We start from the raw sequence: 144,179 nt of genomic DNA on the forward strand, positions 1-144,179 counted from the left end.
CTCATATAATTTTCAACGTGCACAAAATTTCAATCCATCCTATCTATTCTTTCTATTCCCAACTTATCCCTTCTGCATGCACACAAATTGTCAAGCAAGCCGTGCAGTTTCTCGAAGTTTTCAGGTCGACCGCGAAGCACTCTGCCATACTCACTGTCAGTTTACAACACTCTCCACAACAAACACCACGTATGTCAGCTGGCCAAGCCGATGAAAAATCGGTGCGAAAACTAAAAAAAAAGATGAAGGACTACTCGGTCTCGGAGCAAAAAACATCAAGTGCATCACGGAGGAGACGGCAACGCACATCCATTTCCCGGACTCAAACCGATCGAATTCGACGGATAAGAGCCCGGGTCTCTGTGTGTTGTAGCATGAAAGTTGCCGAACAGGCGCAAAGCAACTGGCAACTGTTGATTTCGTTCGAACTGCTGATTCTAGCCCCGGGAAAAGCCTTACTAATGAAACCCCCTACGACAAGCAGGTGGAATAGGTGTTCAGGTCATTTTTTCCCCTCGGCCCAAGTTTTACTCGTCTCTGCTGCTGGTCAAGGGTTCGGATTAGAAAGAGCTAATGGTGAAGTAAGACACCCACCGGCTGATGTATTTCTGTGCGAGAATATTGCGAATCAAATTCCCGTCCAAATACAGCTGGGAATATTAACCGTAGCCTTGTAATCCATCGCCATCACTCGTTCCTCCCCTAATAAAAATTGTATGGTTAATTTGCTTAACGACGTGTTCTGGGTATCATCCAAACCATTTGTGGAATAGTTCAATGATTTGGGTTATCGTTCGTTTATGGTTATTTTTTATTAGGGTCCTACTGTGCAGTTTCGACCTATTCGGTGCGAAACCGTTTTCTGCACTTGAGCTGTGAGCTTTGGTTATTATAGTTGGGCGGTGTCCGGAGCGGTGTCCATTAATTCCGTTTCGCTAAAAATCAATATTTTTGACCCCCCCCCCCCTTGTTTGGAACAAAACGTTACACTTAAAATGACCCCCCTCTATTTATTACGTAACGTTCTATAAACCCACACCCCCCGCCTTTTCATTTAATTAATGCTTGATTTCGTTTTGTATTTTTTATGTTTATGTAATTAATTAAATTATTAATATTCAAAACAAAAACAAAAGATCAGCGTACCATCGAGTACCTCCTTTTCAAAAGTTCAAGGATAGCAAAAAAGCTCAATTTATAAAATTAAAACAGATCCATTTTGCAAAGCAAGATTTAGTTATGACAGCCTTCGTTGTCATAATTCGTTGCTAAAAACGTCAAAAAAGACCTGTATTTTAAAACTTTACATCAAGTAACGAAAAAAAAAACAAAATGTTCTCTTTGTTACGTAACGCAAAGCTTTACTACTCCTCCCCTATGTATAATTCGTAACGATATAGGTGACCCCCTCTCCCCCTATAAGCATTACGTAATTCATGGACGCTTCATTGCAGCAAATTTTTCTTCTTTTTACACCTATCCTCTTCGCGTTCAGACTCGTATCCCTCTGAAATTCTTTAACACCCCTCACATCACATCAATTAATCATTTTGTTCGACCATTTTCCACAGAGATGGCGCTGTTCCGCTGGTAGGAAGTGATAAAAATCCCCATATAGAAATTGAGAGAAGTGCGAATAATTCGCTTCCGGTGCATATTCAGGTCAAAAAAAGTGAACGACAACCTAAAGAAATTAGTCAGGGGCTTTGTCGTTCAGTTTTTTCCCGGAAATTAATGGTAAACAAGCTACAATTAAATAAAAATGATTTTTCCCCATACAGTTTTACCTGCTTTACTACCAGTCCCCAGAGAGCCAAAAAATTCAAATTAGAGAGAGAAAATTTACTCTCACGACCTCAATCTCTCAACATGCCATGTATTTTGTTGACACTCGATTTGTGATTTCCCTTTCACAGATTACAAAATAGAGTACCTGACACTACAAAACATGTCTGGCACCTCTATATATGCATTTGCTTTAACATTTGAAGACCCTCCTTTTTTACATATTCTGCACAAAAGATACTTTATGCCCCGCCCCATACATAAAATTCGGCGGGAAATCCTGTGAGGGGTGAGCTATTTTGTGTGCAGAATGTGTAAAAAGGGAGGGATTTTGGATGTTAATCTAAATGCATATATAGAGGTATAAGACATGTTTTGCACTGCAGTGTCCTCTGTGAACAATTATAGGAAAACAGATTGTGTCTAGTTTCCGATAGATGTCACCGCAAACAACAGCTGTGACATCTGATGGAACATGAATGCAGAAGCTTGACAAAATGATCAATTGCCTGATCTATTCCCATCTATTTTTTTCTATGCCTGCTCTATTTTCGTCAACACGACACACTAAAAAAAATCCCATCAAATATGTTTTTCCCCGAAAATCCCAAGTAATTACTAGACTGAAAAAATACATCCAAATGAGTGTCGTTCCCCCTGGTAGTACTTGATCCTCAACGTTGGGTTTGCGGTTTCCAATAGGTGGATTTATAGTAGCCTGAAGATGTATAACTCTATATCCCAGCACAGGTCCTTAATTTGTCATTCGATCATCATTTCTCGTACTGCTGACTGTGTTAGTAGTGTGAACAGACAGATCTAGGATTGATCCATGCTCACTTCTTTGGTCTAGGTTCGTTGTTTCGATGATCTGGTCAGTTATTTCTACTTGATTCCTCTTCTCGAATTTCTTCCTTATTTCCGGTTCGAGCATAAACTGTTTTTTTTTGTAGTGATCACAGTGGCAGCATAACCTTGCTAAAACTTTACACTGGACCCCTTTTATTGGTAAATTTTGCTTCTATGAGCCTCTATTTTAAATCAGCACACAGACGTTCCTAGGCTATGGTGCCCATTTGATCACTGTTGTTTTTGTGTTGATCCAAGTAGTTTTGATAATATATTTGCTCATTCCCTTTGTTATGATAAAAATAGTCATATCCATGATAATGATCCTTCCCAAAAGTTCACTTATTCGTAAGCACCTGATGGAAGATATGACTTTCACTTTAGCCACATTGCCTGTAATTAACAAATATACTAAAGATTTATTCTACTACTGTAAAGGCTAGTTGCATTCCTAAGCGGAATCCCCGCGGTAGATCTTACACCGTAACGCACCTTCGAAAGGTGATCTACCCGCGTTACGGGGAAAATAGACTTTTTCATAAGACCTGTTCACGAATTGGCAGATATAACACCTTCAGATTTCGAATAACACATAAAAAGACAAACTGCTTACCAGTACGAACATAAATAAATTTATTATTCACTTGAGTTTAATCGTTATAACATATGTTCTGGAGTCTATTTTACAGCGTACAATTAATAATTTGCACAGAAAAAAAAACGTTTATCCTGTGAGCGGAACGATTACGTCCCTCCCACGAAAATTGTAATCAATAGAACCATAAAAAACCGCAGCCAGTTTTTGTCGTGCCACCTCCTGTGCATTGGATTAGTTCCGTTCATGTTTGTTTTGTTTCCGAAACTATTGGGGTCATAATATTGTTTAAAGCTTTTGCTAGTTGGAGAGGTTCTTCGTATTTTTCAGGTTTTTGTTTGGTTCCTCCAATCAGTATGGTTCCGTGCGTTATTCCACCGTTTGAACCTCTAAACTAAGCATAACATTATCAAGGTAAAAGCGTTCGTCGATATAAATTTGGGACATTGTTCTACTCCGTGGTAAAGATGCGTCCGTTGAATATTTTGGATTTTTGTTTAGCGTGCCTAAACTTAAAATAGGTTAAGAGAAATGCAACTTTATAATTTGGTTCAGGTGATAATGTCTCTAAACTATGCGTAAACAAGCAAATCCAAAGGTGATATTTACAGAAAATCGTTTACTATGTATCGTTTCGTGTATAAATTTAAATGATCATTAAAAGAAAACAGAAGTCCTATCCAACAAACATTTCGTACAACAGTGTAATAGCTATTCACAGAATTCGATAGATCTACCAACCATGAAACTAAACAAGTGTGATGATGATGCTGACGTTTGCGTCCAACAGTGTCATCTAGGCGGCAGGCATGTCGGGAATAATGGATGTGAAAAACGACAAAACCAACGTCCGAAGGAAAGCAGCGACGTCATTCAGATTGACACGGTTCGCTTCCGGTACAATTTCGGATGGATCAGCGGGCTGTTCCTCGGCATTGGATTCCACGACCGCCGTCGAGAGTGTCTCCTCTACGGGCGAGTCCTGCGTTGAAGCGCTGTTCCGAATTTCTGTCGAAGAACTGCTTTCCGCAGACTTTGCTCCATCAGTCGTGTCGGCGTCGGCTTTAGCTGCTACGGTTGCTGTGGATGCCGTCGGTTGTGGAGTAGCTGGTGCTTGTGCATTGGCAGCAGGTTCAGCGGCAGCCGGAGCGACAGGTGCCCTTGCTCGAAGGCCGGCAACATTTGGCCGGATGCCGTGAGCGTTGTTCATCTGTTGCACCACCATTCGTCGGGCTCGTTCCAACCGGTCGGTGTTAGTGTTACGGAAAAAGCCAATTTGGTAGCTGGAAAATCATTAGTTATTTAAGACCATCCTCAATACGGCCCTAAGTATACTTACAGATACAGAGATATTCCGATTAGGAAAACTGTCAAACACCGTGTTGGTGACGAGTAAAGATAAACGACGGTCATGAGAATTCCCACTCGGCACATGCTGAAGAAAATGTCCAACCAATCGCGGTTCTCTTGCTCTTCCACGACAATGTTCGGGAACCTCCGGGCTGGAGCGGCTGCAGCAGCAGGAGCAGCATCAGCTACCGGCGCTTGTTGTGCCTGAGCTGATGTGTCTTCAACGGCAGCGGCGGCGGCGGTGGCGGTCGATGCCGCGTTTACAGTTGAACTGGAAGGTGAACTGGCTGGGCTGGTTCCAGGCACCACAGAAGATGCCGTTGTTGGTGACGAGCTTGCACTGCTCGGGATTGTTGGCTGACTAGAAGGACCGGCCGTCACACTGTCTACTGATGATGTTGGGCTAGTTGGAATCGGGCCACTAGATGTTATCGGAGCTGGAATGCTACTGGCCGACGGCATCGGTGATGAATTCATTGTGGACAGGTACGGATAGTACGCCAGGTTGGGTAGAGTTTGAGCTAGAATGGGATTTTGGATCGCTGGAGTTGCCAGGGCGGCCGCTTGGGGACTAGGTTGAGGTATGTTGGAGTTTGTTAGGTTTGTGGGAGCACTGGCGTATAGTGATTGAGGGTTTTGTCCGTTGGATATCCTAAAAATTTAGCAATGGTTAAATTAACATGGTATCGTCTTCAGAAATTCCTAAGCAAAACTTACACATTCATGTATTGATTCAGATACTGCATGTAAGCCTGTTGCATCCAGTTCTGCATTGCCAAATGTTGGCCCATGATGTAGTCAGCCGAAGCCGGTGAAATGGGACTCGTGTTCATGGTCGGCGCTGCGTTGCTACTCTGGCCTCCGGTTATGTTCCTCTGGCGCAAACCATCTGCTCCCGGTTCCGGAGACCGCACAGGTTCACTGTTACCTCTGGAACTGGCAGCTGTAGATGTGGCCCCGGATTCACTGCTTGTTTTTGGCGACATGGTCTTGTTGGAGCTGGAACTACCACCGGAGTTATTGTTGGAGCTGAAATCCCTGTGACGATTGTTTTTCGGCGTGAATACTAAATGTACAGTATGAGCCTGTTGGCCATCGTAGTGACGGAGAATATCTTTCAGTATGACGCTATCGCCGAGCAGCTGACCGGAGTAGATTAGCTTCTGCTCGTCGGTGGTCTGGAAGAGAGAATAACACGTCAGTGCTATTGAAAAATTCGTTTCATCCCGAACTGGGCATACAATATTGCACCTCTCCCAATACAGCTGTACTGCTTCAGAAAAGAAACACTTATTGTCAACACTTGCTATTCTCTAGTCTTGCCAACGATACATGGACACGTAGCTTTTGCGTGGCTCAACGTTGTTATCAGTTGGAAGCAGTGAAACCACAACAACAAAAATAATGATTATGGCAATTTAATTTCGGGCTATCTTCCAGTAAAGTCAGCTTCTGTTAAACTACGCATTACCGAAATCAGATTGCCGTTTGTCTTCCAGATCTTCACTCGACGAGTATGACAACGGTTTCGAATTATATCCCAATTGCAAGTCATACCCGAGATCGACCGTACAGCAAAGTCGTCCTATAATATGGCACACGTCCGGGACTTCGAATTGTCGAACGAAAACTCAAACCTCACTCGAACTCTTATTGACTTGAACTGGTATTGGCACATGGTATGGTGTAGGTATGTATCACTGATTAGATTTTTATAGAACTGTAGTATAGGTTTAATGCCATCGTCAGCCGTCTGGTGGATCGAAAACAAAAAATCCTGCATTTTTAATTCAAAGCCACATCGATGTGTTTCTTTTGCTGAACACTAGAAGTTATTGAAATTTCTTTATCTGTGTTGAGCTCAAGGGCATGGAGAGCAAACATGGTGTTTTTTTGTAATCCATAGCAATATACGGATTCGTCTGTGCTCTTCAGTTAGACAAGGGGTTTTCAAACTTTAAAAGCCACGGACCCCTTTTCGGTTGGTTTATGAACATAATATCTTAATTCAAACTCTATAGAGCATTTCTAGCCAGCATGTCAGTTTAGTCTCGACCCCATCCGATTTGAATGACATGTTCGCTGCTACCAATGGTTGCATTTTTCATATAAATATAATGTTTATACCGAGAGTAACTTTTGAAAAGGGCGTATTCAAACAATGGATATTTTTTTTTGAATATCATAACATGAAAATGATTGATCTGATCAAAATGACAACTTTTCTCATGGAAACTCGACAACTTCACGAATTAGTTACATGGATATCCCCCAGGGCTCATGTTTAAGCCCCCTTTTTATGATTTTTATGTAAAAGACATTGATGGTTGTCTTGATGAAAATTGCTCGCTAAGGCAGCTTGCAGATGATGGCGTTGTTTCCGTCACCGAGCCAAGTGCACCGGACCTGCAAGGACCATTGCAAGATACCTTAGACAATTTATCTACGTGGGCTATGAAGCTAGGTATCGAATTCTCTCCGGAGAAAACTGAGTTGGTTGTTTTTTTCTAGGAAGCATCATCCTCCACAGTTACAGCACGTTACAGCTTCATCTAAAGTGTAGAACAATCACTCAAAGTATATCAGGGTGCCGACTTAATGAAGAAAACCAAATTCCCTGATATTCCCTGATTTGCCAGTAATTTTCAAACAAATTCCAGATGTAGTGTCTACATGGTTTTGTCAACACGATCTCTTCAGCTATTACTTTTCTCAGATATGTATTACCCAACAAACAGTTCTAGCTGCAGACCAGCTTATACAGGCATAAATAGGATACATTACGTAATTTTTCGGTTGAATCAGCTATTCTGCAGCCAAAATTGTTAGTTGGGTAGTGCTTTCTGGACATTTTTTTCATTTAATACCACATGGACCTCTAACCCATGAAGAGTGATCCAGTACAATTTCAAATTGAATAAAGCCTTCGATACATTTTATAGAATGCAAATAAGACAGAAATCGCGTGTTGCCAAAAACGGGAAGGCATCACATTTTTTCTAAATTCACAAATTGTAATCGCGTTAAGCGTCAGGTTATCAGTTCAATTAATGATTAACAGCGAAGGAAACCGCAACCTTCTCGATATCAATCTACAAACAAGTCTTGCTTAATCGCTTAAAATTTTCAACAAGTTTCAAGTGAGAAAAGATCCTTGGCATGGCGATTTTCTCACCCTTAGAAGCAGTGTTGAAAATATTCACCAAAACTCACTATGACTCGCGAACTTTTACTTTGTTGAACTTCATGAAATATCGTGAACTTTTTCAACCCGGCTTAGAAGTTCTTTTCTGACTGTTTCTGAACTCAACGCTAGGGGCAGAAATTTAACTAGTTCTCATACATCTTACATATGAAACACTTGTCTTTAATCCTTCGAGCACAATTTGAAACCCAGCTCCGCAAGAAAATTATTCCGGTTAATACGCTTAACAAAACGCTAATTTGCGGCCAGAATCCTATGGTGGGGAATCTTAAAAACAGCGCTTTTATGTTTCACTGAGAAGCCAATTTTCAGAACTAATCAGATTTACAATGAAGACCTAGAATACTCAATAAAGCCACTATAAAGGGTGATACGGTCAAAATTTGGTCAAGGGAAAACGCGTGTAAATCGGTGAAATCGTTTATTTAAAAAAATCAAATTAAATTTCTTTTTCAAGTTCAATTAGTATAAAATTCAGGAAAAATATTCAGTTAGGCTTCCGCTTTTCCAAATCCGAATTGCCGGGCCTTACGCTTGACCCCTGCCATCAGATTTTGTACAGCCACCTTGTCCACCTTCTTCGCCGCAGAAAGCCTTGAACTGCTGCTCGCCCTTAGCAGTTTTTTTGGTCTTCTTTAGGTTCCGCTTGACAATAGCCCAGTATTTCTCAATTGGGCGGAGCTCTGGCGTGTTGGGAGGGTTCTTGTCCTTGGGAACCACCTGCACGTTGTTGGCGGCGTACCACTCCATGGCCTTTTTACCGTAATGGCAAGATGCCAAATCCGGCCAAAACAGTACGGAACAACCGTGTTTCTTCAGGAAAGGCAGCAGACGTTTATTCAAACACTCTTTCACGTAAATTTCTTGGTTGACAGTCCCGGAAGCTATGAAAATGCTGCTTTTCAAGCCACAGGTACAGATGGCTTGCCAAACCAGATATTTCTTTGCGAACTTTGACAGTTTCATGTGCTTGAAAACATCTGCTACCTTTCCCCTTCCTTTTGCCGTATAAAACTCCTGTCCCGGAAGCTGCTTGTAGTCGGCTTTGACGTAGGTTTCGTCGTCCATTACCACGCAGTCAAACTTCGTCAGCATCGTCGGGTACAGCCTCCGGGATCGCGCTTTGGCCGTCGTATTTTGTTTATCATCGCGATTTGGAGTCACTACCTTCTTGTAAGTCGATAGTCCGGCTCGTTTTTTGGCTCGATGCACGGTTGTAGACGATACACCCAGCTTATTTGCGGCATCTCGGAGAGAGAGGTTAGGGTTTCGCTTGAAACTACCGGCAACTCTCTTTGTCGTCTCAGCGGCTTCCGGTTTTCGATTTCCCCCCGATCCAGACTTCCTGGTTGTCGACAAACGTTCCCCAAACACTTTAATTACATTTGTAACGGTTGATTTGGCAACTTTTAGCGATTTTGCCAACTTTGCGTGCGAGTAGCTCGGATTTTCGCGATGCGCGAGCAAAATTTTGATACGCTGCTCTTCTTGCTTGGACGGCATTTTGACAACTGAAGAGTGAATTCCAAAATCAAAATAGGAGCAACATTCTACACACACACACCTTCAAAATGAGGGGTGTTCAGGTTTTTTAAATGCAAAATTGAAAAAAATACGTCAAGTTGATATTGACCAAATTTTGACCGTATCACCCTTTATGCTGTCGAGGAAATGCTTTTCTACGTTTCTTTGAATCATATTTCAATCATAAAAGTGCTACTTTAAGCATCAACGACAAAAATCCACCCAAGCAAGAACATTGTTCTAAATTTTCATTTAATTTATTCTCTGAGCTGATCTGGCTGTTAGGAACACAAAAAGGAACAGGGACAACAAGTATTCAGAAAAAATCATCCTCATCTTTTAGCTCTTTACTCAAAAGCGCTCCAATGCTCCCAAAGGATCTAAGTTAGACGCAATTAGATGTACCATCTACTAAGAGACCAACACATACCAATTTGGAGGTTAAATTTTGCAACAACTAACAATGTCTAGTGTCTACGGAAATGGATTTTTATCAACCCTCAGGATCTCAGTTCATCTCAGGAATGTGCCAACACCCCGCTGAATTTATATTAGGCGCAAAATCATCAAAATACCCTTTTATTTGAGTAATTCTTGCTCAACTTGCAAAAATGCAACATCAAGCATTGAGCAATCACAAATTCGCAACTCTATTTAAAATTTAAAATGAACAACCATCTTCAAACTACACCTAGTAATCAAGTTGTTTGAAACTAGCAAATTTTGTCATACTTCTGTGATTAAGAAATATTTACCGGAATTTGAATGAAATTCCCTGAGATTCCCTGATTTTCCAGGTCCAAAAATGAATTCCCTGATATTCGCTGATTTTCCAGGGTTTTCCAGGTAGTTCGCACCCTGTATATCTTTCAAGTATTTAGGTATCTGGTTCGATTCCAAAAGCACGTGGGGAAAACATATTGCGTATGTGAAACAAAAATGCCAACAAAGAATCAATTTTCTTCGTACAAATAGCGGAACTTGGTGGGGAGCACACCCGGAAGATCTGATTAGGTTTTACAGTACGGCAGGTTTTGCTTTCAGTCCGCAGCAAAAACTTAAGCTGCAACGAATTCAATACCGTTGCCTTCTTATTGCGCTAGGCTGTATGCACTCGACTCATACGATGAGCCTCGAAGTACTCGCGGGTGTTCTCCCACTGACAGATCGTTTCGCGGAACTGTCCTTTCGGTTTCTTATCCGTTGTGAAGTAATGAACCCATTGGTAATAGAAAACTTTGAGAAGCTGCTCGACAGAAATCCTCAAACAAGATTCATGAGTCTCTATTACGAGTACATGACTCTGGAGATTGGCCCTTCTTCGTACAATTCGAATCGTGTTTGCTTTCAAGCTTTCTATAGTTCCTCTGAAAATTTTGATCTGTCCATGTTGCAAGAAATCCGTGGAATACCAGATTACCACCGGTCGATGCTTGTTCTCTTAATTTTTGCAAACAAGTACCAGCATGTCAGTAACAATAGGAGTTTTTTCACAGATGAGTCAACTATAAATGCTTCCACTGGATTTGGAGTATTCAACGAATTTCATAGCGCCTCATATCAACCAGAGTTGCGACCTATCACAATCACTATCATCAAACAGCTGATGGTAGTAACGCTTTGTACATTCCTATCAATGTGCTCGTCGAAGCTCTCTCCATGACCATCCATCAAGTTAACGAAAGAAGTAAAAAGTAACTGGTGAATCTCGTCTTCTGTTGTGATCCATCACCGATCTGGTCATTCCTGACAATCACGACACTCATCTGTGCTCGTTTTGAAGCAGTTGCTGCTTTGCTTGCTTATGTGAGTGTGTTGGTGAGTGAGCCCAACAGCTTCCGTTTAATGTTGCCTGCTTTGTTTGTAACTCACACACTCGCGCCTGCCGAGACGAATTTGGAATGCGTAGGCATTGTTTTCATTTTCTTCTGTCATTTCGCTTTTTCTCATGATCGTACTGCAGAAGTCTTCACTGTTTTTGTTGTCCTTTTCATTATCAGCAGCGAGTGTAGCGTTTTGCTTGTGAGCAGCGACCATTACTGGTGATTGTTGTTTGCCATGGCTCTAACTCTCATTGCGTGACAAAACGATCTGTCAGCGATAGTCGGTTGATGCGATTTTTTTTTTTTTTTTTTTTTAATTCTTTATTAAAGAGATTTTTAAAGGGTTGATGCGAAGACGAGTGTCACGTGAGTGTCATGATATTTTGCATCACTGATATCAACTGCAGAAACCCTGTTCCGTATATGTTGCGGAACTACCAGCCATGTTCTACGCAGTAGAGCAAATTGCCTCACTACCTTTTGACCATTATTTCATTTTTACGGATAGACTTAGCTCATTGGAGGCACTCCTCGCATTTCCTGACCGAAATCCGAGCCAAATTGAGTACTTTATCTAACTGCTCCTATACCATCACTTTAGTCTGGGTTCCATCTCATTGCTCTATTCCGGGTAACGAGAAAGCGAACTCGTTGGCTAAAGTGGGCGCTTATGGAAGGCAATATTTTTGATCGACAAATCGCCTTTGAAATTTTTTCTCAATTACCCGTCAGCAAGTCCTCACCAACTGGCAACACAAATGGAATGAGAGTGATCTGGGAAGATGGTTACATTCTATTCTCCCACAGCCACAGGTGTCGATCAAGCCGTGGTTCAAAGGCTATGTAGGCATTTCTTTCGAATCGAGCTCGCAGGCAGCAATTTGTGCGCTTGTGGTAGTGGTTATCACGAGATCGACCACGTGTTTTGGTCCTGCACCCTCCATTGTGTTGCTAGATCCGAGTTATTCGCATCCCTCATGACCCGAGGAAAACAACCTATGCGGCCCTTTAGAGATATCTTGGCAAGCCGAGATCTCGACTATTGCAATTTAATTTATGTGTTTTTAAAACGGATAGATCTGAGGATTTAGTAGTTAATGTTATCTTGTGTTTTCCCACGCTGTTAGCTGCCCATCGGTGTACTCCCATGTTCGTCTTTTTCATCAGTATGTCGCTTAGTTCGAAATCAATCAAATCTCCAAACCTTGTGTTCTCAATCCCTACCTTGCAGAGGCGTCGCGTGCCTCATTTGTTTACCTGCGCACCAAACTTTGTTCGTTATAGTTTACCACCACATATTAGTTTATTTTTTTTATTTTTCAATGCTCCATGAATTCGAGGGACATATTCTCAATTACTTTATTAATCACTACCTAACGTAACATTTGAAGGGTCTATCATATTGTGTAAACAACACTTGTATGGCTCTTTCCGCGTTAAGCGAAGTAGGAGGAATTCTGCAAAACTCAACTAATTCTCGTTTTATCACAAGGCTTACTCTTTCGACTGAAGTGTAATGAAGAATATCCGTCAAACACTTCCGAAAACATTTTTTGATACAATACCAATACCAATATACCATCGGGGGTTCCACAAGGGAGTCACCTAGGACCTCTCATTTTCGTTCTGTTTATTAATGACGTGTGTCATATGCTAAGTTCCTGTAAGTTGCTATATGCGGATGATCTTAAGCTGTACCGTGTGATCAAATCGATCGTGGATTGTTGCGCACTACAAGGTGATATAGAGCGATTGTCATCCTGGTGTCAGATGAATGGAATGCAAGCCAATGCTGCCAAATGCAAAGTGATTACCCTTACCCGCTCTCACTCACCGATCATTTTTGATTACTCTATGAATCAATCGCCGCTGGAAAGGGTTAATGCCATTAAGGATCTTGGGCTTATCTTGGACAGCAAACTACGGTTTAACGAGCACATATCCATGACAGTTGCAAAGGCCAACTCCATGCTAGGATTTTTGCGCCGCAATACTGCACAATTCGACGGCGTGTACGCCCTGAAAGCGCTGTACTGCTCTATGGTCCGCAGTGTTCTTAAATATGGAGTACAAATTTGGGCTCCATATCATGCTGTTCATGTACTGCGCATTCAGAGAATCCAGAAACAGTTTATAAAGTTTGCATTACGACGTCTGCCATGGACAAATCCAGATAGTTTACCTCCGTACGAGCATAGATGTGCGCTTATTGGACTGCAAATACTAACAAATCGCCGAGTCTTTCTCCAGAGGATGTTCATATTTGACATGATTAGTAATCATATTGACTGCAGTTGTTTGCTCGGGAACAATTTCCAACACTCCAGCTCGCCGTCTCCGCAACTATTACTTTCTGTGGACTCCCGGACATCGTACTGCTTACGGTTATAACAATCCTCTCGATAGATGTTGCAGACTGTTTAATGATGTATGTGATGTTTTTGATTTTAATATAAGTAGACCAGTTTTTAAGAATAGGATTAAGTCACTTTAAACAGTCTGTATGGCTAAAATTTCAAAGATGGTGGTTAAATAAATAAAAACAGTGTCAGAATCTAGAGAAATTTCTTGAAGTTTCCTGGATAGCAAACTTGAATCAATCAACTCGTCAGAAAAACACTATCAGAATGAACCAGGAGAAGCTCATAAGTTTTGACAGGCGCAACGGCGCAACCATCGGTAATTGAGAGATTTAAAACTGACAAGAGAGTGAGAGCGAGCTTTTGCGCTCTCTTTCTCCATTACTCTTTTTGCCTGCAATCAGATATCCAAGTGCACAGCGAGAAATGCACACTTCAGGCACCCATACATCACAAATGTTCTTCTAATTTAAACTCACACATTCAAACCGGTCTACAAGTATGATACACGTCCATAGCGTACCAGACTGCTGTTTCCGTGTTGGTGGTATGTTTCAAGAGGTGATAGAAGGTCTGCTTGGCTTACATCAGGCATTTGACCATTCACAAACTTGCCACCCAAAAAAGCTCGCTTTTAGGTGCACTATTTAACGAGTTTTGTCATGGTAATGATATTGACATGCTTAGAAATCAATGCATTAGGGATTAGGCAGAACATCCAAACTGAACTGAATCCTTTTTGAAGCAAATCAAGGTCGAAGATTTAATTGAGCCACATTATAAAATAGTGTATTCATGGTCACATGTGGTCTGGAGTAAAGAAGTACAGCTATAATGTGACCATAAAATCTATTAAAATCTAAACGCATTTTTTTTAAATTATTTACACCTGTGTCGTGCACAGGTTACACATGTGGACGCGACGCCACTGCTACCTTGCCATCCATTTTTTTTTACATTATGTTGCCCCTAACTTCGAGATAGCCGCGAGTAATCGACCCCCGCTTTACTAACGTTCGTTTTAAGTAATTTTGTAACCTAAACAATGAATATCGGCTCCGCAAAGCTACGGCAAATGAGCCTGGAAAAATAAACGCATTATATATATATATATATATATATATATATATAAAAAAATCATAACAATCAATCATGACAACTGAAAAGAAGTTGTAGGTAATTAAATGTTCTTTGAGAAAAAAATACACTGAAAAAAAAACATAGTACATTCATAGTACAAAAAAACCTAAAACGTTGATTTTTTCAAAACATCCCCCTTTGATTTTTCTATACTTTTTTATGAAGAAAACTGAATTAATGCCATGAAATTGCCAATGCCATTAACTTGCTTCAAAAAATTTCTATATTTTTTAATTTTTTTTTCACAATTTAATGTAATTTTAACCTATCAGACCATTTTCAAATGTTAGTCGAGATTTCCAGCAATAAAATGTTTTTTCCATGATTTTATATTAAATAACAAACAATTCATCCTCAGATATGGTGGCTGTCAGACCCCTTTCTATCTAGGCGCAACGGAGAAAAAACAAGTTTATAAGTAAATATTCTCCGATATACCCAACAAATCAACAAACCCGTTAATGTGCCTTTTTTCAGGCCTCTATTAGCTGTATACCTGGGTAGAATTGTGTATGTCATTCTTCAACATTCTTAAAAAAAATATCGATGGGATGTATTTTGAGAAAATCAAAGTTTTATGTTTTTTACTATGTTTTTTTTTCTTTCAGTATCTTTTTTCAAAGAACATTTAATTACCTACCACTTTTTCTCAGTTATCATTTTGATCAGATCAATCATTTTCATTTTATGATTTTTCGAAAAAAAAATACAATCCATTCTATGAATAGGCCTCTTTAAAAAGTTACTCTGGAGAACAAAATTATATTTTAATTAAACATGCAACCATTGGTAGCAGGGAACATATTGTATGTTTCATTCAAATCGGAAACACTCACGTCCAACCAGTTTACGTTTTGGGCTGGAAATGCTCTATAAACATAACGGGGAGAGTGGGAATGCCAACTCCCCGTTGATAACATTTCATGGATAAAGGGCGGCCTCTTCTGTCCATTCATTGAGGCATATTTCTGTTTGGGGGCTCATCTTTTTGACCAATTGTGCGATCATGTTGCTGTTACTGTCCCGCGACTTTGCCTATCGATCCACCCAATCCCTTTTTCGCGCTTCATACAGCGACATGTTGAGGACAATCAGAGGCTATTGAGCTTGATGAAGACAAACAGAGCCCACTGCCATCGAATTTAGTATCCGTGATACAATGGGTGCAAGGTTGCAAATACTCATTTCAGCTAAAATAATGTTTTTCGGAATAATAAAACCAAAAGATGGTATGATGGCATGTTTAACTTGTAACTTACAAGAAGAGGTTACAAAGTATGCGTTTGAAACATAAAACCTGTAAATTTTGCTTTCTATGAGTCACAATCAGCGATTTTCTGATCGCTGAGTGAGTGAGTGAGTGAGTGAGTGAGTTTGTGAAAAATCGCTGATTGTGACTCTCATGAAGTGAAATAAACAGGTTTAATATGTCAAACACATTCTTTGCAACCTCTTCTTGTATCCTACCAATTCAAAATTTGATCATGGCATCTAATTATTTCATAATTTAGAAAAACATTGTTTTAGCTGAAATGAGTATTTGCAACCTTGAATGGGTGGTAGACCATCAAGAACATTTCCAGCTCAAAACGTAAATAAAAAAATACCAGTTTTGTCCGGACCCTTTCCGATATGAATGAAACATTGCATCTGTGTTGGTTGCTACCTAAGATTACATTTTGCATTAAAATATGACTACTTAAAGACTGAGTGGTGCGAAGTGAAATTTTCTTCATGTTGGTAGTGTTGAAATAAACGTTTCATCACCGTCGGTTGGTAGAGAGAAGTGTCAAACGGCTTTTTGTGCAGAGCCGATTCGTGACTTTGTGATTGTTTGTTGACATTGTTCATAGCTGGAGTTTTTACGGAGTGGAATAAAATTCAGAATGAAGTGTTTTTCTCAGATGCAAATTTAATGTGGCCGACGATATCTATGTAAGTGCTGTCGAAATTCCCTGGGACCTCCAATGGCAACGATTTGACTTCCCTCCAAATCGTGTGAAACTCGAACATGAAAACTCTATAGAACCCCCGTAGAACCTCGCTGGCAGCAACTAAAATATCCACTGAAACCTCTTCTGTCGCGGGAAAAATCTGTTGAAATTTCCTGGAACTTTTGTACTATCATCACAAATCTCCTTAGAACGTTCTCCGAAGTCACAGTCGTTCCTGAGCGAAAAAAATCGGAGGGGTTTTTTTCAGTGCAGGAGTCTACTTTGGTCCAAAATACACAATAATACTGTTATTTTTAATTGTTTGAGTCGTTTTGAATCACGTTTTTAAAAAGATCAAAAACATTACTGAAAAATATTTATTTTTTATTTTGGACGATAACAATACTTCTATCTATTTCAACGAACCACAATGATAAAAAAGTGGTTCGATTTGACAGCTCGAAAGTGGTTCGATTTTGAGGTCCGTCTTCGCACCACTCAGCTTAAAGAGAGAGAGGGAAAGATTAGTAATTTCCATTTCGTCGAGTATTAGTCAAGACACTAAAGAAGTCTGCACATTGTAGACGGAATACGCGTATCTGTCAAGGATAAGCAAATAAGGTAGTGGAATTAAATGGAAATTACTTATCTTTCTCTCTCTCTTTATATTATCGTTTCAGTAGAAAACCGGAAAATCCCACACGCGCCAATTGAATTTACTCTCGTTCTGTACGTTAAACATAACGTCGGACATAGTGCGCTGTATTCACACAATGATGCGCTATTCAGCGCACTATGTCCGACGTTATGTTTAACGTACAGAACGAGGGTAAAATCGAATGTCGCGTGTGGGATTTTTCGATGTCCAACTTGAACGACAGTACAGGTATTCCACTAAGACTCCCACCTACATCAGGATATGACTACTTTCCAAGACTATATTTTTAAAAAGGCGTGTTAAGAGAAATTGAATTTTATTTCATGGTCATCGATCTCTCTCATTTAAAATTCTTAACCGATGATCGAGGTTTCCGACTTTCGACACAAATTTTCATCGTGCGCAAAATAATGTACTTTCCTTCTCGTGTGTACAACAAACCAGTAGACCACCATCTCACCAAAAAAAAAAAAATGAACAGAGAAGAAAAGTTCGAACATGCAGTCAAAGCAAAAAACAAATCAAAACATCTGCCCGCATCGTGGTTTTCCACACATCCTGGGCACGTCTTGCTCAACGATTGGTCGTCTTGCTTCTTTCTTAATTTCTTCACTGTTTGCTGACTGCACAAGACGGTACCAGCGTGTCCGGTTGGTGTTTTTACATTTCGGCTGATCGTATTACACTCTATCAGCAAAATAATATAGACCAGTGGTCCTCAACATTTTCCTGGCAGATCGTTCGATGAAATTTTACCAGAATTCTCGAATCAAGTCGTTAGGATCGTAAAATGTCTCTAGTGGTTCGCATATAATTCGCGGTTGGCAACCACTGTAGTAAACAATATTATTCCACCGGCTATATCTTATACATACAAAACTACATACACATAAGCTGAGGGCGTAGAGTTCGAATCGCATATGTGTTTGACGAACCGGAATGTTTATTATTGTTGTTTGGCTGTTTTTTGCCTATACTTCAATGCGAACACGTACCTGCTAAGGTTTGCAAATAAAACTCGTACGAACACCAACCGACAGTTGTTAATGTTATGTTTAGATTAAAGAAAAGCGGTACCCAACCGAACAATTACGTCAACGTCGTCGGAAGAAGTGGTACTGGTGCTATTTGTAGCTATCATATCTCTTATCAGCACTACTTCAGTGCTTTGTGGTGCGGTGTGGGCAATGACTCTTGATTGTGTTTGTGTTTGTATTTACATTTTGATTGAACTAACAGAAAAAAAATACTGTTCGGTCGAAGTAGGCTAATTAAATTTCGGTGTGCAATATTAACAACGAAGCATAAGATCGAAAATCACGTGGTATGCTTCCGGAGTAAAACTTATCATTTCTACACAACGATCAAGGTTGTCTGTTTTGCTTACCCGAAGCGAAACTTGTACCCTAGCACCTATTATTTTCAGCGCAATTAGATACACAAAGTAACGAAACCCTTGCTCAAGGTCACGTGTAGTTTCACTGGGCCGGTCTGGCTTGATGTGTATCTAGAGCGAAGAAGCACGTTTATAGTCGGTATGACCACCTATGCGAGGAGTTTGAACTTGGTTGGTAGTGTGCTACGAATAAAACGAGTGCTCAGTGCTGTGTAGCGCAATGGAAAAATCCAATCGACTAGAATCTATAGTTAATACCGTTATCGTGTAAATACGTTTAACACACATTAGTTTATAAATTAAGATAATCAGACTGATTGGGATTGTAATACGTGGAACCGGTTAGTGCGGATGTTACGGTTTTCGCTACTAAGAAGCATTTTAGAAACCGATTGACACACTTGATTCCTTGGGACACTTGACCCAAAATCCGCAATGGATTGTTTTGCATTTGCGCCAGTTTGATAAGCTTTTTATTCTAATATTTTCAGAATTCTAGATTTCATGTGAAGCGTGAGATAGTTTTGAGTAGATTTAAAAAAAAAACCTGAATTGGATTCAAAGTAAATTTTAATGACATTTTTTAGGAATTTCTGAGGAGCAGAACTCCTATGAACTTCAGAGGAAAATTCCAACGGCATTCTGATGATAATTTCATGAAGTTTGTGGGAGAAAACGAATCCGGAGCATAAGTTCTTGGGCATTTTTGGAGAATACCTAGGGGGTGTGGGGGATGCTCAAGGGTGTCCACGATGAAATTGCCACACTATGAAATTGTTCTAACTTTTTAACCGTTGGGTAGAATTTAATCAAAATTTGGGTGGATTTAGTTCATAGTGCATTATTTACATCCTGCAAGTTTTAAAGTCCTGTGATCAAAACTCGCGGAAATGGAGTCGAAAGAACAGCTCGTGCGTGATAAAATCTTGCGCATTCATCACGAGAACAAGGATCTCTCGCATCGTTCCATCGCTAAAACGTTGAGAATCGCGAATTCCACGGTGTCGCGAGTGATTAAGCGGTTCGAGGAACGGTTGACCACCGATCGGAAGCCAAAGAAGTGAAGGAAAAAGTATTCCGTACAACACCAAAAATCACAACCGCGTAGTTGGGGCCTTCAACCGAAATCCGAACGCCTCCGTTAGGGATGTGGCTAAGAAGCTGCACCTAAGCCGAAGTTTTGTCCAGAAGACCAAAACTAAGGCTGGGCTTCGAACGTTCAAGGTACAAAAGGCCCCTAATCGCGACGAGAAGCAGAACAAGTCCGCCAAAACCCGTGCCAGGAAGTTGTACCTCAACATGCTGACGAAAGTTGAATGCTGCATCATGGACGACGAAACATATGTGAAGGCCGACTTCAAACAGATCCCCGGCAACCTGTTTTTCACGGCCAAGGATAAGTTCAGCGTTCCGGAGCATGTCCGCACTCAGAAGATGTCCAAATTTGCGAAGAAATTCCTGGTTTGGCAAGCCATCTGCACGTGCGGGAAGCGGAGTGCACCTTTCGTGACCCAGGACACGATGAACGGACAGGTGTACATAAAAGAGTGCCTCCAGAAGCGGCTGCTTCCTCTCCTGAAGGCCCACAACGTCCCAACAATCTTCTGGCCGGATTTGGCCTCATGCCACTACTCCAAGGACGTGCTGAAGTGGTATGCAGACAATAAGGTCAATTTCGTGCCGAAAATGTTCAAGCCTCCCAACACTCCGGAGCTCCGCCCCATCGAGAAGTACTGGGCGATTATGAAGCAGCACCTTCTTAAACGACCTAAGGTAGTGAAGACAGTCGAGGAACTGAAGAAAGTATGGGTTTACATGCAAAAAACGGTTGATTCACAGGTTGTGCAGAATCTTATGGCCGGGGTTAAGGCCAAGGTGCGGGCATTTGCGTATGGACTGTAAATAAAATACGAGTAAAATGGTAAAATGAAGTTTAATAGTTATTTCTCAATCCCTGAAAATTTGATGGCAATCGGATGAAAACTCGAATTTTGCGAATCAATTTTGTGTGTGGCAATTTCATCGTGGACACCCTTTAAAAGGAGGATTACAATTAATTCTGAGAATAACCCCAGGACATCTTAAAAAAAAAATCGGAAAATAATTCCAGTACATTTTCCATCACAACTTATGAGGAGATAAGTAAGAAATTTATCAGGAGAGATGGAAATGAATTCTTACAGGGTGGCAAGTGAATTTCCATTTTGAAATTCCTGTTTTTTTTCCTGGTTTTCCTAGTCAATGATTTAAAAATTTCCTGGTTTTAAAAACCATGTATTTAAAAAACAATTCATAATAAAAAAACATAGTGAATCCTTGTACCCTCATTCTTCGCGCAATGCGGAATTTCACAAACCAAAATAGGTATTAAGGTTCTTGTGAATGCCCGTGAAATCCTTATCTGATTGTTTGCTGTAAAGAAGCTAGTAGGGAGCTGCGCTACTTCGTCGTATCATGGCGCCTATTTCCGTTCTATGACTATAATAGCAAAGCGTTTTCACTTATGCTTTTGCAAAAAATTCTTTGCTTACAAGATTAATTACGATTGACACTGAAACATTTGCGATAACCCGTAAAATGAGCAATTTTAATGGTGTATGACGAAGAAAAGCTGAGATACGACGGACTAGCGCGAAGCCCTATCTAATGTCTGAAATTTAGAGATCTAAAAGTCCCTAAATCTTGAGATTTCTGTTTTTGAAACTGTGATTTTTTTAACTTTATTATTGATATTTTTAGCCCGTTTATCTCAAGGTGAAATTGTGAAGTGTGATATGAGGACTTTTTAAACAAACCTTTGCTTCTAACAATTTTACGGATTTCCAGTTTTATTATTTAAATTTTCCGAAAATTGTCAACGATCTTATTTAGCGGAATTTTGATTACAACATGATTTCAAAATCATATGATTAAAAGATTTCATAAACAACGCTGGTTCAATAACTCTTATTATTAAAAAGACTGACTGCTGAAGTTCATAGAAACTCCCTAATGTTCGTAGAACTTCCCTGAAGCGTTCATTGAAGTTTGTATAGCCTGAATTTCATGGGACTTCCCCGAAGTTCGAAGGACTTTTTTTAAGATCTTAGGACTTCCCTGAAGTATGAAGAACTTAATTGAATATATGAGGACCTAAATTTAGAAGAGCTTCCCTGAAGTTCATAAGGCTTTAAATATCGAAGGGTTTTCCAAAAGTTTGTAGGTCTTTCCTTAATTTCTTGGAAATTACCTGAAGTTTGGAGAGCTCCCATGAATTTCGTAGAACTACCTGTAGTTCAATCGACTTCTCGGAAGTTCTAGGAACTTTTCTGAGCTTGGAGAACTATGTTAAGTTCAGAGGACTTCCCAAGAGTATTGAAGATTTCTCTGAAGCTCGGAAAAAATCTATAAATATCATAGGATTATCCATAAGTTTTAAGCAATGCCTAAATGTCGTAGAAGTTACATTAAATCTGAAGAAAATTCTGTAAAATTCACAGTTATTCCCCAAAGATTAAAGGACTTCCCTGAAGTTCGTAAGACATCCCTGAAATTTGTAGAACTTCTCTGAAGAGAGATTTCCTGACCGTCGTAGGTCATTACAGTAGTTCACAGGATTTTCCTGAAACTTGTAAGACTTTCCCAAATTTTGTAGAACTTGCATGAAGTTCGAAGGGCTTATCTGAAGTTTTTAGAAATAGAACTTTTTTATTGAACATATTGAACAGGTACTTCAAAGCCAAGAGAGAGGCGCCAGCTAGCTCTGAAGCCGATCGCGTAAACGTCAATGCGAACCAGTCATGATCTGTCACTGCGAACCGAAATTTTGATTCAATAAAGTGGGGGAAGTATTGTTAATCGGAAAAAAATCTGCGTATTGTTTTTTTTCAAGATAGTTTTTTTGAAATGGCAGTTAATGACGGTGCAGAATACAAATGTTTTTGGACGTTCGGCGTTTCTGTTACTTATTGTGAAGCAGGGAGAGGGTGTTATTAGTAGTTTTCACGCAAAGGATTTATTTTCCATTGAAATAGAGACAACTTGTAGGGATTGAAGTGAACAATCGTTACGTAATTAAAAATTGATTATCGTCTATCCACTAGAAGTATGAAAATCGGAGCAAGCAACAATCATTTTGATGCCGAAAAAGCTAGAAGTCGTACCTAATGCACAATGTTACTCAAGCATTCGTACGCTGCTACTCCGAGGTCCTAAAAAATAACCATTTTTTTGCACAATAAATTGACTATTTGGCGACTACTGTGAAGGAGTGGGTGGTCTATTTCAGATTTCTGACTAAAATAATTGTTAATTTGTGAAATAAAGACATATTTATTGTGTTATCTCTTGATTCTTATTTGAAGTTTTTGTTTCAATTTAGCATACTTCGACTATCATATTTTCGCTTACGCGATTTTTTCGTACGATTTGCCTTTGCTTTGGATCTCAAAAACCTTTTGATAATTTTGGTTTTTAAATTGTGGCAACCAGGAATTTCCAAAGGTAATGATTTTAAAGACTTTTCAAGAGAAGAAAATTGATGCTTGGTTAACTGGAGGTGATTTTCAAAATGCTGGTTGATGCTATCTTCCATACAAATAAAAAAATAAAATATGGATCGTGTAACAAAAACGAATGGCTTCTGACGAGCTCTGCCCAGTAGAAATGAATATTTTCCATATTTTTTATCATATGGAACAGGCAAAACACATTGGTTGACGCAAGTTTCACAAACATTACTGTTCCTGCTAATACTACCCATGATATATCCAGCAACATGATACATAGCATTAGCTTCAGAATTGTTTTTAGAACTTAAATACCGCTCAGCTACGGTAGATGTATCAGTATTTGAAAGATCCACAATACTAATATTGTCAAATTCCAAAAAATCATCATTAATATCACTATCATTTCGTTTTGGAGCATTTAGGTAATCTATGAATCCAGAAAGGTATTCTTGATCATCGGTGGCGTATGATGAATTCTTTATTGGTTGCATATATTGAGATATAGTGATAGTTCTCAAATGATTTTTGAATTGAAATGGAATAGGGCGACGTTGCTTAAGTCTAACTACCCCGAAAAGACTTTCAACACAATCTTGTGTGAAAACAGATGTACATATTTCACCATATCCTTCCTCAAGAAGTGTTTCTTGCAATCTCACAATAGCCGTTGTTGTTGTTGCTAACAAAATCTTGTAAATCATATTTAAGTACCTGTCATAGCTTTTGATTTGCTTTTTCGTTTTGCAACAATCAGAAAATTTAATCTTGGTTGCTTTTTCTTTGTCGACGCATTCTCCGTGGCGATAATGATTTCTTGATACGCCTTTTCAATGTCATAAAATTGAAAATCCGGCGGGATTGCTTTGAAATCAGCGTAGGGTAGAGCGCTACTTCGTCGTAATCGCGCATTTCCGTTCTATCGATCAGAAAAGATCAATCATATCAATGATTTCACCGTGCACAAATCAATAATAGGTTTGTTCCGATGCGTTAGTTCATTAGCTACAACATAAATCCTATTAGAGCGCATTGTATGAGTATTTGCGCTCATTGTTCTCAAAACAAAAGAAGCGCTCCTAGCGAATCCCATTTTTCTACGTTTATCCGTAGGACGAAGAAAATCTAATGGCGTTTCAATGCGTTAGGACGGAATTGAAACTCGTAGAACGAATTTAGAAACAAGAAGCAGTGTTAGATTTTAGACAATATCTCAACAATTTGTGACTCTTTATCAAATCCAACGGTACGTATGGAAAGGTGAATAAATTTGCAAGTCATCTTTGACAAAAATATTTAATTTTTTGTTTAAACTCGTTCAGAAAAGAGAGGTTAAGCGCGGGTTGTGCTTAGTAGGACGGAAATTAGATCAAAAACCCTATTTGTGATCCAGAAGCGACGGGCAGGAATAGAGTGGTAAGAATGTCGATAGGATCGCTGGGTACCCGTCGTCTTCGTCGTTTGTCTCGTCATCGTCATTGATCAAATAAGCACACAATGTAGGGATTGCAGTTTTGCTCAATCTGGTGCTTTTGCCAGCCTTAGCATAACAGATCGCATCAAAATGCATCTGCAAAACATTAAATCATTTCTAATTTTTCACGTTTCATGATTATTTCCATATGTATTCTTTACGTACGTTGCATACTCTCATTGCATCTGTGACAATAAAATCAGCTCCTACATTACAAAACTCAACCCACCGTGCTTGAAGCAATGGATCGTTTGGAAACCGGTGAAACAACACATCCGGGTGGGTTATCTTGTTCCGGCCGCAACGCTTCACTTGACAACGCATTTTACCTGCTGTGTATCACTTTTAACCTCCTCCTAATCACCAGAATTCACAAAATCAAACCCGTTTAATACGAACCCGATAGCTCTAAGCAATATGCAATAAGATACTTGCTCACAACATACAGTTCACGACAAGTTTGAACACTCCGACGGCAAAACTATATCAACAAACCGAGTGACAAACGCGCATCCTCGCTTGAATGATTCTTTCCATCAACAATTTTTTCAACAAAAAGGAAGAAGAAGAAGACAACCAAAACAAATCATCTGTCATTTGAGCTGGCTCCTCTCTCTTGGCTTCAAAGTAGTTACGCGTCGGTACTGCTTAAGTCTGCTATCAATTAAGCACAAATCATACAAGCATGATCGAGAAAAAAATTAAATAAATACATCAATGTTTAGTTGTGTGAAAGATTTAGCTTGAACATAATGGTTAGTTTTTACCTGATTATAAAAAGAAACTTTGACATATATAAAATTTAAAACCTATTTAAAATATACAAACAAAATTATTTTCCTGGTGGACTTGAAATTCCTGGTGTTTTCCCGGTTTTCCTTGGTGAAAATAAATTCCCGACTTTTTCCCGGTTTTCCTGGTTTTCCTGGTTCACTTGCCACCCTGTTCTTAGGAGACTTTCAATGTGAGTAGAATTCCAAGGGAAGGGTGAGAGTCACAAGGAATTCTGAAATAAATTCAATGAAGATTCTTAAAACAAAAATCGAATTACTGAGATAATTTCAAGATAATCTCTAGGAAAATTCAAAGAAAATTGAATTCGGAGGACGGATCCAACGAAATTTTGAGGAATACTTCATTGGAATGGAATGGTGGAATTGCGAGAAGTATTATTTTATCTAGTTCGTTTATTTGAAAGGCTCAATCGCGTTAGCTTTACGGGGCCGATGATTCATTGTTCTTTGTTTGTAACAAAATTCACTAAATTCTATGTCTAGTAGGAGTTGGGTCGAATACTCGCGGCTTACCCGAGGTTACAGGGGTACATTGTCGAAGGATAGGAAAAGGGGAGGAGCTTGGGGGTAGGGTTTCGTTGTCTCATCAGAGCGATGTCGCCAGTATTAACAGTAGTGTGGTTCTAGATTCGTCTGGAGTTGCGAGAAGTATTCTAAGTATATTCTGGTGAGAATTTAAAATGAGTGTGGGGGAGAACTTCAAGTGAATTTTCATGATAAATCTTCATTGAATATGGAATGGACTATTCTGAGCTCTTAAGAACTACTTGAAAGTTACCAACATTTTCTGAAGTTAACTTTTTCCCGTACATGCGGTTACTCTGGAGCACCAAGGCTTTTTTTTTGATATTGTGTGTTATAACTTTCTGAAATTACAACCTACTTTTGCAGTGGCGTTTCCTTAACCTCAATCTACCTGTGCACCAACTCTCAAAACATAAATAATTATCAAAATATTGCTGGCAATGGATAGGTATCGGGTAAACTAGAAGATTAAGTGCATTTTTCAACCAAAACGCATTAAATCTGGAACAACTTTCAAATATTATTGAACCGAAAATTGTAGGCTTTTGTCCGTACCATCAACACTTTTAACAAAAAATATTGTTTATTTTAATGACCATACGTTTCACTTCAACAACATATCAACTTGAATTCAGTATGTATTTACATTGAATGATAAGCTGTCAAATGCGGTCATTATGTTTGTTATATCCCACCATTAAGTTATAACTTCAATATTTAACGATGAATTCAATGCAATTATCTCTATACGATGCGACCTTCTCGGTAAGTATTAAGTTTTCATTTAGTTAGAGTATTTCTTCGAGTATTCTAGAAACTGAAACCACCATAACACAAATCAATTGCCTAATTGCATTAACTTCCAAAAGGGAAAACCAAATACTTGGCGATATTGAACAGATTTTAAGGTATTTAATATTACCGTTAACTGCATAATATGTAGTTGAGCTTAATTCTAATCCTTCTCTTAAAACAGTTAACATGACGACGATTGGTGCTCAAGTTCCTCTAGAAGGGAAACTCACCCAGGCTTCTTATTTAGCAGCAACACATAGAAAACGGATTCACCATCATGCGAATGTCCACAATCATCATCAGTATTTTCAATCGTTTTACTTACTTATGAAAATTGCTGAGTATAAATTCGTAATATTTTTTTTTTAATATTAAAAACAATGGCAGTTTCTATTTACAAAAAAGTGAAATTGATTCCTAGCAAACTCAATATTGTTGAAATGGTTACACGATTTTTGTTGATTCAAAAATAATGAATTATGAACCGGCAAATAATACAGTTTTTTTTAGTTGAAATGATACAGACTTTTGTTGCAATTAAAATTAGTTTTTCTACGTGTAAAAAGTGGGGTTACGTGACGCCGCTGTTCTTTTGTAAAACTATTGCAACATAGTCTGTACTAGGCCAATATCCACACTCCAGAGATACTAGTTTTTAAAATGTATTATGCCAAAACACTCCGGGATTAACGGCGCCGGTGGTGTAGTGGTAAGCGTGATTACCTCTCACCACAGCAGGCCTGGGTTCAATCCCAGTCGGCACCGCCGGGATGTTCTGAGGCATAACATCTCTGATCACGCCTTCCTTCGGATGGGAAGTAAAGCCGTTGGTCCCGGTTCATGAGTTGATGGGTCGATAGGTAGGGTCCAGGTGTGGGAGCTGCCTTCCTGGCACGTCGGTAGCATTGGTGCTCAGCACGGAAAACAAGATCGACGGAAAAAACAAACCAAAGGAAAAAAAAACACTCCGGGCGGGAAATGGATAAGTTCTTTTGAAGTTTTAGAAAGTAGCTGGATGCTCACAATACATCTTATCAAATTTTTAAACTTCTTAAAATTTTCTCAATTTTCCTAACGAACCTTCTCAAAAATTTTAACTGAAGTTCTCGAAATTTCTTTTAAATTTAGCTAATTTCTCTAATGTTACCGGAACTGCTCTGAGTTTCTTTGTTCTTTCATGAAATTCTCGAAACTTCTCTGAAAATCTCAAAATTTCTTAAAATTTTTGAAGCTTACTAAACTTCTTTGAAATGCTTCCGTATTTAGCTAATGTTCATGTAAGTTCTGGAAGTTAACGGATTTTCCCTAGACTTCTATGAGTTCTCGGAGTTTTTCTGAAGATTTCTGCTCTTCTGTGAAATTTCGAAGTTTTCTTTAAGCTGCCGCAATTTTCTCGGCATCTAAACGAAATAATGAATATAGTTCTATGATTTTCACTAAAGTTCTCAACAAATTTCTGAAGTTCATGGAACTGCCCTTAAATTATCGACATTAATTCATAACTTTTTCAATAGTCCGGGCTTTCCTGATGTTATTAAAACTGCCCAAAAGATTTCTGAATTTCCTTCCTGTTCTCTACACTGCCCTGAATTTCACAGTATTTTTTATAGGAACCCGCAATATTACTGAAAATAACTGAATTGCCTTGAAGTTTCTATTTTAGTGTATGTATTGGTACCCTTGCACCATAACCAATACCTAAAGTTCAAATCACTAAAGCAGACTAATACATACATGATTTGCAGCTTGATAAGCTGTTTGTGAACATGGAATTTAAATTTGTTGTAGGTATGTAATATTGTTAAATCAGTTCCGCGATATCAACCACCACTTTTGACAAATGCGTGATCACTTGAAAGTTAAAATCCTTCCATGGGAGTCTACATCCTGAGATTCCGGTTCCAGAGATAAGACCGGAATATGCCTCGTATGTGTAGCTGTTGTTGGGGAAAAGTTAGGGCAATAATTTACTTCGGCTTAATCGCTTATTTTCGTCCTATCAGAAAACATCAAATAGGTATATCTAAGGTTTCGGCGTTAACGATTCAATTATACGTTTGGTAAGATACATTACTTTAAAAGCTATAACAAAGCCTATTAGAGCTCAATGTATGAATATTTACACCCTGAGTGATTCGGAGTGATTTTTTAATGTTGGCTGCGTTAAAATATTCGATTCATTGCTGTCAAGCTGAATTTTATGTTAAGCTCAATCGTGACTCTTCCATTGTTTGTTTACGTCCGTAAATTCATGACAGAAGGGAGAAGGTCTTTTTTTTTTTGTTGATAAAAATATAGAAATAATTTTGATGCATTAGACAAATAATGTGGCTTAAAGCCATGGCAGTCGGTATCGATATCGCTATCATAACGCTCCTTCTGTTACTATTTTAGCTAAGCACTCCATTCATGCACCGGTGATTTATGTCGGTGTCTGTTTTGAGTTTAGCGACTTCAACAACATATCCAACCACGAATGGTTACTAAATCCAGAACAACATGTGAAAAGGGCATACAAGCTTTTTGTAAACAAACCTTCTTATGCCCTTTTCTCGCCACCCATATGACACCAACGCAAACCTTTAACATCACCGCGTAGGGGACACTTTCCCCTTCCCGATGATATTGCTGGTTTGAGTGGGCGACCCTCGGTTGGTGAGAAAAGGGCCTACAAAGGTTTGTTTACAAAAAGCTTGTATGCCCTTTTCACATGTTGTTCTGGAAATGTCCTAATTCGGATGATATGTGAAGTTCTTTCGGAATTTCCTTAAAGGTTTCGGAAGAAACCTAAACTGCCGTTTCACGCATATCAGTTCAATGTTTCAAAAGTTGCTTCTGAGAAAATCGCGAATAATGTTTCGAGTCATTTCTGCTCATTGGAAGAAATATACGGTAAAATAAGTTAGCGCATTTTTCACATGTTTTAGTGAAAACTACAGAAATTACCTTCAATGAAATCAGTTAAGCCTATTTTTATACGAACAATATTTAATGGGACTGTTATGCCTAGAAATTTGCACTGAAGTAGGAAATTCTACGCATGTTAGTCCCACTAGGAAGTGTTACTATCAGTGTTGCTTTGATGGCCACGTTGCGTTTGACGTCTGTACTCTTGTGATTACATGAATGTGCTTGCGTTCTTCGCAGTTTTGGAAGAACTTGGATAGTTTGTATAGCTTTCCATCATTAAATTATATCAACAACATAAGTGAAAAACGCCCAAAAGTAACATGGGACAGATATGCGTAGAACGGCAGTAAAGCTCTCAGAGACTATTATTACTGAATTTCTCTGAACTACCCTAGAAAAATCCTCAAAAGTTTCCCAGAAACTATCCAAAACTTTCTTCGGATTATCCCAAGAACTCCCGAGAAATATTCCAGATGTTCCCATTATTGTCACTTTCGAACAGTTTTTTGATAGTAGGATTTATTAGGATAATAATGCAGCATAATAAAACAAAAATTAAACCACATGCTACTTGAAAATTACTAAATTCACGAACCGCAGATGCGAGGATGTATCGTTTTACTTGTTTTTTTCCCATACGTGGCAGCAATTGGAGAGAAACCGTCATTAGTGGTCCTATAATATATGTGTATTATATCATTCTACATGCTAATTGCTTCGACCGACTGTTTCAATCATATCGCCATAGCATATACACGCCGAAGATCAAGTTTCTGGGGCTTTCATCAAACGCATCGAAAAACAGATTGATTATAAATAGGAACACGAACAAAAGGCGAACAATTCGACACCTAGCTGACGATGGGAGGAGGTGGGTACTGTTATTGTTTTCGACGGTATTTTCTAGCGTGGGACTACTTACGGGTTTCCCCGGGTACACCTCCGTCAGGTGTCCCTTGAGTCGCCGAATCGTCCAGGATGGTTCGCATTTGATCGTCTGATCGTCGAACTGCTGGTTCGACGCTTTGACTATCAGCGTAATATCCATGATGCAACCACTGTCCGCTGTTGCCACTGGAGCTGAACACTACTGACAGACCAGACCAGACCAGTCGGGTCAGTGTGTGTGGTTGGGACGGACGGTTGGCTGGTTGTACCTGTTCCGCTGCTATCTACGAACTGTGATGATGAGTCACAATCAAATTTTAATCTTCTGACAAAACACTAGGCACTGGGTCGTGATGTAGTTTTACAAGCAGGGTGTGTAAAAACAAACTTGATCTAAATTTAGGCCCCTTCTTTTTGCCTGGGATGGTCCACTCTCAAAGCAATAAACCGTATACTCTTTGTTACTGTGTTGCACACCCCAGCAGTGGACACCGAAAGGGACGGATGGCACCACGTCCACGATTGGAGAAATTCAACAGCGATGGAAAAGACCTTTCACTAATCCGTCGTAAATTTTCCTTGCACTGAATTTTCCCGTTTTTCTGCTCGCTTGGCAACTTTTTGCCGTCGATTTTCACGATAAATCCAATCCTCGGTGATTGAACTGCACAGTCCGCGCTCAAGAACGCGAATTTTGCACCTGTAAACTGGACGTTCGGTTCGAAGATTATTATTTTTCTCAACGCGACTCCGTACACTTCCTTATTTTGCGATTGAATGGGGACTTGGGGAGATTTTTTCAAGATACGCTGCAGCCTGCCAGCTACTGCCGATGCACAAACATCAGTGAGTTCGTATTTGTGTGGTGTGGGGCGCTCTGATTGGCTGAAGTAATTCGCGGAGGTCAGCCATCGCTGATGCTACGAAAATGGAACTGAATTTATTACGGATTTTGACCTTGAGTTTTTTGGCAGCTTGTAAGGAATGACAAAATTTAATCATACGGATTGGAAATAAAACGTAAACTTTTTTCTATGGCCTTGTAGCTGGAAACACCTTTCTTATGCCTGCTGTCACGAGTGTACAGTAGTTGATTTGTACGTAGGTTGCCTTGTCACTGTGTTATGGAGAGATAGCGGTGTGTAGACTTTTTTGCGATGTCCATGAATGAAAAAGTACCGCTATCATGCAGTCAGCACACGTGGTGCTGAGCAGGGACTTTTAACGGTATTTTTAGTAATTTTATTTAGACGACGAATGAATTATGAATGCGCGTCAATGCATGAATGAATGATAATAGGTTAGGCGTGTAAAACGCCCCCTTTGCATTTCTACGAATACATGATTAATATAACTGCAAAATTGATGGGCAATCAAAGTATTTAATGGGACCATTCGACTATGCAACTTTGACAGTTGTCAAGTGCCCCAAATCAATAATAAAAATAAAAGTTCAAAATAGCATCCTTCCGATGTTATTTTTTACGTAATTTAGGTAAACATGGGTAAAAAGATATTCATTCCACCTCTCTAGTATGCGACATCTAATATTGACAGTCTGTGACAAATCACACTTTTTTTTTGTGGAGCTTATATTTTAGTATAGAGCATACTATCCCTTTGTTGTGGTGACATATCATAATTATGAGCATTTTGCCCCGCGTAGTTGGAGAACCTAATATAAAGACGTTGTAGTATAATGTTTCCCCACTTTTGTTTTTTACTGCAACTTAAGAAACAACTTATTTCTAATTCCCAAAGCAACGAATTGTTTTAAAGGACCTGCTCAGATTTGTATGAAACTTTGCACAATTGTTTGTTATGATCAATCATTGGCAATTTGAGCTAAAATTCAACCATTTTGAATCTCGCAAAAATAAAAATAAACATCAAAATGGCGTATTCAAAGATTTCCAACAAATCATAACGTCGATTGCCTATAACCCCAAAAGGCCTGGGTTCAATCCCAGTCGACGCCGCCGGGATTAACTGAGGCATAAAATCGCTGATCACGTCTTCCTTCGGAACACGCATAAAATTCGACACATTTTTATTGGCGAATTTCTCTGTCAAATTCCACATGATTGTCATGTGTCCACACATAAACAGAATCCACTCAGAAGTACACATGATATAAATGAGTCAAATGAATATGTGTGGTTATACATGAATTTTATGTGTACACATAAGAACTATGTGTCCGACACATATGTATCATTTGTTTATCACATTGCAAAAAATCATGAGTGTGACACATACAAATAATCATTGAATTTTGCTTAGTGAAGGGAAGCAAAGCCGTTGGTCCTCGGTTCATAAGTTGATGGGTTGATAGGTAGGGTCCAGGTGTGGGAGCTGCCTCCCTGGCGTCGGTAGCATTTGCACTCGGCACGGAAAACACATCAAGGAAAAAAAACATATCTCGAAAAGGTCACTTCCAATCGAAATGACGTCTGACACAAAGTTGTAGTAAAAAAATATTCTTTTTCAGGAAAAAAAAAATATACACAGAATAAAAATTCAAGTAATTTTTGGCGAAAAAATAAATAAAGCTTAAATAACAAAAAAAAACCCAATATAATATTTTTCATTACATTTTACATATGCTTTGAAAAAGGCTATCTTCAGTGAACATTTTCATAAACTTTACAATGATAATTGTTTAAAAAATATTAAAGAACGTCATTTTTTGTCATTTGAGTTATAAGCACTTTTTTGGCTTATTACCCAAAATTACTTGAAATTTTTTAAAGTGTAAAGTTTTCCTGTAAAGGATTTTTTTCTACAACTTTGTCCTAGACGTTATTTCGATTGAAAGTGACGTTTTCGAATTAAAAAAAATCGAATTCGCCATTTTGAAGTTTTTTTTTTCTTGCGGGGGGTGACTTTATCTACGATGCAGTAAAGATTGTGTGTTGCTGTGGTTAACTACGTGTGCGCTGAGTAGATAGATAGAAGATTGATGACGATTCTGAAGATTTACTGCAAAAAGATGATGCACGATGTAAGTAGATGCGAGAAATGAAAGAAGATTTTTCGTAGATTGATTCGCTAGTGTGAGATTTTTTGATGTGACACCCCCCTTGGCCAAGGAAGCTTCTTTAGACGCATTCTCACTCTTTTCCAGAAACAAACTACGGCTGTAAATCTTTTAAATGTTAATCAATCAATCACAGTGAATTAAGGTCTGTATCCATAATAATCCGGATACATTAAAACTTAAGTAAAACACACATTTCGCATTATATTTCAATTGTAGTTGTTTATTTAAGATTCATGGGATTTGATTTAAAAATTCACAAAGTCAAAACAAAGTTATTCGGTATTTTCATAAAATTTTCGAACTTTGCGATTAACACCATTCATTAGGGTTGGTACAGAGTCCAAATTTGTTGGAAGGGTTTGATATCTTTGATTCCTTGTTTCTTTCCAGAAAGCTTCCGCTTCACCAGAGACTATTTGCCAGATTTGCGGTTTTTGGTACAATATTCACTTCATTGTACCCAAGTCCCCGGCAAGGTGACAGATAATCTTAGTTTCACGTACCCACTTGCAAATAGTAGATGTCGCCACACAACGTAAACAAAGGGGCTGCCCTTCACCGTCGCAACAGTATTTCTCTATGGGAAGGCAACTTTTTGTTTCACCATGTGTGGATGTCAAACAACAAGCAAGAATGCCATGTGAAAAGAGCGATGTATGATTTTCGTGGTGAAATGAAATAAATCCAAACAAATTGAAACAGATTGATGGAAGTTTTTCTTATATAATCAAATGGAAATAAAAACACACTGGATAATTCTATTATATTTTGCTCTTGAATATTATCAGTCTTGAGAATAATTTTTCTGAGCATACTTGTGCGATGAAGACTTGCAATAAAAAGCCGTATCAATAAAAAGCGTTTACTTCCCCATCTTGCTATTGAGGGGTGACAAAAAAAAACAAAATTGATTCTTATTCGCGGTGAGTAGCAGGTTTGCTGTGTGAACACTAATATTTCGTATATTCATTTAAACATGAAGAAATAAATAAAATAGATAAAAATAAGCGTCTCTCAACAAAAGATATTCATAATGAGCTTCTAAAACGAATAAATTTCAGTGATTGTCTTTTGTTACACCCGTTCGTTTCATTAACATTGTTCCCCACCATCTTGAAGTTTCAAGAAACAGATGAGGCTATCTGTTTTTATGTTCAGTATTTTATTTACTTTATTTACATATCTGCATTCGCCCTATTCAAATAACACTTCTGAAATTTGTGAGTTTGACAGAACCACCAGCACCAAATTTTCAGAGTACAGTGGAAATGTACTGGACTTGTCACTTGGACACTCAAAAATAATTCAAAACATTGTTAGATTAAAAAGTATTATTTTTTTCGATAAATGCGATTTAAACATCGCTTAGTATAAAAATAAATCTATCTTAGATTTCAAATTAATCATAACATTGAATTTGAAACGAAAATTCCTCAGTAGTATAAAAAGATTGGCACGCGCTTCATCATTCTGGATTAGTTTTTTTAAGTGGTAGCAATTGTTCCATTCGATAAGGTCATTAAATTATTACAAATTAATTAAAACGATCAGCTGGAGGCAAAAAAGCCCCAGGTTGAAAGCCTCATTAAAGAAAATCTAACCTAACCTAAAACGATCTTCGACTTAATAAAATATTCCACACATAATGCAAATAGCCTTGATTGGATCTTTCTTTACATCAGGAAGAAATATTCAAGCAGGTAGAACAGGAAGATTACCTACAACGCGCGGTACCAAATATGGTCTTGGATCCTACTAAGGCACCGCGACACAGTAGTTAATACCCCAGCTCGGAAGACTCCCTAACCGATAGTAAGCAATGCGGACGATATCTTTCAGAAAGTTTGCAGTTCGAGAACGTATTTGGTGAGATTCGATAAGTCCAGTGCACACTTCACAGGTATGTGTTTGTTTTTCTTCAAGTCACTCGGACAGGAGGAAAAGTTTTGTAAGCAAGCAGCAACAACAGATCAAGAATGTCTCCGGTGGTAGTGGCTCTGGTTGTCAGTTATAAGGAGAACTTTTCGATCGAACATCAGACACGAGCTTTATATTTGTAAGATTCTGAACTCTGGAAGGCAGTGCAATTGGTACCTGATGTCGGTTCAACGTTCAACTCAATAAAATCATAATTTCATTATTTCCGATATTATTCCCGAATCTTTTGTTTACTTTTTTCTAAATACGTCATATCTCAGCAACTAAAAACGCATTCTGACGAATTAGTGGACTGTATACATTTTATGCATACTGTTACTTTGCACTGTACATTGAATAAACCATTTTTATACTAATAGTACGTTCAGACTACAGAGTTATAACATGTTATAGCGCTATCTTGATGGTGGTTTCTGTGTTGCAATTATTTGACAACTGTTATAACATGTTATAACTCTCCAGTCTGGACAGCGTTTAAGCTTGTATTCTCTCTCTTTATACCGACCTATGCGTCGGTCAGGAGAGTTGCGATTTAGCGTAACTTTTAATCTATTTAGATTTGAAAATCTTTTGAGTGTACCACCAACAATCAATACGAAACTAACGATTTTAAATTGGCTCACCACTTTAGTAGCCTATTGGTCCCAAGCAAACGATTAACGTACCCTATTCTAGTCGAAATTCTAGTACTACGCAATGTTTGTTTTGATTCGCTATGAAAGTTTGACAGATAAAATGAGGGGTTATTGGTTTTTCCTACACACTTAATTCAGATCACCGAAGTCGGTAGGAATTTACCGGGTTTTTGAACAGCAGAACAACTCGGTAAAATTTTCAAATGACCGTTGCACATGAGATATCAAGAAAATTTATAAATTTTATTTTTCATCAATAAATGGGGTAAACTGAACAACTTCTGTACAAGTTCAGGATAATTTTTTTTAAATTGGATTTTTCACTGATTTTTTAACTTTTACCGAACAGTTCTGTAGTTCAAAATTTACCGAACGACGGAGGCCTGGATTAGTGTGTATATTTCGAGGGGTGAATCGATTAGCTTGGGACCGAAGAGAGTACCAGAGCTGAGCCAAAAAGTTGAGCACGTTATTTCGGGACCTTCTAGTCTTAGAGTTACCTCTATGGTACCACTCCATCACAGTTTTAGCAACAATCAATACGAATCTAACGATTTTAAATTGGCTCACCACTTGACTAGCCTATTGGTCCCAAGCAAATCGACTAACCTGCCCCATTCTAGTATAAATTCCAGTACTACACTATGTTTGTTATGTTACCTATATTACCTCTATGGTTTTAGCATAATGGGATGATGCCAAATCGGGCCAGAAGAAAGGGTTTTCTTTGTGGCTTTTGATGAAGGGTAGCAATCGCTTCTGCAGAGATTCTTTCTGGTAAATCTCCTTGTTGATTGTGTCTGTGGTGACGAAAGATTTACTCTTTCGGCAACACGTGCAAATTGCTTGCCAAATAAGGTTTTTTTTAGGAAATTTCGATGCCTTCTTCGTTCTAAAATACTCAGCTGTAGCATTTTTGGCCATAGCAGAATAGAAAGCCAGCCCTGGAAGCTGCTTGAAATCCTCCAGGACATAAGTTTCATCGTCATGAAAACTTCGTCAAATATTCGTCGAGCCCGTGATTTTCCTGTCAAATTATGTTTGTCGTTGCGATTTGGAACTGTTTTTACTTTATACGACTTTCAGCCCCAAACACTGCTTTGATTTTTGAACAAAACCAGGTAACATTTTACAAGCCACCGTTCGAACAGAGATACTCGAGTTTTCCTTCAAGATCCTTTTCACCTTTGAAAAACCTTAAAAAAAAAAGACTTATCAAAAACCTATGCCCCTTCAGTACTCATCTCCTAAGTAAACATGTCAAGATCACAAGTATAAAAATGGTTGTTTTTTTTTCTGGAATTAAATGGAGGATAACCTTTTTTCGAGGGGAAGTCCCAGATTTATTCAAATGTTGCCAAAACTAACTCTAAAGTTCGATGAATTGATTCATAGTCGGATAAATCCATTTTATGGATTATATCAGATATAATCTAGCTTAAATCTCTAAAAACGGAAAATATCTGTTTGTATCGTTCACATTTCTGTTATCGGATTACATCTCTATAATTATCATGACAAGCAACGGTGACAACCGTTTGTTTATAAGAAAGGATCATCGCAAAATCTCGACCAACAATACAAAAAGGCGAATAAGCTTTTGTAATCAAACTTTTAATGCTCTTTCCTCGTGAACCAAAGTTTGCCTTGCCAAACAAACAACACCATCAGGTAGAGGAAAATATCTGCTATTCGATAGTGGTGTTCGATTGGTTTGGTGAGCTTCGGTTTACGAGATAAGAAAAATACAATTTGTTTGATCTGCCCTTCTGTATTGTTGGTTGAGTTCGAAAATCTTTGTTCTCAAACAAATCTATAAATAGAGCTGGAAGTAGTGCGTAACAGCTTTTGTAAACAATTACTTCTCTCTATGATTACTAGAGAATTATGGCACGCCCACACAAACCAATATAACCATCATGTAAAGGAAGCCTTCTAGAAATATAAAAAAAAGATGAACTGCATTCATCTTTGCCTTGGGTATAGTCGTTTCGAGATCACGGACTACGATTTGAACAACCCTGGCATCCGGTGAACATAAGCACGGCATATATGGTTTGGTCACGTTTGGCCATCAATGCCGGTAGTCAATCCTCCGTTCAGATATTTTCGTTGCTAGCAGAGTTGGAACGTGAAGCTGTTGAAGGGTTTGAAACAATCACAGGTGCTCAGGAAGTGACAGTTCACACCACGCTACACACTAAAAATAATATCAGCATAATGCGCGATAATTCTAATGAATGTGTTAGCTTATCGATGAATAGTGGATGAAATCGGATAATATCGAAAGGCACGCGTTAATTCATAACGAATTGAATTTATCCAAAACAAATTCGAGAAAATTAAGAAAATTTTATTAAATTCGTTAAAAGAAATGTAGAACAGATTACTTTCGTCCCCCTAGCCTTTTTTGCTGTTTTATTTAAGCATTCCGCTAACAACCCAATTTCATTACTTTGGGATTTTTTTTCTTATCAGAGAGTTGTATAGATTTTTCTCCACTTAAATCATTGTTTTTTTTTAGCTATGTAGGTTATGATTCTACACCTTGTAGTTTCATTTTCATATCTGTGATCTTGGCATTCTTACCTACGGGATGATTACCTAGATTTTGACACTGATGAAGGCTGCACATTGTAGTCGAAATACGTATCTGTCATAGATACCAAAATTAATTAAGTGGAATTAAATGGAAGATAACCTTTTTTGCTATTTTATTTTAGCATTCCGCTTAAAAAATAATGGGCGATCGTTAAAAATATTGGAAAATCACTAATCGAAACCTCAAGAAAACTCAGAAAAAGTTGGAATTGAGACACAGTTCAAAGCAAATCGTTCAACATCAAATAAGGTTGATATAACAGCACTACAAAATCTGATGTTAAACGTCAGTTGGAAGCCTAATACATTAATATTCCTGTATGTTGTAGCCCTTGAACTTCAAAAATAAATACAGTTTGATCATTTATACAATAACATAATCAGTGTGCACTTAATTATATTTGACCAATTTTTGGTCGTTCCACCCTCTATGTTCTTGCACTCGGATGCACACCTTACCGACAGCATCGTTTTTCTTATGTTGTAACTAAAACCTCAACATAGATCATGCGCAATCCATGTTATCCCGGCAGGAAACAAACGGATTGTTTTTAACTGGAACAAGCTCACCAAATACATTCACCATGGGAGCACCAACAAAACTTTAAATAAATTTTGGAAAATTTCGACAGAAATAAAAGGAAAAATATACACAACCACATAAAACACATAAACAGGAAACATGGCACTCTTCCTAATGCAAAACCCACCACCATAAAACCTCCATTATTATAACATTATGAATAAACAGTGAAATTATCTGCAAGCATCACATTTATGAAACAGTGTTCACTCGGCTGTCGACAGAAGCAGGCCACTCTAGATGTGTGTCACGCGATCGTCTGTGTGGTCCTCCTCATTGTTCTTCATCAGCAGTTCTTTCGGTCGATGCGTCGTCGACTTTGGAAAGCAACCGTTTCGTGATGAGTGTGTGAGTGCTGACCACGTTCTGCGTCCATTACTGCAATGGAAGCCCTCTGCTCCCCGTTGGCGATACTGCTATACAATGAAACCGCTGGAAGCAGCCCCCGTTCTGATGGAGGAGGGTTTTTGGATAGCGGAAAATAAAGCGTGTATATTGTGTAGTACCTTTTAACTATAGTTTTAAGGTGTATTGTATAGTGAACAAATTTATGAAACAACTATTCTTCCCGGACGTGCACATAGCATTTTATAAAATACGATTAGGCACAACTCCATTTGATACGCACATTGCGCCGATTTCATTTAGAAATATTAGCAACAACCACTTTTACCTATAGTAGATAAGTGCTGAGCAATTTATAAGCTTCACTTGGTCCAAAAGCATCTCTTCTTTAAGAACGTGCTGAAAGGAATTTACTGAAGAGATAAATGTGATTTAGAAGATTCACAAGATTGTGGGGCTGTTAAATTTGTGTAGAGTCTGAAACTAGAACTTTTTTTTTTCAAAATCTGTGATTAATAAGAACTCTCGTGATGCAAGATTTGGAGAAAAATAATTAAAATGTTAGATTTTGAAAAAAATTCAATATCACAGATTTGAAGGGGCATTTTAAGGGTTAAAACAAATTACAGAACAATCTATAGAATCTAGTGGACAAACCCTGGAGTTTTTAGTAAAATTTGAAAGAATTCAAAGTGTTGATTTCAAACAAATATTGAGAAGGATTCCCACACAGCTTTCGAATGAGAAGCTCTGAGCAGAATACCAGAATTATTCTGACATGAAGTCCTTAGCAATTTTTAGATGAATTTGGAGGGATTTCTGTGGAGAAGAATGCATGTTCTAAATTAAACTATTAGGTAATTTTAGAAGATTTAAAAAGGAGTTGTGAAAAACAAAACTTTGCGGAAAATTCCTACGTGGTTCTGAAGAGATTAGTATGGGGATTGTGAGGAAAATGACAAATGAATTTTAAGAAGTATTCCAAGAGAACTATGATCAGAATTCAACAAGAAACAGAGTTCTAAGAGTGTTCTGGTAATAATTTCAACCCTAGTGCGAAAGATTCATCACAGAACTCCAACAAAATTGATTGCAAAAAATTGCTGATAATTTAGAAAGCAATTTTTTAAAATACTCCCAAGGGTTTCTAAATAAAATTTAGAAAGATTTCTGCTGTTTTGAATAGAGTTAAAAGATTTTCAAAGGAATCGAAATCTCCAGACAGGCTCAAGAGAATAGGCCTTTTTAATGCACCAACGTCAGCCAAACCATTTGTTTACATCAGAATCAGGATTTTTCACAACGCAAATTAGAGCATTTTTCATTCAAAATCTTGCCAATTTCCATCAGTATTTGCCATATTTTACGATTTTTCACAGATCTGAACTGTTTTGCACTTGAACTATTCACATACAAGAAATCCAGAATATAATAACCGCTAAGGCACCTTTATAATTTTCAATTTTTCTCATCAAAAATATTCCTGGAAACTAGCAGGATCCTTGCAAAAACGATACAGAATTAAATTTTTCAACTGTAAATCAAGTTTTGGAGCATCTCAGATGAATAAATTTATCAGGAAAAGTAAAAAAGTTATCCACTTCCTATGTCTCACGACAAACATGTCTGCTCACAACACTCTTTTTGACGTTCTCCTATTTACCACCAGACGTTGAATCGATCGTTTAGTTTCTATTAAAAAGGCGTATTTTAAGAAGGATTCCAATTAAATTGTTAGAAAGAGTTGCAAGAAAATTTCAAAAAGAATTCACTGGTAATTATTAAGCGGGGTGTTTTCTGGCTTACTTCAGAACAATTTCAAGATAATTTAGGGCAGAGTTCCAAGTTAATTCTGGAACTCATATCGTGAGAATTTAGAACAACGAAAAATTAAAACCCTGCAAAAGAATAATTCAGTTTCGATTTTTACAAATTTTTCTTTCCAATGTCCAGCATCTTCAATATTTTCTTTTAAGGACCAAGCACTTTACATCTGAAATTGAAACGACAAAAATCAATTTGCAATATTGCTGAGTGATTAAATTCTAAAACCAACAAGACGGGAAACTGAAGAAAATTATACAGCAAATAGAGCAAGAAATTCATTTGGTAAAGGATTACTCGGTTTTAATGGTTTATTCTGAAATGCTGGTGTAAAAATTTGTTCCTATGGTATGGTTAATTTATTTTTCCCGGTTCTCCCGGTTACTTTTCAAATTCCCGGATATTTCCCGGTATTCCCGGTTTTCCCGGTTCGCTGGCCACCCTGTCACTACTTCTCCGGGTCATGTCACTATTAACAAGGCATTAACTAAAATGTGTTCCTTTGATTACTGAAAAAATCCTGTTCCTCTAGTTTGAAGTTGTCAGTATTAGGGTTGGGAGGTAGATCTTACAAAAGTAACGCACCACGAAAAGGTGATACGCTGGTAGATCTCCCTAGAGTTGATGCATATATTGTGTCACACTCTAAGAGGGTGTTAGGTTAGAGTTTGTAACAAGCAATACATTTCCTCATTTTAGCGTGACATAATTAAAGCATGGCCACTTATCAAAATTCAAAATTCTCGCACCACCTTCAGTTAAAAATAGAGTGTGGCGCTGCGGTGTGGAAATTTTGCATTTTTGATAGGGAGATTAATAGCGTTAAACCACAGAAAAACAGACATAACTTTCGTAAGTTGTTCATAGAACAAGAATTTAACGGTCAATTTAAAAGTATCGTAGTTGGTAGCGCGCATAGTCAATTCCCATGCGTTTGACGTTTACACACTACCACTATAGTCGCTATATTCATAGTCTGGCGGATAGAATTTCGATCTATCAAAAAGCGAAACCAATTCAATATATTGTAGACCAACAATTGAAAAGGTCCTATCAACTTTTATAAATCAAACGTTGATTATTCTTTCCTTGACAATCGAACGCAAATTTCCGGCATCATCGGATAGGGGAATCTTTACCCTACCCAAAGATAGTGTTAGTTTGCGTAGGCGAGCCTTGAATCACGAGAAAACGGTTTACGAAGTTTTGTTCGCAATAGCTGATGTGCTGTTTTCTGTTGTTGGTCGTGATTTGCTCGATTGGTTCCGCTATTTGACAGCTCAATTGGTTCCCGAGATTTTATCCGCCAGACTATGAATATAGCGACTATAACTACCACTATCTGCTCAGCGTACTGCCCACCACAGTATACTCAACAGATGGCGGTAATGTTTTAGCGACGATGTTTTACAGTGAGTCATATTTAAGGTGTTATGTCTGTTTGTCTGTGATTAAACTATCTATTTTACGATGGGTTAGCTGAAAATTCAACTGGATATTACATTAGCATTCGATAATAAAAAGTAATGCAAAAGCTTCAAAAGAGCGATCTATTCCTGCTGGTGGTGTTGAAAGTAAAGCAAACTATCGAAGTAACTTTTCAACATTGCTCTCGTAGGAGCGATTAGGAGAGTAGGTGTGCAGTGGAACGGTACCATCATCACATGATAGCACAAGCTCCTTTTGGTTTTGCAGACACTTTAGACATAAATGAGCAAAATTTCAGCCCAAACCAATACCGATAGATAAGTCTTGATCATACTGATATTAACCAAGAGACAAAATTCTAAAAATTTCAAAGTACATCCGAAAAATTAAATATGTGTAGGGTAAACGCTCCTATAGTTGCGGTATGTTAGAAGCATCTGGTTCCTATGTGTATGGAGTCCCCATACGCTTCCAACTTACCGTAACTATAGGAGCTTTACCCTACATAGTGTCGACATAAATTACTACAGCGAACTGTGACCAATATTTTCCTTAAAAACCAAACTGAACAATCCTCTTGCAATCAAGGACATCCACTCTGAACGAGCCCTCGAAAAATGTGCAACGCACAAAAGCAGCACGTCATCCAGCCAGATAAGAAAAGTTCGAATGCACAGTTTTGCCATCATGCTCTCGAAGCTCGTTGCATGGCTAGTGTCGTCTTATCTCGTGCTGTGGGCAATTTCGAGGACGAGAAGGAGAAGGAGAAGGAGATTGCAGAACTCGAACCGTACGATCGGAAATCTTCGATCCTGCAGCGGGCACTAGGCACTGATAGCAACGCTCACACTCTTCTAACGAAACCAGTTCCCTCCTTCTCCCGGAGCTAGGATCTTGTAAAACTTGTGTGCACATTTCCAGTCAGTTGTGCTGTAGCACTTGAACCGTTAAGATGTTCCGAATTTTGAAGTGCCGTGATAGCTTATCACTGCGGGTGTTCTCCCGATCCAAACATGTGAGTGGAAAATTTAGGCATTCTTCACCCTGAAATCAGTGGTTGTAGTGGTAGGGCTAGTTTTGTTTTTGGCAAATAAAAACAAAGAAAATTTTAAAAGTGTAGCACTGCAAGCCACGCAGGCAGAGTGTTTGCAAATATTGTCGGTACAGTTGAAAACCGGAAAACCCCACACGCGATAATCGATTTTACGTTACACATAGTGCGCTGTATTCGCACAATAATGCGCACTATATCCGACGTTAAGTTTAACGTACAGAACGAGAGTAAAATCGAATGTCCTGTGTGGGATTTTCCGGTGTCCAACTTGACCGACAATATTGATCATTTGATTTTTTAATCAACAATCCCTCGCGATTTAACAGGATTTACGTATTTCACAGACCGGCACAGTAATTGCGATTCGTCGCGAAGACCAATCAGTATGGGAACGGCGAGCCTCCTTCAGTCCAGCTGGCGTCAAGAAGCTAATCAAACAGGGCGTTAAGGTGATAGTTCAACCGTCCAATCGTCGCGCCTATCCGATGCAGGTAAGTTTATGTATCATGTGGTTGTTTTCCGCTCAACTCGCGGGGGATCTGCCCGTTGATAAGTGTAGAGCTATTCATATCAGTTCACTTACAACACGGTGATAAGGGAGAATAATATGTTTTCATCTTCCATTCCGTTGCTGGTGGCCAAAAATGTGTTTCATCATTGGCCAACAACATTGTTTGTTGTTGTTTTATGTAATACCAATATGATGATCATACTACGAACATGCTAGGATTGGAACTATTTATGGGAAATTAATCTCAAGCAGCAATGGTCGCTTAAGGTGCATAAGTACCCGGATCATTTCAAAATAATCAAGAGCAGTTTTATCGATCAAACCCGAAATTTTGTTGTCAAGCGGAAAACAGTAAACACTTTTTTATACACAGAACTTCAGATTAGATTTGAATTAAAAACCCACATTTGAATTTGTACCTTAATGCGTGAGCGAGTTCACGTGGTTGCAAATTGTCTGCTCTCTCCAAGGCCGTTGGTACACCTTGCATAACCTGTTCGCGCTTATGCAAGTGTTAAACAGGATTCAGGATCGCGTAGAAGAAGTGATAAGCGTTAAGTGACACTGGAGTTATGTACATGCAGAGTTTAATGTCTGAAATTGGTTTCGATTTCCCCTGTTGGAAATCGTCGCTGAGCAATTTTACAATCTTAACAAACAGATTCTGATGAAGTAAGGCGAGTTTCTAAGGAAGGAAATGTGATATTGGATATCCAAATCATGTTCAACCCGAATCCTGCACTGGCTAGGTTTACGAAGTAGTTCCTGTCGATCCGTTACTTTATTTAAATTTTTGCGCTTTATTGTTGATGGCCTTGTATAAAACCTTACCAGGGATGAATGATTCAAAGGCGTTTACTATGAGCTGCGAAAAGATAACAGAATCTCACTTGTACGGTACACCTATGTGCTTGACATACGCAGTTGAGTAGCTAGTACCGGATATTTGTTTTTTTGCAAATTAAACGAATAATATCAAAACGATTGTCGAGTGTGCGGAATAATCTACGTTCACGGTGCCAATTTGTACGAGATTTGCGCAGAGACGTAGTGAAGGGGTGGCGAAAATGGGCACCGCAAGGGTGACTAGCCAATGAGACGTATTCAGAGAGTTTCTTCGTAGCAAATTTTCCTTGAAATTCATTCCATTGCTATGTAGCTCATTGGAATATACAGAGGGCATACAGAGGGAAGTCGCGTTCGCTAAGTCAGTATCAAAATAAATTTTAAGCTTATTGAAATTTTTTGTTAGTTTAAGAATCTTAAAAAAAAACCTGTGTTTCAAGCAAAGCAAGTGGAATGCTTACTGACAGAATATTTATTTCACTCTATTTCTTCACCAAATCCATATGCCCGAACTTTCTTCTTAATTCCACCCATAAGGTTTTGAACAATGGTTGAATCGACATTTTTTCTACTTTCAACCATGATTTCAACATTTCTTGCTCCGTAGTGACAACTTTAGGATGCTTACGGAGTTCGTGCTTCATTATAGCCCAGTCAGTGGCGTTTCCATTACCTCAATGTACCTGTGCACAAACTCTCAAAACATAAACAACTATCAAAATATTGCTTACAATGGATAGATATCGAGTAAACTAAAAGATTAAATGTATTTTTCAATCGATTCGAGTATGAATATGGCATTAAATCTCGCGCATCACGAGAAAAGGGCCTATCATCATAGAGGTAACTCTAAGACTAGAAGGTCCCGAAATAACGTGCTCAACTTTTTGGCTCAGCTCTGGTACTCTCTTCGGTCCCAAGCTAATCGATTCACTCCTCGAAACATAGGAAAAACCAATAACCCCTCATTTTATCTGTCAAACTTTCATAGCGAATCAAAACAAACATTGCGTAGTACTAGAATTTTAACTAGAATGGGATACGTTGACCGTTTGCTTGGGACCAGTAGGCTAGGCAAGTAGTGAGCCAATTCAAAATCGATAGTTTCGTATTGATTGTTGCTATCGTTGTTGATCGATTCTCTTAATCGATTTTCTCTTTCGCGAATAAACTGACTGCAAATGAATATCCCATTCAGTGTATTATTTCATGCGCAAGCAAACATCAACATCATATTCTGTCGAACTGTGCTGCGAGCCTAACGAGAAATTCGTTATATTGCCGTGGTAAACCAAAGAGAAAGTCGATGAAGAGAATCGATCAACGAGGATAGGCCCTTTTCAAATATTACGTGAGATATCTGGTTTTGAAAGTTGGTGCACAGGTAAAAAGTGAGGTTACGGGACGCCACTGAGCCCGGTATCTTTCGATAGGCCGGAACTCCGGTGTGTTTGAGGTTTGAGGGATTGAGATCCTTCGGCACGAAATTGACTCGATGATTGTTCACTTAGCTGGGTTGACTACCAGTTGGTTTAGACTACACCAGTCAGCAAAGATGTCAATCTGATTTTGGAGAGAACGGCAGTCGACGAGTGAGCGGATGCGCAGAAAACTTTCAGATCGTCTGCAAACGATAATGGCCCTGGGATAACATGGTGAACGTCGTCGGAGAAGGACCAATGGTCCCAGATGGCTACCCTGAGGTTTACCGAACTTTGCGCAGAAGTTGCTGAGCAACAAGTACAAAAAGTTAGTGTCAGTTGGCGCTCCGTGAGGTATGAACGAAACCATCTCAAAGGATTTCTACCGATCCCTAGCCTATCAAACTTAGCGATCGCAATTTCGTGGTTGAGATAAGATAAGATAAGATAATCGACGGAACATCATCGGGTCCAGCCTTAGCTGAAGTCTTAAGTTTAGATGCTGCTCTAGAAATCGTATCTGTAGTGGCGACGACAACGCTAAGCGTTTGGTTGACCGAACGAACATTACTGACCGCGGAAGTAAAGAGATTAGCGGAGAGTTCCTCGTCTTCAAACACAATAGCAAATTTGGCTGAAACAGGTTGCAAATGTCTTGTTGATTGCCAGCAGTTTCACCATTAAAAATTATGGAAGAATGTAAGCCGACTTCCCTGCGTTCCTCATTTGCGAAGTTCCAGAAGGATTTCGGGTGTGATTTTAGCCGCCGTTGAATCCTCCTTTGATAGCGTTGAAAACAGAGACGACTTAACCGCTTATAATTGTGGTTGAGTTTGACATAGTAGCATTTCAGTGGAAGTGTGCGGAATTTAGTAAATCTTCTGAGAGCAGCCTTCTTAGTTCTTTTCAACGATCGAAGATCTTGCGTCATCCACGCTTGCTTCCGATCGACAGTTAAACGTTCTTCAAAACATTTTAAACCACGAGAAACAGTACATTGCACAGTGGTCCAGAATGCAGATTTAGGTGGAATGATATGTTTTGAGCCTGAAATTGAAACTTTAGACTAAAAGCCTCTTCTACAAAGCTGTTCCTTATAGTTAGGCCCTCATTTTTATGACAATGAATTCTAGGGTGGTTCCTATTATCATTAAAATCAAAAATCTAACTTTTTTGTTTGAATAAATTAAGGTATACATTTTTCAGAAAAGTTATAGCTGAGCAAATTTCAAGCAACTTTGTCGGAACAACTTTTTTGTATCTCTTAAATTGGCCGATTTAGAGCTATTTTCTTGAATTGAGTTAGGGTGGCTCTTGAAAAAACAGTTTTTTTGCTCTAGTTTTCTTATTTCAAATTTCTCAGCAAAGGTGTCTTCAGATAACTTTTAGATCAGAAGGCGCAAGTTTTTGCTGCACAAAGCTTGTCAATATCTTTCGCCGATCAAGAGTTATTGACGTTTTTATACTAAAAATATGCACTTTTCAAATGTTCATATCCCTGGTAGGGGCAAACAAAAAAAAAGTTTTTTACGGCATTTGAAAGGGCGTATGTTATTCTCAATAATATGACAAAATTTGAATTTAGTCATATTTTTTACTATATTTGGGTATATCTTTTTTATTAAAGGGCGAACACGAAATTATTGCGACACCGAAAATGTCATGCCAATTTTCTTATAATGTTTAGAATCAAACCAAAATTTTAGGGTAGTTTTATACATATATTTACTTCAAAAATCAAAAGAAAAGTTAATCGATGGAGCCTTGAGTGTAAAATTGAACGCATTTTCGCTTGATGCCCTCCATCAAAGTCTTTACAGTGTCATCCGGTACCAGTTTCTCCGTTTTTTTCCATTTTCTTAACATGTCCTTCTCGTCTTTGACTGTCTTCTTGCTCTTCCGAAGTTCCCGCTTCATTATTGCCCAGTACTGCTCCACCGGGCGCAGCTCCGGACAGTTTGGCGGATTCATGTCCTTTGGAACAAAATGGACAGAATTGGCCTCATACCACTCCAGGACACTTTTAGAATAGTGGCATGATGCCAAATCTGGCCAAAATAGCGGAGCTTCGTCGTGCTGCTGCAAGAACGGCAAAAGGCGCTTCTCGAGGCACTCAGATTTGTAGATCTCGTCACGAAAGACTCACTCCTCAGTCCGCAAGAGCAGATGGCCTGCCAAATGAGATATTTGGAGGCGAACTTCGACATTTTCTTCTTCTTAAATTTGTTGTCCACATCGAACTTGCTCTTGCCGGTGAAAAACTCCAACCCCGGAATTTGCTTAAAATCGGCTTTTATATACGTTTTGTCGTCCATCACACAGCAGCCATATTTTATCAGCATCTTCTCGTAGAGCTTCCGTGCCCGAGTTTTAGCCGTCGATTGTTGCCGCTCATCGCGGTTTGGGAAGTTCTGTACCTTGTATGTATGTAGTCCAGCTCTCTTCTTTGCATTCTGGACGTAGCTCTGCGACATGCCGATCTTTTTAGCCAAATCACGGCTTGAGACGTTGGGATTTGCTTTAATCATCCGCTTCACCTTTCCCTCCGTCTTTTTGTTCTCCGGTCCCGGTTTTCTTCCAGCTCCTTTGCCGTGGTCCAACGTCAACCGCTCCTGGAACCGCTTCAACACTCTGGAGACGGTTGAATGGTGAATGTTCAACATTTTTCCCAACTGCCGGTGCGACAGGTCAGGAAATTCCAGGTGTTTGGAAAGAATTTGTTCTCTCAACTCGCGTTGGTTCACCTCCATTTTCGTTGAATCGAAAAACACGACTTCGAGTTTGACAGCATGTACACAATACACATCAATGAGAAAATGTGAGAAAAATTTGCGCCTTCTTAAGATCTAAAAGTTATTTCAAGACATCTTTGCTGAGAAATTCGAAAAAAGAAATCTAGAGCAAAAAACTGTTTTTTTTAAGAGCCACCCTAACTCAATTCAAGAAAATAGCTCTAAATCGGCCAATTTAAGAGATACAAAAAAGTTATTTTCAACAAAGTTGCTTGAAATTTGCTCAGCTATAACTTTGCTAAAGAATGTATACCTTAATTTATTCAAACAAAAAAGTTAGTATTTTTTTAATGATAATAGGAACCACCCTAGAATTCATTGTCGTAAAAATGAGGGCCTAACTATAAGGAATAACTTTGTAGAAGAGACTTTTAGTCTAAAGTTTCAGTTTCAGGCTCAAAACGTATCATTCCACCTAAATCTGCATTCTGGACCACTGTGCATTGTTGGATTCCAGACTCGACTCAACTTTTAAAACTACTAGAAATTTTTACAATGAAACTTACGCAGTGTAAACAATACATGATGAGGTCATTTCACACAACATTTAATTAAAATTAACCCAAAGGCCAAAATGTTACAAGTTTTTGAAAGTGATGCAATTTAACCATAGAGGTAACTCTAAGACTAGTAGGTCTTGAAGAAAAGTGCTCAAGTTTTTGGCTCAGCTCTGGTACTATTTTCGATCCCAAGCTAATCGATGCACCCCTCGAAACATAGGAAACTCCACGAACCCCTTATTTTATCTGTCAAACTTTCATGGCAAATCAAAACAAACATTGTGTAGTTTTAGAATTTCAACTAGAATGGGGTACGTTAATCGATTTGCTTGGGACCAATAGGCTAATCAAGTAGTGAGCCAACTTAAAATCGATAGTTTCGTATTGATTGTTGATTTAACTGTGTACTTGTTTGGGAAGTTGATGCCTGGGCAAAATTCTGTCGCAACCCGTCACTCAGCAAGAGCAGTATCATTTGTTCTTTGCACTCATCTTTATCGTTTTTGTTTTGATGATTATGCAGGAAGCTAGTAACTAGAGCAACATGTGAAAAGAAATTTAAACAATTACTTTAAACGTCGGTTTCTCGTGAATATAGACTCATTCCCCAACAAACAATTTGTGCTGATTAAAGGCTAAACAAGCCATTTTTAAGCTGAAGAAGCAGAGTTTTGCCTGAATAAGCTCTTATTCTGTTTACAGTGTTTGTTGGGTCTGGCAAACCGACATCAGCATCTGAGACAAAGTTTGCTCTATCAGATGATATACACTGAACCAAAACATCCGCAATACTTCGAATGATTATTGCATTGCTCGAGCCCTTTAACAATATGCATTCGAATTTCGGATGATTTTCTTATGGTTGAATTCGTTGTCAGATGATGAACATCCATATGACTGTCATGCAAATACATGATGATTTTCGTTTGAAAATTAGTTATAAAACATACGGCACTCAGAGGACAAACATTTAAGAATAGTGTGACATGTAAGTGCTTTCAATTAGATTTATAATTTGATTATCTACAATTCCATCCTTAATAGCCATAATAAGCCATTCCATTATGGATACAAAAAAATTTTCGTTGTGGAGAAAACCTCCTTCACCACGAATTAGTTAAACATTGGTTTTCATCCTTTACCTATGTTCGTAACAGCTCTGATAGCGATGCATATGCTTCTACCTCGTTTGTCAGCTGAAAACTTTCATTAATTGCGTAATATTCATATAGTACATTAAATCACAGTAATTCTTATGAAGAAGACTAAATTCATCAAAAATGTTATTACTTTTTATTAGATTTTACCATAAATTATATCATTATTTCATTTAAAATTTATTGAAAGATTTCGTAAATAATACTAAAAAATAACGTCATATTTACGTGAAACTCCAGTGGATAGGGTGGGAATGGATGCGTTCTTCGCTACATGAAAATCACGTAAGTGTTACGTGAAAAGTGCGATGGAAAAAATTCACATATGTTTTCACGTAGCTGACAATTATTTTGAGTGTGTAAATCGATTAATCGATTATCACTGAGTACTGTGGAGTAAATCGATTTCATTTTGCAAGCCAATGGAAAACTGCTTTAAATTTGCTCAAGTTTAATTTTTGTTTTTGTTTTTTCTCAGTAGATTCCCACCAAAAGCTCTGAGCCAGGAGTGCTCGAGCCCCCATGACTCTATCAAAGTTTGTTTACATATATGTTTCGCCAAAGTATGTTTTACTGCAATTGAAAAATCAGCTGAGTCATAAAAACTATGCTGGTTTTTATACTTTTAACATTGAGCCTGTTGGTTTTTGTCTTTGAGCTTATGCTGAGAATGTGTTATGAAAAAGTATGAATCATTTTTATGAGATTGCAATGCTTGACGAGAGGTAAGAACAGTAACTGAGTTTGTTGCTTCTGAATGTTTGGCTCCCGTTTAACAGTTCTGACTGGCTCTCAAGTGACAAGCACATTGAGTGAGTCCGCAGTACCCTGGATTACCCTAATTTGGGTTAACGATTCTCAGCGTGTTGACAGTTTGCTTCCTGTCAATTGCCAAACTGGTATGTAAAGAGGGACGGCAGATATAATCTGCCTTTCTTTTATTTGTTTGGCTGATATCACGTAATACATATAGGCTTTGTTGGTATCATATATTACGTGATATCAACTATAGTCTGAACGTAGTATAATCAACAATCAATACGAAACTAACGATTTTAAATTGGCTCACTACTTGACTAGCAAACGTTTAACGTACCCCATTGTAGTCGAAATTCTACTACTACACAATGTTTGTTTTGATTCGCTATGACAGTTTGACAGATAAAATGAGGGGTTATTGGATTTTCCTATGTTTCGAGGGGTGATTCGACTAGCTTGGGACTGAAGATAGTACCAGAGCTGAGCCAAAAAGTGGAGCACGTTTTTCCGGGACCTTCTTGTCTTAGAGTTACCTCTATGGTATAATGTCATGACGTCAAGGTAGGCGCTTAGGCACCATCTAATACTATTTTCGGTCCCAACCCTAATAAAAAATAACCATAAACGAACGATAACCAAAATGATTGAACAATACCACAAATGGTTCGGATGATACTCCGAACACGTCGTTAACCAAATTAACCATAACATTTTTATTAGGGAAGCTAATCGATGCGCCCCTCAAAATATAGGAAACTCCACGAACCCCTCATTTTATCTGTCAAACTTTCATAGCGAATCAAAACAAACATTGTGTAGTACTAGAATTTCTGCTAGAATGGGGTACGACAATCGATTTGCTTGGGACAAATAGGCTAGTCAAGTAGGGAGCCAATTTAAAATCGTTAGTTTCCACCGGATGGTATTACTGTTGCGACTTTTCAAAAGCAAATGGGAATTCGGGAAGTGGAACATATTATAAATTTATAATATTTGGTAAAATGGTCTTTAAATACCAAAACCGCTTTTAACATTATATAGCTTCAAAATTGCCATTAAACGGCGAAATGGCTTTAAAAATGCCGGTATGGATTTAAAAAAAGGCTTATTAGTTTTAAAAAGACATCCAAAATTGCCTAAATTACCACTTAAAATCAACAAATTTATTTTTAAAACGTCCAAACGAGCTCAGAATACAGAATTTACTTCAAACAGAAAGTGAAAATTTACGATGATCGCCGAAATGGCACCGACTTTGGCTGGGATTGAACCCAGAACCCCATTTTAAATATCATATCTCAACTGCAACTAAACACCTGGCTTTAAATGTTGCATGAACTCTTCCACGTAGTATTGACTTAGGAGCTCAGCCTTGGGGAAAACACAGCCTTTGCCCAGGAGATTGAGCAAGAAAACGTCCAGCATGGTTTTCTTTGAAAGTTGAACTTTTAACTACTTGGCATCTTTCACGCGGAACAAAAGAAATAGTTTCATAATTTCAGTTGTTGGTTGGTTGTTTCAGCATCCAATTGGCGATAACAACCACATTAATCGATAAAACAATTATTAGTGATTATCGCCATTCGATTACATTCCTGTCTATATTGGCCTGGGATTATCTACTTTCCTTACAAGCAGTTAGTTACCTACATACTCAAGATAATCCATATTGCCTCAGTCACAATTTGGCACGATATCGAAACGTTTTCTTATCAAAGCTACTTCATGGCGCTTGTCAACAGTCGTACAACCAGACCAGGCCCATTTTCTGATGGAGGTAAAGCAAAGCCACGTAAAAAATAAGATAAGACCAATCACCATTTTGTACATAGACAGATGAATGGTTGTAGCCTAAGTAGGATGGATTTCATAGAGACATTGACGGCGACGATACTTGTGCTCTATACCGAAAACAAAATTGCGCGATAAGAGAAGAATCTCTCGAGTCGAGCTAATTCAGAATATGTGTTGAAGTGTTTTGCTTTCTCTTGGTGTTTGAAAATTTTCAAGCGTTGTAACTCACGTGGCTTTCGCTGTGTGGCTAACTCGCAACAATATGCGCAACCTGTCCTGTTAGGGAGTGATTGCAGAGTCAAGTCAGAGAAGACTGATTTGAAGGTCGCAGTGTCTGACACTCATTTATAGGTAATTGAACGACTCAGATACACTCACGACCATAAGTTTGGGACCACCCTTTAAAAAACAGGTAAATGTCTTTTACTTGTATCTCAGTCATTACCTTTCGGAAGACATAAAAAGATCGGAAATCGGTCGTAAAATGGCAGATATATGAGCAAAAAACATTTACCTGTTTTTTTAAAGGGTGACCCCAAACTTATGATCGGGAGTGTAGGAAGGGCTGGAGCTGTGCAATGAATAGATTAGATGTATTTGGTGTTGTGGATAACACTTAGCATAGCATACCCTCCGATTGACGATGATTTCGCATTTATGATTGCAGGCCTATCTCAATGCTGGCGCTACGGTTCAGGAGGACATCAGCGAGGCGTCGATTATCTTCGGCGTTAAGCAGGTCCCCGTGGATGCACTCATTCCGCAGAAAACCTACTGCTTCTTCTCGCATACCATCAAGGCCCAGGAATCCAACATGCCCCTGCTGGATGCCTGTTTGGAGAAGAACATCCGCCTCGTGGACTACGAGAAACTGATGGACCGGAACGGGCAGCGATTGGTGGCATTCGGCAAGTACGCTGGAGTAGCCGGAATGATCAACATCCTGCATGGACTTGGCCTGCGATTACTGGCTCTGGGTCATCACACGCCTTTTATGGTAACTTTTCAAACGTTAGATATTAACAAAAATCCAATCTCATAAAACCTCTCTCCCCTTCAGCACGTGGGCCCAGCTCACAACTACCGGAATTCATCCATGGCTCGCCAAGCGGTCCGTGACTGCGGGTACGAGATATCCCTGGGCATGATGCCCAAATCGATTGGACCGCTAACCTTCATCTTCACTGGATCTGGAAATGTTTCCCAAGGAGCACAAGAAGTCTTCCAAGAGCTGCCCGTAGAATTCGTTCCACCGGAGAGCTTACGTAAGGTAGCAGAGCATGGCAGCCAGAACAAACTGTATGGCTGCGAAGTGAGTCGAGCCGATCACCTGGAACGGCGCGAGGGTGGTAGATTTGATCCCGTGGAATACGATCAGTATCCAGAGCGATACATTTCGACCTTCAACAAAAACATCGCACCATACGCTTCGGTAATCGTAAATGGCATCTACTGGGCTGTGGGAGCACCAAAGCTCATCACCATCCCGGATGCCAAAAACCTGCTTAGACCGGCAAACACTCCTTGGCTACCGACGAGCCGAGGAGCTCCAGCACTACCTCACCGCATGCTGGCCATCTGTGATATCTCCGCTGATCCGGGCGGTTCCATCGAATTTATGAACGAATGCACTACCATCGACACGCCATTCTGCTTGTACGATGCCGATCGTAACAAGGACCAGAAGAGTTTCAAAGGGCCAGGAGTGCTGGTTTGCTCGATAGACAATATGCCCACACAACTGCCAAGAGAATCTACCGACTTCTTCGGCGAATTGCTCCATCCATACGCCCTGGATATCCTTCAAAGCGATGCTGCAAAGCCCTTGGAAGAACACAACTTCTGCCAACCCGTGGAGGGAGCCATCATCTGCAGTAATGGAAAGCTAACTCCCGGCTACGAATACATTAACGAGCTCCGTGAAGCCAACTTCCGATCACGACACAAGACGGAAGGATCGTCTATCGGTAAGAAACGAGTTCTGGTCCTTGGGGCTGGCTTCGTCTCAGCGCCTCTGGTAGAATACCTGCATCGTGAATCGAACGTCAGTATTAAGGTGGGATCCCAAATCAAGGAGGAAGCGGATCGGTTAGCTCAACGCTACCAGGGAATCGAATCGGTGTACATCAATGTCGAAGACGAAAGTGCCAATCTACAGAATCTATGCGAGGAAAGTGACGTCGTAGTTTCACTACTGCCTTATTCCTTGCACGGACTAATTGCGAAACATTGCATCGCCGGAAAGACCCACCTGGTGACGGCTAGCTATTTGAGCGATGAAATCAAAGCGCTAGATAACTGCGCTAAGGAAGCTGGTGTGACGCTAATGAACGAGGTTGGTTTGGATCCCGGCATCGATCACATGCTGGCTCTGGAATGCATCCACGAAGTTCAAGAAAAAGGTGGCCTCGTCGAGTCGTTTGTGAGCTTCTGTGGTGGACTCCCCGCTCCAGAACATTCAGCTAACCCTCTGCGGTACAAGTTCTCGTGGTCTCCTCGAGGTGTTCTGCTGAACACACTATCAGCCGCTAAATACCTGAGTAAGGGACAGGTTGTGGAAATCTCCGGAGGTGGTGATCTGATGACTGCACCTCGCGATCTGGACTTCTTGCCTGGATTCGCGCTGGAAGGTTTCCCCAATCGAGATTCTACCAAGTACCAAGACCTGTATGGCCTGTCCGGTGTACACACGCTTATCCGAGGAACCATTCGGTACAAGGGTTTCTCCGATAGTATTAAACCAATGCAGCTGCTGGGGCTGATCGATCCTAACCCACATCCGATGCTACACCCACATGGACCGGAAATCACCTGGCGGCAGCTGATCATTAACTTCCTTGGATTGCAAGATGCCGATATGTTCTATGAGAACTTGAAACATAGATTGGCTGAGCGGGTAGGAAATATGGATGGAATCGAGCAGCTGGGACTGCTGGAAGACAACAAGGTGGTCAAAATGGGAACTCCACTGGATACGCTGAGTCACTATCTGTCGGGGAAGCTAGCTTTTGGTTAGTATCGGTTAATCCATATCCTTTTTCATGAGCTAACTATCGCAAATAATCTATGGAACAGGTCCAAGTGAACGTGACTTGGTGGTCCTGAGGCATGATGTTGGCATTCGCTGGAACGATGGCCGACGGGAACATCGGGGAATTAACTTCGTAGTCTATGGTCAACCATCGCTTAATGGTGGACACTCAGCAATGGCAGTCACGGTTGGATTCCCAGCGGCGATTGCAGTGAAAATGATCTTGGATGGTAAGAATGGTTTAGTCTGCAGCATAGCGACTAGCGGGTTTTTCAATCACAATGCTCTTAACATTTTAGGTGAAATTCAACAACGCGGTGTAATGCTTCCGTTCTCCCCGGATATCTACCGAACGATGTTGGCACGGTTGGAAAATGAAGGACTGGTTGCACATACGACGTCTACATTTTTGTGAAATGAGTGAGAGGAGAGAGCGTCTCATGTAATCGGATAGACTTGTCTGGATGGAAGGTTTTTGTGTTTTATGCAAGATGCATGAAGTTGAAGTAAATAGATAAGGAAGAACTTTATAATTTTAAGATAAATAAAGTGAATTGAAGGTGACGATCGTTTGTTTTTCTTTCCAGGAAGGTTATGGTATGACATTCTTGCATACTATTTTAATAATTATATACTGCTGAGAAATGACAAAATTATTTATTCATTTAGTGAAGTGGTTGCTACAACAGATTCGTCTGCCAACATTAGTTTCACAGCGTCCGACAATGAGACGTTTCGGGATTCTCGATTCCCGGAACCTAAACTTTCGTAACATATTTGATCATAAATTGCTTTTGATTCCATTGAACTTCATTTCCTCCGTTGACATTAATCATTAGTGTGAGGTGTTGCTTGTGATTGATATTGACCATGACAGGAAAAATATGTCAAAATAACATTTTAATGGACCTTTCAGAAGGTTGATCGTTACCCTACTTTTTCTGTTTGCTTTAAAGTCACTACCAACATTTAAATCATATTAAATTCAACTTACTTGAACGTATTATGGCGCACGCCGTATCCGGAATGGCGGAATACTAAATTTTCATGTACATCGGGTTTTTCTTCATCAAATGTTAGTTTGGATCCTAGCAATGACATGGTTTTCCGACATGGTGATATACTCTAAGTAACATTATAAGTTTTATCGAAGTCTAACCTAGTCTAGATCATGATCTACAACAGTATGATATAACCGTTATTGTTATATGTGACATGGATTTTTATTTTTACTGCTTTAACTAGGGTTACCATATCAAAAACTTGAAAAGGAGGACATTTCATTTGGGGTTTGGAGAATAAGGAGGACAATTATTCCTTTTCTTAACATTAAAGGAGGACAATGAGTTTTTCTCAAACGATTTAATAATATGTGCGCTAACACAAAATTCATGATTTGCAAAGGTTCAATTGAGATTGTTCATAACTTGTAGTTGTTATTAATTCAATTCATCTTCTCGTTATACTTCTGAAAAATGTATCAAACTAGCCCTCATAATTCATTTTTGATACTTGGAAATGATCTAGTCTAGCTTATTTGCATGAAACTACAGCTTTACAGCCTTAAAACTATCTGAAATTTTATAATGTAAAAAAATCAAGATACACGTCATCGCTGATTAAAATCGAAGTGACTGTTTGTAAACTCAGATACGTCGATTTTAATATTTATGCTTGGAATAATTAAAATCTCATAAAATCAGAACGTCCAAATCGAACACATGTTGGATTTAATCTGTTGTTTTATTTATTTATTATTATTTTTTTATTTAATTTAATTTTTCTAATAAACGGAAGTCTGGCACTGGACCATTCCGTTGCCCACGCTGTCCGCGCTGTGCAAGTGATCCATCTCTTCCCGTCCTGCAACGGTACCGTGTGCGAGTACCGAGGACCAGATGAGCCTGACCCGGCTAAGTTGTTCGCCTCGATGTTCCCTGGGATCCCGCAGTGTCCGGGAATACATGTGTAGGTATTGTTTGGTGGCGCAACCTTCAGGATGCCCTGGATCCAGGGGTGGACCGGGACCTCCGACGATAGGGCCTGAATAATACTGTGAGAGTCCGACAGGGAAGGATTGGGCGATCCACAGAAACCGTGACAGCATGAAGAATAGCCGCTGCTTCTGCCGAGAACACCGAACATTGTTTTGACAGACTTCTACTCGTTGAGGAAATGTCACCAGCGATTCCCATTCCGAATCCAGCTCTCGATCTTGACCCGTCCGTGTAACGATGCATGTAGTTTGGGTACAATCCGGTCAGCTCTGCTACCGATCTCCTAAGGGCTACGGAATTGTCCCCGGCTCTGAACTTCTCCTTTATCCGGCTGTCGATGTTTGGTGCGGGAGATTGCCAACTCTTATCTCCGTACCAGTGAATCTTGGCCACTGGGGGAGCTCTGCGTTTGCGATTGTACGGAGAACTCTATCCCCCTCGCTAAGGAGGCAGATTCTGTCGTTTCCGGCGGTATTTGCTGAAAATGCAGCGGCTTTGTTGGCAATGGCTGCATAGATGCGGTACCGGAAAGGGGGAATGCCGGCTTCGACGCAGCGTCGAGGATAGGAGACCGGAGATGATGCGCGTGTAGCTATTGTACACCGGAGCGAGTATTTGTATTGCCTTGTCGGTGACGATGCAGGTCAGCTCGAGTCCATACATCAGCCGGCTGTCTATGATGGCCCGGGCAACACGGAAACGTACTTCTCTGTTGTTGGACCGGTGGGTACGGGAGTTTGTGCGGATGAAGATGATCCTGCTGCGACAGCTGGCCTTGACCCCTTGAAGGTGGTGGTCAAAACTGAGCGACCGATCAATGACAACCCCCAGCAGTTTCACAGTTTTCTTCAATGGGATAGCGTGATTACCGATCATTATGGAAGGTCCACAGACACGATGTCGGTACTGGAACACGTGGCACCTAGCGCTCTTTTCAGCAGACCGCTGAAAATCTTTCGAAGCGGCCCTTCTGGCTACGGCGGAAACCCCTGCTTGGGCTCTAATCCTCGTTCGTCCGGAAGTTTGACCTGTGGCTACGATTCGAACGTCGTCTGCGTACACGAAAATGCAGATGTTCGCTGGTAACCGCTCGAAGACACTGTTCATGACTACCAACAAAGTGACAGCAATCACTGAACCTTGGGGAACGCCAGTTTCCTCGCAGAAAGTGCGGGATTTGGTATTACCTACCGAGGCTCAGAAGGATCAGCCAGTCAGGAAATTTCGGACAAAATGCTCCAGCTGACGAGTTACTTCAGTACCGTGGGCGTCCGTACGGTTGAAGCCTTTCGCCCGTACATGGACGCCCGCGGTACTGAAGCAACTCAATCTGTGTAGTTGTGATCCATTTGGTGAATTTTAATTTTAATTTGACAGATAGAAAATTTTCAAGTAAACATGCTATTCTGGTACTTATTTTTGGCAAACCAGGAATTAATTTTGACAAACACCTTTTCGGAAATCACACAATCAACAACAGAGAGATTTTCGAACATTGTACTTTATTTTCGAAATGTCAAATTTAAGTAGAAATTCACAAAAAAAAATGGAACGCAGTGTTACATTTGATGAATTTTCACTGATACTTCGAAAATAAATTCTAATGTTTGAAGATCCCTCTGTTGTTCATCGTCCAACTTTCGAGATATTATTTGTCAAAATTGATTCCTGGTCTGTCTGAAATAAGCAAGTTTATTTGAAAATTTGCCATCTGTCAATTTTAAAAAAAGGGTAGCTTTTAAAGATAATTGTGGAGAATTATTAAGAATACTAAGATAATTGTAGATTAACTCTAATTGTATAGTATTTAAAAGGTTGGCATGGATGAAAATTTCAAGAGAATGCGAGAAGGAATTATAAGATAATCATGTGGAATCTTGAAAGCAACTGTGAAGACATCTTGATTCTAAGGAAATTCTTGAGAAAATTCCATAAATACCCTATGAAGAATTACATCTTATATGTATAAGATATTGAAGTTATCTAGGAAATTCAAACATTGCAAATTGTTCAAGACTCCAGGCACAGATATTAGTGTGTGTTTTTTTTTTAATTCTGAGGTCTCGAATAGCTGTAAAGATTTCATTCGAACAAAAAAAAAGATACCTGTCTAAGAAAACTCTTCACAAAAGAAAGCCTGAGTCACAAAACACGAGTCAGACCCATTATGTGTAAGTCTGATTGATAAACCACCTCAGCACAGAAAGAGTTATGAAACGCTGAAATGGCTAAGGTCTTTGAAAATTGAAGTCGATCAGTGCTCCTATAAAAAAAGTATAAGCCAGTTTACATACACAGGTAGAGCAAAGTACATAAAACAAAGGAAAAAAGTACAAACAGTTAAGAAGTTAACAGAATTTGAAAATTCATACAAACACATTTTGAGATTGCAATCAAATTCCTGGTTATTTCCCGTTTTTTTTCGGTTGATTCCCGGTTCTCTCGGTTTTTCCGGATGAGTGGCCAACCTGTATTATGGCTATTTCATTATTATAGGAATACAAAATAAATAAACTTACTACTACAACCTGTATCTGCTATCCAAGAATTCTCTGAAGTCAATACTTCATAAGCCATAAGTAAACTAATGCAGAAAGAGCATACGCTTTTTGATAAATAATCTTTAGCAAATAATCAATAAGACAATCCAGCTGACTTCAAGTGAAAGTGATCATGTTTTCTGAAATTTGGTCACCGGTCACCGAGTCGGCGGCGCTTCTATCAAGATCGAGGATCAACCGATCCCCCTGAAAAAAAACGATACGCATCTTGGGCGTTCTAGTTGATCGACACTTAACCTTCACGTAACACTTCCAGAGCGTTAAGGATAGTTGCAAGACCCGCATAAACCTTATCAAAACAATCTCCATGCCGCACCGCACCAACAACCGAGCTATCCGGCTGCATGTAGCGAAGGCAGTTATTGACAGTCGTCTACTCTACGGTCTGGAGCTCACCGCAATGGCCAAGGACAAACTGTTGCAAATCCTTGCACTGGTTTACAACGCGTACATCCGGGTAGTTTCAGGTCTCGTGCCCTCGACGCCGGCCGACACAGCCTGCGCTGAAGTCGAGGTACTTCCTTTCCGGTTTCGAATCGACACCGCAGTCGCCATCAAAGCAGCTGCCTACTTGGCTAAAATATCGGGTATCAAATGGATCCATCTCCTCGAGGAGGGGAACAGAATCCTCCGTACAACAGCCAATACCGACCTCCCTTCAATAGCCAAGAGCCACTGGCTGGGAGGAAAAAGTTGGCAATCGAGACCGTTAAACATCGAAAGCCGAATTAAGGACCAGTTTAGGGCAGGAGACAATTTGGCGGCGCTCAGACATTACGTCGCGGAGATGCTAAACTCCGGGTACCTCAGGCATACGCACCGTTTTACGGACGGGTCCAAATCGCACAACGGAGTTGGGATAGGCTTTGCGGGGAAGATCTCGCCAACGAGCTTGATCCTACCGCCAAAATGCTCTGTTTTTTCTGCAGAGGCAGCGGCTATTTTCAAAGCAGCAACAATAACATCCGACCGACCAGTCCTAATCTTCACTGATTCACACAGCGTAATTTCTGCTGTCCGGTCCAATATGCCCACTCATCCGTGGATTCAGGGGATCATCAGACATGCCCCCCCCCCGGACCAACACAGTATTCGCTTGGATTCCGGGGCATTGTGGCATCACTGGCAACTCCAACGCTGACAGACTGGCCGGGACGGAACCATCTGGTGCCAGGTACACCGATGAAGTTCCCCTTCCGGACATCACGCGATGGGTCGAAACTTCCATGCAGGCTAGCTGGCAAGAAGAATGGTTGGACCGCTTCTAAGGAAAATCAAGGAGAGCACGCGTCCATGGAAGGACCTTGAGAACCTGAAGGAGGTTTCGCACAAGTCACACCCGGCTCTCACACGATTTTGGCGAAGGAGTTTTCCGCAAGTCCTGCATAGTCTGTAATATTTCAGCCAACGTCGAGCATATTCTCTGCGTGTGTCCAAAGCACGAGCTCGTGCGGCAACACTACGGCCTTTTGGGGAATATCGGCGACATATTGGGCGACGAACCTTTGATCCTGGCTACCCTGATGTCCTTCATGAAGGACGCTGGATTGTTTTTCAATGTTTGATTCCATCCTTTTGGCCGTCGGGGCATCTCTATCGAACAGGAGCACCGCCTTCCACGGTGGAGCTCTGCCTTGTTCGGATTAGTTAATAAGTTAACTCAATGTCAATGGTCTAGTTTGTTCTTCTGTGTATCCCAAATTTTAAATGTCGTCCAACCAAACTCTGTAAATTCCAACTGTGTTTTTTCCCCAAGGCAGGCCTTATACCTCTGATATTTTCCCTGCAAAATGTAGAACTAGCCAATGGCTAAAATTCACTAAAAAAATGAAAAAAAAAAATGAAATTTGTTGCAACAAAACTAAACGCGTACTTCAGTCCAAAACCACTATGTTATTTGTTTTGTGAAATCGTATTTCTAACGGATTATTGACAAAGTGTGAGCAACACTATTTTTAAAAATTAGTTACCTTTGTTTTGATAAAAAAAACTTCCTTTTCCACTCTTATGTTTATTTTTAACCATAGCAGGGAAATAGGTTTTACATTTCCCGATTCCCGAGAAATTGATTCCCTGAAAATTTGGAAACTCTATATGTGTGTATGTGCGTCCGTGACGAAATAAATTAGGGCGTTTTTCTCAGCATTCACTGTAGAGAATATGAAGCAACAAATGAAAGATCTTGTGGTGCCATTGAACGCCATTATATTTTTGGAATCAGTCAACCGGTTCCTGAGATATGACTGGAATAAGTTCCAGTGGGTATGGGTCTTGAGACTAGAAGGGTCAACCCATCATGAGACACATCAAATTACATCGGAGTTCAAAAACAAGATCAATGACAGCCAAATCGTTTCATTGGCCACATCCGGTCGTGATCAGAGCACCCCCGGAGAAGTGGCCAGTTTCTGGCTGCGACATTTCAAATTACATTAGAACTCAAAAATAAAATCAATGACAGCCCAACCGAGTGCCACATTGGTCACGTCCGATCATGTTCCCGATACCCCCAAGGAAGTGGCTAGTTTCTGACTAGGACCCATACCCAACATCCGACACATCAAAATCACATCAGATTTCCAAAATAAATAAAACTACATTGAAGCAGTTCCACGCCAATGTCATGGATTCCTTTGCAACATATCGGGTGAGATCTTTCCATTATTTTTCTCTTAACTTTCACTACATTATTGTATGAAACATTATATCCAGGGTACGGTAGGGTCCGCCAGGGCACCCAATTGTAGCGAAATGGATGGGGAGAGTGGAAATGCCAACTCCCTGTCTTTAACATTTCGTGAATAGAGGACGGCCTCTTCTTTCCACTCTGTTGGATGGCCTGTTTTTGACCGGTTGTATGATCCTGTTGTTGGAAAGAGATTCTCATTTATCCCGTGAATGCACGTGGACGATGTTGCCCACGGATTCACCCAAACCATTTTTGGTCATTCATACAATGGTTATTAAACTTGAGTCGAACAGCGAGAATAGTCCACAGTCTACCGAGAGTTGTCTTGCTAGTTCCATACCCAAGTAACAATTCAAGCTGAATTGTAAGAACAAAAGTGGATTATTGGTTGATTTAAGGTGTACGAAGCTGATTAACACCAGGCTGAATATACAGTTGATTAGTAGTGCATGAAGCGAATTGTATCCCCGTAATTTAACCTCAGAAGTTAGCTGATATAACGACTGAACAAGACTTATTTAAGCTTAATACTACTCCACAAACCAGCAATGCGCTACAAATATTCTGATAGCCTGATAGAATAATATGAATTTATTGTAAAATATTGTTAAATGTCGTCAGTCTTACTTCTTGCATTTCCAACATTTTGGTTATTCTAAATTAACTGCCTACCTTTCTAATCCCATATAGCACCAGCAGTAGAGACAAGGAAGAAGAGCTTTTAAGAATAGCTCCACCTAGAAGTGGACTGTGACGACGTCGGAAGTATTGACATTAGTATTCCTGTGTTTTTTCTGTTCACCACTTTATATTGCACTTAATTTTCAAACCGCATTTCAAAAATAGAATTCAATTATAGCACTAAAGCATCGAAATACATCGCGCACTTGTGTCCACATTGTGTTTACTGCACTTGAAATGAGAGGAATGTTTTACTGTCACAATGTATTGTTTACAATTCTGCATTGCTGTATAATACTCTTCCGGTTGCTATTATTCAACTTAATTTTGACGTGCTTCATGTTAATGATCATACCTTCTGCCTCAAATATGCTTATGTGGTCGAGTGGGTATAGTTGACGCCTGTGAATCAGCGACTGCCGGTTCTAATCCCGAAATGTAAAGGTAATTTTTAGACATATAATAACAATATAAATATGTAAATCTAATTAGTCAGTTAGTGTTTTCTAAAGCAGTCTCATAAAAAAACATAAGATATGAGAAGCGGTCTTCCATTATATTTTTTTTTTAATAAAGAATTAAGGCTGAACAAGGGTTGGAAAAGACTGTTGGTTAATGCCTTGAAAAGCTTATAATTTAGATTGCTGTTAAGCTTTGGGCTGATTAAAATCACCAGATTTAGATGTTTAAAAGCTGAACAAAGGTTAAATCGGTCTATGTACAACAATTATTCAAACTAAGCCTGAATTAAAATCGTTGAAAGAACACTTGTTAAGCATCAATTTGTTACCTGGGTACCATCATATCATCATATTCGGCCATTTTTATCAAATAGGCAGAGGTAATAAAAACAGGTCCGGGTTTGTTAATGTCGTTTTCGTTTTTACGGTGTAGCTACACTGGTGCTACACTGCCGTACACCAAAATAATTTACACGGTAAGAAAAAAGTACCCAACGGAAAGTTCACTTTTACCTACTTTTGACTAGTTTGTCTCCTTTTCTCCTTTTAATGTTGTCAAAAACGGAGGAGCAAAACCACCCAACAGGGGTAGTAAAGTGTGGGAACCCAACGTTGAGTATAATCATATTTACCTACTGTTGGGTACAACTAACTTTCTTTTGGTTAAAAAACCAGTGGAAAATTCCATACGAAATGCACACAAGTAAATGAAAATTACTTTGACCCGCTTTACCTACTTTTGGGTTCCTGCACTATAGTGCCGAGATGAGTGAAAAGAACTTAATTTTGGGTACTTTTTTCTAACCGTGTAGGGTGTAGATAAAGGATGCACCTTTGTTTACAAAAAAAAAGATGTTGAGCTGTCAAAGACTCGCACTTATTCCTGCTTACACTACACCGGTGTAGTGTAGTAAAAACGAAAACGACACTAGTTTGGTTCTCAGTGTCTCGAAAGGACCACGCGCCAGCCCCTTGGTGAATAAGTCTGCCAGCTGGTCGTTTGTCGGAATGTACTGGATCTTGAACATACCGTCTTGCAACTTCTCGCGAATGAAATTATAGCAGATGTCCACATGGTTCATCCTTTTTATGGTCACGCGGCTCCTGAGCAATGCAGATACAAGACTGGTTGTCTTCATGGAGAACAGCGGGATGTTCCAATGCGATTCCAAATTCGATGACAAGGTTTCTCAACCAGATTGCTTCACAAACAGCATGACTGAGCGAAACATACTCAGCTTCAGTTGAGGATAGTGCGACGGTACTCTGCTTGCGGGTCATCCAGGAAACTGTTCCAGCAAATAGTTGAAAAACGTTTCCTGGGATTGATCGGCGTCAGCGTATCCTACCAGTGGTTCTTGTAGTATCGAGCATTTAATATTTCCCTGTTGTACACTAATATGGAAAAGTAGCACCTTTATTATACATCTTGACAGAATGATACCTGATATGAAAATACTTTGTACCGAGAAAGAGTGAATAAAAGAAGCAGTTATATTCCGTCTAACACCGCGTTCAGAGGTCTGTTATCCGAAGCTCCCCGCTTAAAGTTTAGAGTCTACATTTGGCGCCGAGGAAATTTTTTCGATTGATTTTGTGTCGCTGCACGTGTTATTTGGAGGAAAAATCAATTCTGATAGTGGTATAATGCAGTTTTGGAAATTAGGAGTCAATGTGCAATTCCTTTTAAATTAAAAATAAAATTTGAGCGGTGAAACGAAATGGAGCGTAGTCATGGATGCTCGCTTGCAAAAATTTGTGAAGTGATTTCGAATCAGTCATTAGTGCATCAAGAAGATGGAAAAAAAAGATGGTCATTAAAATTTCATTCTAAAATGGTGGAATGGTTCTGAAGAATCGAAAAACAAAATGGTGGGATGCTGAGTTGATGACGATTCTCAATGATGAAACAGGTTAGAACGGGTAAGGCAAGATGGGGAGTTTTTTTTTTTACCAAGCACTGTGCGTGTTGGTAGTTGTGTTTGAATTCTCATCACAAGAAGTGTTCGAAGCGAATTTATTCCCAGTGGAGTAGTGTGTGTGTGTGTTTAGAGATTGTAACAGATCAAGTGAGGAACAGTGACCAATTATACCATTGAAGCGAAACGGATGAAGCATGGAATAATGATGGTGACAAGGTGTTAGTGAGTAGAGAACGGTCTTGACAATGAAGGAAATAAGACAAAAGTGGATGTAGTAGTGAATACTGGATTATTGCAAACAACGAAAAATGCAAGGATTGTGGTGGTGGTGTTAAAGATGTACTACCGTTTAAAAATGTTGTGCAATACCGGCAACGGTATGGCAATGAGGTATGCATTCAGCATATAATCATCATTCTTCTTGCCAGATTCAGCAATCATAAGGAAAGGCGTACTGTAAGTAGAATGCATTTTTTATATACGATGACAACTATGTTTATCTGTGAGTACGTAAGATAATCAACATTATACAAAGGAAATTAATTGTGGTGATTTCTGGAAGGCAAACATAAATGGTTGCCAGACTTACTAATGAATACAGTGTCTATTTAAAGATGGTATACTCTGGAAAGGATTGTATACCTGATTTACACACCTATTGTTATTTAAGTTTTAATTATTTTAACGTTTATACAATGAACAAAATACACAGAAAAAAAAGTTGTTGAATATTACATCCAAACTGCTGCAACCAGATCAATCCATCGGTTGTGTAATATAACGTTGTACGACGTACATCGATTTTGCGAACAAAATTACATCCATTGATGTAATATTGTATCTGCTTTTTGCTATTACATCATTATTTCAAACTAATAACTGATTGTAAACCACTTCAGTTTTTGTTTAGAGAACGAACAAAACCTAATGCTAGAATAGAACGATGGGTGCTTAGGTTACAGGCGTATTCTTTCGAAGTAGTATATGAACCAGGTACAGGTAACATAGCAGACGCTATTTCAAGGCTTTCAGTATCCAATCCTACCGATTTTGATGTAGTGGGGGAAAATTGCATATATCAGTTAGTACTAGCCGTTATACCGAAAGCTGTTACACTGCAGGAAATAGAAGAGGGTACTTTGAAAGACGAGATCATTCAACAAGTGATTCGGAACCTTGAATCTGGAACATGGTGTGAAAGAACGCTCAGCGGCGCATCCATAGAGGAAGAGGCGTTGTTGCTCTTCTGTTTCTGCTGCTTACAAAACCACGAGGGCCAGCTATTTGGATCATGCCATTTTTAAAACATCGATGAGATCATTCCATATTTTATATAATTTTGAGGACAATTTCAATTTATGTTTATAAACAAGCTGTGTGCTGGGTTCTAGACATTGCTGGTGTGTACGCAAATCTATTGCTAATGCATACATGATTTTCTCCAGATCACCGCTGCTGATCAGTGGAATTTGGATTTATGATACAAACTTACACACACACACACAAGTATAAGATTTGAGCTGCCCACAAAATTAAAAAAAATAATATTTCCATTCAAAGTGTTTTTATGTTAACTTCATACGCGAAGTTGGCGATTTTCAGAGTTGGTTGGAAATTCTATCTAACATGAAGCTTTAGTGTGATAATTTATTAGCTAGAGAATGATCTTAGAAGGAGGTAGGTAGATAGTTCCGTTGGAGTACGACAGTATGAGTATGAGAGTGTCACAATTAGCGATTATTTAGCTATAACCAGTGGTGGCACGAGTCCTGGAGTTTAACATTTTTTCCTTAACATTTGATACATTTTGCGATAACCATTGTGACGACACACAAAAACAAACTGGCAAGCGGCAAAAATGTCATGACATTTCTAAACTGTTTTCTGCCAGCGACAGAACATTTTCGCACAAAGAAGCAGACAAGACCGGCGGCGCGCGCGACATAAATTTATGTCGTGTAGAATTTTGTTGATTTCTGGCTAATTACCCGAATAGAAATTGTAATGTAGGAAACATCAGCAGACATCTTCAATACATTAAATTTTAACGTGTATTGCTGTACCCTTAATGTATTCAGACTTCAGTGTGACGTCCAAGTACATAAAAATACATTAGCCTCAAACGTTACATCAGAATCAAACGTCTTGACGATGTCAAATTTGACATCACAATACATCCAATGACAACAGAACCTAACGTTACATTAGAATCAAAGTTCATCACGATGTAATTTGTTGCACGCATAAAGCATCAGAATACATCCAATGACAACAGAACCAAACGTTACATTAGAATCAAACTTCATCACGATGTAATTTGTTGCACGCATAAAGCATCAGAATACATCCAATGACAACAGAACCAAACGTTACATTAGAATCAAAGTTCATCACGATGTAATTTGTTGCACCCATAAAACATCAGAATACATCAAATGACAACAGAACCTAACGTTACATTAGATTAAAAGTTCATCACGATGTAATTTGTTGCACGCATAAAGCATCAGAATACATCCAATTACAACAGAACCAAACGTTACATTAGAATCAAAGTTCATCACGATGTAAATTGTTGTCCCTCGGTCCCTCGCCGCATGCAAAGTTTGTTTCGAGGTTTGTTTTGTCCTGAGTCAGCACCACACGGCGAATGAGAACGACCCAAATTTGAGTTTAGTTCACTCATAAATTGCAAAAAGTGCAGGAACTCAGTTTTGAATTAATTTCCCTCATGTTTTCAAGGTTTTTTCCAGGAAAATTTTTCCGAATATGAGAAAAGCAAAGATTGGATTCTCTGGATTCTCGTCAATTTTCCTAATTTTAGGGCAGATTTTTGTGGTTTTCCACAGGAAAACATGCGGCAAATTTACTCATCCTGCACTTTTTTCGATATTGAGTACACTGTCCTCAAATTTGCGTTGATCTCATTAGCCGTGTACAGTTTGTTTTCGCATCAGTGAGAAAAATCTGGATCAACAATAGAAAAGGGCCCATCAGCATTTGTAAACAAACCGTTCCAAAGCCCATTCCTCACAAATCGAAGGCCGCCCACACAAACCAACACCATCATCGTGTAGGTGGAAGTTTCCCCTATCCGATGATGGTGCTGGTTTGCGTGGGTGGCCTTCGCTTTGTGAGGAATGGGCTTTGGAACGGTTTGTTTGCAAATGCTGATGGGCCCTTTTCTATTGTTGATCCAGAAGTTTGGTTTTTCGACGAATAAATTAGCCCGCGGGAAAGTGCCGATCAAGGTGACTACATATAGGTGTTCTAATGTGTCAAATTCACGATTCAGCTATGTTGGATTTTTGTATGGAACAGCTACCGAGTTTGTTTCTGTGCCATAAAAAGGGAGCTACCGAGTTTGTTTACAATTTGCTCTAAAACCGCACTTTTCCCCCCGCGACCTCCACGCTAATATAGTGACAAAGCTGTATCACCATTTATATACCCACCATGGTGCCGATAATGTGTCCGTCGCGAGTTTCAATGTTTTTCTGGTAAGTAAATGTGAACTTATTAATGTAATGTAATATAATTTTGTTTTTTTTTTTAGGACAGTGTACCAGTCCCAAGCCGACTCCCGGTAGGGAGTCTGAAGCTGGATCCCGGCGGGAAGTTTGCAGCCGGATCTCTTTTGCAGGTTAGTGAGTGTTTTTACTAAAAGCTACAATTAAATATAAGTGGACCCCGATGGAAATCCGATGACGGATTCCATAAACGGAGCCCGATGAAGGGTTCCGTAGACGGATCCCGATGACGGGTTCCGTAGACGGATCCCGGTGACGGGTTCCGTAGACGGATCCCGATGACGGATCCTGATGACGGGATTCCGTGAAGGGATCCCGATGGGGAAACCGAATACGGATCCTCCCGATGGGGAAACCGAATACGGATCCCGATGGGGAAACCGAATACGGATCCCGATGGGGACACCGAATACGGATCCCGATGGGGAAACGGAATACGGATCCCGATGGGGAAACCGAATACGGATCCCAATGGGAAAACCGAATACGGGTCCCAATGGGGAAACCGAATACGGATCCCGATGGGAAAACCGAATACGGGTTCCAATGGGGAAACCGCATACGGATCCCGATGGGGATTCCGTAGACGGATCCCGATGGGGATTCCGTAGACGGATCCCGATGGGGATTCCGTAGACGGATCCCGATGGAGAAACCGAATACGTATCCTGATGGGGAAATGGAATACGGATCCCGATGGGGAAACCGAATACGGATCCCAATGGGAAAACCGAATACGGGTCCCAATGGGGAAACCGAATACGGATCCCGATGGGAAAACCGAATACGGGTCCCAATGGGGAAACCGAATACGGATCCTCCCGATGGGGAAACCGAATACGGATCCCGATGGGGAAACCGAATACGGATCCCGATGGGAAAACCGAATACGGGTCCCAATGGGGAAACCGCATACGGATCCCGATGGGGAAACCGAATATGGATCCCGATGGGAAAACCGAATACGGGTCCCAATGGGGAAACCGAATACGGATCCCGATGGGAAAACCGAATACGGGTTCCAATGGGGAAACCGCATACGGATCCCGATGGGGATTCCGTAGACGGATCCCGATGGGGATTCCGTAGACGGATCCCGATGGGGATTCCGTAGACGGATCCCGATGGAGAAACCGAATACGTATCCTGATGGGGAAATGGAATACGGATCCCGATGGGGAAACCGAATACGGATCCCAATGGGAAAACCGAATACGGGTCCCAATGGGGAAACCGAATACGGATCCCGATGGGAAAACCGAATACGGGTCCCAATGGGGAAACCGAATACGGATCCTCCCGATGGGGAAACCGAATACGGATCCCGATGGGGAAACCGAATACGGATCCCGATGGGAAAACCGAATACGGGTCCCAATGGGGAAACCGCATACGGATCCCGATGGGGAAACCGAATATGGATCCCGATGGGAAAACCGAATACGGGTCCCAATGGGATAACCGCATACGGATCCCGATGGGGATTCCGTAGACGGATCCCGATGGGAAAACCGAATACGGGTCCCAATGGGGAAACCGCATACGGATCCCGATGGGGAAACCGAATACGGATCCCGATGGGAAAACCGAATACGGGTCCCAATGGGATAACCGCATACGGATCCCTATGGGGAAACCGTAGACGGATCCCGATGGGAAAACCGAATACGGGTCCCAATGGGGAAACCGAATACGGATCCCGATGGGAAAACCGAATACGGGTCCCAATGGGGAAACCGAATACGGATCCCGATGGGAAAACCGAATACGGGTTCCAATGGGGAAACCGCATACGGATCCCGATGGGGAAACCGAATACGGATCCCGATGGGAAAACCGAATACGGGTCCCAATGGGGAAACCGAATACGGATCCTTCCGATGGGGAAACCGAATACGGATCCCGATGGGGAAACCGAATACGGATCCCGATGGGAAAACCGAATACGGGTCCCAATGGGGAAACCGCATACGGATCCCGATGCGGAAACCGAATATGGATCCCGATGGGAAAACCGAATACGGGTCCCAATGGGGAAACCGCATACGGATCCCGATGGGGAAACCGAATATGGATCCCGATGGGAAAACCGAATACGGGTCCCAATGGGATAACCGCATACGGATCCCGATGGGGATTCCGTAGACGGATCCCGATGGGAAAACCGAATACGGGTCCCAATGGGGAAACGGCATACGGATCCCTATGGGGAAACGGCATACGGATCCCGATGGGGAAACCGAATACGTATCCTGATGGGGAAACCGAATACGGATCCTGATGGGGAAACCGAATACGAATCCCAATGGGAAAACCGAATACGGGTCCCAATGGGGAAACCGAATACGTATACCGATGGGGAAACCGAACACGTATCCTGATGGGGAAACCGAATACGGATCCCAATAGGAAAACCGAATATGGGTCCCAATGGGAAAACCGAATACGGATCCCGATGGGGATTCCGTAGACGGATCCCGATGGGGAAACCGAATACGGATCCCAATGGGAAAACCGAATACGGGTCCCAATGGGGAAACCAAATACGGATCCCGATGGGGAAACCGAATACGGATCCCGATGGGGAAACCGAATACGTATCCTGATGGGGAAACCGAATACGGATCCCAATAGGAAAACCGAATACGGGTCCCAATGGGGAAACCGCATACGGATCCCGATGGGGATTCCGTAGACGGATCCCGATGGGGATTCCGTAGACGGATCCCGATGGGGATTCCGTAGACGGATCCCGATGGGGATTCCGTAGACGGATCCCGATGGGGATTCCGTAGACGGATCCCGATGGGGATTCCGTAGACGGATCCCGATGGGGAAACCGAATACGAATCCCGTTGGGGAAACCGAATACGGATCTTGATTGGGAAACTGAATACGTATCCTGATGGGGAAACCGAATACGGGTCTTGATGGGGATTCCGTAGACGGATCCCGATGGGGAAACCGAATACGGATCCCGATGGGGAAACCTAATACGGGTCTTGATGGGTATTCCGTAGTCGGATCCCTATGGGGAAACCGAATATGAATCCCGATGGGGAAATCGAATACGGATCCCGATTGGGATTCTGTAGATGGATCCCGATGGGGAAACCGAATACGGATCCCGATGGGGAAACCAAATACGGATCCCGATGGGGATTCTGTAGACGGATCCCGATGGGGAAACCGAATACGGATCCCGATGGGGAAACCGAATACCGATCTTGATGGGGAAACTGAATACGTATCCTGATAGGGAAACCGAATACGGGTCTTGATGGGGATTCCGTAGACGGATCCCGATGGGGAAATTGAATACATATCCTGATGGGGAAACCGAATATGGATCCCGATTGGGATTCTGTAGATGGATCCCGATGGGGAAACCGAATACGTATCCTGATGAGAAACCAAATACGGATCCCGATGGGGAAACCGAATACGGGTCTTGATGGGGAAACCGAATACGGGTCTTGATGGGGATTTCGTAGACAGATCCCGATGGGGAAACCGAATACGGATCCCGATGGGGAAACCGAATACGGGTCCCAATGGGGAAACCGAATACGGATTCCGATTGGGATACCGTAGACGGATCCCGATGGGGAAACCGAATACGTATCCCGATGGGGAAACCGAATACGGGTCTTGATAGGGAAACCGAATACGGGTCTTGATGGGGATTCCGTAGACGGATCCCGATGGGGAAACCGAGTACGGATCCCGATGGGGAAACCGAATACGGGTCTTGATGGGGATTCCGTAGACGGATCCCGATGGGAAAACCGAATACGGGTCCCGATGGGGAAACCGAATACGGGTCTTGATGGGGATTCCTGTACACTGATAAAATTTCAAAGATTGTTTCTATATGTCCTACTTTTGCAATACAAATTATATCTATGTGTCGGACGCCGTTACGTGGTGTTAGCATCTCCTGATTTTCTCTATAAATTTTCCACTTTCGACCAATTTGGCGCTAGTATCTATAAATTTTCTGTTGAAAATAGCCACTTGGCGCTACTAGCACTTAGTGTCTAGTGTAATTTGTGCAACGCATGCGCCATCATGTTTTCAAAGAGATTTTTTTAAGTGGGGAAGTCGCTGTTAGTGGCGCTTAAGTCGAATAGGAATCTTTACACAAGTTTTTAGAGAAATTTTGTTCGAGCCTCCATGTCTGTTCTCTGTGGTTCATGTGAACCAAAATTTATGAAATTTTGGATTTAGGTTCCATTTTTAAACCATTTTTTCAGCCTATCAATATTGGATTCAGAGAGTAAGCGGCGGTAAGCTCCAACTCGGATTAACTTTTAATACCGCCCCTGTTTGGATGATCTGAGAATTGTTTGTATAGCGAATAACTGATGTCGACATCAAAGCAGCCGGACATTCTTGATCGTTATTTAATCCGAGGATAATACCGATTGGAGCTTAGCCATAAGTGATTTAATGAATACGCTGATTGCGACTCTCTGAAAATTAAATCCACAGGTTTTATACGTCAAACTCATCCTTTGCAACGTCCTCTTGTAACTTAAAAATACAAAATGTCATCATAACGTATAATGACTTCATAATTCCGAAAAAAAACATGTTTCCGGGTGGAATAAGTTTCATCAAGCCTTATGATGGTACCCAAGATTGGCCACAAGCAGTGGCGTTTCCTTAACCTCAATCTACCTGCGCACCAGCTCTCAAAACAAACAATTATCAAAATATTGTTTGCAATGGATGGATATCGAGTAACCTAGAAGATTAAGTGTATTTTTCAACCGATTCGAGTATGAATAAGGCATTAAATCTGGTTTTGTATAACAAAGTTGCGCCAACTAACACGCTGTGCTTCTCTGCGTCTTGTACCGACCGGATTTGAGGAAAAACACCATTTTTGCGGTATTGTTGTCCGACATTCTTACAACGTGTCCCGCCCATTGTACCCTTCCACCTTTAGCGTCTTTCTTGATATTGGGTTCGCCATAAAGTTACGCCAGTTCGTGGTTCATTCTTCTCCTCTACACACCATTTTCATATACCCTGCCAAAGATGGTCCTAAGCACGCATCGTTCGAAAACTCCCAGTGCTCCTCAAGCATTGTCCATTGTCATATTTTTCATGCACAATAATTTTGTTTATTATATATTTGCAGTTCGTCAATAAGGTAGAAGACTGGCAGCCCAAAACTTTCCGCATTTTTGGATCATCTGTAGAACAGGCAGAGATCTGGAGGCGCAGCGATCACATTGTCATGATTGTCTGGTAGTTCACTCAAAAATGCTATAACAATCGCCAAGCTTGCTGTAATGTCACCAAGTGCCTCGTCACCCACGAATAGGCGCCTATGTCAGTGGTCTAACAACTCTTAGCGCGCTAATGGCATAGTTCCCCTGCCGCATAGAGAGTTGCCACAATGATATTAGGTTAGCTAAGGTCAGTTAACTGACTGGTGGGAAACGGGAGCTTAAGCAATGGCTATTCTTTATGCATTTAAGAGATAGTCTACCAGAATGGATGACTTTTTTTTGTACAATTTTATGTTTTCTGATGGTTTCGGTTGTGCAAAACATGAGAATTAACTTTTTCAATACTTTCAATTGTACAAAGCATTAGAGCTAGAAACAAGATCTTGTAAACACTACACACCTTAACTGGTAGTTTGCTAAAAAAAATGCTGCAACAATCGTCAAGCTCGCTGTAATGTCACCAAGTGCCTCGTCACCTACAAATTGGCGCCTATGTCAGTGGTCTAACAACTCTTAGCGCGCTAATGGCATAGTTCCCCTGCCGCATAGAGAGTTGCCGCAATGATATTAGGTTAGCTAAGGTCAGTTAACTGACTGGTGGGAAACGGGAGCTTCAGCATTGACAGTTATGTACGCATTTTTATTATGTTATCTAACAACAATGGTGTGTAGTGTTTACACGATCATGTTTCTAATTCTAATGTGTTGTAAATATAATTGAAAGCATTTGAAAAGTAAGATTCTAGTGTTTTGTATATCTAAAAACATTAGTAAACATCTACATTTGAAAACATTCAAACAACGTTTACTTTAAACGTTTTGTACATCTGAAAACATCAGAGAACAACAAACACGAAGTACAATTAAAAACATCCGAACAACGTTTAGTTCTAACGTTGTGTACATCCGAAAACATCCAAAAAAAGTTTGGTTCCAGCATCGAGAGGCATCTACGTTAGAAAACATCAGAATACATTTACATATAAAAACATCCGAACAACGTTTAGTTCTAACGTTTTTTACATCCGAAAACAACCGAAAAACGTTTGATTCTAACATCAGGAAACCTCTACATTAGAAAACATCAGAAAACGTTTACATATAAAAACATCCGAAAAACGTTTAGTTCTAACGTTTTTTACATCTGAAAACATCCAAAAACGTTTGTTTCTAACATCAGGAAACATCTACATTAGAAAACATCAGAAAACGTTTACATTTAAAAACATCCGAACAACGTTTAGTTCTAACGTTTTGTACATCCGAAAACATCCTTAAAACGTTTGGTTCTAATGTCAATAGATTGAAATTTTTGACGTCAGACCGACATTAGAATGGCAAAATTTTGTTCCAAAATTTCTGATGTATACACCATGTTACGTTGCTTAAATACAACTAAATCATAATGTTTTCTAATGTTTGACATCAGGCATACATTTGATTTCGATGCTGATGTAGACATCAGAATCAAACGTTGGGCTAATGTAAATTTCTATTCGGGTACTGCATTTATTTGATGTTTATTGCATGGAATTAAAAGATAAGAATGAAAACTGACCACTCATAAGCATTGATGTTAAAATTATGCGTAAATAAGGGAGTTGGTAATTTACTGTCACACGCAAGCCTGCTGCTAAAATTTCATTACAATAAACTGTTTGGAAAAATCAGGCTGCGAGATTTTATTTATTCTCTATCTCCGCTGTTCGCTTGGAATGTAGTTATACACGGTCACCCGTGTGCTGGCTGTTTTGTTTCGTACTGGATGATGGTTTTTCAAAAAATGTACTGTTGCCACCTCTGGCTATAACGAATAGTACTCACTCATCGCGATTACTCATTACAGCTATAATGGCTAATTGTGACCTTCTGAAAGTAAAATTTACAGGTTTTATGAGCCATGCACAAACTTTACCCCCTCTTCTTGCATTTTACATATAAAAATTATTATTATAATATCTAATAGTTTCATAACTTCTAAAAATAGCATTTTAGCTGTAATGAGCATTTCCAACCATGATGCCATGGATTTCACCTCAGAATTCTATAGAAATTGTGTGAAGCTCGTCTCAAAATATCCTCAAGAGGATCGCTTGGAATTTTCTTGAAACTCTTCTTAGAATTCCCTATGGTAGGGTAAATTGATGTAATGTCAGTCTGAATGCCACAAATTTGGGCCCATAGGGGAAATGTTGGCTTCGGCAATACCTTAAAATATTATCGTCAGGGGAGTAAACAACGTCCTTGAGAGCTCAATTTTGGCATGTGGATACATTGTGTTTCAGAGCATCTATTGGCCAAATTTGAGTGCTTTAGGATTTTGTTTACCCCCTGACGATAAAAGGTTAAGATATTGCCGAAGTCAACATTTCCCCTGCATCAGCTATTGACTAAATTTTCAATAGCGACCAAAAATATCCATTAGAACCGTCCCAATGACGCGTTCATCGAGGTAAAATCGATAAATAGCAGATTTTTATCGATGGGCCCAGTCTTAGATCCATAGGCCATTATTAGAGCTATATCCTCTATTTATTCTGAACCTACTGGAATATTACTCGGAGTATCTTTGGAAATTATGCTCCTTTAATTTTCCTGAATCTAAATTCAAACGAGCTAGACATTCTGCAATGAATTTGGTGAGATAATTAGATTCCTTTCAAATGATTATCCATATTTCGTTGCATATCACAGAAATTCAATAACCAGGAATAACCAAAAATGTCAAGACTTGGAGTCTGTGATTGGGAATTTCAAAATCCTGGTCTTAGAAAACTGTTCAAGCTTATGGGGCTAGATATTTCAGAAAAATGTACACTTTGAAAAATCTTCACATCTGATTTACCAGAAAACATAGGTGGTTTTCGTTCTGTCTATTTTACACGCAATTTTCACCGGAATAGCCGAGAAAATTCAGCTTCAATTATCTACGTTATTAGTTAGGTAAATAAGATCTGATTTCCACGTACTGCTTACGTGAAATTGGGGTGATAACTACTGGAAAACTGGCAACTTTGATGTGATATTCCGTTTTATTTAAAATTCTTTTCACGTATTTGTACGTGAATTTTCAATGAGAATAATTGAATGTATATAGAAGCAGTAAATATTATGCCATTTTATCGGGCAGATATAAATTCCACGTGTTTTAATTTATACTTATGTCTGCACACAAAATTGAAAATTATTGACTACTTGAGTACAATGAGGTAGAAATCTTTGTGAGTTTTATAATAAATTGTAATATTTCTGACAAAACATTAAGATCAGTATCCACAATAATCTGGACACATGAAAACTTAAGTAAAACACCCATTTCGCATTATATTTCAATTGTAGTTGTTTATTTCAGATTCATGGGATTTGATTTAAAAATTCACGAAGTTAAAACAAAGTTGTTCGGTACTTTCATAAATTTTTCGAACTTTGCGATTAACACCATCCATTAGGGTTTGTACCAGGGTTTGTACAGACTCAGTCTTCGTCCGAATTTGTTGGAAGTGTTTAATATCTTTAATTCCTTGTTTCTTTCCAGAAACAGCTTCCACTTAATCAGAGACAATTTGGTGGATTTGCGGTTTTTGGTATTCACTTGATTTGCTTCGTACCACTCCATTACAGTTAATTGGATGATGCCAAATCGGGCCAGAATAAAGGATGTTCTTTGTGGCTTTTGATGAAGGGTAGCTATCGCTTCTGCTGGCACTCTTTCTGGTAAATCTCCTTGTTGATTGTGCCTGTATTGACGAGAGATTTACTCTTTCGGCCACACGTGCAAATTGCTTGCCAAATAAGGTATTTTTTTGGGAAATTTCGATGCCTTCTTCGTCCTGAAATACTCAGCTGTAGCATTTTTGGCCATAACAACGCATGAAAACTTCGTCAAATATTCGCAGTACAAACGTCGAGCCCGTGATTTTGCTGTCAAATTCTGTTTGTCGATTTGGAATTGTTTTTACTTTATACGACTTTCAGCCCCAAACGCTGTTTTGATTTTTGGACAAAACCAGGTGACATTCCTATTATACAAGCCACCGTTCGAAAAGAGAGATTCGGGTTTTCCTTCAATACCCTCTGCACCTCTCGGTCCATGACAGAATCAGCATGTCCAATGTTTTTATCACTTCTTGGTTTCCTCTCGACCGTCAAACGTTTTGAAAATGATGTGAGCACACCGTGAACAGTGGATTTAGGTAAATCCCATTTTTTGCAAGTTACGACCGTATAAAATACGCTCGTGCACGTGTTTTTCATTCGTCGCCATCTTGAACACTTAACATGGACTGTAAACACCAATCATAGTATTTTTCATCAATGACTCCCAGCCATACCTTAGCGATTTTTTTCACTTTTACGTGCAATATTTCAAAAGTTACAGTGATTTGAAGGTGTCCGGATTAATGTTGATACAGACCTTAGCAACTGTTAGCAGACCCAAAATGACATAATGAAATTATAAAAATAGGAAAGGCGCAGTTAGGATCATCATACATAAATTTTTGTGAAAGAATCAAATTACCGTCCAATATTTGCAGCAAGCTGCTGGGACATTTTAAATCTTGGGTGAGTTCTTCCACCGCACTCGGTGAAGCTATATCAATATTTTTGGCATACCTGAAAATCACGTAAATCTCGTTTCTCAGAAATATCGAAATATAAAATATACTAACACAAATACACTAAATCTGTTTACGTGAATATACGGTCGATTTCACCATCATTTTTAGTGAACATGACGTATAATGCTGGTTAAAAATAATAAAGTCACGTAACATTTGAGATTTTCTAAATCAGTTACGTGATATTTCACCTAAAGCGGACGTGAAGATTTTTTAGAGTGCAGCGTAAGGTTGAAGATCTCAAACTTAGAAAAAAAAAACACTATGAACGGACTGAGACAGAAACTAATATTTTAAGCTTCCAATCAAATTCCAGGTTATTTCTTTCAGCAGTTCTTAGAACTCTTTCAGGCATCGCCAGACAGTGTCTGTTTTCTGCAATCCTTCCAGAAAATTCTTCTGGTTCCCTGTAGGGGTGCAAAGGGCCAACGTGAAAGATTTCCATCCTGAACGGCTGCACGATTTTGCTCTGACCTGGGTCTAGGTCAGATTCCATGCCAATTAAGAATTTTTTTAAACAGAAATATAATGCGTTTACATATAACTTAACTAGTCTCGTCTAGGAGGCTTAAAATTGCTCATTACAGCTTAAATGCTAATTTTTGGAATTATGAAACTATGAGATACTATAATGATAATTTTTATTTGTAAGAACCAAGAATGGGTGGTAAAGTTTGTGTATGACATACACAATCTATCAATTTTGCTTTCAGAAGGTCACAACTATCGTCTAGGTCATTCAGACGATTGCCATTTCTACACAAGTTTGCAAATGCTCATTACAGCTAAAATGCTATTTTTCGGATTTATAAAGCTATGAAATATTTTAATGGTAATTCTTATTGACAACATGCAAGAAGAGAATTAGCTGTAACGATCCCAAGTAACATTGCAGGTTTTATCGCGGTTTTATAGCATTCTACAAGTTTAAATCATGGTCTACAGAGCCCTCATAAAACCAAAATTGTTACTTGGGATGAGCAACGTGATGAGTGAGCAATCAGAGATCATAAAATCGCTAGTTGTGACCTTCTGAAAGCAAAATTGATCAATTGTGTATGTCATACACAAACTTTACCAACCATTCTTGCTTCTTACAAATAAAAATTATCATTATGGTATCTCATAGTTTCATAATTCCAAAAATTAGCATTTTAGCTGTAATGAGCAATTGCAAGCCTGTTTCTACATACTTGATTGTCTACAAATAAATAAATAGAAGTTAGGCAACAAAGAGTTTAATCGTTCTTTTTTTCTGGTCACGTTTTCTGGGATGACGTATGATGCTAAAGATGAAATGTATTCGGCCTTGTGACCCAACCGCTACAAACACCTCAGAGTTATTAATACTGGAATGAGTCTCATTAGTTACGTCAGCTGTCATTTCAGCGCTGCAAGCCGTTTATATTTGAGGGATCTAATTGAGCCGCTTCTGGAACGAAGAAATGATAAATGTATCTTGGCCACATTTCAGTAAACACATCACAAATTTGAAACTATTTTGAACCCCATCCATTCTGTGTCCGTTGATGTGTGTTCCCCCGACCTGTTTGTTCAATTTTCGTAAGGATGATATACACAACATGTCCATCACTTTCATCGCTGACTGCGGCAAATGAACTCCAGAACGAACGACAAACACAAGTCGCTTGGCTTCACGTACACACGAGCGTCGTGGCATTTCTTATCAGTGCATATCACACGACTAGCGTACACAAGTAGAATAGAGCCGTCTATTGCACACAAATGTAAAAAAGAACGTTACACGGACAACGCGGTCCATATTACAGCCATATGATTAAATCAGTTGAACGTATATACGGGCCATAATCCGAGAAAGTGCGCTTTCAAACTTTGAACTCAACTACCGCCGCCGGTTACGTTTCAGTTTAGCTAGAACTCATCAACCGAATGGATCTATCGCGGAAAACGTGAAGTGAGCCTGATAAATGCAATAACAGTATGCAATTGTTTCGTGGAAAGTTCATGTTTATTTTATCAGTGCGCAAATAGACTCAATTCCATCAAACACAATCGAGTCGATCGATACCTCTAATTACAGTTAACGTTCTCCCGTTGAGAACATTAGAACTTTGCCCCTACCCGATGCGATATATTGTGGACCTAGTTAATCTGATTATGGAAGGACCGTGTAAATAAACAACGATGTGCCTATTAGCTAGTGGGAACGAAGCGACAACACTATAAATAGGCTACACCGCGAAGCCGTAGTAAAAAAAAAGTGCGATAAATAATACACTCGCGTCAAAACAAGTGTTCATGGTGTCAAAGCGGTTCCGAGTTTGGCGAGTGTGATACATGGAAATCTTTCGTAGAAGATACATTTTCTTATATGAGATGTGAATGACCAAAGAGACGGAGTTGAATGGAAAACCGATTTTCCTCACTTAATGCTTCAGCTTCAGCGGTACGATTAGAAAAAAAATGAGTTGGCTTATAGTTATAAAAAAGTGAGAGAGAAGGAGAGTTGAAATGTACGTTAAGTCAAGACCAGTGCCGAGATGTTGTCATTGTCATTGAAAGACTTCACGGGATATTGACAAAGCTATGTTTGACATCGTCGCTGATTCTCAAAAACCCTTCGTCAAAATCTCATTAATTTTTTCGTCAATGACAGAGATTCACGTAGTAACAAAAGGTGTAATTTCGAGTATTCTGTGACAGTTTTTTGTTATCCAGGCAGTTGAGGACATAGAGCTTATTTAGTTAATAACAAAAACTGCACAAGCATGTCACTGACAGTTGACATGGTTTAGCTTGAAGGTGACTTTTACGCGACCGAATGAGCGACCAAATCTGTATTGTTTTGTGTATGGTCGAGATTTTGCAGCACTGGCAAAACTACACTATTTTTTTTCATAGCCTGACTTTTTTTACCCGGGGCAGCTGATGGCTCTTCTCGGGGATCGAAAAATATTTTGATCCATCGAATAACTAGGGCGGCACTATTTCGGCATACCTCACTTCACATCGGCACACCTCCCTTAACTCAGTCTTCCGACAGCTCCGTTCAATTTGTTTTTACATCATTTCATGAGCAAAGAACTTGATGCATTAATGTTGCCATTTGTGTTCATTTTTGACGCGTATGATGGAAATGGGTCCCATATACCAAAGTACTGCTGCACCCCTGCACCCTATGTAGTTTTTCGTAGTTTTTAACGATCCCAGAAGCATTAAATAGTTTGAGCCACAATTTTAATATTTTGGGTTCCCCTCGGAAGATTCTTCAAGAAGTACTTCTGGCTCCCTCCGGAGGTTACTACCGAGTTCCTACTTTTAATGGAATTGTACTTTTTGGAACTTTCTTCTGACTTTCTTGGTAGATTCTTCCGACTTCTACCGGAAGTTTTTGTGGAACATCTCTCGGATATTATTTTGGACTTCCGTCTGAGGTTTCCTCTTTTATTGAAAATTTTCTTCACCGGAAGTTATAGCTGGTTTCCCTCGGAAGTTTATGTGAGAAGTCTTTCTGGCTCCTGTCGAAAACAACATCCCACGAAAGTTACTTCTGACTTCGTTTGTCTTCTCACGGTCTTCCAACTTTCTCTGGAAGTTTCGGCCAACTTCCACTGGAATATTCTTGCATCCTCTCCTGGAAGTTTATTCCAACTCCTCCGATTTCTGCCGGATGATTTATCCAACAACCCTTAAAATTCCATCTGGCATCCCCCACAAGTGTCATCTAACTTGTCTTCCTTTCGGAAACTTTTTTTTTTCGACTTCTAGAAGTTTATTCCGACTGCCATCAAAAACTCTTCTTTCGGATTTTTCCAGAAGATTCTTCCAATTTCCACCAAACATTTTTTTTCTAACTCCTCCTGGAAGATTGTTTCGATTTCAGTCGGCAGTGTTGTAATAACTTTGATTGATTTTACCTCGGTGAATCAAACTATGAACTCAGATTTATTGCAACACATACAGTTTTTAAGTAAACCCACCATCAAATTCGCAAAAGTACGTATTTTCATGGTCATTTGGTTTGACTCTAGTGCCAGGTTGGATTTCTATACTTTTGTGAATAAACCCGGTTTACTCAATAATTGTGTGTGTGCTAGAAAACATATACCGTTACGTATGGATTCAGTAAGATCCATTCTATAAAATCCAAGCTTAACTTTGAAACCGCGGAGTAGAAATCCATCTTGACAGAACTGGTAAAGCAAATTTCTATGAAAATACGTACTTTTGTGAATGTACACTCAACAATTATGCGTGATAAATAAATCTACCGTCTTGTATGAGTTTTATAATATCCAAGTCTAACATTCAAAAGGTGGAGCAGAAATCCAACTTGGCAAAACAGTCAAACCAGATTTCCGTGAAAATACGTACTTTTGTGAATTTGATCCTGGTTTTCTCAGCGAATGTGCGTGCTAGAAAAAATATGTCGTCACGTATGGTTCAGCAAGGTCCATTCTTTAAAATCCAAGAGAATCTTTCAAAGGCACGGTGCAGAAATCCAGCTTGGCAAAACAGGCAATCCCAAATTGCCAAAAAATACGTACATTTGTGAATTTAAACTCGTTTTTTCTCAAAACCTGAGTACATATTTGGATTCAGTGAGGCAATATCTATTATATTCATTACATTTGGTCGAAGGATGCCAACAATTTTTAAATATTGCTGACTAGTGTTTCCTTCGGAAGTTTCACCCAGAATCTCGACGAAATAATTGTGGCCAGGGCTGTCTTAACCACCCTTGGGGCCACTGATATATTTTGTATTGCGGCCCCCCTATTATTTGATATCAATTTTCAAATTCTAGCACACATGAAATAACAGTTTTAATATTGCATCACCTCCCAAAAAGTTTAGCATCACCTATATCTCGAAATCCTGATTATCCAGAAGGCCAAGGGCGTCCAAAAAGCGTTGGTTCAGATCTGGTAAATATCACGTCCGTCATGTAACAATGAGAAAACAGGTCCTTTGCTTTCTTGTCATTTTCCAATGATCAAGCACTCGTGAGAATAATTTATATGCGATTTTGACATCAACATTTCTAACTGCTTTAGATTATTTTAAGCAAGCAACCATATGTAATCGGTAGAGTGAATATATTCTCAATATTTCCTTGGTACAAGTAACTTGAATAGCACTAAATGAGCTAGTAATTACGATGATCACAACACTGTCACGTTCAGTCATGACAAAAAATTCGATGAGGTTTTGAAGATAATCTCTATCATCGTTTTCTCATCCGATGATAGTGACAGAAGTATCTCTGTAAAAAAGCGCGTGAGATCTTTCATTGAAGATGACATTTTCCAGCCCTGGTTAGGTTCGAAATTCCGACACTACATGGTACTAGGCGCATGTAAAATTGAACATTTTTGAATTTATTTTATCTCGTAATCGCGACGAACTATAAAGTTCGAGTCTTAGGCAAAGTTGTTCATAATACCAAGGACGTCCGGAAGATGGTCAGTTTGGAATTCTGTCACTACGTGTAGCTAGTGTGTATGCATAATTGAGCATTTTTGTAATTATTTTATCTCGTGATTTCGACCTGATAGAAAGTTCGAGTCTTCGGCAAAGTTGATCAGAAGGCCATGGTGGAGAGTGCTTAATTCGTTTTTGAATTATGTCAATACGTGGTGCTAGTATGCATGCAAAAATGTGAAATGTACCGGATCTGAGAAGTTTGAAATCACTTGAATATGAAGTGACCCGGAAATGAAAATATAGGAATTACTTGAAAACATTACCAGTCATAAGTATGGAATCGCAAAGAAAAGTATTGCAACACGCACTAGCATGACCCAATTCAATAAAACACAGTACTGAATCACTTCAGGAAAGATCTGAATCACTTCAGATGTGTTCAGGATCATTTAAAAATACTGAATGGCTCAAGGAAAATACTGAATTACTTAAAAAAAAAACGTCCAGAATCACTTCAGGATAGTTTGGAAGTACTGAATCACTGTAGAAATGATTTCAATCATTTCGGTAAACACTGATTCAAAAGAGCATTGAATCACTTCGGAAAGTGTTCAATCGATTCAGCAAAGTTTAGAATCAATTCTGAAAGTACTAAATCTCTTGAGAAATGTTCGGAGTTACTTCGGAAAGTACTGAATTACTTTAGAAATTTTGAAATCACAATTATTCCAAAAAAGTGTATCATCACTTCCGCAAATACTGCATAACTTTGGAAAGCACTGAATCGTTTCAGAAGAGTTTAGAGTTAGTTCAGAAAGAACTGAATCACTTCAGAAAAGTTCAGAGTCACTTCGGAAGGTACTGAATCACTTCATCACTGAATAATTTCGTAAAGAACTGAAACATTTAAGAAATGTTTGGAATCACTACACATATTTACTACCGCTCTTTGCATGTCGGTCCCAAAGCAATTTTTATCAAAACTGAGTTTTACAATGCAAATGGTAGCTGATCACCCATATTTTCATAATACTGGATGAACTCATAAACTTTGATCTGAAAAAGTTTGGAAAGACAGCCAAATTGGTTGTCTCATCACATAAGAAGCAATGGTACGAATCAATGCGATTTTCTCGGCTTGCTGATTTTTGCCATGGGACCGACATGCGAAGAGCGGCAGTTTAGTACTGAATAAATTCAAAAAAGGTCGGAATCACTTCGGAAAGTACTGAGTCACTTCAGTAAAGATCGGAACTGCTCCGGAAAGTACTGATTCAATTAATGAAAGTACAGATTCAATTAATTATACATGCTCACTAGCGCCACGTATTGACAGAAATCCGAACCAATGTTCACCTTCCGAACGTCTTTGGTTTTCTGACCTACTTTAGTGAAGACTCCTATCCTAAGTAACCAAAAGTTCTGATAAAAGGCTCAGCTTGGTTGAAGGTGGTGTATAGAATTCTAAGCAGCCTCATTTTTAAGTCGTTATAAGAACTTAAAAGTTCCGGTACCATAATTGAAGAGCATTCTAAGCAGCCTCTGGCGGAACTTGAACGGAACTTTTAGAAAATAAATTAAAAAAAGTTTTTTGTCCTATATTTAGTTCGCACTTTTATGAAAGTTATTTCTAAAGGCAGGTATTAATGTGTATTGATTTATTAGTATAAGTAGTAGCTGTTTGAAGAATTAAACTCAGTCCTTCTGCATGAGAGCCCCAGCACAAACCGCTACGTCATCTGAGATATATGAAAGTGAGCTGTTGTCCCGCCTACTGTTGGAGTTTTCAGTGCCAGCTAACTGACTTGAATACGAAACACAACACCTTGATGAATTTTAAATTGGTGTTTTCCCACATGGTATTCCATCACACTTGTGGCGCAGTGGTTAGCAATCGTAGATCGCATGCCGAATACACGGGTTCGAAACCAGAAAATTAATTTTTAATTTGTTTATGTTTGGATAGAATGTTGCATAAATATAAGAATTATGATTAATTTGGGCCACTGATCATTTCATATTTACGTACATTAAATTTTGTTACTAATAAAGACTTGTGTGGATTGCTTCATGTGGCTTGAAATTTCTGTCGGAGCTTTATTTGAACTTTATGGAACTTGAAAGTTCTGTCGGAACTTTATTTGAACTTTATGGAACTTGAAAGTTCTGTCGGCACTTTATTTGAACTTTATGGAACTTGAAAGTTCTGTCGGGTCTTTATTCGAACTTGATGGAACTGGAAAGTTCTGTCGGAACTTTATTTGAACTTTATGGAACTTGAAGGTTCGGTCGGAACTTTATGGAACTTGGAAGTGATTTTAATCGTTGAATGCGGAACTTTTGGTTACTTGAGTCGACCTTTCTAAGTGGTCGGAATCACGAGATAACACAAATTCGTAAATGCTATATTTTGCATCTACACGAACACCATGCAGCGACTGAGTTCCGAACTAAACTTTCTTTCTTTCAAACTTCCTTGGCCTTCTGAACAATTTTGCTCAAGACATCACCTTTCCAAATAATCTGGATTTCGAGATATAGCATTTTTAGGCGATGCTAAACTTTTCAAAGTGATGCAATATTCAATTGAGTGTTGCAATACTTTTCTGATCTATTCCATACGTATGACTGGTAGTGTAATTTTGTTTAAATTTATTTTTCAAACCTGCTTTTATTTAAACGCACATTTAAATGAATACCTAAATCACTTTACGACTGATCATGCTTACAAATTTGTTAATAGAAGTGTTGATAACAATTTTCATCATTTTCCCAAATATCAGTGGAGCTTTGGAGTGTTGGCTGACTAAAAACAAATGAGTTGACTTATAATGTTATAATGCGTTGGAAAACACACACACTTAATTCAAAAATTCACCGAACGTAAACATGACTGAAATCTGACAATCTTCAGCAACATAATAGCATAGCATTTTATCTGTCAAACTTTCATAGCGAATCAAAACAAATATCAGGGGAAACATGTCAGAAAGGTCTAACTCGAAACGTGAACAATGACTTGGATCGTCGGTTTCTTACAAATGACAACACACTCACTCAAACTAACTGAATCATCTGACAGAGAAATGTTCGTTCTATGAGCTGGTGTAGTCAGATTCCGTGGGTGTGTGGTCATTCAAAGAAATCGATGTTCAAAGTCATTGTTTACGTTTCGAGTTATACCCTTCTGACATGTTTCCCCTGACATAGTGTAGTACTAAAATTTCGACTAGAATGGGCTACGTTAATCGATTTGCTTGGGACCAATAGGCTAGTCAAGTAGTGAGCCAATTTAAAATCGTTAGTTTTCACCGGTTTCTAATAGGTTCGTGACTCAAGAGCTGCATGCAAGAAACAGATTACCAATATATTAATGCGAAATGCTCCGTAGGTTTCCTTCCACCTGGTTGCTCCATCTTATTCCAACCCCAAAGTATTGCAATCCTAGATTCTCACCTACATACGTAAAAAAATGTGAAAAGGCCTTGGGTATTTTTTGTTATATGTAGGCCTACTTTTTGTAAATCATAGTTCACCAACTTGGGCAGCATTTCTCAATATTATGAATATCACAACTCTACCCAAGAAAACCTCTCCCTAGGATGCTCTATTAATAATTTAAAATTAAGTGCATTCTTGGCGGTCGGAACAAGAACTAAACAGAAACCTTAAAAAGTTCGTTCCTTTGTAAACCGAGCGACATTGTCGAAAACCGTAGAGGTGTAGAAAATATGCCCACGGCTCTAGAGTTTTTGGCCACGCTACCGGCCTAACTGCCCTAATTTTTTTTCTGTAATCTGTAATTTCATATAATCAACTTGAATGATTTATTGTTTTCAAAGCTTTAGTGATCGATACAAATACGAAATTAACCAACGATTAATTTCATATTATTAAGAAGGATATGATTGCTGTCTCTAAGCCGCAGGCCATCTTCAAATGGGGGGCCCAGGCTTTGGCCCACCATCGCCCTACCGTTAATATGGCACTGTTTATGGCTTCACCAGGAAGTGTCTTTCAATTATTATTTTTTTGGCTTCCTCTCGGAAGATTTTTCTGACTTTCTCCAGAAGCTTGTTCCAAACTACCCCGGGAAACTTTATTTTGCATCTCGATGAAGTTTCTTCAAATTTCCACGCGTAGTTTTTTAAGGTTTTTTTTTCTAAAAGCTGGAAGTGTTATCCGAATTTCCAGGAAGTTTTTTTGCATTTTCTCCGAAAATTCTTCTGACTTGTTCTGGTACATTCTACCAAATTCCTTTACGTTTCATTTAACTTTGATTTACGGCTTAGCGACTTTGCACTTGCAGTCAATTTAATTGTTTATGAGAAAGTTTTGACATACTGAGAGGTAAGCACATATCATCGGTAAGAGACGTGTGTGTGTGAGAAAATTTGCGAAAAAATCTAAGGGCACCGGTGGGATTCGAACCCACAATTGCCATTCAGTACACGGGTGCATTGACAATTATGCAACGGTGGACCTATGGTCTACGGATGTATTTGGCTAATCACATTTGAGTTTCGAATCCGTTTCCCACCCTAGTCTTTTTGTGCAAGCGTTCTCTGATACACAACAATCGTCTGTCGTCACGATGCACGGGATTCGCCACCGGTGCCCTTAGATTTTTTCGCAAATTTTCTCACACACACGTCTCTTACCGATGATATGTGCTTACCTCTCAGTATGTTCAAACTTTCTCATAAATGTTTCATTTAACTTTTCCCGGAAGTTTCCGTCAAACGGTTCAGGATTTTTTTTCCAGACTTCACTGTAATATTTTTCTATCAATCCTCCGGATGTTTCTTCACCTTCCTCTAGAATTGTCTTGACAGGTTTTCAGGTTGCCCTCGGATAGTTTTTTTTCTTGGCATCCTCGGGGAAGCTTCAACTGAGTCCAACTTCCATTTTCAAGATGCTGTTTGAAATGTGAAGTTAAAATGGCATCTTCTAAAAGATCTGCTGTTAATAATCCAATTATAAACATATTCATTCTTCAAAGATCTTCAAAAGTCTTTACAAAATATGAAATGTTTTCAAAGTGTCTGCACTGACAAAAAAGTCTTGACAGGAATTCAAACCTACCAAGTGACACATTAAATCACTTGAAAATTCAAAAAATAAGATCATCGATGATCATGTTACATGCCCGGGACCACATTGGATAGGTTCCGGATGTTCATCAAATTCTCAATAACAAAAGAGAACATAGGGGCATAAGGGAAATGGCTCTAATGTTGGCCTATGGATCTAAGATTGGGCCCATCGTTAAAATTTTTGCATTGGGACGGTATTAATGGATATTTTTGGTTGCTATTGAAAATTTAGTCGCTTGCTGAATTTATGTATGGGCCCAAATTAGGGGGTTTTAGGCCAACATTACATCCATTTCCCCTAGTCGTCGTGATTATGAGTGCTCATGACTGCTTTAATCACGAATGGAAGTGTTCTAGATGCCCACAGGCCAATGAGTATCTCGTTAAATTCAGATTATATTTTGGAAATCGCTTCATGGTTGCTGATTTTTTGTTAGGAAAGTTATTTAATTTTTTGATTATTTTTAAAACAGAGCTTCCGCTTAGGTAATTATTATTGTAAAGCATGACCCACTTAGTAATGGAACAACATTAGTTCGGTCTATTTCGGATTTGAATTAAGGAATTTGAAAACGGTTTTCACTCAAGTGCATACTATTTCTTATGTTATACTAGCTGAGTGTGCTCGGGATTCAATATTAGCTTGAGTTTAAGCGCCAATTAAAAAACGCATGTACGCAGCCCCCCCTCTTATCTAAGGGGCTACCCCCTATGACCTCCACACGCCAAATTTGGTTCCATTTGCTTGATTAGTTCTCGAGTTATGCAGAAATTTCTGTTTCATTTGTATGGGAGCCCCCCTTTACAGAGGGGGAGGGGTCTCGAACCATCATAAGAACCTTTCCTTGCCCCAAAAACCCCTGCATACAAATTTTCACGCCGATCGGTTCAGTAGTTTCCGAGTCTATAAGGGTCAGACAGACAGACAGAAATTCATTTTTATATATATAGATTATTTAAGAAAAAATACTAAACCAATTAATCGAACTTTTCACAAGTGGCGCACAGTGGTTTTGGCGATTTTATCCCACCAATTTTTCATCTGAGCTGCTGTTTTGATGACTGTACCTTTTACCTTCAGTTTCCTCATCTTCTTAATTGTCCAGACGATTTCAATGGGCCTGAGCTGGAGGCAATTGGGTGAATTGAGGGTTTTCGGAACAAACTGGACTCCGTTGTCATTGTGCTATTGTTGTTCTTCTCGGCTATAGTGACAACTCGCATAATCCGGCCAAAATGTCACCGGACCATCATGTGACCGGATGAAGGGCAGAATCCGCTTCTGGAGACATTCGGTTTTGTAAATTTCATTTTCTCAGTGACGAAAACCTTTGGCTTCTGGTCGAAGCTGCATATTCCCTGCCAGGTCATTTATTTGCGTGCTAGTTTATCCGCAAAAACAAATTTGAACCTGCCAGGGACACCTCCTCGAGCCTTTGTAAAATTTTGGTCCTGGAAGCTGTTCGAAGTCTGATTTTACATAGATTTCATCGTCCATAAGTATTAGAGTGATGCAAAATTTTAAATTTTCGCTCCACAATACTTAAACGATTCCGGATCCTGACTAACCTCTCAAAATTTGAACCCATTTGGTGAGAAACTGATATGGCACAAACCATTTGAAGTTTGTATGGGAATTACTATGGTAAAACCAAGATTTTTGTTCATGTCTATCTAATAATTCACCATATCGGTCTGCTTCAAAAGCTTTCAACTTAACTTGTAGGAAATTTTCCCAGCTACAACTTTGCTGAAGACCACTTTTTGATTAAATACAAGGATCGAAAGTTATTAATGGTTCAATGCACTGATGTCTTATGATCATGCTCAATCAACTGCTCAGTAGGCAACATTGGTGTTTCTGGGGCGTTGAATAGGACACAAAAATTATGGCTACTATGTCACACTGTAAAATACAGTGTTGCCTACAGAGCAGCTGCTTGATCATGTCATAAGTTTACCAATCGCTTAAATAATTAATAACTATTTCCTGTCTCGTTTAACATAGAAACGATCTTCTGCAAAGTTGTAGCTGAGAAAATTTTCTATAAGAATAGCTATCGAGCTGTTTTGCAGCTCAATATAGAAAAAGACTAGAAGACAATGAACAAAAAGTTGAGATTTCCCATAGTAATTTACAAGTAAACTTCAAATGGTTTGTGCGAAGTCTGTTTCTAACCAAATGAGATGAAACTTTTGGAGGCTAATCACGACCCGATTTGAAACCATTTAAGCACTGTGGAGCGAAAAAGTCAAATTTTGCATCAGTCTAATAAGTATGCACCCACCGGACTTGGTCAGCAGGTTGTCGTACAGCTTTCGAGCACGGGTTCTAGCTACGGTATTCTGCTTGAGTGATCGATTTGGTTGCCTACTGACGCGGGATGCCTTCGCGGTAACGAATTCACTGCACTGTACTACGGGCAGCATCATACATTTTAGTCAAACCGCGATCGGACATACTTGGGTTGCTTCTGATGGACCTCACTTCCCTGAAAGTTTTGAGCACGCGCAAAAATTCAACATTTTAGCCAGCTTGGACGCGGACCACGATGGATTTTCCAGGTGACTGCGCACGAATTTTTTCTACGCTCCTCTTGCATGGTGACTGTCTCAAAACAAGAGCGTTTTATGAACTTAAAAAATACGCTGTTATTGTTATTGTTGTTGTCAACAAATAGACGTCACAATCATCCGTCCACTAGGAGCGCTGTGATAAGCAAAAGAGTTTGTTCCATTACTAAGTAGGCCTTGATTTACTGGAGTTGGTGGGTATATTTCAGTCACGTAAATTACAATTTGCACAGCTCTAATGATGCAATTCATTCGAATATATTGAGAAATAAGTAGATAATACCACGATTAGCTCAAGTATGCCATTCGACCCCACCGTTCCCTAAGCACCCTAAGACGTTGATTGCTTAATTCGAGCTGTTATCGACCTGGATTATCGTGATAAAGTTCTTAAAATAGTAACCACGCGTTGCGCTCCAGGTACACGATTAAAAAAAAAACCTTGCTGCTCCGTGCCTCAAAGCTACGAAGGAAAAACAAATCATACGATTTGTTTATCAAAAATTTGTAATATGATTGAAGACTGCTATTCGTTTGGTGAGCCACCCGCACTGCTGTATTGGTGGGAGAGTTTAAAACGCATTCCAATGTATGTTCAAGTCAACCCTTCAGCAAAACATCCCATCAGTCATATAAGATCACCGGTTCAGATATGATCTGAGACGAGTTGCTTCACTATTCGTATGTATACGTATACGGACATTTAAAGAAGTAGCATTTATCTGGTAGTTCGTGGCTAGTATCAATCGTGGAATTAATGTGTAGTACCTCGGCTGCCTCTACCTTTATAACGACAACGTTGAATCTCTCCACACAGGAACAATACAATTAAGGTCACCGACAGCAGCTCGTTCGGAAGAATAGTCGAACAACCTACTCATAGTTTAGAGGCGCAACTTGTAATCTCACATTGTTTTGAAATTTAAGCGGAACCAAGGCATGAGGTGATATGTGCCGTATTCTTATCAATGATCACCATATGACGAAAGTGAAGTGAAACGACAATTCCAACAACCCCGGTCGTCGGTAATCGAAGACTTATTTGTATGTGCCTGCTTTTAGTGAACTGTGTAGAAGCGGAGAAGAAGTTGTAATCTTCCTCGAGTGAAGTGTAATGGTTCAGCACATCTTACCGCCGTGGTGGTCAACGGTGGCATTACATACGGCCCCAGTAGATTAGTGGTGTGCGTTCAGGAAGGACCTCTTTCAGTGTTGCTGCGTAAACGAACGCGGACGGACCGCGTGGTGATCTCGACATTTTCAAATCGGTCTATTCTACAATCGACAAGTAGAAACTGCAGAGCACAAGCATTCACGATGCTGGGAATCAAATATCTCAACGAAGCCCACCTGAAGGGCTTCGAACGGTACAAAGTAAGTATCCATTCCTGCCTTGATATCACAATGTGAGAATCCGAAGCGCAAATATAGTGTTTATCCCCGGGCAAGTTCTCAACGACAGCATTTGAAAACACAATACAGCAGTTTAGTACAGACCGATGCAACAGCTCAGGTTTGGGTTAGGTGTCTTGTCATTTGTAATGCATGGAGTTGGTTTAATTGTGTGCACATTAGGGTGGATCAAGTTTATCTGGTGGATCATAAACCCCTGCTCTTTCGATTTGTATTGCGGTCCCCAACAACTGTGCCAAATTTGAACGGCGTTGGTTGTTATCTGGATTTGTGGAAGAACTGAAAATTTTGAATGGGAAAATGTGTTTGAAACGGAATGAAACTATTCATTTGCTTGTTAAAAATTCACACATTGCTTAATTGCCCAACACTGAGACTTAGATTGAACAAACTATGTTGTAGAACAATTTTGTTGATGACCGTAAATCGATTGGAATTCTGTGCAAAAAACGTGTCACCAAGTGCTCCGCGAATACCTGTAGACGTGGTTTTCAACGCTTGTACGTTCTTCATTGTGCGATTTTATAAGCAGAAGTAGCTATATTGAGCTAGGTTGTATATTTGACCCACCCTAGTTCACATACAGAAACAAGTGAGTCTGTATAGCGTTGATAAGCAATTTGAGCTTTCCGAAGTGTTGTGTTGCCGGCAATAAGAATACTACATTACATAGTGTATACAAAGCAAAGGTTTCGAAATGCCAAGTGCTTATTCTTTAAAGTTAGAGGCACCGAGTCCTACTCTAAATCAATGGAAAAATTACCTTTGGCTGGTTAATAGATAGTCCAATCATGTGTAGAGTAATAGCCCCCAGCATCCAGAGAGGCACATGTAATCGTTACATATCACTGAGAATTTTCTCATAGAAAACATGGAATTCAGTTCAATTACACATGATTTATCAATTGCGGAAAATTTAATAGGGGAAAAGTTGGCTTCGGCAATACCTTAACCTATTATCGTCAGGGGGTAAACAAAGTCCTAGAGCACTTAAATTTGGCCAATAGTTGTTCTGAAACACAATGTATCCACATGCTAAAATTGAGTTCTCAAGGACGTTGTTTACCCCCTGACGATAATAGGTTAAGGTATTGCCGAAGCCAACTTTTCCCCTATTACAGAGGATGTCGACTACCAGAAAAAAATCAGGGAATTCAATTGATGCAGTGGCGTCGCGAAACCTCACTTTTTACCTGGTCAACAACTTTGAAAATGTTATTTAGCGTCATGTTCAAATCAGTTTCAAAAGGCACAGAATATTCTAGTTTCACTGATTCACAGCAAAAAAATAATTTTGATATCACATCAAAGTGGATGCACTTCAATCGTGTCATACATTAATACAGTGCATGAACTGAAATTACGCTGCTTTTACAACATTTGTTTATTTTTGTGGCAATACAAATTACATTAGATTTTCGACATGATTGAAGTGCATCCTCTTGAATGTAATATTAAAATTTATTTTTTGCTGTATTTGTATCCATTGGAACCAATATTGCTTTATTTGTTTACGTTTTGCGTGTTGTCGAACAGGTAGATTGAGGTTAGGGTGGCACCACTGAATTGTTGAGCTTAAAAATCAGAGAATACATGTAGAAAGGAATACCGACTTCGGTAATTTTTACCGCATTTTCAACAGCTGAACAGTTCGGTAAAAATCAGACATTTTAATGAAATAGTTTTAAGGCTTCAAAACAAGGAAAATTTCATCACAATTGCAAGACTCAACTATTAAAACAAGGCTGACTAATTAAAATTTAGTGAAACAGCTTTTGAAATTAGGATAATAAGTCGGTAATAATGTGCAAGTGTGAATATCAGGGAATTTCTATAAAAATCAGGGGAATATTTCATAGGCATGGACAATCATTTGCATTCATTTCGTGCATTCATCTACATTCATTTGCCTCTAACTTTTTTTTTGAACAGCATTTCGCAAAATGTTGTATAGAACTTCTGTAGGTTTTGGTATTAACTACAACTTTTGTTAACAACTCAAATTTGCATCTCTTATGCATGACGAACCAGAGCGAACAAAAGCCACTACTGATTTTCAGTGAATGTATTTTACATTCACTGAAAAACAGTAACAAGTTCTGCTAAAGTTGTAGCTAATAACAAAACCTACAAAAGCTCTATACATCATTTTGCGCAATGCTGTTGATGAAAAAAGTTAAAGGCAAATGAATGTAAATGAATGTATGAAATGAATGCAAATGATATTCCATGCCTGTCCCCTCCCATTAGTTAAAATTATAATTGATCTCGCTAGTCTTATACAATTTATTTGATCAATGTAGTTTGATGAAATTTGATGATAAATCAAACATTAAATAGATTTGCAAGCATAGTTACTCCAATAATGAAGAATTTTTGCAAGATGAACAGGTTACTCAAGTAAAGGACAAATCGGGATTGAAGTAGTTGTTTACAAAAGCAGTTGCGCCCAAATCCCAAATCAGTCAGGATTTTTGATAGTCAAGCTTAAAGCTACTTTCACTCCTAAGAGAACAAATCAAGCGGAACAATGTATTAGATCCTAAGTAACAATGACAGCTTCTCTTCGTCGACTTTCTCTTTTCATGCTCACAGTCATGTTAAAACATTTTCAGCTATTTTCAGCACACAGATCGATGAAAGAAGCTATTATCTAGCTTCTTATACTACAAATACGAAAAGAAACGGTTCTGTACAAAAGTTATTAACGAAAGAGAAAACCTATGAAGAGAATCAATCAATGTTATTTAGGATTTAATGCGTTGTTCAGCTTGAAATATGTTAAATCTAGACTAATATTTGAAAGGGGCGGAATTCCAAAATCACCATATCAAGAAAACCGCTTCCGAATTTTGATGATCTAAAAAATAATCCCATTTCACATGACTTCCCATTTAATCATCATACACGCCCTGATATTTTCTTACATGTTGTTACCCCCCGGATCTTCCACTCTTTGAACTGCCAACACTGGTGATGCCCTTTGAACTGCCAACACTCGGTATTTTTGTTTCTTCTTTCGCCTGTGGAATTACGTAGGCATCCAAATTATCTTTATCCATTATCCAATCTATCATTGGTTATTATCCCTTATTCATAGCCGGATAATTAGCCGGTGTCGGTGTGGTGTAGTTGTAAACGTGACTGCTTTCTCACCCCAATGGGTCTGGGTTAAATCCCAGCCGAGGTCGGTGGGATTTTTCTGAGGCATGAAAATCTCTGGTCACGTCTTCCTTCGGAAGGGAAGTACAGCCGTTAGTCCCGGCCCAATATGTGTTTGAATGGGTGCGATATCCTACGCAGGTGTGGAAGCTGCCTTCCTGCACATTCGATTGCCGTCAATGGATGGCGATCGATGTATGTAGGTGATTGACACTAGATGGTGGAACAGAGACCGACGTTAAGTAAGGGACAGAAATATCCGGATAATTGTGAAACGGATCAAAATCCGAGGTCAAATTATCCGGATGGAAAAAAAAATGATAGAGATATAATATCCAGTAGTTTTCTTTCCGGATAGTATCTGCACAGTGTCAGTTACCGATAGGGATGGCATCCGCATGTAGTAATAAATTGATATTTTATATTAAGCGAAAATAAAATTCACGAGGCCATTATGGAATCTAAGATGACGGCCATCGGGTTCAGAAAAAGTGTCAAATACCCAACAATAAGGGTATGTTCGGAACGGTGACGACCGGTACATGCCGAAAATCGATGCCTGACGTTATTTTGTAATGCAAGATGACGGAAAACGGATTCCAAAAAAGTTTCAAATACCCTACCCATATTGTAGGGTATTTTACACTTTGTCTGAACCCAATGACCGCCATCTTGGATTCCAAAATGGCATCGGACATCGATTTTCGGCATCTGCGCGTCGACCCCGTTCCGAAAATACCCATATTGTAGAGAATCTGCCACTTTTTATGGAAGCGGAAGCCGCCATTTTTTATTTTTCCTTTATTTACGACACTTTCAGCCTTAGGCGAAAGCCGCCATCTTTGATTTCAAGATGGCGTTAGACATCGATTCCCGGCCTCTAAACATCACCCCGTTTCCAAAAATAGCTACACACTTAGAAATACCTAATCTTACACGTGACGGAATCCATCTTTGACATAAAGGATGAGACGTAAACAAACAAGTTATTTAAAATTAAGCGCTCCGAGACTGAAAAGTTCGAAAGTACGTTTGATTGAGCTGAATTTCGCGTCTATTGTGACTCAATTTTATGACAAAATTGACGCTCGTATATGTCAGTCTCAGAGCACCTAATTTTACATCAATTTTTCTAAGTGTGTATATAGATGCGTATTTGACAGTATTTCCTACTATTTATGGCGTCGGATATCAATTTTCGGCCTCTAAACATCACCCCGTTTCCAAAAATAGCCATATTGATGGGTAGTTGACAGTATTTCACACTATTGATAAAACCGGAAGCCACCATTTTGGATTTCAAAATGGCGTCGGACATCAATAAATGAAATAAATGAAGAAATGGAATTGAAATAAATGAAATAAATTAAATAAATGAAATAAATAAAATAAATGAAATTAATGAATTAAATAAAATAAATTAAATAAATGACATAAATTAAATAAATGAAATAAATGAAAAATATGAAATAAATCAAATAAATGAAATAAATTTAAAAAAATAACATAAATAAAATAATTGAAATAAATTAAATAAATGAAATAAATGAAATAAATGAAATAAATGAAATAAATTAATAAAATGAAATAAATTAAATAAATTAAAGAAATGAACTAAGTGAAATAAATGATATAAATGAAACAAATTAAATAACTTGAATAAATGAAATAAATGCAATAAATGAAATAAATGAAATAAATGCAATAAATGTAATAAATGAAATAAATGAAATTAATGAAATAAATGAAATTAATGAAATAAATTAAATAAATCAAATAAATGACATAAATTAAATAAATGAAAACAAATAAAAAAGTTAAAAAAATTAAATGAATAAAATAAATAAAATAAATGAAATATATATATAAAAAAAATGAAAAAAAAATAAATGAAATAATTGAAATAAATGAAATTAATTAAATAAATGAAATTTATGAAATAAATGAAATAAATGAAATAAATGATAAATAAAATAATTGAAAAAAATAAAAAAAATAAAAATAAATGAAATAAATGCAATAAATAAAATAAATAAAGTTAATGAAAAGGTCGACATTAGAGCCATTTCCCCAACAGGAAAGGAATGAAATAAATTAAATAAATGAAATAATTGAAATAAATCAAATAAATGAAATAAATGAAATAAATGAAATAAATGTAATGAATGAAATAAATGAAATAAATGAAATAAATAAAATAAATGAAATAAATGAAATAAATGAAATAAATGAAATAAATGAAATAAATGAAATAAATGAAATAAATGAAATAAATGAAATAAATGAAATAAATGAAATAAATGAAATAAATGAAATAAATGAAATAAATGAAAAATATGAAATAAATCAAATAAAGGAAATAAATGAAATAAATGCCATAAAGGAAATAAATGAAATAAATGAAATATATGAAATAAATGAAATAAATTAAATGAATAAAATAAATTTAATAAAATAAATTAAATGATTGAGGGGGCGACCCCGGCGTAGTGGTTAGCATCCATACCTCTCACGCCAAAGTCACGAGTTCAAATCTCACCCCCGGACAAGTCACGAATGACCCAAGAGCGTTAAAGTGACTATAATAAAAAAAAAAAAAAAAAAAAAAAAAATTAAATGATTGAAATAAATTAAATAAATTAAATAAATGAAATAAATGAAATAAATTAAAGAAATGAACTTAGTAAATTACTTGAATAAATGAAATAAACGAAATAAAAAAAAATAAATGAAATACATGAAATAAATGAAACAAATGAAATAAATGAAATAAATGAAATAAAAGAAATAAATAATGTAAATAAAATAATTGAAATAAACAAAAAAAACAAATAATTATTTCAAGTAAATGACAAGGCCGACATTAGAGCCATTTCCCCTACATGAAAGGAATGATATAAATGAAATGAATGAAATAAATGAAATAATTGAAATAAATCAAATAAATGAAATAAATTTAAAAAAAAATAAATGAAATAAATGAAAAAATTAAATAAATTAAATTAATAAAAAATGAAATAAATGAAATAAATGAAAAAAATGAAAAAAATGAAATAAATGAAATAAACGAAATAAATCAAATAAATGAAATAAATGAAAGAAATGACATAAAGGAAATAAATGAAATAAATGAAATAAATCAAATATATGAAATAAATGAAATAAATTTAATGAATAAAATAAATTAAATGATTGAAATAAATTAAATAAATGAAATAAGTGAAATAAATTAGATTAATGCAATAAATGAAATAAATTAAATAATTTAAATGAATTAAATAAATGAAATTAACGAAATAAATTAAATAAATTAAGTCAATTAAAGTAATGAAATAAATGAAATAGGTGAAATAAATTAGATAAATAAAAACTTCTCACTGCGAACACAGATGCATGTAAAATTCAATGCAAATTAATGGATTATTAAATACTTTCACGTAAAATTTAAGTTGTACACTGACGTCTTTTTTTACACGGTTTTTTTACGCGGTTTTTTTTACACGGTTTTTTTACACGGTTTTCCACGATTTACACGGTACGTTTTTAACGATTTCTCGACAACGATACAACCTATCGACTTGATTCCAATCACAATTTCAAGCTATAGGTAATCGAATGGCATACTTAAAAAAAAAATCACAATTTTTGGTGTAAATACAGAAATTTTTAAAATATATCTATATGGACCATATCATGCTTTAATTACAAATGGCATCAAAATCCGATTTTTTTTTTAAACATTTAAGCATGTGAAAAATCAAAATCTCGTAGGTTTTTTTTTTACACGGTTTTTTTTTACACGGTACGTATCCCCCGTGTAAAAAAGACCTGAGTGTATTGCTGTATGTTTCAACTAAGCCTTAATCTGCCAAAAATTTACAAAATGTTTGCTGTGTTGTCATGACCAGGGTTTAGGGTGATAGATCTGAAACCGTAACGCACCACGAAGAGGTGATCTATCCGCGATACGGGGAAATTTGATTGGAAACTTTAATCGCCTGAAAGGTCAAGTTTAAGTTCCCTTTACTGATCCTCTGATCCTGGTGATCCTGGTGTTCACTAAAAGATCCCAGATTACTGTACCTGCACAGGAATAACTTCTTAAATTCACGTGTAGCACATCCCAACAAACATTGGAAGCGAAACAAGAGTTTATTCAGTCAACAATATGCGTCTACAGCTAAAAAAAATGCTTATTCAGCCTTTAATCAGCTTGAATTGTTTGTTGAGATTGATTTACTTTCTGGCTTTAGTTGAAACATACAGTATTAAAATGATAATTTTACATGAAAGTATATAATAATACATTCATTTGCATAACATTGTACATCTATGTGTGTTTTAACATGGAAGTCAAAAGATCAATTGTATTGACATTGGTTTCATTAATTAATTGAGATTCGGATCGTTAAACGTATAATTTTATATTTAAAAACTTACTCCAGTTGTTAGTTGAAAAATTACTAAATATTATTATCTGTGTGGTACAGCCTTGACTTCTAATCCTGTAAATGTGTGAGTAGACCCACCATCTAGCATGCTACCAACCAGAGAACACCCAGTTCCGGTTTATGGCGTCAATGGAATTGAATAGCCGACCCCTCTCATAGGTCGTGGATTATAATCAGTGAACTTCTAACCCCTTCCCGTGGATCGCCTTTTGTTACACAGCGAATCGGTTATTATTTATTTGTGTATAAGTACGTGATTGAATCAATTTACATTCAGCGAACTAAATGTACAGTACCGGACAAAAGTATATAACTTCGCGATTGTTTTTCGCTGATAAAATAGATCAAAACTTCGTGACTTTTTCGGATGTCTATGAAATGTTCTAAGCATATATATTGTAGAAGACACCCAGATAACAACTTGATGCTTAACAAGTGTTGTTCAATCGATTTTAATTTAGTCTTAGTTTGAATAATTTTTAAACATAGACCACGTTAACCTTTTTTCAGCTTTTAAACATCTAAATCTGGTGATTTTAATCAGCCAAAAGCGTAAAAGTTATAAATTATAAGTTTTCTAAGGCATTAAATAACAGTCTTTTCCAACCCTTGTTCAGCCTTCTAGTTTTATTTAGAAAAAAAAAAATAATTGAAAACCGCTTCATATATTATATATTTTATGGGACTGCAACAAGGTGCTGACTAACTACACGCAGAAAAAAATATTTTAACCGTAATAATATTTGACGTAAAATTAATAAGAATTTCATTTTGTTTTGGCTGCAAAAAGAAATCATTATTGTTTCAACAATCCAGTATTTTTGTTTCTAAAAACCTATGGATTGTTAAATCCAAAAGAAAATCTTTTAGAATTTACAAGAGCTTTCATGGTTTTGACGTAAGCTGTCAAATTTATCAGCTGGGTCAACAACAAAAATATGTTTGTTTTTAAAAGATATTTCTTGTTGATTCAATCATATTTATTTTATAAAGTCTGACAATTCGCGCAGTAGAAATAAAAATATTTTTATTGATGCAAGAATAATATGGAAATTTTTTATGTTTTGTTTTCTTTTTGAAACAAACAGAATTGTAATTGAATTTCTGAGGCATAAAATAAAAGCCCCCGGTTCATGAGTTGATGGGTCGATATGTAGTAGACTGATGCAAATTTTGACATTTTCGCTCCACAGTGCTCATACGGTTCCAAATCGGGTCCTGATTAGTCTCCCAAAATTTTAACTCATTTGCAAAGAAACTGACTTGGCACAAACCATTTGAAGTTTATATGGAAATTACTATGGGAAATCAAAACTTTTTGTTCATTGTCTTCTTACCTTTTTCCATATTGCACTGTTCAAAAATTCAAAAGCTATACTTATGGAAAATTTTCTCAGCTTCAACTTAGCAGAATATAGTTGTTGAGCCAAACGTCAAATAAAATAGTTATTAATTGTTTAAGAGATTGATAATCTTATGCATGATCAAGCAGCTATTTTGTGAGCAACACTGTATCTTGCAGTGTGGCATAGTAGCCATGATTTTTGTGCTCTATTCCAAGCGCCAGAAACACCAATGTTGCCTGCTGAACAGTTGATTGAGCATAATCGTAAGACATTAGTGGCTTGAATTATTGATAACTTTTGATGCTTACATTATATTGAAAAGTGGTTTAGGACATAGTTGTAGCTGAGAAAATTTTCTACAAGTTCAGTTATCATTTTTTAAAGCAAAGCGACATGGTAAATTGTTAGATGGATATGAACAAAATATTTGGTTTTCCAATAGTAATTTCCATATAAACTTCAAATGGTTTGTGCCAAGTCAGTTTATTATCGAGTGAGTTCAAATTTTGGGAGACTAATCAGGACCCGATTTGGAACCGTTTGAGCACTGTGGAGCGAAAATGTCAAAATTTGCATCAGTCTAATATGTAGGGTCCAGATGTGGGAGCTGCCTTTCTGGCGTCGGGAGCAAACAGAAAAATTGATTATATTTATCAACTGCAGCTCGAATTGCAGCATACTTACTTACCTCAAGTCTCAAGATTTTCGAAAATCTTGCACTTATTTCCCGAAATTCACAATTAAAAACAATACTTACGAGGAAAGCGGAAGTATTGTTATTGTTTACATTTTTGTCCGGGTGAAAATGAGGGAATGGTTGGTAGTTATTTTTGCTTTCATGGCCTAGAGACACAGCAAATAAATGCTAAATTAAAATTAACTATTGTTGCCTTAATAATAGAATATTGTTATTTTTACAATAGTTGCAGTTGAAAAGTAGCTGATTAAAACGAAAAGAATCCTATTTCGAATTTATATGAATAAGTATTATTGAAACAACAAAATGCAATATAATTTCAACCGGAATTGTTTGCTTAAATACAATTAAAGTTTTTTTGGTTCAATGCAAACAATTTTCTGTCCGTGTAATTGGATGGCCATAAATCATACCTACTGGACCACTTAAGCATATGTGTGGCAAAAGGTATGATCATTAACTTGAAACACGTCAAATTTAAGTTGAATAACAGCAACCGGAAGAGTATTATACACCAATGCAGAATTGTAAACAACAACTGGTGACAGTAAAACATTCCTCTCATTTCAAGTGTAGTTAACACAATGTGGACGACACAAGTGCGCGATTTATTTCGATCGTCATGTGGGAGCTAACGGCGAAGGTGGTGTAGTGGTAAGCGTGATTACCTCTCACCCCAGCAGGCCTGGGTTCAATCCCAGTCGGCGCCGCCGGGATGTTCTGAGGCATAACATCTCTGATCACGCCTTCCTTCGGATGGGAAGTAAAGCCGTTGGCCCCCGGTTCATGAGTTGATGGGTCGATAGGTAGGGTCCAGGTGTGGGAGCTGCCTTCCTGGCACGTCGGTAGCATTGGTGCTCAGCACGGAAAACAAGATCGACGGAAAAAAAAAAAAAAAAAAAAAAAATGTGGGAGCTGTTTTAGTGCCATAAATGAGTTATATTTTTGGAATTCTGTCAGAAAATTCAGTGCAATATAGCAGTCAAAACACAGAAATACAAATCTTAATGCTTCCAATGTCGTCGCAGCGCACTTCTACCTGGGGCTATTCCTAAAATGCTCCTCTACCTTGTCTCTACTGCTGCCGCTGCTTGGGATTAGAAAGATAGGCAGTGAATTTAGAAGAACTAAAATGCCGGAAATGCAACGAGTGACACTGACTACATTTAACAAATCAGGCTATCAAAATATTTGTAGTGCATTGCTGATTTGTGGAGTAATGTTAAGCTAAAATAAAGCTTGTTCAATCTTTAGATCAGCTAACTTATTGAGGTTGAATTATGGGGATACAATTAGCTTCACGCACTACTAATCAACTATATATTCAGCCTGCTGTTAATCAGTTTTGTACACCTTAAATCAACCAATAATCAGCTTCTGTTCTTACTGATCAGCTTGAATTGTTACTTGGGCACCTACTTCCTAATTAATCAGGGTTTTGAAAAACAGCTCATAGTCTGAATAGGTGGCTTAAATGACCACTAGCACCGCCTAGTGACCAAATTCTGATCTTATTTGTTCAGAATCCGGCAGTCTTTTATCACCCGATCTAGTTTGTCGAAGACAGCAACAAATTCTTACAGATTTAACCAATTACAAAAAAGTACCGATAAATCTCAAATACTTGATCAATACAGAAGCCAAGATTTGAAAAAAAAAATCATGGCACCCGAAAAAAACAAATTACAACTAGAGCAAAAATTCGCATAGTTATATACTTATGTCCGTTACTGTATGATCGCGTGTTCTTACTCCTCTATAGTCGACATAAATAGGCGTTTAACTGGATTGAATGACAACTGATAGGAGAAGTGGAAGGAAAATAATTCATTTCTGCGCCTTGTGTATGGTCGGCCGGCAGCTGATGGAAGCGATGACCCGAGCAAATTCCATGCCGTGAACTTTCCCTTTTTATAATCCCACGATAAGACTATTTTTGCGCCTCTCTGGTGGTAAAATATAACTTTTTTTTATAATGTGTTTTATTTTCTTTGCAGTACAGCTGCGTCGACACCAGCATACTCAGCGTCCATGTGATGCACCCATTCTGGAACTGGCTGGTACAATTCTGCCCCAGATGGATCGCCCCGAATCTGCTCACATTCTCCGGATTCATGCTCACGGTGATCACTTTCTTCCTGATAGGTTACTTCGACTTTGGATTCACGGTTGCTACCATAACTCCAAACCCAATTCCCGGTTGGGTTTGGATAGTGGCAGCAATTAGCATATTTGTAGCATATACGTTAGGTGAGTTGGGAAGACGCCACGAGATGTCGCCATATAGCACAGTCTAAATGTTTACCTCTTGCAGATGGTATTGATGGAAAGCAGGCCCGGCGAACGGGAACCAGCGGACCGCTAGGTGAACTGTTCGATCACGGACTGGACTCGTACTCGACACTGTTGATTCCGGTGTACGTTTTCAGTTTGTTCGGAAGATTCGATCTACCTCCAATAAGGATGCACTTTGTGATGCTCAATGCCTATCTCAACTTCTATCTTTCACACGTGGAAAAATACATCACGGGGGTTATGTTCCTGCCATGGGGCTACGATTTTCTCATGTGGGTAGGTCTTCTGGGATGAACTGTTACAACCAGAACACAGTGTCATAGTATTTCGGCTTTTTTTCTTTCAGGGTGTATCGTTAACATTGGGTGCAACCGGCATTTTTGGACCGGAGATCTGGCAAAACACCATTTTTGGAATTAAACCATGTATAATCTTTGAGATTACGTTATACGTATCGCCTATGATTACCAGCCATCCCATTATTATCCATAATATATACAAGTAAGTGTATCCTTGAGAAAATTGGTAAACAGTTCAATTGACAGTTGGTTCTACTGATTAATCTAGATCATATCGTGATAAAACGGGCAATATGCGTCCATTTAAAGAAGCAGTTCGACCTATGATTCCACTGATTTCTCTATTTGTCGTGAGCACAATCTGGGGCTTGTATTCGCGAAACAGTATTGTTAATCTGGAGCCGAGGATGTTTATCATTCTCAGCGGAACAGTTTTCTCCAACATCAATGTAAGTACCCTGACTCTCAGTTCCCCTTTTGCAATAAGGATCAGTCAAAATCTATTTATAGTAGTAATTGAATAACAAGTTTATACGTTTTGAATGACCGGTAATGAACTTTTTAACTGCGTTACTCTCAAAAACTGAGGGAATGCAAGTGGTATCGGTCTCCTCTGCAGGAGCGAAGGAATAACATTTCTACTTTATTTTGGCAGTTCTATCAACAATCAATTCGAAACTAACGATTTTAAATTGGCTCACTACTTGACTAGCCTATTGGTCCCAAGCAAATCTCACGTCACTTTTCAAATAGACCAATGTAACAAATGTAAACAAATCGAGTTAAGCGATACAAACTATTGCTCTTCTATCATTGTATGTGATACAAAAACACCCATCCAAATTTACTTTCATTTATTTAAGAAAATCTTAGCTCAAAAATTGTCCAATGTAAAGTTTGAAATGATGGGTACATGATTGTTACTTCGGTCATTCGGACTGCCTAACCTGATTGGTGCTCGTTTTCTAAAGGCGGGGCCAATCTAAAGTTAGGTATTCTACTATGAAATCTGTGAAAGGGAATCTAGTATCATGTAGATCTTAACGTCCAATGTAACACTCATTGATTATGTCAGTGAGATAAATCTTCCAATGTAACATGTCCGATGTACAACGCGACTTGACAAAACGACCTATGTGGTTTTTTCTATGTTATAGCATGAAATTCAAAGTAAAATTGTATTTTATCGTTTCTACTGAATTTTCAACTTTATTATTCACTGACTCCATGAAAAATAGCATTGCAAAATGTATTGTTTCTAAACAGTTTAAATGATAATCTGTCGAACTTCAACTTCGATTTTCTCATAATTGGTCTATTTGAAAAGTGACGCGAGAAATCGATTATCGTACCCCATTCTAGTATAAATTCCAGTACTACACTATGTTTGTTTTGATTCACTATGAAAGTTTGACAGATAAAATGAGGGGTTCGTGGATTTAACTATGTTTCGAGGAGTGCATCGGTTAGCTTGGGACCGAAGATAGTGCCAGAGCTGAGCCAAAAAGTTGAGCTCATTTTTTCGGGATCTTCTGGTCTTAGAGTTACCTCTATGGTTGTATCCTTCTTAAGGTCACTGTGGCATTTCTAAGGTCATTTTCAAGATAATTTTTGTCAATTTTAAAATCATTGGCGTTTCTCATGCCATCTTTGGTGATTCAGTAAATCTATTTGACATATCTTTTTTTTTAAGTTTTGGCTTTTCTAAGGCCTAAATAAGATATAATCTTATCTAAATACAAATGGAATTAATTGTTGCAATTGAGAATTTTTTTGTACATTCGTTCTAAAGTCTCAACATTCGAAATTCTATGTACCGTAAGACGGGTGACATTGGACCAAAATTTAAAACTGTATATTGGTGCAAATATCGTGAATATACACAAAATGGTGTTTTACCAGTTGTTTTATTTAAATTGTGCTGTTAAGTTAAGTGTCATAAATACATGATATGTTTAAAGTTGTTTACCTTGCTATAATGTGAATGCTGTAAGGAAGAGAACGATTTGTTTTGATTTTTTTTAGCACTGTACTAGAGAGGCAACTTCAAAAGCATCTTCATAATTTTGTTCTGAATTCTTTGAAGTGCTTTTTTCCTGGTAGAGCAACAACTAGACCATATTTGCACATTGTAAAGCATGGCCGGTCTAAAAACTTGTTTAAATATTAGAAGTTTATTATTCAGGCAAAGTTTGGATTTCCTCCACAAAACATTTTAAACATTTGTTAAATTTGGCTTAGATGTCCTCAATGTGAGCTTTGAAAGTTAATTTTTGGTCAAGTACTAATCTAAAATATTTCACTTGACTTGATCAATAAATTGGAACTCCGTCCATAGTAACTGTGTGACTACTACTAGGTTTCAAAAAGGAAGCTCTAGGCTTATGTGGAAATATTATAAGATGAGTTTGGAAGCGTTGGAAGAAATCTTCCGTTTTTGTAAATAAGAAGAGAAAATATCTAAACTTTCCTGTAGTCTATTGCAAATAACACGAAGACTTCTTCCTTTAGTGAAAATGCCTGTGTCATGGGCGAACAAAGATTTGTGGCAGCCCTGAGGCAAATCAGAGAGCGAAGTGAAAATTTTATACAATATAGGCCCAAGAATGCTACCCTGAGGAACTCCTGCTCTAACAGGTAGTCGTTCAGATTTTGAATATTGATAATTTACCTGGAGATTCCTGTCAGTTAAATAATGTTGAACTAATTTCATAATATAGAGTGGAAAATTAAACTTTTTCAATTTAGCAATCAAACCTTCATGCCAAACACTGAAGTAGCCTTCAGATTTGTTTGAACGAATTAAATTGGTAACTCTTAAGAGTTGATGAGTAGTTGAATGCCCATGGCAAAATGCAAACTGCTCATCTGCAAAAATTGAGTTCGTATTGATGTGAAGCATCATTCTATTAAAAATTAAAAAAAATATTGGACGTTAACTAGAAGCTTCAGCTGATTTTTTTTGCATTTTTCCATTTGTCAGAAAAGTATGCCTAATGGAAACATCTGTTAAATAGTTTTACCAAGAAAGACAAGGTACTCTCTGAGAGTTTTTTGATGAGGATATAGTAAATTCCATCTGGAGCTTTCATATTTTGAAACTTTTTAGTTATAGATCTTACTTCGTCCAAATCAGTCCCCCAGGAATCATCAAAAATGTTGTCCCGAGAGATAATATCCAGATAATCCCGAGCAATCTGATTCTCAATAGGACTAGTAAGACCCAAACTGAACTAGTAAGACTCGAATTGATTAGCAAGTTTCTGAGCTTTTTTCCGAATTTGTAATCAAAATTTTACCTCCTTCTTTGAGAGCTCGAATATTCTTTTGAGGTTTTTCAAAATGTTTGTGAGCTTCCAAAAGGGTTAGGAACTCGAGTTTAATTTCAAAACATTATTTTCAAAAGTGTTGTTGCTCAGGGTAGATAACCGCTCTTTTATTTGTTTTTGCAAATCCCGCCAGATCACTTTCATGGCAGAACCGCGTGTTCTTTGATATAGCCTCCAAGAGCTGAAGATTGCCAACTAGTATAATTGAATTGAGTTTACCTCGCATTTTGTTACTGAAGCTGCTCTTGCTTCAACTATAGAAGTAGTCAGAGATTCAAGAGCATAATTAATATCATCTTTGGTTTGCAAAGGAATATTTGAATCAAAGCTATATTTCATAAATGTTGAATATTGCTCCCAATCAGCTGTATGGTATTTTAAAGTAGAGCTTTTGAGATTAGAAATTATTTCTTGGGATATTTCAAAAGTTACTGGAAGGTGATTAGAACCGAAGTCAGCATGGGTAACCAATTGGCTATAAAGTTGACATTGATCAGTTAAGACCAAATCAATAGTTGAGGGATTTTTAAAGAAAAGCATGTTGGGCTGTTCAGTTATTGAATAGACAGAATATTACCATTGGAATTGCTTTGAGCATTACTCCATGAGTGGTGTTTTGTATTATAATCACCAATAATGAAAAATTTAGAACTATGACAGGTAAGTTGCCAGGTCAACTTTTCAGAAAAAATGTTTGCTGGCCTACGCATTAGAATGGCAAATAGGCACCTGTAAATGTAAGTTGTCCAAATCCCGTTTCGACAGAAACTCTTAAAGTTTCAAAAACTTTGGTTTCTAACGAAGAAAGAATTTGATGTTTGATACGTCTATGAACAATGGTGGCAACGCCACCACAGGCGCCATCAAGACAATCATTTCGATAAATTAAATAAAGTGCGTCCCTTTTAACCTTATGGTCAGGTTTAAGGGACGTTTCAGTTTTAACGGCAATATGCACGTTATGAACTCTCAAAAGGTTAAATAGCTCGTCCTCATTATCTGTAAGTGATCGAGCATTCCAATTCAAAATATTTAATGATTTAAAATCCGTTACTACATTTCAAATTCATGACGATATTGTTCGCAAATTTAGCTCCAGTTTGAATAGCATCAAACATGGAGTTAGTTTTTAGCATATCAGTAATGATTTCTTTAAAAATTCCATTTTAGGAGCAGTAATGCTACCTAAGTCAAAATCATCAAAATTTCCGTTAGAATTATGTTGGCTGCAATAGCAGCATGGGTAGCTCCATTTACTTGCTGAACATTGTTAAAACCAGGTATAGATGAAGAATTTGAAGCAGGGGTGATATTTGTACCTACGGGTACGAATGTAGAATTTGTGCCTCGCTGACCGTTGTTAACAGCAGAGGAATTTGTACCTGGTCGGGAACGTGGAGCGTTTCCTACATGTTCGCTTAGAACGAGATTTTAGGATCGCTTTGCGAGTCTTACATTCCCAAAAATTGGATTTGTGGTTTCACCACAATTTTAACATTTAAATTTCTTAGGATCTTCCTTCACGTCTTTCACGTCTTTTGCGTGAGAGGAATCACCACAATTCATGCATTTAGCTGGCATGTGGAATTTTTTTGTTCCGTGACCCCATCCTTGGCACTTACGGCACTGGATGAGGTTTTGGAAATTTCCTCTAGTCTTCTTGAAGTGTTCCCACTTCACTAGGACATGGAGCATTAGGCTAGCTTTTTCTAAGACCTTAGGGTTGTTTAGTTCACTAGACTTGAAGTGAACTAAATAAAAATTAATAGAAATCTCGTTGCGCAAATCGCCAGGACGGAATTTCATTTTCATTTTGAGTACTTGGTCAGGCTCAACTCAAAGTAATTTAGTCAATTCATCTTTGATCTGATCCAGGGATTCACCATTGGGTAGACCTTTCAAGACAACCGTGAACAGACGTTCAGCTTTGGTGTCGTAAGTAAAAAATGTAAGTTGCCTCTCAGTAAGGTACTTGAGAAGACATTTAAATCCGTCCAAGGTTTCAGCCAATACACGGCATTCACCCCTACGTCCAATTTGTAGCGAAAACTTAACTTTCACGGAGTTCAAAAGTTCCTTGCGAAGAGCATGGAAATCGGAAGTGGTTTTCACAATAGGTGGGACCTTTTCCTTCTTGGCATTAAACCGGGAAAGTTTATTAGATTTTTTTCTTGGATGATGGATCACTCTCATCACTCTTAGCTCATCATCCGTGAGCTTATCAAATTGAATGATTTTTATTAGAAATCTTATGAAAAATTCTATCTTTAGTGAAATTTTCAAGATTTTTTTATTGAGTAAGTTGCACAAATTTGTAGGTGGTACAAGTTCAAGACCATTGTTTGAGAGTATTGCCAACAATCAATACGAAACTAACGATTTTAAATTGGCTCACCACTTTAGTAGCCTATTTTTCCCAAGCAAACGATTAACGTACCCTATTCTAGTTGAAATTCTATTACTACACTATGTTTGTTTTGATTCGCTATGAAAGTTTGACAGATAACATCAGGGGTGTGTGGATTCATGCAGAACATGCAGGGGTGAGTGAAATAGCTTGGGACTGCTTGGGACGGTTGTTCTGGTACTGAGTGAGCCAAAAATAATAATGATTTTCTTCGGGACCCAGTGGTCTTAGAGTTACCTCTATGGTATTGCCACCACCGTCCGTTACCGTATCGACCGAAATTTTGAAATTGATCTCGGCCTCATAGTTGGAAGTAGCACTATCTCCAACAATCGAGAACTGTCCTGGCCACGGCCTTGCAACTGCTGGAAATGGGAAGGATTGTTAGTTGGACACTTACTTAAGAGAAATGCAGAGAACTCTATGACCTCTCATAAGTGTTACAGGAGTTTTGAAGGATTGTAAGTGGGGAGGGTTAATCCATTGGATACATTGCTGGCAGATATATAACAGCAATGGAGATAGAATAAGGCTTAGTTTAAAATTGCAGGAAAGGGAAGGACCTGGAAATGAAAAACCCGACCTTGTGCTCAGTTAGCAGAATTGGTAACCACTAAGCTACCGAGAACGTCCTACTGTCAAATTTTCAAAATACTTAAAAATTAAAAAAAAAATAATAATGCACCAAAACTTTTGGTAAATGTTTGGAACTTTTTGTTCTGATTTTTTGAACAGAAAACGACTTTCAATCTATGAAATGGTTTTGTCTGTAGATTTTTTTAATAAATTGTTTGAATAAAAAGTTCAAAATTTGTTCAAAAGATGTTGTACTGCGATTATTATAAATCTTTTAAGTGTCTTCTCCTTTTTTCTATTCGCAGTGACATCTGTCACTGCAGTAAATAAAGGCTAATTGTTTCTTAAGTGTCCAACATGAAATTTCACAGAACATAGCATGTTTCATTTTTTTAATGAAAAATATTCAACAAATTTGTATTTTTGTTTTATTTAAGTTTTAAACGCTTTTTTTTATTTTGTTTTGAAAATTACTGGTTATTTTTTAACATGTATATTTTTTCTAAAAAGGAATTATTTGTCCTACAACTTGATCTTAAATTAATCTAATATTCCATCTGAGAAGGTCGAATCTGGTCGATTCGTCATTTGGCGTCGAACTGCTCTACGTTTTTATTTTCAAAAATAAGAAAGTAAGTATTTAAATTTGTAGTTAGGGTGGCCCTCTTAAATCATCTTTTGTCTGTATTTTTTTGTATCAAATTTATCTTATTTCAAAGTCATCTTCGAGAGTCCTTCTCAAGACGCATAATTTCGTGTTTATCTTTGTTATAAAGAAGTTACAATGACAAGTATATCAATATTATAAGGTTAAATTGATTTTATATAAATTGAACAAAAATTATATCTCTAATTTTTTTCATATAGTGTACATAAAGTTGTATCCTTTCAAACAGGGCCGTCATCAATGCTCGCAATGCGCTGATTTTCTGAAATTCACTAAGTTAGGGTTAACTACCCCATGTCCGGCCTATTAAACACAACCCGCACTTAGCACCAAACGGAATTATTACTGATGGCTTCTAAATTTATTTACCTTTCCGTGCGTACCGTAAGATTTGACAAAGATAAACCAATCGTTGAGATATTGTCAAAAGTCTAACACTGCTTCTTGACGCCAAACTCGGCCTAACGCATTGAAACGCCATTGAAACGGCAATGAATTCACTTCGGCCTATCGGATTAAGATAAAATTGATTCGGTCGGAGCGTTTTTTGTTTTTGGGAATAATGGGTGCAAACATTCATATCACGCGTTCTCATTGACTTTGTTCCGTAGCTTATTAACTAAAGTATCTAACCAAACGCATAATTGACTTGTTAACTCTGAAATCATGGATTAATTTGAAGTTTTCTGCTAGACAACATTAGTCTTTGTTGTGCACTTCTTCATTTGCTATGCATGTTATTGTGGTGAAAGAACTCAAAAAAGAGTGTTTAGCTGCTTGTTGTATTTTATTCGCTCCTTGAGCCGCACCGAGTGTACCGCTCATTGTGTGGATCGCTTTCTCAAAGATAAGTTGGAAAAGAGTGTGCGAAGCAAATGGGAGAACCACACTCTCTTTGTCGAGTGTTGTGCGATACATGCACAAAGTTGCTTTGCAAACGCTCTGAGGGGCTTTACAGCCCTGCTTACAAACGCTAACTTTGAAATTTGTGTTTATAAGCCCCTTGCTGAGTGATTCACATTTGAAAAAGGCGTATTTCATGAAGATCTCGTGATCTCGATTTACGTTTATTATCGCAAGATATCGATTTACATTATTCGGCAAAAAATGGTAAAAGTTATTTAAAGACGACTTTTACGATACATTTCTAAAAAAAAGATTTAGAGCTGAAAACATATATGTTTAAGGTACCGTAAATGAGGGTGACATTGGGCAAAACAAACAATATTTTTCGTCCCTTCCTTACAACAGTCACATTTTAGCAAGGAAAACAATTTTAAATACCGTAAAACAGGGCATCTTTGATAATGCGGGTACCTTTGATAGTATAATGTAAAGATTAAATTTACTCACTGCGCTTTTTCCCAATTCGAAATATTGGTTCCATATTGTAGCTTAGGGTATTTCCGTTGATATCATATATAGTTTTTTTATAGTATGTGTTACATACTTTACAAACATATTAAAAAAAAAACAATTTTCGCTTTTTCCACTTGTTGAAAAAGCACTCAAACCATCACTTATGAAATGTATTTCCGATATAGCCATCACAAATTCAATGTTGTATTTTTATTGCTTATGATATTTTCTGAGTATATACTCATTCTAAGTTACATGTTTAAAGAACTAAATTGATTGAGTCTCACCCATTTTTTTCTACATTCATCGAGCATTATCAAAGTAACCCCAAATCGAAAAAACTGAAGTTCGGTCACAAAACTAAAAAAATAGTGCAAATACTGTAATTTCCGTTAGACATATTACTAACGAATTGCTTCTTTTATCCTCAAACCTTGTTTTAAAAATATAAAATTTAAAAAAAAACATTCATTGCTGTAAACATTATTTAGAATATACTTTAAAAAACAATCAATGTTACCCCGTTTTACGGTATGTCAATATATTCATCAATTATATATTTACGACTGTCATGGAACGACTGAATGAAATTGCTGTCATTTTACTAAAATAAATTAAAAATAGACCAATGTAAAACCTTATGGGGGTGACATTGGGCCAAAACATAAATTTGGTTAAAATATCATAAAATGTGTCAACTTAACGTAGCTATTTATTACGAGTACACTTGGTTATGATCACAATGTACTTCGTATGTATGGCTAAATATCGTGTGTATCCTCGTCTGTCCACATAAAAGTGTGTACCTGTGGACATTTTTAAAAACTTGTTTTGCTACTATTTATGATACTTAACTTTGCTACAGGAGTTCAAGAAATATATTCTAGCAATAATTTTCTGTATATTCAAGATATTTGCATCAAAAAACATTTTTCAATTGTGGCCCAATGTCATTTCTTGAAAATTACTCTATAATGGCTAAATTACTTGAAATTAACTCAGCTACAACTTTGCTCAAGATCATATGTCTTTATTATCGAACATAAGAAAGTAAGTTTTTGAAAAACAATTAATTTGAGGACCACCCTTATGTTTACAATCACCAAAAGAAGGGACTTTTTAAGCACAAAAAATTTCATGTAAGATACCAAACGCCTAAGCAAAAGTGCTAGAACTACTATCCTGCTAAATTTCCACCCGAACCTCTGTGCATTAGACAGAAATAAAAATGCATCTTTATTAGGGAAATGCGACCCAAAACTAGAAAAATGTATGGATGTAAGTTAACCAGTGGCGTCCCGTAACCTCACTTTTTACCTGTGCACCAACTTTCAAAACAAGATTTAATGCCATATTCACACTCAAATCGGTTGAAAAATAAACTTAATTTTCTAGTTTACTCGATATCTATCAATTGCAAGCAATATTTTGATAATTGTTTATGTTTTGAGAGTTGGTGCACAGCAGTGTTGGGAAAATATCAAAAAATCAAATCTCACTAATGCCCCAAGACGCTTGATCTTCGTAGACAGAAATCAACAAGAAAAAAACTGTGGTTGATTTGGTAAGCTGTGATATCGCAGCTCGGAATATCAAGCTAACAAAACTCACCAGCTGCAAACAGGCTTGCAATTGCTCATTACAGCTAAAATGTAACGATGAGCAACGCGATGAGCGAGCAAACAGCGATCATAAAATCGCTAGTTGTGACCTTCTGAAAGCAAAATGGACAAATTTTATATGTCATACACAAACTTTACCACCTCTTCTTGCATCTTACAAATAAAAATTATCATTATAATATCTCATTGTTTCATAATTACGAAAAATAGCATTTTAGCTGTAATGTTTTTTTTTAAAGCTTTATTAAAGAGATTTTTAGCCTTAGGCTAGTTCATCTCTAATTTAGCTGTAATGAGCAATTACAAGCCTGGCTGCAAATATCAACAAACTGTGGTGAGATTGAGTTTCATGATGTTTACTTTACACCCGAACGCAACTGAAACTTTCATAACGGCTGGCAGCAGTCACTTCGTGTCTACCATCGGTGAAGAATAAAAAGAGATAGCAAGCTATACTTTCTTTTTCTAAGAAAACGATGTGCAACGGAATCATTTTTCTGTCGAGTCAACTCTCAACTTGATTTTTGCACGTTGTGAATAGTCTCGCAATATCAAAGGAGCTTGTAAAATCAATATCAAGCATGATATTTTGTTCCAATATCACGCGTGATATTGAGAGCGTATGAGAGCGGAAAAATATCATTTGATTGATGATTTTGCCAACACTGGTGCACAGGTAGATTGAGGTTAAGGAAACGCCACTAAAGTTAACCGAAAAAAAAAACATTGCAATTAGGTTCTGACTGATTCCTCAACATATGGCTGTACGATTTTTCACACTTCTTTTTCCAACAGTGCCGAGTGATCGTAGCCCAGATGACCGACACGAGAGCGGATCTGTGGAACGGACTGCTCAATCTGCTGACGGCAGCTACTGCCGTTTGCATCTTTCCCTACACGGCCGTGGGACTGCCCGAACTCTGGATCGAGTACGAACGGAACATCCTGTACGCACTGGTGCTGGTCGTCACGATCGCCCACCTGCACTACGGCCAGGGAGTGGTACGGGAAATGTGTTCCCATTTCCGGATCCGGTGTTTCAAAGTAAGACCTACGATGACCCACGCTACGCTAGATACTAATAAAAATGGCAACCACTCTAACCATAACCCCGCTGAAAACGGTCACCCGGACCGGAAGAAGCGATCGTAGAACTTATAACTCTGAGGCGAAACAAGCTAACACCAAGGCTGACCAAACCCAATCGATTGCTGTTGTGTTGTTTGTTGTACTTTGTGGCGGCTAGTGATTTTCTCAATAAAAGATCATAACTTACCATAGTCGGTTGTTTATCCATTGCGGCTACTAACTTGTTTCCTCCTTACCCACCCCATCCAGCATGCATTTAGATAGTACAGAGAGGTATCGTTATTTGCGAATGGAGTTTTAGTCGATATTCCTTTTCCATAATTGCTAGCTGCCTGATCTTTGGTAGTAATAACACAGGCTAAAATTCCATTCGCAAACAACGGCGCTTCGCCGTAGTTACTGTAGTGTAGCTTTTACCAGGTATTGCCTATCTGAAGGCGATTCCCCAATGCCGGTGGACGGCGCAGCAGTCAAAATAACAAACTTTGTTTTTACTTTCAATCATGCGCGATAACTCATTCATTCCACCACCACAAACCAGATACCAGCATACGGTAAATCATCAGCATTACTAGGCCACTAAAACTCGAATCTCAAATCCTACATTGACGCGTTCGTCCGAACGTCACGATGGTATACCTACCGCGTTACGCCCACCACCGTCACGTCCGTCGTCACAAGGTAAATGTATGTATAGACCAACTGCATGCATGCGAACGAAAAGCGGATCTCAAATATCACCATCACTAAAAGCAAATTTGAGAGCGTACTTTTCGATTGAACATAAACCTACTACTACAACTACTACCATCATCATCGCCCACCACAACCGAAAAAAAAGCTAAAAATTGTGAGTGCAAATGCTGCTTTCCGAGAGACGTTGTGCGGGAGAGTAATATTTGCAACATGCTTCGTTTTTTTTCGCACGACAGATAACAACACCTGCTACTGCTGCTGCTGTAGCTACTACCAACGGAGGACCTACTAACGACGAAATGGTTGAGATTGCACTGTAGAAACGCGAAGCGAAGAGTACGCTGAAGGCACGTGGTGCATTGAGTACAGCGCGAAATGAGATTACTTAAATTTGTATATACTAGTAGAACATGTAATAAATTTAATTGCAGTGAGAAATGCTTGTTCGCAGAAAGAAATTCCGTTGAATGAGCAAGCAAAAGGCAAACAAATGGTGTTACGCACTGTGCAAATTGATTTCAATGGTTAAAAGATGCTTGATATAGCTTCGGAACGTGTTTGCATCGATTTTGATGAGAGATGGCAGTATCTTGACGGTGCTAGCTAAACCTTTTGAGAAGATTATTATTTTTCGATTGTTTAAAAAAAGATGAAGGTGCTAGCTAAACCTTTTGACGAGATTATTTTGCCAATAAGTGATTTAAAAAATTAACTTCAGTAAATGATATTCGGATACAAAAATAGTCAGAAAGTGATCTTCCTGAGGAAGTTGGACGAAAACTTCGGAATAAGTCAGAAGAAACTTCTAGTAAAGTTACAAGAAACCGGAAAAGGGAAGAATCTTCCAGAAGAAGTTGAAAGATTCTGAGCGAAGAAAATTTCAGGAAATTTCAGATAAAACTTTGGGGGAAAGTAAAAAACCGAAAAATTTTTTGAGAGGTAGTTTTAAGACACTTCCGGAAAAAATGGAAAACACACTGTGACAAAGTTGCAATAAACATCCAAGGAAAGGCATAGTTCCAGGGAAAGCTGGAAGAGGCCAGGAGAAGTCGGAAGTAACCTACTTGAAACAAACTTCTAGGGAAACTCCTTATGGACGTTGAACGAAACATCTAGCTAGACAGTTTCAGCGTGCATGGTGACCAGTGATTTCCAATTAGCAAATTCCCGGTTTTTCCCCGATTCGTTCCCGGAGTCTTGGAAATTTTCCCGGTTGTGCGATATACATTTAAATTAAGTATAAAACCGATAGCTGAAGGGATCACTAGGTTAAATGAGTCATTACTAGTCCAGATTATTCTAAAATAAGTTTGAAAATTATCTCTGGTAGTTCCTAAAAATATGTGTAACAGTTCAGAAATTCGACTCCCTTGGTATTTTTCACGGATTTTGGGATCGTCTTCACAATACCTAGGTATTATCTTTGACATTCATTCTAAAATCTCCTCAAGATTCCTTCAACAACAAAATTCCTTCGAAAAGTCTAGTCCAAGAATCTTAAAAAAATATAATACAATTTTTTTTTTTCGAAAAAAAAAAGGTTTAGTCATCGATCGATCATAATTTAGAGTAGGATGAGAGTTTATTTTAGTAGATTGACACTTCAGTACCCACTAGCCAATGGTCGGGAATGGTTTGTTGGGATACACAAAATTTAATCTGTTAAATGTTTGTATTATTGTAAATAAATAACAAAAAGCAATGGGAGCGCAAGTCAATCCAAAGCCGAGGATAAAGGAAAGGTAATGGCTGAATAGTCTATGCGGACCACTTGAACGCCATGGGAGGGGATTGGAGAGGTCGGTTATAGGGGGGGGGGGGGGGGGAGTTTTGAGGAAATGACGCTTAGTACTAGATTTGTGCAGCAAAATGTAAAGAAATCGAAAATTCATCGTCCCATCTCCCTATACGTAAGCGTACTACGACGCGGCTCTTAAAAAAAGGAGTAACAGGTGTGATAATATCACTTCAGGCTAGAACTTTGGTTTTCTCATGCAATGGTTCATCAGAGAGGGGAAACTCAGTAATCCTCATCGCATGCTCATGACGCTATTCTGCCACGGCATGAGCCAACGATGCCAGACCTAAACCAACCGTCTCCAACGCTCGACCATAAAGCATAAGATTAGGCCCGCCCACCAACGTCCAGGTTAAAAACTAGCCAAGGAGAGGGATCACTGGTTTTTTTTCCGGTTGTCCAACAGAGTTTTTGATTGAAATACTAGTAGCTTCTTCTTCTTTTGGCTTTATTACGTCTCTCAATTAAGTGTTCTTTGAGCACTTCCAAAGTTGTTAATGGCCAGGTCCATTTTTGCATTAGTATAATTGTGTAGCATGCACAATAGACTGATGCAAAATTTGAAATTTTCGCTCCACAGTGCTTAAACAGTTCCAAATTGGGTCCTGATTAGCCTACCAAAATTTAAACTCATTTGGTAAGAAACTGACTTGGCACAAACTATTCGAAGTTTATATGGAAATTACTATGGGTAAACCAAACTTTTTGTTCATTGTCCTCTATCCATTTTCCATATTGCTTTTTCGAAAATTTCTATAACTATTCTTACGGGAAATTTTCTAACCTACAACTTTGCGCAATATTGTTTTTCAGCAAAATGTCAAATTAAATTGTTATTAATTGTTTAATTTTTTTTTATATCTTTATTAAGGAGACTTTCAGCCGTTGGCTGGCTCGTCTCCGATTAATTGTTTAAGAGAGTGATAATCTTATGGCATGATCAAGCAGCTGTTCTGTGGGCAACACTGTATTCTGCAGTGTGACATAGTAGCTATGATATTTGTGCTCTATTCTCCGCACCAGAAACACCAATGTTGCCTGCTGAACAGATGAATGAGCATAATCATAAGACATCAGTGACTTGAATCATTAATAACTTTTGTTCCTTACATTTGATTGAAAAGTGGTTTTCAACAAAGTTGTAGCTGAGAAAATTTGCTATAGTTATAGCTTTCATTTTTAAAAGCATAGTGATGTGGTGAATTGTTAGATAGATATGAACAAAAACATAAGTTTTCCCATGGTAATTCCCATATAAACTTGAAATGGTTTGTGCCAAGTCAGTTTCTTACTAAATTAGTTTAAATTTTGGGAGACTAATCAGGACCCGATTTGGAACCGTTTGAGCACTGTGGAGCGAAAATGTCAAAATTTGCATCAGTCTAATGCACAATCATACTCTATACCCAGGGAAGTCGAGATATCTTCCAACCCTAAAAATTCCCAGACTGCACCGAGAGGCACCGATGAAGTCTTTTGAAACAGTGATAAAAATACCCCAAGTAAAATTTCCTGTGTTCTATCGAGGTTTTACAAGCTCTACACACTAAGAATATTTCACAGACTTCTGTGAGATTTTACAAACATTGACAGTTGTCCTGGAATTTTTCACAGAATGTGTGAAAAAATACAGGAAATCTGTCAAAAATCACTGAACTGTTTACCGAACGTTTAGCTGTTGAGCTTTATTATTTCGAATATCTTTTGACCCTTAGGAATGCAGTCTTTAGATGTGAGATCAAAATACGTAGTTTTCAAGGGAATTTATAGGAGAAATCCGAGAAATATCACAGCAAATTCATAGAAGAATTCTTGACAAATTTTGAGAAGAATCTCTACGGAAATTTGAGAAAAAAATCAAATAAATTTCGACTTCTTTTGGATTTTGCATTCTTCCGGGACACTCTTCCGGTCAACCGAGGTATACAATTCCTGCCCAAGAATTTGATCGAAAACTGTCAGGAGTGGAAACACCAGGATTTTCGTTCGAGCGTGCAGGATCGGATCGCTACGTGCTTGCTCCGCTGAAGCCATGATGTAACCAAATGACCTTATCCTGACAACCAATGCCTACTGTGATTCTGTATACTCTTAGCTTGATTTAGTGAAATTCAGAAAAAAAATACTCAAAAAATGCCTTTTTTTTCCTCTGTTCGGGACCTTACGCCACTGCGACCAGTAATTTGATCAATTGTAGTATATCCCGTGTCCTTAGTTTAGTGCATGTCGTATTACTCCATCACTATTGAGAAATGATGAAGTATTCGATTTGTACAGTTGTCATTCTTGCATTTATCGCAAGGATCCGACTGTAATGTAGTAGTAAAATTTACGTTTATTTTCTGGGTTTTATGTTTCAACATTTGATTTAACATTTCAATTGGTTAGCCTTTGGCTCTTCATCTTTGTTCTAGTTAATTGGTTATTCTAATGTGATGATTGCGTTTAGCGCTAATTTACAGGATACCCTTTGTGGGATTGTTTTGGTTTGAATTTAAAAATTTGATAACCTACCTACTTGAGCACCTAACTACTTATACTATATAAAACAGCAAAAGGGTTTATCTTCCATTTAATTCCACTTAATTAATTTTTGTATCCATGACAGATACGTATTTCGACTACAATGTGCAGTCTTCATCAGTGTCATTCCCACTAAAGAACTTATCAAAATCTAACCCCCTTAAGTACTCATCCCCTAGGTAAAAAAGTCAAGATCATAGGTATAAAAATGAAACTACAATGTGTTGAATCGGAACCTACCTAACTAATAAAAACCAAAGATTTAAGTAAGCTAAAGGAGAAAAATCTATACAAATCTCTAATAAGGAAAATCCCCAAAGGCTTGGTAGCCATCATAATGAAGTAATGAAATTGGGTTGTTAGCGTTATTAGAGATTTGTATAGATTTTTCTCCTTTAGCTTACTTAAATCTTTGGTTTTTATTAGTTAGGTAGGTTCCGATTCAACACATTGTAGTTTCATTTTTATACCTATGATCTTGACTTTTTTACCTAGGGGATGAGTACTTAAGGGGGTTAGATTTTGATAAGTTCTTTAGTGGGAATGACACTGATGAAGACTGCACATTGTAGTCGAAATACGTATCTGTCATGGATACAAAAATTAATTAAGTGGAATTAAATGGAAGATAAACCCTTTTGCTGTTTTATTTAGCATTCCGCTAACAACCCAATTTCATTACTTCAATACTTATACTAGGTTGCCAAATCACGAATGATCTGGTGGTTTGATCGCAGACAGGCGACTCTGAACCTTTCCAGCGTGGAAGTCTTTCGCTCCTCGAGTGTTTGAAGACCGGCCAGGTGGTGAATCTCAGAATTACGAGTTCGCGGTGAACTGTTAAGGATCATTCTGAGGATCTTGTTATGGATCCTCTGAAGCTTTAAGTGGTGGCACTTAGCACAACTCTCCCAGATTGGCATACCATACTCAATAGCCGGCAGAATGATTTGCTTGTGGACAGCAAGCTTGTTTTTGAGGGACAGGGTGGACTTCCTGTTTATCAGAGGGTAGAGCGACCTGATCAAGATGTTACACTTGGTGGATGTCTTGTCCACATAGGATCGGAAAAGCAATTTGCTATCGAGGGTGAGACCAAGGTAGACTACTTCACTCGACCATTCAATGGGAGTGCTATCAAGATGGACCTTGTTGTTAGCAGGTGGAACAAGCCGAGGTGAATTCGAGTGTGGGAACAGAATGGTTTGTGTTTTAGCTGCATTGATACAAATCTTCCAGCTCTTAAAATAGTCGGACAAAACATCCAGGCCTGATTGTAGTTTACTCGCCAGAGCACGGATCACTCGACCCTTATAGATGATGGAGGTGTCATCTGCGAACATTGACAGGATACCACCACCCGGCAGGGGAGGAACGTCTGACGTGAAAATGTTGAATAGGATAGGCCCAAGCAGGCTACCTTGAGGGACCCCTGCATCAACGTTGAACGTATCAGAGGAGACATTGTTCAAGTAGACCTGGAATGATCTGCCCGACAAGTAGTTTTTGATGATCTTCACGAGGTAGTTCGGAAAGTTGTATCGATGCAGCTTGTACACTAGACCATCATGCCAGACATTGTCGAACGCCTTCTCGACGTCCAACAATGCCATGGCAGATGTATTGGAAACGGACTTGTTCCGCTTGATGATGTTAGTAACCCGTGCGAGTTGGTGGATTGTAGAGTGGCCTTTCCTAAACCCGACCCGACTGTAATTGAAAAGTCCCGCTCTTTATACCCTTCGGAGTGTTGGAACACCCTCCAAAGGCGCACCCCTTTGTCAGTCAAAATTGGATTCCTTAGCAACAAAATTAAACAATGACACCGATAATGACCATGCATCAGAACCCTAGTCTTAACCACTTCAAACTAGGGAACAACGAATAGAAGGTTAGGAATCACATAGATGAAGACTAATAGCGAATTCGTTTATTATCGGGGTTGGAACCAGTTCCAACCCAGTGCGAAACCGAACTTTTTGTCAGTGCGAACCTCAACCTGAGCTAGGTTTTAAAAACAAACGAGCAAACTGACGTTTGTCAGAAAACAAGCAGACCCAATCTTGATACCCGATCCAGGTTGGAACTGAATAATAAACGAATTAGCTATAACTAACTCATTTTTTCTTGTGTCAAGATAATCATCGGTGGACAAAGCTGAGTCTTGTCACTATCAACAAGACTTTAAAAGTAACAAGGACTAAGATTACTGAAAAATCCTGTTCCCTAGTTTGAAGTAGTCAGGACTAGGAATCGGTGGTAGATTCTTACATCCCGTAACGTACCACGAACAGGTGATCTACCTACGTTACGGGGAAATGCCTTAATGGCAGTGTTTTTAATGTGTACGGATTTTCTCGTGTTCAACCTTTATGATGTTGGTTGGAGAAATGTTAAGGTCGTTTTTGGTTTTAATTTTTAACAATTGTTTAAATAGAAATTTGGCCCGATAGTTATCACACATGAAACTTATTTTTAAAGTGACAAACTTTGTTTTGAGAGCTATAAAATTTCTCGAGTTTTTTTTTTAATTCTATAGAGTTACTGATTTCTCGAGTATACACTAAAATGTCATCTAAATTAAATGTATTAACCTGAACTAATGTTTATGGGCATCTTTCAATTTTTTTTTCTTTGATTTGTTTTCCGTCGATCTTGTTTTCCGTGCTGAGCACCAATGCTACCGACGCCAGGGAGGCAGCTCCCACACCTGGACCCTACCTATCGACCCATCAACTCATGAACCGGGGACCAACGGCTTTACTTCCCTTCCGTGATCAGAGATGTTATGCCTCAAAACATCCCGGCGGCGCCGACTGGGATTGAACCCAGGCCTGCTGGAGTGAGAGGTAATCACGCTTACCACTACACCACCGGCGCCGCTTTTCAAATTTTTAGGTATAGTTGATTTTTATGGGTGAGTGAAATCGAAAACCTGCATAAAATATTAAAGTGGAAAAATCAGAAAAGCTCATGGAGTTTTAGTTTTTATTTTAAATGAAAGGTAAAAGGGTTTTTTTAATAGTGAATGATATAGCGATGCTTATAACTCTCTCATCGGGACATCGGAAAACAACTCGGAATCGTGCAGTCAACGGTGAGTCGTGTGATTAAACGTTACTACGAAACTCTGAGCATCGAACGGAAGGAGAAATGCGGTCAGAATGGATGTTCTATTAGTGATCAGGACCACAAGCGTGTCGTGAAAGCGTTCAAGCGGAATCCCAATGCTTCGGTCAGGGATGTGGCCAAAAACTTGAATCTGTCCAAGTCTTTCGTTCAGAGAGCCAAGGACCGGGAAGGACTGCATACGTACAAAGTGCAGAAGGTTTCAAATCGTGACGAACGGCAAAATATGGTGGGAAAGTCACGGCCCGGAAACTGTACACCCAGATGCTGACGAAGGCTTATAATCTCATAATCTTCTTTCCTTTATTTAACGTCGGTCTCTGTTCCGCAATCTAGTGCCAATCACCGACGGACATCGATTGCCATCCATTGTCGGCAACCGAATGTGCAGGAAAGCAGCTTCCACACCTGCGTAGGATATCGCACCCATTCACAACACACATGGGCCGGGACCAACGGCTTTACTTCCCTTCCGAAGGAAGACGTGACCAGAGATTTTTATGCCTCAGAAAAATCCCACCGACCTCGGCTGGGATTGAACCCAGACCCATTGGGGTGTTAGAAAGCAGTCACGCTTACCACTACACCACCGGCGCCGGCTTTGGTATTGTCTCATAATGAATGATGAGACTTACGTCAAGGCGGACTTCCGGCAGCTTCCGGGGTTACTGTTCTTCACCGCCCAGCACAAGTTTGATGTTCCGGAGGAAGTAAGGAAGCAAAAACTTTCAAAGTTTGCCAAGAAACACATGATTTGGCAAGCGAACAGCTCATGTGGCAAACGGAGTGCACCGTTCGTGACTACCGGGACTGTAAACGGGGGGATCTACCTCAAGGTGTGTCTACAGAAGCGTCTGCTTCCTCTGTTGAAGCAACACGAGGGCCCTACGATCTTTTGGCCGGATCTAGCTTCGTGGCACTATTCAAATGTTGTCCTGGAGTGGTACGAAGCCAACAGGGTCACTTTCGTACCCAAGGACGCACCGGAACTAAGGCCCATCGAAAAATACTAGGCTATTATGAAGCAGGCACAACGGAAGCATCCCAAGGAGGTCAAATCTGAGGAAGACATGAAGAAAAAGTGGGTTTCCGTACAGAAGAAGCTGCAGCCAGATGTTGTACAGAACCTAATGAGTGGAGTTAAGCGTAAGGTGCGAGCGTACGGTTATGGTATTGAAGTTGAATGAAATATATATGCCAAAAGCTTACTAATGGATTATATTTTACTGTCTGAAAGTTTGAAAAGGATCTGTAAACTAGGTAATTTTCATTTTTCATTTAATATTTCATTCATTTTCATTTCTACAACGTTTTTTCCGTCATGAAATTTTATGGGGGACACCCTTTATTAGGTCAAAAGTCATTAGGCCGAATGTCGGAAAATTATTACTGAACACTTGCGAAGAACATTTGCTGGTCTGAAAATAACCAGCAAATAATATAATGGTGAATAGGGCTTTTATCTATTAGCGTTAGCGTTGTTATGATATACTTCGTAGATTGGATACTACCGACACACACGACTCTTTTCAAATTCTCAGTCAGACTACTTTCAGGAATAATGCTGGGGAGTAAACATTGGTTCTAATCTAAACAAGAGTAACAGAAGCATGACTGTCGCTATTCCCGGCCACGCCCATCTTTACCATAACTAGGGATAGGGAAGGAAATGTTACTGAGCGAGAGGCCACCGAATTAGCGACACCCTCATAAGCGCTACGGATTTGAAGGTTCGGGTAGGATATTCGGTTAGGATTCGCCTTAAGTTGGCGATGCAACCAAAAGTATATATTGTTTATGTGTTGCTCATTTAATCCCTCGGTAGCAGACTATCGAAAGAAAATATTCATTTTGTTTAGTGATTATGAATTTTAAGAATCATGACGGAGAGCTTGGGATTAAACCCATGATTTTCTGCTCAGTAAGCAAAAATGATCCCTCCCGGGTTATCGAGCATCTCAGAACCATAACGCTCCGCGACATAACAGGACTTCGTTTTCGCTTGATATGTAACGAACGACTTAAATACGCGATAATGCAAATAGTTTCCGAGGTTGACGATTAATCTCAAATATAAAAATGACGATGGTGATTATCAAAAATGTATTGCACGCAACCATTCTTCATAATACACTTTTTTTCTACCTATCTTTATATTAGGCCTATGGACCATGCGTTAGCTTCAAAACTTCTAACCAATCTGGAAAATCTATCAGATCACAAAAAAAAAACAAAACCAAAAACTTAAAACGTTTTAAAGATAGTTGCAAGCAGTGTTCATCACATAGTAACTGACAGACTTGGTCCTCAAAAAAACCTTGGTCAAAATTTCATTCAATTTTTCATCATTGGTATTGACAATTGACATGGTTGCCTTGACTGTGACTGTTAGCTCAAATGAGTGACGAAAGCAGAATTGTCAATGTCACCGTGCATTGTCAAGATTTTGCAGCACTGGTTGCAAGTAAACTTAGCTGAAAGCTAATAAATAAAAAAAAAACAACGCGTAAATAGGCAAGAAGTATTGAATCTCTTGTATCCAGGCATGGAAAATCATTTGCATTCATTTCATGCATTCATTTACATTCATTTGCCCTTAACTTTTTTCATCAACATAATTCCGCAAAATGATGTATGAAGCTTTTGTAGGTTTTGTTATTAGCTACAACTTCTGTTAACAACTTAAATCCGTATCTCTTATGTATGATGAACCAGAGCGAACAGAAGCCACTACTGTTTTTCAGTGAATGTATTTTACATTCACTGAAAAACAGTAACAAGTTCTGCCCGCTCTAATTCGTGATGCATAAGAGATACAGATTTGAGTTATGGGTAAAAGTTGTAGCTAATAACAAAAACTACTAAAGCTCTATACATCATTTTGCGGATTGCTGTTGATGAAAAAAGTTAGAGACAAATGAATGTAAATGATTGCATGAAATGAATGTAAATGATTTTCCATGCCTGCTTGTATCGTATGCTAATGTTAATTGACTGTAACAAAAATAATATGCTAAAATAAAATAAAATTTATTAAAATATTATGCAAAATTTACCTCCCAGTTCCTCTGTATACAGAACGAACAACCAATCGTTTGAGGCATACTGAATCATTATAAACACCGACGAACCGACATGCCACAGGAGCATTTCGTTTGTGCACAATTCGAATTGTCAAACGAGCGATTCGAACTTTCAAACGGGCGATCAGATCTGTCAAACGAGGTGAGACGCAAACCAAGGCAATATAAATTATATGTGGGTTCGTGTCCTTGCATATGGTATGACGCGATCGGATAAGTAGATGTCGGTAGTGTTTAACGTATTTTAAATATGGCGTCTTGGGCACGAATTTGAAAGTAGCTTGTATGAGCTGTCACGTAGGTTCATCGGTGTTATAAAGGTGATATGTTTCGCTATGGGAAATCATCATAGTTGCAAATATAAAGAGACTGAACATAACCCTTTGCTTCAGTACGTCCACCTACATGTCCCTGGGGAGGGGGTAAATAGGGCTCTTTCATATTGGACTCAAATCGCCAATAATTATTCCGTCTCATACCAGAAAGAAGAAGAGAAAAATACTATAGAAATTCTTAGCCAAAGTAAACTATCATTCAGTCAAATAGATTGGTGTGAGAAAATAATGGCCAGCTTTTAAAAGAAGGAAATATAATGCAATTACTTATTTTGTTTATGGAATCAAAAATCACGAAAACAGTAAAACTGGAAAGAACTGCTATGTTTTAAAGAAGAACAAATCCTCCAAAAAAATCATTTTGATTCCTAGTCCCGACTACTTCAAACTAGGGGAACAGGATTTTTCAGTAATCAAAAGAACACATCTTAGTCCTTGTTACTTTTTATGCCTTGTTGATAGTGACAAGACTCGGCTTTGTCCACCGAGGATGATCGTGAAACAAGGAAAAATGAGTTAGTAAGTCTTCATCTATGTGGTTCCTAATCTTCTATTCGTTGTTCTCTAGTTTGAACTGGTTAAGATTAGGGATCTGATGCATGGTCATTATCGGTGTCATTCCTTAATTTTGTTGCTAAGAAATCCAATTTTGATTGACAAAGGGGCGCGCCTTTGAAGTGTATTGCAACACTACTAAGGGTATAAAGAGCGGGACCTTTCAATTAGAGTCGGATCCTTGCGATAAATGCAAGAATGACAACTGTAAAAAAGTCGAATACTTCATCATTTCTCAATAGTGATGGAGTAATACGAGATGCACTAAACTAAGGACGGGATATACTACAATAGATCAAATTACTGGCCGCAGTGGTGTTAGGTCCCGAACAGAGGACAAAAAGCTGGAAATGATTCAGCCTAATGGCCATCCGGCCTAATGACCATTCGGCTTAATGGTCATACAACATTCTACCATACACACCGCCATACATTCGCGACTTAGTAAAATGTCGTTAGTGAGCTCCCTGACGATATTTCGAAAAAAAAGGTTGTTCAAAGCGTTACATCTGTTTATCTGTGGTGTCCTGGTCTAGTAGGGATTTTCCATGACAAACAAAGTTGGTAAGCATATAATTATTAGCAACTGCACTACTGAGAGATTACTGTCATAGTAAGCCCGTTATCATACATTAAACTTCATGAATGACGGAGGCACAGAGTTCCGAACGTTTTTGATTTATAGCAGCTATCTCCGCAGTAGTATTTGCGCGTGGGTCAACGAGTTTCACTCCACTTTATTACTCTCCAGTAGCACAATGCTCGCTATAATACTCTCGCTCTCAGCGACTAATCGAGCATTTAGCGTATAATAACCCATACTAGTAGTGATGACGATATGGACCGTACATCTATCGCTCAATTTTTGCACGAAAATTTGCTCACAGCAACAGCAGCAAATAACGCTGAACGCGCTGCGGTACCATGGTCTCTCGCCAGATTAATCCATCAGTTGTCTAGTTTATACGGTACGATGAGCACCGCCGTCGACGCCACCGCCACCGTCGATACATTGACTGTGATACCACCAGAAAATTGGCCCGAGCTACGCGATCTGTATGTGGCTAATTGGCCCGTGAATTTGGTGGCCTATCACACGGTTGATAATTTCATCCAGTGGCATCGGAAGGACCCCGGCATCAAGCATCTCACATTCTACAGCCTGAATGGGGACTGGCGAAAGGATGGCACTTACGTGATAGTGGTAAGTGAAACAGAGCGCAACAGAGTATGAGTCCAGTGGTGGGATGGTGGTGAAATCAGTGTTATTTTGCTATTGCAGGATCGCTATCAGCTGTTTCTCTATACGCTTGCGGGTACCAGCAGTGATGTGCTGCAGCGGGCACTGCACTTACTCGATTGGAGCCAAGGGTTCAAAGTGAGTTCGTTCCTAGCGAGGCATCGGAATGCGGTGATTAATGTGATCGATAGTAAAGGCCTTCGGAAGGAGTACGACAGCTGCACCTATCTGTACTATATGTCGAAGGAGGAATCGACCAAGCTGAAGGTCGAGCTTCCAGAGGGATTTCGACTGGCAGACCTGACGGCCGACGATGCTGTCAAAGTTGATGCGGTTTGGCCGAATAGGCACACGGGGTCGTTGTTTTTCCTACAGCGACTTGCCGCATGGAATCCCAACGTTGGATTGTATAATGCCTGCGGAGAACTGGTTGCATGGTGTTTCAGGTAAATGAGAGTGATTGTGGTGATTTTCAAGGTCTTCGATTTTTTTTCTGCTGTGAATGGAAGTGAACTGATGAATCATTCGTATTGGCAATTTCGGTACGAGGGATGCAATTATTACGTTCAAACGGATGGTTGCGAAGTCAATTCCTGTGCAAATAAGTAAACTCAAAAGGCGTCAATTTTTAAGTTTCTGTCTGTTAAAATCCTTTTCAATTTGTTCTAGTATTCTAGTCAAGTCAAGAGAATTCTGGTTGTAGAAAATAATCACGACGGAACTGGGATCCAAACCTAGTGATATAATTATGAACCAATTCTTCGTCGTTTAATGCGTGTCTTCCGGAATAAATTTAGTCGAATATTTTCAATACTACACGAATATACGAAAAATACATCAAACGTATTGGTTCCTTATATCAGGGTGGCACTGAATTTCCATTTTAAAGTTCCAGCTTTTTCCCGGTTTTCCTGATTGATAATTCAAAAATTTCCCGGTTTTATTAATTTTTTAATTCAAATATGACATCCAAAATCATTACGATTTTTAGCTGAGAAAATTTTCAACAAGCGCAGCTATCATTTTCTAAAGCAGAGTGAACTGCTGAATTATGAGATATATATGAAGCGAAATTATGGTTTCCCCATAGTAATTTCCATATAAACTTCAAATGGTTTGTGCGAAGTCAGTTTCTTACTAAATGAGTTCAAATATTGGGAGGATAATCAGGATCCAATTTGGAATCGTTTAAGCACTGTGGAGCGAACATTTCAAATTTTGCATCAGTCTACTGCACATACACTCAGTACTGATAGCAGTAGAACAAATCAGGCAAGAAACTGAAAGAATATGAAAAGCGTTCTCACCGAGTGCAAACTCGAAAATGATAGGTTAAAGAATCGTTCACTCTTTCTAAAGCGAGGAATCGTTTTGCCAGGCGTTGGATGTTGGAACAGTTTTCAGGATTCTAATCATTTATTTAATTTTCTAGAGAACTCGGATAAGAATGTATGAGGAGGGAAGCTTTTGTTATTATCGAAGAAAATGGGCCGAAGGATATCAGAATTTTATGAAAATTTTGAACACAGATAGAGTTTTGCTATAAAGTCTGGTCCATTTAGAATCCGGACACATATAACCACGTTTTTTTTTTGGGATTGATTTGACGTAAGAAAAATGTAATTTAGTCAAAATGAAGGTATTTATTTGCACATTCATAAAAAAATCAAAATTATTCCGACGGCGTTCAGATGAAATCGCGGACTGGACTGGTCAACCTCAGCGTATTTTGGGACTTTTATCCTTAAAATCAGAAAATTTGCGGAATCATAGATTTGAGAATTTCTTGATAATTCTGCGAACTGCAGGATAGCTCTAATAGCTTTAAAAAACTTTCAGATCTACGGGAAAGTTTTAAGATCCGTAATATGAGATTCCAATGGTCTCAGGGCTTTTCCATACAGCTCAGTAAAATTTCAAGAACTGTTCCATTAAATTCAGGAATGTTACAGGAACTTACCAGAAGTTTAAAGATATTATATGACTTCAATTGAATTTAACATTTTAAGGTGAGTGACGTGAACTTTTGTGGCTGTTCTGAGAACTTCAAAATAGTTCCATGAATAACAGGAAAATTGAGGGAACTTCAGGAATGTTCTGAGAGCTTCAAATATACTTCGAGAATTTTAAGCGAGAAATTTCAAGAAGTTCAAAAATTTTAAGATTTTTATTGAACATGAGGGAAGTTAAAAGAACTCAGTAAAAATTTCTGAAGCTTTATAGAAGCTCCAATAAATTCAAGGGACTGCAAAAAACGTCGGGATGTTAAGCGATTTCCAGTATACCTTCATTGATTTCAGGACATTTCCTGAAACATCCTCAGGTGAATAATGAGAATTTCAGTGCGGTCCATATATTTTTTACGAACCTTAAATAAGATCCGAGAAATAAAAGGAAATACTTGGATTTCAGGAAAATTTTAAGAACGACTGCTGGATAATAAGGTAAAATCTGAGAACTTCCATAACATTTTGGGCAGTTCTGGAAAGCTTTGAGAACTTCAAGGTGGTTCCATCATGGAAACGGCAGAATCATTTAAGAAGTCCTAAGATCGTCTGCGAAGTCAAGAATAACTTCAGAAAAGTCCAAATAACTTGTGGATACTTTAAATTAATTCCAAGAACCTCAGACAAGCTAGTTCTTGAGATCTTTAGACAAGCTCAGAGATCTTAAGGACAGTCGCAATAACTTCCAGAAACTTCATAATTTTGGAGAAATTTAAAGATCATCCTTTACAGATCTTTAAAAAACATTCGAGAGGATCAGAGAGCCTCAGTGTAGTTCAATTTAATTAAAGAAACTGCTTTGAAGATCTCTGATCATCCTTCAAATATTGCAGACTATTCCAAAAAAAAATATGAAAGTGCCTAAAAATCTAAAAACTTTTCTAAATTGGACTTCTCTGAAGATCCGAGAATTTTACTGAAGTTTTTGGAAAAGCCCTGAGTTTCTAGTTACGATAATTGAACTACACTGAGGCTCTCTGATCCTCTCTAATGTTTTTGAAGCTACACGGAAGTTCGTGCAGTTTCCATAATGTTCTAAACCTGAAGATTTTCCCTGACAATGTCTGGACTTAATGTTGTTACCAAACTATGTTTTAAGTTTTCTAAATTACTCAGAAGTTCTCTGGACTTAAATTTCTAAAATTTTCCAAGAATTCATGGAGTTATCTTGAATTTATAGACATTATCCTTTACAGATCTTTAAACTTCCCCAAAAGTATGAAGGATCTGGAAGTTATTGCGACTGTCCTTAAAATCTCTGAGCTTGTCTTAAGGTCTCAAGAACTAGCTTGTCTGAGGTTCTTGGAATTTGTATAAAGTATCCACAAGTTATTTGGACTTCTCTGAAGTTTTTCTTGACTTCCCAGACGATCTTAGGACTTCTTAAATGATCCTGCAGTTTCCATAATGGAACCACCTTGAAGTTCTCAAAGCTTTCCAGAACTGCCCAAAATGTTATAGAAGTTCTCAGATTTTACCTTATTATCCAGCAGTCTGTCCTTGAAATTTTCTCGGATCTTGTTTAAGGTTCGTAAAAAGTATGTGGACCGCACTGAAATTCTCGTTATTCACCTGAGGATGTTTCAGGAAATGCCCTGAAATCAATTATGCTATCCTGGAAATCGCTTAACATCCCGACGTTTTTTGCAGTAACTTGAATTTATTTGAGTTTCTATAAAGTTTCAGAACCTTTTACTGAGTTCTTTTAACTAAAAACCTTTAATTTTTGAACTTCTTGAAATTTCTCGCTTAAAATTCTCAGAACTTTCCTGAAGTTCCCTCCATTTTCATGTTATTTATGGAACTATTTTGAAGTTCTCAAAACAGCCACAAATTTCACATCACTCCCCTCAAAATGTTAAACTCGATTAAATTCATTTAATATATTTAAACTTCTGGTAAGTTCCTGTACCTTTTAAGATTTTTCGAGAAATTGTAGATAATTAAAAAAAAAATCTCAGGAATGTTTAATTAATTTCAGGAATATTGCGGGGTTGGAAAACTTGAACTGACACCTTCTTGATAATTTAGGGAACATTGACATTAAGGTTCGAAAACTTTGGGTAATCCAGAAATGAACTTGGAAGTTTTTAAATTTTAAAGGATGTTCCATGATCTTAAGTTTCGAAAATGTTGGGAAAATTTAGGAACTTCCGGATACATCACTAAAATTCAGGTGAATTATGGGAACTTTTAAAATGTTCTGAGAAAAACAGGCAAGGCTAGAGCAATATTTTGGAGTTAAGAGATCTTTTGGGCCGGACCAATAACTTCTGAGATGCATCGAAAACTTCTGAAAAGTCTAGCTTTTTAAAATCGTACGGAATTATGTTTGGGTTTCGATCCAGCGATTGGGATCTTCATCAGGGCTAATTTAAGTAGATCGTAAAACTTTTTGCGCTGAAAGGAAAATGGCACAACTTTATACTGCATGAAGATGGTCAAGTCTAAAGACTGAAACGTCGAACATAAAACATCGTATCGTTTTGTACTGGAAATCCAATACCCAAAAAATAGTTTTTTTTTAAGTTTTTCTGATTGTACTGATTACAGACAAATTTTACCCGTACTCTAGTTTTGTGTGTACTTCCCTTAATTAGATTATGGGCGCTCCTTAAAGGGGGCGCATGAATTTTAGGTGAGCATATGCTAAGTGAGTAACCAGGTCTAAATTTTCCATGACAACACTGTTTGTACTTTTCTGTGTCTGAAAATTTCGTGACTAATATTCATTTTCATATGAGAGACGATAGCGGCGCCGGTGGTGTAGTGGTAAGCGTGATTACTTCTCACCCCAGCAGGCCTGTGTTCAATCCCAGTCGGCGCCGCCGGGATGTTCTGAGGCATAACATCTCTGATCACCGTTGGTCCTCGGTTCATGAGTTGATGGGTCGATAGGTAGGGTCCAGGTGTGGGACCTGCCTTCCTGGCGTCGGTAGCATTGGTGCTCAGCACGGAAAACAAGATCAACGGAAAACAAACCAAGGAAAAAAAAATAAGAGACGATGAGGTGAATTTGCTTCACATGCTTTGAAATTAAATAAACAGGATAATAGTAAATTAAGGACATTGAATACATAAATGATTTCTTTGATATAGTCGCTTGAACATTTTTAGGTTATTCGTGACTTTTATGTGAAACAAATTTAAAGAATTGATCTTAAGCATGAGAGTACACCAGGACGGACTCCTTTGAATAAATTATGTATCTAATTTTTATCTATTTATTTTGTTAAAATCCCTTGGTACCAGTACCGAAACACCGGTATACGCCAAAATGGCCCGGTACTGACAACCTACATGCGATCCATCTACCACTGTAACGAGAAACGCTGTTCGATTAATTCCTCTTAATTTTTCTTGTCTATCTCATCAACGGAACCACACTAACATTCAATTTTTTATAATTTTAGACTCCAAGCTGGACCGCTAGGCGCCCTCCAGGTAGATGAAAAGCACCTCAAGAAGGGCTACGGATCCATAGTGACGGTGGCAATGGCCAAAAAGCTGGCCGATTTGAACCAGGACTGCTTTGGGCTGGTCAATAATAGCAACATTCCTTCCAAACGTATGTTCGAAAAGCTAGGCTTCCGACATACGGACTTTGCGTACTGGCTGCGAACGTATCCGACCATCCCATGTCATTGGAATGATGACTAGATCATAAGGCAGCATGCCGGTCTTGTTAAACAGGGAAAAAAATGATTATATAGCAATAAATTAGTCAATTTAATGCCAAACTGTTATCAAAATTCAGACTTGCCTTCTTCTCTTTCCTATTGTATCACATGCAATGGTCTTTCGGCGTAGGACTCCCATTCCTAATCAATTTACTTTGTCCGAATATTGCCAAAGACTTCCCTTATCACTTGCTTCCGTTTGTTATGATTCTCCTATCATCGCAATCTTCCGGTAGATAGCAACATTTGGCTCGTATAAATTGGCTCACATTTTGCACTAAAAGAGCAGAATCAATTTGACAACGCTTTGATTTGGAATCTCTGGTGCAGCAAAAATGGTGAAATCTATTATCGTTGTGATCGTGGTGGCAGTGGCACTGTTTGGAGCGATACACGCGTCGGATCTGATCCTGGGAAACTACCTGCCTGGTGACCGAATCCTTCATTCCCAAGCATACTTCTCAGCCGGAATTATTAACCAGATTGTGAACCGAGTCGTCAGCTACAATGGAGTATACAATGTGACTGCGGTGCGAGCCTACGATCGATCGTTCAACCGAACTGGGCTGGCATTCCTGCATGGAGGAGGAATTGGCCAACGGAACGTGTCGATTATGATTCAAGGATACCGCGCCGGAGTGGGTTACGACTATCTGGTGGAAATTTACGGACGGTAGATATTAGATTGATAAATGTGATACAGTATTAGTTAAGAACACAGTACGGATAATATAAAAAAAATACTACGGATAAGTTGAACAATTTTGTTTCAATCAAAGTTAAGCATTTAACGGTTATCAATTGATCGAATAGTGATAATTCAATACTTATGGAGAGACCTTCCGTGGATACTTCTATTGGAAGGTGAACCTCACTGAACATGGCAGCTTTCAGTTGAACAAGTTTGTTATTTCTCTTTATTTCTATCTCAGATCTCTTGTTCTTATTATCGATGCAAAATACTGAATACTACCCATTCAAATGTCATCGACTCCATCCCGTTCTTCTGTTCATAATGACATCGTACTTTATATTGTATGACTTCTTCTGGCGGCAGCCGGATCTTCTTTCATATCTTTACTATCGTCTTGTTTCTGCACAAGAAACACTAATTCTTTAATTCATCATGGACCGTGTTACCCCAATGCATTTCCATCAACAACCACAATGATAAATAATGTTATCAATACATACACAAACCCATTCTCCTACTACCTTTGAGTAGTCAACTTTTTCTCAACTCAATACACGTATGCAAGTAAAATGCAAAATTGCATAATTCAATTGAAGAATCAAAGTGACGATTGACTCACAGATGGGGAGTCGGTGAAAATGGTAATGACGTTTTGATATCTGTCAAATTGCATGACATTTTTTTAAGTACATCATCTTTTTTTGTAACTGTGGATCTTAAAATTAGGTGTCACATTAACAGTGTTGGCTTTGCTTTGATTCGCCAATCGACGGAGACAGTAGTAATTTCGCGTCAGCCACCAACAATGTCAAATCGACTCGAGGAAATCCCCGTAGAAAGTTGGCCAGAATTGCGCGATTTGTATCGTCAAAATTGGCCCGAACACGTGTTCGCCTTCGGTACAATAAGCAACTATTTAAACTGGAAGCAATCGCAGCACCGTGATTCACTGGAAGTGCAAATCGTGTCCCTCAATGGAACGTGGAGGGAGAACGGAACATTTCTACTCTTTGTAAGTGTTTGCGTATTTTACGGTTTTTGCTTTATAAGCTCGCTTCAACGAACATCTCTGTCGTTTAAGGATCATTTTGAAATTTACTTCTACTCATTCGAAACAACCACCGGCTACTCTTCACTAATGGAAGCGCTGCTTTTGGTTGATTGGGGTAAATACCGCGAAGTCAGTATGGATTTCGTTGAGAAGCATCTAAATGCACTGGATAAAGCTATTTCCATCAAAGGACTGCCAGTCGTGAATGATGAACTAACCAACTTTTACCACATTCGGAAAGAGGACGCATCAACGGTGGAGGTGGATTTGCCTCATGGATATAGCCTAAGTCGACTATCAATCGATCATCTCGATTATGTTTACCGTCTGTGGCCACTGAAAGATAGCATCAGTAAAACCTCAGGCTATAATCTTCTGAAACGACTAATTTTGCTGAACGAGAGTGTTGGTCTTTTCGATGAAAACGGTAAGCTGCAATCCTGGTGTTTACGGTAAGTTTAAGATTCTAAACTAAGGTAAAGTATTGAGACACTCAGCTTAACATTCACTTACAGTGATCAAACCGGTGCCTTTTCTGATTTGCAAACATGCGAAGAACATCTGCGGAAGGGATTTGCACGGATTGTGATTCGGGAATTTGTTCGTCGGTTGGCATCTATGGGAGATGATTCGTATGCTTTCGTTCTTCAGAGCAACTACAACTCCTGTCGGCTGTTTGAATCGATTGGGTTTCGGAAAATCACTCATCTGCACTGGGTTGTCATCCGGAATAAGTAGATGTATAAAGCGAATACTGAACAGTGCTGTAAATTCTCAAAATCATTTGAACATTTTTGATGAAAATGAGAACAGTAGCTATTCTCTATCAAAGGGGACCTCCTCCGAATGGGTGATATCAGTTGCTTAGTCATTTGACGAAGGCATGGATCTTTCTCATTTGAGAAACGCTATATATCATTCAATTGAGTGTCGACATCGACCTTAAATTAGCCTTACATTGATCCGACATCGGGTTGACTTGTCTGTTCGGGACCATTTTGCTGGATTTCTTCTATACTCCACTGTCGTCTATCAAATGATAGTGGGTTACTCAATTGACAGTGACAATGAGCTTCAAATTATGATCATGTGAGAATTCGTTTACACAGAATTGATTGAATGGTTGCATTGGTTCATCTTCAATCGAATGATATGAAAATTTACAGCACTGATACTGAATACACTGCACAGTGGCCCGAAACAGCAAGTTAGCGGAAATAAATTATTTTCTTCGCGTCTATTCTATTTAGGTAGTTAGAGTCTGAACGGAAGAAAAATGACAATGTCAGAATAAAAGAGAAAAAAACTGGTTGCTTTGATGGCGCGCAGAATGTGTATTTCAGCGCGGCGCAGGACACTATAGACAAGAGCTTTTTTATGGATTCTTTTCTATGGAAAGCACAAAGCGCAAACGTGAATGAACCTGCTACGTTTGGGCAGGCAGCAGAGATTAGGAGAAAATAGGAAAAGGACAGTCCATTCAAAGGAGTGAATGAGTTCAGTTCGCTCTGTAAAAAAGGTGTCAATAAAACTAAGAATTGTTCAAGGCAAAATCGTGTGTTGTGATTTAGTGACTAATTTCCCTGTACCAAGCTATCGAACTAAACAGAGTCTACGGCGTTTTTTTTATAAAAATGATGATTAGGGTGGTCCTCTTTTTCACGAAAACAGCAATCCAACTTTTGTGTTATAGGTGAATACATTCTTCAGCATTCTTTGCTTAAGACGTCAATTTTCTAGCTCTTCATTTGACCATGCTAGAACTTTTTTTTTTCTAATATTGGCGAGTGGCTACAACGCTTTGATGAGACAATGAAACCCCACCCCGAAGCTTCTCCCCTGATCCCATCATTCGACAATGTACCCTTCTTACCTCGCGTAAACCACGAGTATTCGGTTCCAACTCCTACTAGACATAGAAATAAGTGAATTTTGTTACACACTATGAACAATTAATTATCGACTATTGAGCCTTCCAAATAAACGAACTAGATAAAAAAAACATTTTTTTTTTCTAATTTAAACTAATCCCTACAAAAAAAAGAAGTATGATGAAATTCTAGGAGTATTCAAAAGGAGCTCTTGAAAAAAGGTTCTCGAAAGCGACCCAACAGGAACAAGCTGACTTCGAGGCTGGTAACGTGTGGCCATGGATCGAGTAGAGTGGAGACGACTTCTTCGGACTGCAGAAATTTAGACCAGGCTTGGTTAGTGAACCGAGAACATCACACGAAAAATGTCGTCACGGTTCACTGAAATTAATATTTTATTCATGAATCCGATGTTTATTCAACTGTTCAAGAACTTGATTCAACTGTTCAAGAATTAATATACGATGTTTATTTAAATGTTCAAGAACTAGCTTGACGAAGAAACAGGAACCACTTACACGAACCATGCTTCTAAAAACCACGCGGTTCACGAAAATTAGGTTAATTCACAGACAAACAGATATAACTCTCACAATAAATTTTTTCGCAAATAAGGTTTTAGTTGGGAATGTGCTCACTAGACTGATGCAAAATTAGAAATTTTCGCTCCACAGTGTTCAAACGGTTTCAAATCGGGTCCTGATTAGCCTCCGAAAGTTTAAACTCATTTGATAAGAAACTGACTTGGCACAAACCATTTGAATTTTATATGGAAATTACTATGGGAAAACAAAACTTTATGTTCATTGTCTTCTAGCCTTTTTACATATTGTACTGTTAACAAATTCTATTGCTATTTTTATGGGAATTTTTTATCAGCTTCAACTTTCCAGAAGATCGTTTTTCAGCCAAACGTTGAATTAAATAGTTATTAATTATTTAAGGGATTGATAATCTTATGGCAAGATTAAGCAACTGTATTGTGGGCAATACTGTATTCTGCAGTGTGACATAGTAGCCATGATTTTTGTCCTCTATTCTACGCGCCATAAACACCAATGTTACCTGCTGAACAGTGTATTGAGCATAATCATAAGACATCAGTGACTTGAATCATTAATAATTTTTGTTCCATACATTTGATCGAAAAGTGGTCTTGAACAAATTTGTAACTGGAAAAACTTTCAACAAACTCAGCTATCATTTTCTAAAGTAGAGTGAACTGGTGAATTTTGAGATCGATATGAACCGAAATTATGGTTTCTCCATAGTAATTCCCATATAAACTTCAAATGGTTTGTGCAAAGTCAGTTTCTCACTAAATGAGTTCAAATTTTGGAAGGCTAATCAGGGCCCAATTTGGAACCGTCTTGACCACTGTGGAGCGAAAATTTCAAATTTTGCATCAGTCTAGTGCTCACGTTTGTCATGGTGGCGCCACTGCAGCGTTAAGCAAGCCACCACATTTCGAACTTATCAGTGATGCCAGTTCTTGTTTCTTCCATAGATAAGCGGAGGCACACAAATTATTTTTGGCAACAACGTGAAAAATGTTCATGCCATCATGTAGAGCTCTTCGTTGTGCAGTTTTGTTTTGTTTTGTGCGCAAAAGTTCAAAATGAAGTGCAAGGCAAATCTTTGCAACAATGAATCGAGGATTGGTTTGCGTAATATTTCCTTCTTCGGAATGTAAAGTGTGGAATGTGTTTTGTGCTGATAATATTACAATACTCCCCCCGCACAAAAAAACACCATAAGACATCATGCTCGTTTGGCTACACTAAGTTACAGTTCGTTGGGTTACATCATTCTTTGCCTCCGCTTATGTATGGAATCTATCATATCTATATTTAGTAGATGTTAGTTCTTTAAAATAATGAAGGCCAAGGTATTATACCGAAAAAAAAGTTGTTGAATATTATGTACATCCAAACAGCTGCACATCGTTCATTCCCCTATTGTTGTGTAATATTATTGTACACAGAATATTGATGAGTGTAATATTGTATCTCCCAAGCCTACTAATTCAAAAAGTGCAATGTAATGCTGATATAAGGCTAATATAAAATTTTACATCAGCCTTCACGGGAATAAATCCGATTCCATTTTCATGAATACAAAATCATGAAATGAAAAAAAACTTGCTATATCATGAAATCAGAACAATGATTCACGATTTCGTGATGGAAATTCATGATTTCATAATACAGCGGAATCACAATACATGTACCTGGCAAACCGAGCTCGTAAAACGCACTACATAGGTATCTCTTATACGCCTTTTGCATTCTATCTTATGCATGTTCTTACAGTCTAGTGATCAAAGTATGGGTTTAATGATCACAAGGTTTCTTGGTTCGAATCCAGTCTGATCTGATGCTTTATTTTTTTTTTGTGTGTGCTTTGGCTTAAAAGCTAAAAGTTATATTCATGAGTTTAGGTCATGATTTTAACTCGGATGATTCATGATTTCGGGAATCTTGGCTGCGTAACGCAACAATATCTCATGATATCATGAATATTATTCATGGTGTATATTCATAATATGAAAATACGCTATGTTCATGAAATCATGAGTAATTTTTCTCATTTCGGAGATTGGATTTGTTCCCGTGTTATATTGCAAAAGGGCCCTTATTGGACTCTTAACGGGCTTGGTGGTTACTTGGGCCACTTTTACCAGTTGTTCAATACATCATCAGTAATAACAGTGATTGATACATACTATATTTGTTTGCTGTGTACACATTAAAGTGATGAACGGTGGTAGAAAGGGCACTCATTAGTGATGCATTACCACGCTTAAAAACTTGTTTCCAGCAAAAAAAATATCACACTAAACAAACAAAACAAATCCCTAAAAAAAGATTGAGTCTCTGAGAATATCTCCTACGGATCCGTATTTCTGCAAAATTCAATCAATTTTATAGACCTACAGTCTTGCATCTGTTTTATTTTCATTCAACGCAGCTGACATATTGACAGAACGAGGTAAAAGCAACTCGTGAAAAAAGCATGAACGAGAGATACTGCGATTAATTCAATTCTTGGTAATGTGCATGATAGAGGGTGCTAGTGTGTATGCAAAATACGCTTGACGATATTAGTTGAAGAATTTCCTTCGTCTGGTTGTTTGTGGTTAAATCTATACAGAGCAGGAAAAAGGGCCTATCTGCTTTGATCGATTCTCTTCGTCGACTTTCTCTTTCGTTAATAACTCAGGTGCAACAACATTCTCTGTTGTATTTGACGATTTGAACGATAGATAAA

General features: G+C 38.5%; 5 protein-coding genes and 1 long non-coding RNA gene across 12 annotated transcripts; 5 read left to right on the forward strand and 1 right to left on the reverse strand.

The window, feature by feature from the left end:
* Positions 1–3,243: 3,243 nt before the first annotated feature.
* On the reverse strand, positions 3,244–31,342 carry Herp (Homocysteine-induced endoplasmic reticulum protein). 2 transcript variants are annotated; one of them, XM_065233777.1, is made up of 4 exons: positions 30,527–31,342; positions 5,297–5,757; positions 4,569–5,231; positions 3,244–4,512 (listed from the first exon to the last, which is right to left on the reverse strand). In XM_065233777.1, exons 1-4 carry the CDS (start codon positions 30,650–30,652, stop codon positions 4,026–4,028), a joined length of 1,737 nt encoding a protein of 578 aa, XP_065089849.1. In that variant the 5' UTR covers positions 30,653–31,342; the 3' UTR covers positions 3,244–4,025. The 2 variants fall into 2 exon arrangements, with proteins under 2 accessions (XP_065089849.1, XP_065089854.1); XM_065233782.1 differs by lacking the exon at positions 30,527–31,342 and adding an exon at positions 5,831–6,219.
* Positions 14,736–17,329, forward strand: LOC135711045 (uncharacterized). Its single transcript, XR_010518453.1, has 3 exons — positions 14,736–15,801; positions 16,195–16,344; positions 17,083–17,329. It is a non-coding gene; the product is annotated as an uncharacterized LOC135711045 (long non-coding RNA).
* Positions 31,343–43,790: 12,448 nt separating the features above from the next.
* Positions 43,791–84,873, forward strand: LKRSDH (lysine ketoglutarate reductase/saccharopine dehydrogenase). Of its 2 annotated transcripts, none has more exons than XM_065234008.1 (6): positions 43,791–43,904; positions 44,288–44,434; positions 54,391–54,720; positions 54,784–56,734; positions 56,799–56,984; positions 84,761–84,873. In XM_065234008.1, the coding sequence occupies exons 1-6, from the start codon at positions 43,842–43,844 to the stop codon at positions 84,856–84,858; spliced, it is 2,775 nt and encodes a 924-aa protein (XP_065090080.1). In that variant the 5' UTR covers positions 43,791–43,841; the 3' UTR covers positions 84,859–84,873. The 2 variants fall into 2 exon arrangements, with proteins under 2 accessions (XP_065090080.1, XP_065090072.1); XM_065234000.1 differs by lacking the exon at positions 84,761–84,873 and adding an exon at positions 57,054–57,314 and having other exon boundaries at positions 43,792–43,904.
* LOC135711313 (ethanolaminephosphotransferase 1) lies at positions 82,304–119,382 on the forward strand. Of its 5 annotated transcripts, XR_010518476.1 has the most exons (9): positions 82,304–82,393; positions 94,354–94,910; positions 106,603–106,855; positions 106,920–107,176; positions 107,247–107,401; positions 107,468–107,648; positions 117,955–118,203; positions 118,790–119,098; positions 119,181–119,270. XR_010518476.1 is itself a non-coding variant. In XM_065234130.1 (8 exons), exons 2-8 carry the CDS (start codon positions 94,854–94,856, stop codon positions 119,262–119,264), a joined length of 1,236 nt encoding a protein of 411 aa, XP_065090202.1. In that variant the 5' UTR covers positions 82,304–82,393; positions 94,354–94,853; the 3' UTR covers positions 119,265–119,382. The 5 variants fall into 5 exon arrangements, 4 of the variants coding, with proteins under 4 accessions (XP_065090202.1, XP_065090178.1, XP_065090193.1 ...); XM_065234130.1 differs by lacking the exon at positions 118,790–119,098 and having other exon boundaries at positions 119,181–119,382; XM_065234106.1 differs by lacking the exons at positions 118,790–119,098; positions 119,181–119,270 and having other exon boundaries at positions 117,955–118,439.
* Positions 119,383–131,325: 11,943 nt separating this feature from the next.
* On the forward strand, positions 131,326–137,359 carry LOC135710689 (uncharacterized). The gene is made up of 3 exons (XM_065233336.1): positions 131,326–131,571; positions 131,650–132,053; positions 137,027–137,359. Exons 1-3 carry the CDS (start codon positions 131,341–131,343, stop codon positions 137,271–137,273), a joined length of 882 nt encoding a protein of 293 aa, XP_065089408.1. The 5' UTR covers positions 131,326–131,340; the 3' UTR covers positions 137,274–137,359.
* A 1,422-nt stretch (positions 137,360–138,781) lies between these two features.
* LOC135710698 (glycine N-acyltransferase-like protein 3) lies at positions 138,782–139,791 on the forward strand. The gene is made up of 3 exons (XM_065233347.1): positions 138,782–138,999; positions 139,069–139,490; positions 139,554–139,791. Exons 1-3 carry the CDS (start codon positions 138,793–138,795, stop codon positions 139,774–139,776), a joined length of 852 nt encoding a protein of 283 aa, XP_065089419.1. The 5' UTR covers positions 138,782–138,792; the 3' UTR covers positions 139,777–139,791.
* Positions 139,792–144,179: the final 4,388 nt, after the last annotated feature.

This window comes from Ochlerotatus camptorhynchus, unplaced genomic scaffold (genome assembly GCF_037179485.1).
Source record: "Ochlerotatus camptorhynchus isolate MF236.1 unplaced genomic scaffold, CSIRO-AGI_Acam_v1.1 ptg000037l, whole genome shotgun sequence".
Lineage (NCBI taxonomy): Eukaryota > Metazoa > Arthropoda > Insecta > Diptera > Culicidae > Ochlerotatus > Ochlerotatus camptorhynchus.

Coding starts and splice junctions, on each gene's coding strand:
- LOC135711313 (XM_065234106.1), top strand. CDS start 94,854: ATGCTGGGAATCAAATATCTCAACGAAGCCCACCTGAAGGGCTTCGAA. Junction 106,856..106,919: donor ATTTGTAGCATATACGTTAG/GTGAGTTGGGAA, acceptor TACCTCTTGCAG/ATGGTATTGATGGAAAGCAG. Junction 107,402..107,467: donor ATTATCCATAATATATACAA/GTAAGTGTATCC, acceptor TGATTAATCTAG/ATCATATCGTGATAAAACGG.
- LOC135710689 (XM_065233336.1), top strand. CDS start 131,341: ATGAGCACCGCCGTCGACGCCACCGCCACCGTCGATACATTGACTGTG. Junction 131,572..131,649: donor ATGGCACTTACGTGATAGTG/GTAAGTGAAACA, acceptor TTGCTATTGCAG/GATCGCTATCAGCTGTTTCT. Junction 132,054..137,026: donor CTGGTTGCATGGTGTTTCAG/GTAAATGAGAGT, acceptor TTATAATTTTAG/ACTCCAAGCTGGACCGCTAG.
- Herp (XM_065233777.1), bottom strand. CDS start 30,652: ATGGATATTACGCTGATAGTCAAAGCGTCGAACCAGCAGTTCGACGAT. Junction 5,758..30,526: donor AGGTGTACCCGGGGAAACCC/GTAAGTAGTCCC, acceptor TCTCTCTTCCAG/ACCACCGACGAGCAGAAGCT. Junction 5,232..5,296: donor CTGAATCAATACATGAATGT/GTAAGTTTTGCT, acceptor CTAAATTTTTAG/GATATCCAACGGACAAAACC.
- LOC135710698 (XM_065233347.1), top strand. CDS start 138,793: ATGTCAAATCGACTCGAGGAAATCCCCGTAGAAAGTTGGCCAGAATTG. Junction 139,000..139,068: donor ACGGAACATTTCTACTCTTT/GTAAGTGTTTGC, acceptor CTGTCGTTTAAG/GATCATTTTGAAATTTACTT. Junction 139,491..139,553: donor CTGCAATCCTGGTGTTTACG/GTAAGTTTAAGA, acceptor ATTCACTTACAG/TGATCAAACCGGTGCCTTTT.
- LKRSDH (XM_065234000.1), top strand. CDS start 43,842: ATGTTCCGAATTTTGAAGTGCCGTGATAGCTTATCACTGCGGGTGTTC. Junction 44,435..54,390: donor GTCGCGCCTATCCGATGCAG/GTAAGTTTATGT, acceptor TTATGATTGCAG/GCCTATCTCAATGCTGGCGC. Junction 56,985..57,053: donor AGTGAAAATGATCTTGGATG/GTAAGAATGGTT, acceptor TTAACATTTTAG/GTGAAATTCAACAACGCGGT.